Source organism: Oryx dammah, unplaced genomic scaffold, assembly GCF_014754425.2.
Source record: "Oryx dammah isolate SB20612 unplaced genomic scaffold, SCBI_Odam_1.1 HiC_scaffold_8, whole genome shotgun sequence".
NCBI lineage: Eukaryota > Metazoa > Chordata > Mammalia > Artiodactyla > Bovidae > Oryx > Oryx dammah.
The window spans coordinates 40,513,718-40,657,896 of NW_024070192.1; the positions used below are offsets into that span (position 1 = coordinate 40,513,718).

At 39.8% G+C, this 144,179-nt stretch overlaps 2 protein-coding genes, 1 non-coding gene and 1 pseudogene across 4 annotated transcripts; 1 reads left to right on the forward strand and 3 right to left on the reverse strand.

Annotated features, from left to right (window-relative positions):
- Nucleotides 1–487: 487 nt before the first annotated feature.
- GOSR1 (golgi SNAP receptor complex member 1) lies at nt 488–36,077 on the reverse strand. Of its 2 annotated transcripts, none has more exons than XM_040243842.1 (9): nt 35,992–36,077; nt 33,055–33,175; nt 27,477–27,564; nt 27,015–27,122; nt 23,631–23,722; nt 19,358–19,432; nt 11,987–12,016; nt 5,432–5,514; nt 488–2,462 (listed from the first exon to the last, which is right to left on the reverse strand). In XM_040243842.1, the coding sequence occupies exons 1-9, from the start codon at nt 36,020–36,022 to the stop codon at nt 2,338–2,340; spliced, it is 753 nt and encodes a 250-aa protein (XP_040099776.1). In that variant the 5' UTR covers nt 36,023–36,077; the 3' UTR covers nt 488–2,337. The 2 variants fall into 2 exon arrangements, with proteins under 2 accessions (XP_040099776.1, XP_040099777.1); XM_040243843.1 differs by having other exon boundaries at nt 2,106–2,473.
- Nucleotides 36,078–41,797: 5,720 nt separating this feature from the next.
- CPD (carboxypeptidase D) lies at nt 41,798–113,060 on the reverse strand. Its single transcript, XM_040243816.1, has 21 exons — nt 112,250–113,060; nt 106,393–106,640; nt 79,858–80,000; nt 78,780–78,949; nt 77,288–77,637; nt 76,176–76,367; nt 73,856–74,023; nt 69,467–69,576; nt 63,839–63,941; nt 63,210–63,352; nt 60,931–61,100; nt 60,430–60,753; nt 58,048–58,243; nt 55,249–55,384; nt 54,217–54,348; nt 51,200–51,295; nt 51,029–51,093; nt 49,671–49,802; nt 48,092–48,277; nt 47,337–47,436; nt 41,798–45,951 (listed from the first exon to the last, which is right to left on the reverse strand). Exons 1-21 carry the CDS (start codon nt 112,993–112,995, stop codon nt 45,725–45,727), a joined length of 4,137 nt encoding a protein of 1,378 aa, XP_040099750.1. The 5' UTR covers nt 112,996–113,060; the 3' UTR covers nt 41,798–45,724.
- LOC120866526 lies at nt 98,780–100,532 on the reverse strand (annotated as a pseudogene).
- Nucleotides 113,061–138,117: 25,057 nt separating the features above from the next.
- On the forward strand, nt 138,118–138,275 carry LOC120867452. Its single transcript, XR_005721880.1, has one exon. It is a non-coding gene; the product is annotated as a small nucleolar RNA SNORA57 (small nucleolar RNA).
- The last annotated feature ends 5,904 nt before the right edge of the window (nt 138,276–144,179 follow it).

Below are 144,179 nucleotides of genomic sequence, written 5' to 3' on the forward strand. Positions count from 1 at the left end.
AGAAAAGTAAGCTGTTAAAAAAAAAGAAAAAAGGCTAAATGGCATGAAATTGAAGAGTTCACATCAGCTACCATGGGATCCAAAGTGAGCCTCTCCTGGTCAATGGCACACGTCTGTCCTTGCTCCAGGGCTTCCTTCCACGAAGGATGGAACTGTAAAGGAGAAACGAGCCCTATGTTTGGCCCTGGGTCACCTCACTATGGGTTACACCACTGGGAGGTTAGTCAGACCTGTCTGACACCAACATCTACACCACACTTTTTCAACTTCCTTAGAAGAACATGTTTATTTTCATAAAGAAAATAATCAACATAATTCTATTACTTCATTTACGCATAACCCTAATGGAAAGGCTTATCAGCTATCAAAAGCATCTGTTTGCTCAGCTGCAGCAAGCTAGATTAGCGGGGGTCCTAGTTTTACTCTCAGGCCACCATCAGCCTTCATGAACGCACCAAATAATCAGACCAGTAAAAAACACTGGTAGTATAATTAAATAAATAACTTTATTTAGGATACTTCAGATTTTATAAATGCTGACTATATAGCAACCAAAGTCCCACAAATTCTAGCTGAGGCACAACCATCAATCAAGACCCTTTGAAAAATCAAAGATAAATAGAGAGTCAGGGGAGAGAAGTTTTGTTCTCCCAGGAGAGAATTTAATAAATGTACTTACTTCTCTGATCTTTCAAAGTTCACAGTGGGAAAACTTAAATTTTCTTTTAAGGGCATCCCCAATCAACTGACTGATCAATCAACCCATATTTAGAAAAATAAACCCCATAGTTAAAAAAAAAAATATATCAATTGCTCTTCATACCCAGAACACAATGAAACTCTAATGCCAGAATGAAAAACCTCTGTTTCTGTACCCAACCAGAGGTTAGTCTACTGATCAGCCTGTAATCAAGTTCATCTGAATGTCACCATGAACACATTGTGATGGAGTGAAGAACTGCATGCTAATATCCTTCTATTTCCTGTGGCATGGTCTTAAGCCAATACTATAAATACCACAGTACATTTCAGAGGTGAAGAGTAGCTTTCTTTCTTGTAAGAAAAGCAGATGTTGGAAGTCTTCGACCTAATTGTGGTAGTTCAGTTAGAAAAGTCGTAACATTTATAGAAACCGGGAAAAGGTTAAACTTGGAATTCTGGTGGGTGGTTTAAGATTTTGTCGCTGTCCACGGTGTTAACAGAAGACAGATTCTGATAGTGCAGACAGAGACTGATTCTGGTATTTTCTCCTTCAGTAGTAAAGCCCCTCATTCTCCGGATGTTTGGAAAAGCTTAACAGATTTGGAATGAATAGGTTTTCACAGAACACAGAATTCCTGGTACATAAGACAGGGGTCCTTAAACTTTTGCTCCTACATGTGGAACATTTACAAATGGAATCATCTGGATGGTGGCCCCTCACTGTCTTTTACATGTGGCTTGTTGAAGAGACCTCAATGAAAATCAAGCATTTTCCTCACTTGGTTGTCAGTGTTCATCACGACATGAGGAGGAAAAGTTAAGGGCACTGACAGATACTGGCTTTTTGTCGTGGTAGAACTGGAATTTTGTTTTCTTGTAGTAATAGATATTACTCAATAGAAGAAACTAACAAAAAGTAAAAAACAATGAGTGACCAAAAAAAGCCTATCATTCTTGATGGTTTTTCCAGGAATACAGTTAACCCGAGTGTCAGCATGATTAAAAAATAAGATAAAGTTTTTTTTTGCAGTGCTTGTCTTCTGTTTCAGATAACCTCAACTGTGCTGAAGATGGCCTGTGAAAATTTCAAAGATTCTTTGAAAATTGCCATTTTCCTTGAACACCAAAAAAGTTGGGGACAAAGAGTAGAAATTTACAGCACAGGTTATCAAGAAATGACTTGGAATTTCTCATCATGAGTGTAAAATAAAAGGAAAAAGCTATTTTTATTCACAACTCCATCTGGTGGCTGAAAGGAAAGCAGTCTTTGGATATACAGAAGCCTGGTTTTTTGAAGAGTCCAGCCTCATGACCTGGCTTGTCATCAGCCTTCAACACTATCACTGAAGCATGGAAATTCTGTTTCTGATGGGTTTACTTACCTCTTGGGGAGACAAAACATCTTTTTTTTTTTTAGAAACTAAAAACAGAGGGAAATGTGTGTTAGAAAAGATAGCACAGAAAACCTGTGACTTCCGCTCAACCTGACCACGTCAGAGTCCATCACTATCAGTCTTGAATGAATCCTGCTGGTCAGGCTAATTAGCAGATCAGTCAACTTCTCCTTCCTACTTTTTCTTCTCCTGGATCAGGGTGTGAAAGTGGTGGCTGTCAAGAGTCCCTGGAGATGTCCCATCAATGGAATGCATACAGCAGCAACAGGATGGTACAGACGCCAATAACACCACCCAAGATGAGGGAGTCTCGCCGCTTCCTAAGGTTGATTCGCTGGATGAGGCTGTTCACAGCAGGAAAACGATCTTTGGGAAATCTTTATTAAGGTCATATGTGGGAGAAGCCTCTTTGAAAAGTCACAGGAATCACAAAAAACAGAGATCAGTGGAGTCCAGAAAGACAAATGATGAGAAGAAACAGAGGGGAAGAAAATCACACTGAGGAAGCTGCAGCAAACACCAATGCCTTACTGCTCAAAGTCCCAAGCAAATCTGGGTCCCGTGGTACACTGCAGGACACGAGTAAGAATAACAGAAAGGAAAACACTGAGAGAGAGGAGGGGGCAGCAGTGATGGCTGCTGCCACGTGCCGAGGGAGGACTGTCCGGGTGGAGCCAGTATGGCCAGGAATGAAGGAGCCCTGCAGGGCAGGCAGGCAGAGGCACAGCCAGCCGCCACCCCCGCCCCTGCATTTCCTCCTCTTCCTCTCTCTCAAATCCCTTTCCTCAGGAGACTGGGAAGTTCTTCCAGAAGGGTTTTGAGGAGTACACGATCTCCCCAAAGGGTGATAAGCCCCCCCGGATTCAGACAATTGGTGGGAACAAACTCTAAGGGTTTGTATAATCAAACACTGGTTAATTATTTAAAAATTTTAAATTCACTTAACAGGAGTGGGCAGGAATAGGGTTGGAAGGTGGGTTAAACTACTCTGACTGCCCTTTGTGGGGAACACCACGAAAGCAAAGAGGAGACTTTCAGTTTCAGGAGTTTTCCAGCAGTCACAACTGTATTGTACTTGGTACTGTAAAATATCTTTGTATCTTACTTGGTAGTATGTTGTAATCAAAGCACATGCCTGTGCATCCTATACTGTTTTGCATTTCCAGCAGTGGTTTCTGACTACAAAAACTTACATGGTGTCAGGTACAAATCTCATATAAAGCAGATGCTTGATCTTTTCTGGCTTGGTACAAGAAGGGTCAACACTGCCCTTAGAGGAAATAAGAAAACTTTTGACATTAGGAAACACTGTCTGTAGTGAACACATTTCTACCTAGTTTTTCTTTTACGGGAACCTCCCTGCTCCTTCTCCAATAATCTAGTTCAGTTCATGTAACTGGGTGGGGCTGCTGCTGCCCTCTGCCATCAGGTGTACATACCTACTCAGGCTTGGCAGGAGAGAATAGTCCCTCCCCTTGGCCAGTGGCTGGGTTAGGCAGTGACTCAAGTGAGGGCAACCACAGTCCTCTTTGGACATGTGCCAGAGCTGTTAGAAATTTCCTAATTTTTGATCTGGCAGGAGGTGACCCTGGTAGCCACCTCTATCAGCACGAGGAGAAAACGTGTCTGAGAATAAGGCCATCACATAAGTAAACAGAAATGAGAGATGGAGGAGGGGAACAAAGAATGGAAAGGCAGATTCTTGATAATAAAATCTGAGCCTCTGCATCCAAGCCATCCATTAAGCCAAATTCTACTCCTGAATTTTACAGACATATGAACAAGAATTCCCTCCTTTTCCTCATTAGGTCAGTGTAAATTAGTTTCTATTATTATCTTTCTATAGAGTCCTAACTAATCAAACCCATTTTATTTGATTTTTTTAAAACATATTTTTGGAAATGATTCTAATTTATCATACTGATAAAATGAGATAACGTATATCACAGTACTCTACTAACTGCAAAGCCCTGTCGGAGAAGGCAATGGCACCCCACTCCAGTACTCTTGCCTGGAAAATCCATGGATGGAGGAGCCTGGTGGGCTATAGTCCATGGGGTCGCTAAGAGTCGGACATGACTGAGCAACTTCACTTTCACTTTTCTGTTTCATGCATTGGAGAAGGAAATGGCAACCCACTCCAGTGTTCTTGCCTGGAGAATCCCAGGGACGGCAGAGCCTGGTGGGCTGCTGTGTATGGGGTTGCACAGAGTCGGACACGACTGAGATGACTTAGCAGCAGCAGCAGCAAAGCCCTATATAAAACAGAAATGATTTTAGATGTATGGTTTTATACTTAGGGTGACAAGTGAGTGAAGTCGCTCAGTTGTGTCTGACTCTGTGACCCCATGGACTGTAGCCTACCACACTCCTCCATCCATGGGATTTTCCAGGCAAGAGTACTGGAATGGGTTGCCATTTCCTTCTCCAGAGGAATCTTTTCAACCCAGGGATCGAACCCAGGTCTCCCACATTGTAGGCAGATGCTTTACTGTCTGAGCCACCAAGGAAGCACAAAGCAAGAACAAAACTCACCAAAAACTGGAAAATATCAACACACTTCAGGATACTCTTTTCCTTAGGCAAATAAGGGATCACACTAAAAGTGACCTCAAATCATCTAGGATCAGAAGATACTCAACTTTTGAAATTATAGGTCCTTTCCCTATTAGTAATTGGGGGAGGAAACTTTTTTTTCTCTAAAAGGCTTGATTCCTCAAAGGAAACAGAATGTTTTTGGTCTTAGCAGTTTCCCTGCTGGATTTCTCAGAGTATGAGTAGTACTAATTTCAACTGGGAAACTGAAGAACTAGAAAAGGCAGAGGTCACAACAAACAAGCAGCAAATCTGTACTAGAGTTCAGCTTGTGCAAAATGAAAATATGGTAATCAGCAGTGATCAGCACTTACATGTACGGCTACTTCCTTCCCTTTCTAAGCATATGCCACTGACTTAGTCTCCAAAATAAAAAAAGAAAGAAAAAAAAGCACAAAATTTATGACCTCTGTGTAAAAATAGTGTACACTGTAGACTTCTAACATGGATTCAAGAGCTATTAAGATGCAAAATAGTTTTGTGAATAATTTGGAAATTATATTTATCATTTTTTTTCGAGATCTACTAGTATGAAGCTTCTGGTGTGCTATCTTTTAGAAATGGCACTAAACAGTATGAACTTTCACAAAGTACAAGTGCAGGGCATATTCACAATACAGAATTACACATGACTTCTACTGTCACTACTGACGGCAATCTGCCCAGGGGAGGGAGAGAGTGGTGAAGCACACAGAGATTTTCCCCCCTAAAACCAGATTTCAAATGGTCAAAAAGGATACTAGCCAAAGTGTTCATTTTACTCTGAATTGATTTCAACATTCCTCTCTGTGAAGTCATATTTTCTTTTGTTGCCATAGCAATGCTGCAAGGGAGAAAAAGAGAAGCTCATCAACTGACGCTTAAGACAATCGTGCATGGATTCATCGTACTCATAAAAATGAACAGAAAACCAAGGTGAATGACACCAGCTTTGAAAAGCACCTGGGAAGGAACATGAAAAAAAAAAATGTCCCAAGTCATCTTCCCATTGTTCTTTTTCTGAATGATCACTTTATCCCCAATGCTATCTTCTGATATTTTTTTGGACAAGGCAGTGGACCATTTCCTGTTTTTTTTAATTCAAAGTAACAAATGAAGTAAGACAACTGACAAATCACACATTACAAAAACTTCTTAAAATGGTTTTAAAAGGGGCCAGCTACCAAAATATCCTTAATCAGGAAAAACTCTTTGAGAGGGAAGTAGGGAATTACAACGATAAAAATAGAATCAAATGTGTAGTATATCACAAAATATTTATATACAACCAGCCCTTAATTTATGAAAAGATTATATTTCAAAATTCTATTTGAGAACCAACTAGACAGTGTATTAAAAGCAGAGATATCACTTTGCTGACAAAGGTCCATACAGTGAAAGCTATGGTCTTGCAGTAGCCATGTACGGATTTGAGAGAAGGACCAAAAAGAAGGCTAAGTGCCAAAGAACTGATGTTTTCGAAGTGTGCTGGAGAAGACTCATAAGTCTCGTGAACTGCAAGAACATCAATCCAGTTAATCCTAAAGGAAATCAACCCTGAATATTAATTGGAAGGACAAATGAAACTCCAACTTTGGCCACCTGATGTGAGAAGCCAACTCACTGCAAAAGACCCCAATGCTGGGAAAGTGTGAAGGCAAAAGGAGAAGAGGGTGACAGAGGATGAGATGGCTGGATGGCATCACTGATGCAATGGACATGAATTTGGGCAAACTCCAGGAGATAGTGAGGGACAAGGAGGCCTGGCATGCTGCAGTCCATGGGGTCACGAAGAGTCAGACAAGACTTAGCAACTGAACAACAACAGGAACTACACTTCAAAAAAATATCAGTTGAAAGATAAAAGGAACCAGGAAAAATGCATGTTGCTCCACCATTCAGTAACTGGCGACAGTAGGGCAGCCCCTAGACCATCACGTATTTCCACCACCCAGTTCTTATCCTTGGTCAAGAAGAAGAACCCCCCTTGCAGTGTCTATAACCAGCATTCTACAAGCAACCCCCTTCCTTTTTTAGGGGTAACACTTACCCATATGACCCTCGCACAACTGACTGCTTTAAGTCATGGACAAGATTAGGTGATGGCACAAACTAACCTGCTAGGATTAATATCATTCCACTTTTTCTAAACACATGACTATACATGTGTTTGCCTTTTTAAATGAATATATTAATATTTAAAAAATCATTTTACACAGATATGAAGAGCTACAGAGAGAAAAATATGGAAGCACACCAAATTATTAACCAATGTAGTAGTTGTATTTTAGGTGAATTCTTTTTCTTCCCTGCTTTATTTAGGTATATTTGACAAATATAAATTGCATACATTTTTTAAAAGAAGATCAAGGAGGAGGAAGGAAGAAAATGATAAATGTAATTTCTCAGATCTAAAGATAAGTTTTCAGATTGTAAGAGCTCATCAAACAGATTAAAAATGATGCATGTCAACCTCATCATGGTGAGATTAAACACAAACAAAAACACAGGGGAAAAGGGATGGTCCTAAAAGATTCCAGAGGGAAAAAAATCATTTACGAAAAGTGAAAGTGAAAGTTGCTCAGTCGTGTCTGACTCTTGGTGACCCCATGAACTTATACCGTCCATGGAATTTTCCAGGCCAGAATACTGGAGTGGGTAGCCTTTCCCTTCTCCAGGGGATCTTCCCAACCCAGGAATTGAGCCCAGGTCTCCCGAATTGCAGGTAGATCCTTCACCAGCTGAGCCACAAGGGAAGCCCATCATTTACAAAGGACAGAAAATTTTAATTGGGACTGGACTTAAAGAGCAGTACTGGAAACAATGCCTTAAAAAATGCAAAAATTATTTTCAACCTACAATTCTGATTTTTAGCTAAACAATGAATCAAGAATTTGGGCAGAATAGGGACTTCCCTGGGGCCCACTGGATGGGAATCTGCCTGCCAATGCAGGAGACACACGTTTGATCCCTAGTCCAGGAGGATTCCACACGTGGAGCAACTAAGCTCACGCGCCACAACCACTGAGCCCATGCTCTAGGGCTTGCTAGCTGCAACTACTGAGCCTGTGTGCCTAGAGGCTGTGCTCTGCAACAAGAGAAGCTACCACAATGAGAAGCCCATGCGCTGCAATGAAGAGCTGCATTAGTCCACCACAAGTAGAGAAAGCCCAGGCAAAGCAACAAAGACCTAGTGCAGCCAAAAATAAAATAATAAAATTGGAAAAAAAGGATATGGGTAGAATAGAAACTTTTTTGAGATGTGTAAACTCCAAAACCTTTACTTCTTATTCTTTCTGAGGAAGCTACTAAAGAACATGGTCAAACATAATGAGGATAAACTAAGAAAGTAGAAGACAGTAAATCCTGGAAATAAGTGATTCCATTTAAGGAGGTCATTGTAGGATAATGGTAAAAAGACATCCCAGGACCCGGACAGTGAATGCACCAGGTCTAAAGCACAATCAACAGTTAGAACTGGACATGGAACAACAGACTGGTTCCAAATAGGAAAAGGAGTATGTCAAGGTTGTATATTGTCACCCTGCTTATATAACTTATATGCAGAGTACATCATGAGAAACACTGGGCTGGAAGAAGCACAAGCTGGAATCAAGATTGCCAGGAGAAATATCAATAACCTCAGATATGCAGATGACACCACCTTTATGGCAGAAAGTGAAGAGGAACTAAAAAGCCTCTTGATGAAAATGAAAGAGGAGAGTGAAAAAGTTGGCTTAAAGCTCAACATTCAGAAAACGAAGATCATGGCATCTGGTCCCATCACTTCATGGCAAATAGATGAGGAAACAGTGTCACACTTTATTTTGGGGGGCTCCAAAATCACTGCAGATAGTGATTGATTGCAGCCATGAAATTAAAAGACACTGACTCCTTGGAAGGAAAGTTATGATCAACCTAGATAGCATATTGAAAAGCAGAGACATTACTTTGCCAACAAAGGTCCGTCTAGTCAAGGCTATGGTTTTTCCAGTGGTCATGTATGGATGTGAGAATTGGACTGTGAAGAAAGCTGAGTGCCAAAGAATTGAAGCTTTTGAACTGTGGTGTTGGAGAAGACTCTTGAGAGTCCCTTGGACTGCAAGGAGATCCAACCAGTCCATTGTGAAGGAGATCAGTCCTGGGATTTCTTTGGAAGGAATGATGCTAAAGCTGAAAGTCCAGTACTTTGGCCACCTCATGTGAAGAGCTGACTCACTGGAAAAGACCCTGATGCTGGGAGGGATTGGGGGCAGGAGGAGAAGGGGATGACAGAGGATGAGATGGCTGGATGGCATCACCGACTCGATGGACATGAGTTTGAGTGAACTCCAGGAGTTGGTGATGGACAGGGAGGCCTGGCGTGCTGCAATTCATGGGGTCGCAGAGTCGGACGCGACTGAACTGAACTGAAAGTGTAGTTGTTTTATAGTAAATTTACTTTACCAGATATTTTTAAATAGGTACTATAGCCTTGAAAAAAGTAACAATTCAAACCTGGGCTGAGCAACAATCTTTGAATCATATATCCCTCTGTTTTCTTAAACTGGGACTATCACTATCTCCTATGCACTCTGACTCAGAAGTAGAGAAAATTAAAAAGTAATTCCCGCAAAGCACTTTGTATTCCTTGGAGAACAGATATTATCATCATACATTATGTTATTATCTTGTTGAATATGCATGATTTCCAGTAGCACACAAAGTATATCTAGATATCCTTTCCTATCTCATTCCATCATCTGGAGTCAAGTGGAGTGAAATCTAGGCTGTTGTTATTTCAAGGGTCAAATATGCAGGGACAAAACAAATTCCAAATAATACATAATGCTTTTAAAATGGTAAATCATTGATGTTTACTGGAACTTCAACATTCTCACCTATCCTGTGAACTAAACTCGGACATTTTTTTTTTTTTTAACAATTGTTGTTTAGGCGTCCAGTTGTATCCGACTCTTTTGCGACCCCATGGATTGTAGCCCACCAGGCTCCTCTGTCCATGGGATTTTCCTGGCAAGAATACTGGAGTGGGTTGCCATTTCTTTCTCCAGGGGATCTTCCAGACTCAAGGATCCAACCCACATCTCCTGCTTGGCAGGTGGATTCTTTACCAATGAGACACCTGGGAAGCCATTTTTTTTAACAATAGATAATATTAATTATACATTTAAAGCTTAAGAATAAACTTATAAATATTAGGTCTTTTCAACAAATTGATGCCAATTTATATTCAGTTGTGTATATTGTTTTTAAAATATAGCTCCAAAAGGAAAAGGTAAAACTTTATAGGTGGAATTATGGGGAAACTTTAAGAAAAGAATCCCTGATAAAACGTGACCCAACTTTATGCACTGATGAAAGCAAAGGAGCTACAAGGGAGATACTTCAGTCAACAATTGAGCAATTTTGTGAAAACTGTGGAGAGTTGGAAGACTCAGTGCATGAAATTCAAACAAAATTCCAAGATATGATAAATTCATCTTATTATAAAATTATAATTTATGATTTTCAATTATAGGAACATACTATAATCCACTGAATACAATAAGAATCCATGTGCTCATTTCAACATAAAAATTTCAGGATATGAACACTGAAACTGAAATATTCAGAGGTAAAGAGGCATCATGCCTGGAACTTATTTACAAGTAGTTCAGAAAAAAAAAAAGTGAAAAAGCAAATATGGCAAAATGATAACACTTGGGGAATCTAAGGTAAAAAGTATGTGGAAACTCTTAGTATCACTGGAACTTTTCTGAAACCTGAAATATCAAAATAAACAGTTAAAAAATATTAATAATAGAGCTGCCATTTAAATTAACTTAGTGGTAGCCAGGGGATCTTCTCGATTCAAGGATTTTACTTATATTATCTTTAATCTTCACAACAATTTTTTAGGGTAGGTATTATCATCAATTCATATAAATACATAAGAACATGAAGATTCCAAGAAACTTGTTCAAGAACAGAGATCTAATTAAGTAGCACAGTCAGGTTTCAAAACAAATCATACTCCAAAGCTCATCTTCTTTTAATAAGGCAGGAAATGTAGTAGTGGTTTAGACAGAGCTCTTGCTCTAGAGTTAGAGACTCAGGTTTGAGGATCTGAATCCTCAATACTATTTGTTAGTAATGTGATTATGGGCAAATTACTTACCTTAACTTCTCTTTTGTTTTGAAGATAATATCTAGTGATTAGTACCTATCTCATGAGTTACTGGGCTTCCCTGGAGGCTCAGACGGTAAAGCATCTGCCTGCAATGCAGGAGACCCGGGTTTGATTCCTGGGTCGGGAAGATCCCCTGGAGAAGGAAATGGCAATCCACTCCAACACTCTTGCCTGGAAAATCCCGTGGACGGAGGAGCCTGGTAGGCTACAGTCCGTGGGGTCACAAAGACGTGAGCAACTTCATTTTCATTTTCATTAGTTACTGAGGAGATTAAACAACATATAGCATGTACAACCCTTGAATACAATGCATGCTAAGTTGCTTCAGTTGGGTCCAACTCTTTGCAACCCTATGGACTGCAGCCCTCCAGGCTCCTCTCTGTCCATGGGATTCTCCAGCAGGAAAATGGGAGTGGGCTGCCATGCCCTCCTCCAGGGGATTTTCCCAACCCAGGGATGGAAACCACATATCTTAAGTCTCCTGCATTGGCAGGCAGGATCTTCACCACCTGGGAAGGCCTGAGCACAATACCAAAGTCTATGATAAGAATACAAATGCTTGTTTCCATGTACTTCATGCTACCTTTCCTGAAAAAGTGCTTTAGACAATGCTTAATTTTGAAAAGTTGAGACAATTACTAGTTAATTTTATTTTTACTGTTTTAAAATAGGTATTTAAAAATTTATCAAACCTAGAGAATTAGGCAGTTAAAACCAACAAACAAATTTCCCTTACCTTAAACAAGAAGTTACTTCACTGTTATTACAGATAATACTAATTACTGCAGACTTTCTATAACTGCTATGACAGAAACCAAGTCTACATAAATGTTACATATAAGACACTTAACAAATCACATGTTCATGACTGTTTTCCATTAAAAAGTGAGAACAAAAAGAGGCTGAAAATATTGAGAATGAACTCACTAGGAAAATTAACCTAGGTAAAACACCCTAATGCCAATAGTTCTGAAACAAATCTTTTAGGCTTCAAGTATCTTATAAGGGGAAGTCATAGTAAAAATACATTACCATGTAATAAAATTTCCATCTTTAAGGAAGATTAACATTTTATTTCTAGTTATAGGATTAACTTCATCTGTTCATTAATGTGCAAACAAACAAACAAAAATCCCATTTTTCCTACCTTATTGTCTCTTCTATTAGACGGTCTGAGCTGCAAATAAAAAGAAAATTCAAATTCTGGAATTATTAAAAGCACATTTAAAACTTGCACTTAATTTTTCTATATTTTACAGATAGATTATTTTTCCAGTCATTTATGTGAAAAACACCCAGACTTCTGAAAGCAGCTACAGAAAATTCTGGACTCTGAAATTAGTTAACCCACACATATAGTTTTCATCTTAATTTGTTGGCTTAAATCTATTTCTTCCACAGAGATACTTAATGATTAAAGTCAGAATAGTTTTAATGAGAGCACAAAAAAATAAAACTACTTCTTTAATCTAGATAGCTCCAAGTTGTCACCACTGTCTATCCAAAACTTCAGAATTACAGCCAAATTGTTGAGACAGGATAGGCAATATAGTTTCAATGCCTATAAGCAGTAATTATTTACATCTTAAAATTTCCTCCTTTTTTGAAAAACAAAATCAAATCTCAGCTTGCCACACTTTAGAATTCAAGAATCTGAATAAAGATACCAATGCACTGTTGATCGGTGAAACATTTCCACTTATGCATCAAATACTGGAAAGAAAGACACCTCCAAAAAATCCATTTTAGGGAGGAATGCACAGGTAGCTAAGCTTGGTAAAAGGGCAGCTTTATAGCGGAAAGAAATAAAAACAAACTCGCAGACATATGTATCCATTTGCCATAAAGATAGCACAATCTAGTAAAAACAATTTAAAATTACTGTCCTTTGGGGATACATAATATATAATCAAGTGGAATCATCCTTCATAAACAAATACTTCGTAACAGCCCAGAGGTATTCCAAAGAGGCCCCTGTTGTCTGTGATTAAGCAACAAGTTTCTGTTTCTTTCAAGAAACCAATTTAAACTAGCTGAAAACAATGAGCTAAATTTCATCATCAATTACTGTACCAAGGAATCACTAAAGCAACACTTAGATATTAATTCTGCTTAAAAGGTAATTCATTTCCCTCAATATACAAACTGCAAATGATACAAATTTCAAGCACATATTTTACAGCAGTTTAACAAAACGTAAGAACTTGGCAAAACCACTTCGGTTAATAACTAATAAGAATCTTTTAAAAGAGGAGGTGAATAAAAGAATAAGGAAGTAAATGAGTAAGCAAGCAAGAAAACAAACAAGCAAGTATGTAATAAGTAAAACTTAAAAACTGATCCCTTTGTAAACAGTAAAAAAAAATCTGATGAAGTTGTCACCAGCCAATGAGATAATTTACATCAAGCACTGTAGTGATTTCAGTCTTCCACCTACTTACAGTTAACCAGAGGGACCCTATGTCTTAATATCTTCTAAGACATGTGAACAATACTATTAAGCTGCAGTAGGACACAAAAAGCTAAGTGCTAACAGAGTTTTATATTACAGATAACATTTGCAAAATACTGAAAAAACAAAGATGAACGTACAAATCATTTGTAACCACTCTTCCAGTAACACTGATATTATGGCACATTTGTTTCTTGACTGGGTAGCCCAAGGAATATCTTTTTTTTGTTTTTGTCTTCCTTTCTTTCTTTTTTTTGTCACTCTATGCAGTGTGGGGGATCTCAGTTCCCCACCGGAGATTGAACCTGCATCCCCTGTATTGGAAAGCAGACTCTCAACCACTGGACAGTTAGGGAAGTCCCAGGAATACCTTTACTTGCATTTTTCATGGTTTATTTAGCACAGAAATTTTGTTTTATGATCACATGAAATTACCTAGAACATCAACATTCTAGGAATCAATGAACTAAGATGGACTGGAATGGGTGAATTTAACTAAGATGACCATTATATCTACTACTGTGGGCAAGAATCCCTTGGAAGAAATAGAGTAGGCATGACAGTCAACAGAAGAGGCCAAGATTCAGTACTTGGATGCAATCTCAAAACGACAGAATCATCTCTGTTCATTTCCAAGGCAAACCATTCAGTATCATGGTAATCCAAGTCTATGCCCCGACCAGTAACGCTGAAGAAGCTAAAGTTGAACAGTTCTATGAAGATCTACAAGACCTTCTAGAACTAACACCCCGAAAAGATGTAGGGGACTGGAATGCAAAAGTAGGAAGTCAAGAAATACATGGAGTAACAGGCAAATTTGGCCTTGGAGTACAGAATGAAGCAGGGCAAAGGCTAATAGAGTTCTGCCAAGAGAACGCACTGGTCACAGCAAACACCCTCTTCCAATAACACAAGAGAAGACTCTACACATGGACATCACCAGATGATGAACACCAAAATCAGATTCATTATATTCTTTGCAACCAAAGAAGGAGATGCTCTATACAGTCAGCAAAAACAAGACCAGGAGCTGACTGTGGCTCAGATCATGAACTCCTTATTGCCAAATTCAGACTCAAATTGAAGAAAGTAGGGAAAGTAGTGGTTACTAGACCATTCAGGTATGACCTAAATCAAATCCCTCATGACTATACAATGGAAGTGAGAAATAGATTCAAGGGACTAGATCTGATAGAATGCCTGATGAACTATGGACGGAAGTTCAAGACATTGTAGAGGAGACAGGAATCAAGACCATCCCCAAAACAAAGAAATGCAAAAAAGCAAAATGGCTGCCTGAGGAGGCCTTACAAATAGCTGTGAAAAGAAGAGAAGTGAAAAGCAAAGGAGAAAAGGAAAGATATATCCATTTGAATGCAGAGTTCCAAAGAACAGCAAGGAGAGATAAGAAAGCCTTTCTCAGTGATCAATGCAAAGAAATAGAGGAAAACGATAGAATGGGAAAGACTAGAGATCTCTTCAAGGAAATTAGAGATACCAAGGGAACATTTCATGCAAAGATGGGCTCAATAAGGGACAGAAATGGTATGGACCTAACAGAAGCAGAAGATATTAAGAAGAGGTGGCAAGAATACTGTACAAAGAACTGTACAAAAAAGATCTTTACGACCCAGATAATCACAATGGTATGATCACTCACACTCACCTAGGGCCAGACATCCTGGAATGTGAAGTCAGGTGGGCCTTAGAAAGCATCACTATGAACAGAGCTAGTGGAGGTGATGGAATCCCAGTTGAGCTATTTCAAATCCTAAAAGACGATGCTGTGAAAGTGCTGCACTCAATATGCCAGTAAATTTGGAAAACTCAGCAGTGGCCACAGAGCTGGAAAAGGTCAGTTTTCATTCCAATCCCAAAGAAAGGCAATGCCAAAGAATGCTCACACCACCACACAATTGCACCCATCTCACACGCTAGCAAAGTAATACTCAAAATTCTCCAAGCCAGGCTTCAACAGTACATGATCTGTGAACTTCCAGATGTTCAAGCTGTATTTAAAAAAGGCAGAGGAACCAGTGATCAAATTGCCTACATCCACTGGATCACTGAAAAAGCAAGAGAGTTCCAGAGAAACATCTATTTCTGCTTTATTGACTATGCCAAAGCCTTTGATTGTGTGGATCACCACAAACTGTGGAAAATTCTGAAAGAGATGGAACTATCAGACCACATAACCTGCCTCCTGAGAAACCTGTATGCAGGTCAAGAAGCAACACTTAGAACTGGACACGGAATAACAGACTGGTTCCAAATTGGGAAAGGAGTACGTCAAGGCTGTATACTGTCACCCTGCTTATTTAGCTTATATGCAGAGTACATCATGAGAAACGCTGGGCTGGAGGAAGCACAAGCTGGAAACAAGATTGCTGGGAGAAATATCGATAACCTCAGATATGCAGATGATATCACCCTTATGGCAGAAAGTGAAAAGGAACTAAAGAGCCTCTTGATGAAAAGTGAAAGAGGAGAGTGAAAAAGTTGGCTTAAAACTCAACATTCAGAAAACTAAGATCATGGCATCCGGTCCCATCACTTCATGGCAAATAGATGGGGAAACAGTGACAGACTTTATTTTTTGGGACTCCAAAATCACTACAGATGGTGACTGCAGCCATGAAATTAAAAGATGCTTGCTCCTTGGAAGAAAAGTTATGACCAACCTAGACAGTATATTAAAAAGCATAGACATTACTTTGCCAACAAAGGTCCATGTAGTCAGAACTATGGTTTTTCCAGTAGTCATGTATGGATGTGAGAGTTGGACTATTAACAAAGCTGAGCACCTAAGAATTGATGCTTTTGAACTGTGGTGTTGGAGAAGACTCTTGAGAGTCCCCTGGATTGCAAGGAGATCCAATCAGTCCATCTTAAAGGAAATCAGTCATGAATATTCATTGGAAGCTGAAACTCCAATACTTTGGCCACCTGATGCAAAGAACTGACTCATTGGGAAAGACCCTGATGTTGGGAAAGATTGAAAGCAGGAGGAGAAGGGGACAACAGAGGATGAGATGGTTGGATGGTATCACCGACTCAATGGACAGGAGTTTGAGTAAACTCCGGGAGTTGGTGATGGACACGGAGACCTGGCGTGCTATAGTCCACGGGGTGGCAAAGAGTCGGACACGACTGAGCGACTGAACTGAACTGAAACTGTTGACTTTTAAGAGTTCTTTGTGTATTTTGGATAACAGTCCTTTATCAGATATGTTTTACAAGTATGTTCTTCCAGTCCACTTCATCATCTTGACAGTGTCTTTGGAAGAGCAGAGGTTTTTCATTTTAATGAATTCAATCTTAACGTTTTCGTTCATGATGTTTTTGGCACTGCATCTAAAAACACATTGCCAAACCCAATGTTACCTAGAATTTCTCCTGTGTTGTAAAACTTCTAGTAGTTTTGTACTTTATATTTAGATCTATGATCTGTTCTGAGTTATTTTGGGGAAAGGTATAAGGTCAGCGTCTATATTCATTTTTTTGCATGTTGATGTCCGGTTGTTCCCACACCACTTATTCAAAGGACTATCTCTTCTCCATAGAACTGCCTCTACTCTTCTGTCAAAGATTATTTGACTATATTTGTGTGTCTGTTTCTGGACTTTCTCTTCTGTTCCACTGATCTGTCTGTTCTTCCACTAATACCACACTGTCTTCATTACAAACAATATACACAAGAAGTCAAGTTTAATGGGGAGACAGTTTTTGCTTCTTTTCCCCCATCAAAGTATTTTTAAAAATATTTTGGTGTAAAAAAACTTTTTTTTTAATGTCAACAAATTTGTTTACAGCAGAAACAGAAAGACTAAGAAAAAATGTGAGGAATCACAGTTTCCATTTGTTGTTCTTTCGATAAATGGTATAAAAGGGTTGAACTCATAAAAACCTACCTGACTCATAAAGAATATGAAATATTCAGGAAGCATTTTATAATGTTTCTGAAATCTGTAGAAAAACCTTGTATACCAATACAAAATAATCTATTATGTAATTTAACAACTCCCCTCAAGTTCATCAGCTCATATTCCACTCATCAGCTCATATTCCACTCAACTTCATCCTGCTTCAGTTTCTTTCTTTATAGAATGAGCACATACAAACTTTTTCACAAGAATGCTGAAGGGAATATATGTAAAGTATATCCCACATACGACTTCCCTGGTGGTTCAGATGGTAAAGTGTCTGCCTATACTGCAGGAGACACGGGTTCGATCCCTGGGTGGGGAAGATCCTCTGGAGAAGGAAATGGCAACCCACTCCAGTACTCTTGCCTGGAAAATCCCACGGACTGAGGAGCCTGGTAGGCTACAGTCCATGGGGTCGTAAAGAGTCAGACATGACTGAGCGACTTCACTTCACATATCCTACATAAAATCACCCGAGAAACAAAAATGGAAAATACCTTTTGACAGCCAATCTTACTGCTATTTTTTATAACCCTAAACACATCATTTAAGCTGTGTGACCCTAAATTAGTGTATTTTTCCCCCTGTAAAATGGACAGTGGGAAGGGTTTTCTTTGAATTACTAATGAACGCAAAAGTAAAAATTTTCATATAAAATTTATGACGTGTTCTGAAATAAAGAATATTAATTTACGTAACTGATAAACTCTTTTCAGCATCAGATCATCCGTAAACAACTGCATTTCTGTTTAACTTCTTTTGGGGTTGATGAATATAAAAATGTTAATGTCAGCTCATCTTTATTTTTGTGCTACTTGAGTATCCTATTCCTTATTTTGTACCCAAAGAATATATTAATATATTTTCAGATATAATGCAAAATTTTTTTTGGTGGTCTTTATCAGATAGAAAAAGAACTACCAAAGCTATAAATAACTATAAGCTACTCTAGGAAAGACTGCCCCCTTGTGCCAATCAATAATATTTAACATACTAAGAAAAAAACACTAAAAACTTTCTGACACTAGAAGTAGCCAGAGTTCTACTAAAATGGTCTTGATCTTTCCATGTTCTGATTTCAACAGCTCATATTTAAAGTGGTGATCTTCAAAGAAAAGTAAATTGAACAGTACATTAAGCTCGTATGGACATGACTAATTTACAACATTCAGCAACAAAAGCATAATTCATATCATTTAACTATCATGGTTATTAGTTATTCAAGTGTTTAGAGGCCAAATTCTGAGTTTAAGTAATTTTCTGATCCTTAAGTTCTATAACAAAATACAAAGAAAATAATTAAAGAAACCAGGATATTTGAGAAGAAAACTAGATGAAGCAGGAATAGAGTATGGTGGCTTATTTTAAAATATATATATACATTTTTATATATATGTGTATGTGTGTGTGTGTATACATATATATACACACACATACAGTTCATTCAAGTTTTTAGGTATTTTGAGTTTAGAAAAGATATTTTCTTTGAATTTGATGTATGGCTAATTACGCTTTATAAAGCTTCTTGACATATATAAGTAGTATCAGGCCATTCAAATGTAAGTCAGTATCTATATTATTATTAACCTACAGTAGAAGACAAAGTATTAGAGCAATAGACTTGCTAAAGAAAACAAACATTAAGGTAATAAAAGACATATTACAGCTTCCCTGGTGGGTCAGAGGGTAAAGCGAATGCCTGCAATACGGGAGACCCTGGTTCAATCCCTGGGTTGGGAAGATCCCCTGGAGAAGGAAATGGCAACCCACTCTGGTACTCTTACCTGGAAAATCCCATGGATGGAGAAGCTTGTAGGCTAGAGTCTATGGTAGGCTAGAGTCTATGGGGTCGCAAAAAGTCGGACACGACTGAGCGACTTCACTTCACAGTTACTAATACATTACAAATTACATTAACAAATAAGTAATGTGAATGCAGACTTTTGTGTATATATTTGACAGCATCCTATCTTTCCTAATTATGGTCAGAAAAGTTGTAATTCTTTCATTAGAAGAATTAAATGAATTAGCATTGGTAAAGCATTCGGTATAATAAACAGCACAAAATGTTTGCTATATATGTAAATAAATTAATATATATGTACCACATAGTATGCATTTATTCAATAATAATACCTACTTTCGAAGGTGGTCATGTTCTTTCAAAAACAGTTCAGTTCTTCTGTTATTTACTCCAGACCCACTTTTATATGACCTAGAAGAAAGAAAATTTTAGAATGTTTGTTGGCAGACACTATAAAAAAGGATTAAATGATTACTCCAGTAATATCCAAAGTGGACAAATTGAGCCTCTCCATATACAACTAAAATGTACAATCCTTTTTATCTTTTAAAAATGGCATCTATGATAGATAAATATGCACGGCTTTCTAGCTTAAGAATTTTTCACCGAAATAATCCAACATTCTTAGACAAAAATCTTACTTTTCCTTTTTTAAATTTTATATATACATTTGATAATTTCTAAAAATGTGTATTTTGTTATCAGTTCCCAAAAAGTCCAACTCACTAAAGTACATGAAAAGAGAATATACATTCATTCATTTGTTTATTCATTAACTCAGCAAATATTTATTCAACATCTCTCAGGTACCACACATTCTAACAGTAAAACATGCTACTTAGCCATGAGTTGTTCGTAGTTTAGACAGGTACATAAATTATTTAATTTTAATTCAGTGTAATAGGAACTATTACTATAATATTTATATACAAAAGAAGAGAGTAGTCATTACTATAGGGCAGAAGGTAGATTAAAGAGCTTGTGAGAAATACAAAAACCTTCTTAAACAGGGAAAATCCATAAAGGATACCCTACAGAACAAGTGATAATTTATAGCTGTAAAAAGTGGAGGATTATTTCAGGAAGGAAGCTTTGCATGTGCAGTGTCATGGGGTGTGGAAGAACACAGTGTCTTCAAGAAACTTTGTATCCTCCATCTTGCAGAGTGAGGTTTGGGAGGATAAGGTAAAAGATGAGGAAAGAGGGGCTTTTAGAGCCTTTTCTTTTCTGTCTCTATTATTTCCTCATCTTTATTTTCCCCAAGTGGGAATAATACTCCTGATTGATTACAACACAGCACATGAGGTAGGGAAGCCACTGAAATGGAAGGTTTCCGTAAAAGGAATCTACGGATCTGCCAACCATGGAGTACTTCAGGATTTCTATCCTGGTTTCAGTTCATTACAATTTATAAGAAAATGCTTTGTATCATTACTACCAACATTTTCATGTTTCAGTTCTTTACTTACAAAGTATCAAGAACCACAACAAAAAAATTCAAGTAACTGCACATGTACTGCAGTGAGACAAAAGGGGGTCATGCCATTAAAGTGAGCCACACTACCTGAGAGTAGGTTCCAATGTGCAAAGTGCAGCAGGAAAGAAAACACCAGGGAAAGCTGCACAATATAACCAATACCACAATGGACTTGGAAGACTAATGTTGTTTAGTTGGTCAGCCATGTCCGACTCTTTTGCGACCCCAAGGAGCCTACCCAGGCTCCTCAGTCCATGAGATTTCCCAGGCAAGAATACTAGAGTGGGTTGCCATTTCCTTCTCCAGGGGATCTTCCCAACCCAGCAATGGGACTGAAACCATGTCTACTGATTGGCAGGCAGATTCTTTACCACTGAGCCACCTGGGAAGTCCACGAACCAGTTAACCTCAAACAAGACTCCTAACATCTAGTTTTATAAAATGGGACTAATAATTTATATCCATATCAAAAGATTATATGAAGCCAAAAAAAGAGATAATATATGAAAAAGCAGTAATTGCAGAAAAAAATCTTAAATATCAGTTATTACTACTATTAGTCTCAATTCAGTCATTCAGTTCACATCTGACTCTTGGCAACCCCATGGACTGCAGCACACCAGGCCTCCCTGTCCATCATCAACTCTCGGAGTTTACTCAAACTCCTATTCATTGAGTCGGTGATGTCATCCAACCATCTTCTCCTCTGTCGTCCCCTTCTCCTCCTGCCTTCAATCTTTCCCAACATCAGGGTCTTTTCCAATGAGTCAGTTCTTCGCATCAGGTGGCCAAAGTATTGGAGTTTCAGCTTCAGCATCAGTCCTTTCACAATATTCATGATTGATTTCCTTTAGGATGGACTGGTTGGATCTCCGTGCAGTCCAAGGGACTCTCAAGAGTCTTCTCTAACACCACAGTTCAAAAGCATCAATTCTTTGGTGCTCAGCTTTCTTTATAGTCCAACTCTCACATACGTGACTACAGGAAAAACCATAGCTTAGACTGGACGGATCTTTGTTGGCAAAGTAATGTCTCTGCTTTTTAATATGCTGTCTAGGTTTTCTTCCAAGGAGCAAGCATGTTTTAATTTCATGGCTGCAGTCACCATCTGTAGTGATTCTGGAGTCCCAAAAAATAAAGTCTGTCACTGTTTCCCCATCTATTTGCTATGAAGTAATGGGACTGGATGCCATAATCTTAGTTTTCTGAATGTAGAGCTTTAAGCCAACTTTTTCACTCTCCTCTTTCACTTTCATCAAGAGGCTCTTTAGTTCCTTTTCGCTTTCTGCCATAAGGGTGGTATCATCTGCATATCTGAGGTTATTGATATTTCTCCCAGCAGTCTTGATTCCAGCTTGTGCTTCCTCCAGCCCAGCGTTTCTCATGATGTACTCTGCATATAAGTTAAACAAGCAGGGTGACAATATACAGCCTTGACGCACTCCTTTTCCTATTTGGAACCAGTCTGTTGTTCCATGTCCAGTTCTAACTGTTGCTTCTTGACCTACATACAGAATTCTCAAGAGGCAGGTTACGTGGTCTGGTAGTCCCATCTCTTTAAGAATTTTTCACAGTTTGTCATGATCCACACAGTGTATTACTTTCTTTAATAGTGATCCACAGAGTGTATTACTACTATATTTTATCTCATTAACTATATTTTGCCATATATTATACTAATTTGAATATGTGCTTACTCCCCTCCAGCATCTAAAGGGCCAAGTTAATCTTTTCATTTCTACCTGCTACTGCACCTGACATACTGTCTAACAGTTAGTGATCAAGAAATAGTTTAGCAAATGGATGATCATGTTTCTTTCATGATAAACTTTAAGAAAACAAGTTATTACACTGGAATGTAGTCTAGCAATTCCCACAAATTGTGTGGTAGCTAAACGACTATATATTAAAGGCTGTCTGTTACACTGGTTCTCAATGCATTCTTTAAAATATATATGTATGCAGACTACAAAGAAACTAGACACAAGACCTACATGTGCCTGAGAACTAATAATATTACAAAATTCCAAATGCAGCAAAAATACTTCATTTTCTTTACTCCTATATGTTATACAAAGTACATATGACTAAATATAAGAAAAACAGATAAAACAGAGACAAACAATAAAAATTAATTTTCCAAGATAATTTCCGGAGGTAAAACCATAACTGATGACTGGACAATCCTAGGTTTAGAGTTTTGGACAAAAATTTTGAATAGAATCAATATTAAGTGGTTTGTGCTGTAAAACTGTCTTACTGTTACAACAAAATAAAGGAACTCCAAGATAATGTTTGTCAGAGTACACATGAAATTTACAGTTCATAATAGGTAGTATACATCACAGTTCATGAATCATACGTATCACACTTATGAAACCTAAATACCATAAGTCTATCACAAGTGAGACAAGGAAAGGTCTCAACAGATGGCCTAAAAGTGGAAAGACTGCAGCTTTAATTAGATGCCCAGTGGATTTGACCTTGTCAGTCAAGAACAGCTGTAAAAAAAATTTCAAAACTGTGTATAAAATGCTATATTATTAAAGGTGAGGTAAAGGGAGAGAGGAAAAGAACACAGTCAAAAAATTATGGATTAAGAGCAGCAGAAAAATGCTGGGAGTCCTTAAATAATTTGATGTAAAGCTATGAGTCTGTATAAAACCTGAAAAAAACAGATTTCAGATTCTGGGGCAATAAAGGCTACTCTAGTAGCTACTTAAGTATATAACTATTATGGTAAGGGAGAGGGTAGAGGGACAGAAAGGGTCATAAGGAGGGGAAACGCAGAGAGCTTTGGTTATTGGTGATGTTATTAATGTAATGCTCAAGGTGCGTAGGAGACAATCAGAGAAAAACTCACAAAGACATCATCTAAACTGGACTTTGAATTAAGACAGGAACGTCACGGTTGGCAAGAGTCAATGGTAAAACGAGGGTAAACTGGAGATAAGACCAGCAAAGTAGATTAGGACCATGTTGGAGCAACAATGTTTAAAGAACTGTGAAATGCGAAATAGAAACCTGGAAATCTAAATCATGGTCTGCTATTCAATTTGTTGTTAATCACGGATACACTTTCAATCTAATTCTGAGTAAACACCCTACAAAATAATATAAAAGGTAACTTACTCAATATCCTTTCGTACTGATCCCATGAGATTCTCCCTTTCCCGTATTGCCACAAAGTTTGCTTTGGTTTTATGGAATTCATGTGTATAATCCTGCAATAAATTAATATCCAGTCTCAACATAAACTTTTACCTTATTGAGCCAGTTATGTATTGTTATACTACAAATCTCTGTCAAGAAAACTGCTATTTAAGAAATCTAATTGTCAAGAGGTAAAAATACCATTATAATCAGTTTCCCAAAGAGTGACCAACTTTTTTCAAATGAAAACAGTTTGGCACCGGAGGGGTGGTGGTAGTGGTGTGTGTGTGTAGTCACTTCAGTTGTATGTATGTACGTGTGTTTGTGAAATCACTTCAATCTTGTCCAACTCTTTGCAACCCACTGGACTGCAGCCTGCCAGGCTCCTCTGCCCATGAGATTCTCCAGGCAAGAATACCGGAGTGGGTTGTCATGCCTTCCTCCAGAGGATCTTCCCGACCCACGAATCAAACCCAGGTCTCTTACATCTCCTTCACTGGCAGGAAGGTTCTCTACCACTAGAGTGCCACCTGGGAAGCCCGGCACGAGGATAATAGTGCCATTAGAGCACCACCCTGTGTACCCTCTCATATCCTGTCTTACAGGACAGAATTGTGAAGAAAAAATGATCCTCAGATAAAATAACTTCAAATAGCCTAGGATAAAACTTCGGAAGCTCTTTCTACTCATTAGTGTACCCAATGGGGCTTATTTTCAAATTTCATCTTTTTTGAACTCCTGCAGAAAGTTAATTTCTAAACCAATCAAATGAAGAGAATAATAAAGAATAAAATAATTTTAGAATATTTCCTTTTCTTTTTTCTACCATATTTTTAAGTTATTAAGGAACATTCATTGCTTTTAAAAATTCAGATAAATATATTAAAAAGATTAAAAAAAAAAATCCCTCCTCCCAGAGAGCCCCTATTGATCCTTTAGAAGCAAAAATAATACATGCACGTGGGGCACCATGAACTAAAAGAGCACCAAACGAAATATAAATAAAAACCATTCTGCTCTACAGTTCTTAATATTGTCATTATTTTCTTTCAGTTTCTTTTAGGAAATATGTTTTTGCATATACAAGTTTATTATTTCATTCATTTATGCTAAAAGAAAAATCATACCATAGTCTGCTGTAATCTTTTAAGTTCATAAAATATCAAGTAACCTTTCCCTATTAGCAAACTAAACCTATATTTTTTAAAATTTAATATGTAATTTTTAAAATTATGACTGCATGCTAAGCTGCTTCAGTTGTGTCTGACTCTTTGCTACCCTATGGACTGTAGCCCGCCAGGCTCCTCTGTTCATGGGATTCTCCAGGAAAGAATACTGGAGTGGATTGCCATACCCTCCTCCAGGGGATCTTCCCAACCCAGGGATCAAACTAGGGTCTCTTGTGTCTCCAGTGTTGGCAGGCAGATTCTTTACCACTAGCGCCACCACTACCGTAATTTAATAAATTCCCTACAATAAACAATTTAGTTGCCTTTTTTTCCTTTTTCTGGCTGTTAAAAAGAGCTTCAATAAACAAGCTGTGTATACATTTTACTGTACTCTCTAGGTATATTTAAAGGGTAAATGCCTGGTAGAATAACTGGGTCAAACAATCTTACACAAAAATTTGGATAGTGCTAAAATGCTTTCTAGAAAGGCTACAACTTACATTCCCAGAAAATGGAAGAGTGCCTATTTTTCTGCACTCTTGCCATAAATGGGTTACAAATGGTTCAGTATTTGCTAATCTGACAGGTGAAAAATCTTATCTCATTTTGATTTGCATTTTTTCATTTGAGAATGTGGCTGACCAGCTTTTTATGAATTTGGCCACTCATTTCCTATAAGTAAGTTTGAATCCTTTCCTCACTTTTCTATTGGGTTCCCTTTTTCTTATTTCTATCAATGTATCTCTGTATCACTTGTTAAAGTTTCTGGTAATAGGTCTTGCTTAGGAAAGTCCTTTGGAGAAGGCAATGGCACCCCACTCCAGTACTCTTGCCTGGAAAATTCCATGGATGGAGGAGCCTGGTGGAATGCAGTCCATGGGGTCACTAAGAGTCAGACACGACTGAGCAACTTCACTTTCAGTTTTCACTTTCATGCATTGGAGAAGAAAATGGCAACCCACTCCAGTGTTCTTGCCTGGAGAATCCCAGGGATGGGGGAGCCTGGTGGGCTGCCGTCTATGGGGTCGCACAGAGTCGGACACGATTGAAGTGACGCAGCAGCAGGAAAGTCCTTTACTACCCTGAAATGTATAATTTCAACCACCAAGAAATTTTATAGTTTCTTTTTCTACAAATAAATCTTTGACCCATTTGGAATTTACTCTGGATAGGAGGAATGAGATAGAAATTGAGTGCTTACCCCCTCCCCGACCCTGCCAGAAATTACCCAGTTTTAACAACTCTATTTATTTTATAATCTCTTTCTTCCCCCATTGATTCAAAATAGCACCTTTCTCAGAAACTAAATTTTCATGCATATTTGGGTCTATATATGAACTCTGTTGTATTCTATTGATCTAATTTTTTTCCAGAATCAAATGGTCTTCATTATTCTAGATTCTTAACAGGTTTTAATATGTGGTAGGCATCCTTTACTACTTACCTTCATCTTCACATGTTTTCTTCTGGGTTATTTTTGTATGACCATAATTTCAAATAAACTTTGGTGGCATTTTGCCATTTTTTTTTTTTTTAAAACGAAGCAAACAAGAAAAACCCTGTTATTTCCATTGGGATAACATTCAATGAAAGTTAAAGTCTCTGAGTTGTGTCTGACTCTTTGCGACCCCATGGACTATACAGTCCAAGGAATTATCTAAGCCAGAATACTGGAGTGGGTAGCCTTTCCTTTTTCCAAGGGCTCTTCCAAACTCAGAGATCGAACACAGGTCTCCTGCATTGCAGGCAGATTCTTTACCAGCTGAGCCACAAGGGAAGCCCATGAATACTGGATTGTGTAGCCTATCCTTTCTCCAGTGGATCTTCCCGACCAACTATCAGGGAACATTCAATGGATAGGCTGATTTAGAGAGAAATCTTTTATGCTCCTCAGCAGAACTTTATATATGTAAGTCCTTCCTATACATTCTTATTAAATTATACATATAACCTTTTAGTTTCTTCCACTGTACTTTCTAACAGGTTATTGTGTGTGTGTAGGAAAACTGCTTGCTTTATATATTAATTTTGCAAGTCATCAACTTACTGAATTTGTTTCTAATTTTTTGTTTAGTTTTCTTGATTATATTAGCTATAGAATCTTATCACTAGTATAGAATAGTTCTCTTCATGGAGTAAAGAAAACTCAAAAACCTCCTATAATGACATAAAAATCTCAAGCCCAGTGTATTACCTGCAGTATGTCTCTATGTCGCTGTAATGTATGCATCAGTGCTGCATTCAAGGAGGGGACACCTGCGCTGCTGGTATATTCTGCCATTTTATCATTTACTCCTGTAAGCTAAAACAGAAAAAAAGAAAAGAAAGAAAACCCATACAAACATTTCAGAAAGCACGATAAAGAGATAAAAGCAAATTAAATGCCTATATGCCCTTCTGGCTAACAGCAAAAAAACAAAAACAAAACAAAAACAAGAGACAGCATGTAAGGATTCGGTATTTCCCCAAAATAATCCAAAAGGGCTAATAAAATAGGACCTTGGAATGGCTGTTATCAAAACTCAAGTGGCCTGGGGATGCACACATCTTGAATGAAAGGGTAATTTCAATAAATATGTCTGCATTAATATAATCTAGTACCATACCTAACAAGTACAGTTACTAGGCAAATAATCCTTTAACAGGAGGTACTCACTCTTGCCAAAAGCTGTTCAATCTCAATCGCCATAGTTTCAAACATTCTGTCTTGGCTTGATCCATTTAAAAGGGGTGTTGTGTCAGAGCTAAAGAGAAGGTCAAATAAAGAGAATACATTTTTGCAAAGCAAAAGAAATTATATAATCTAAGAGGAAATGTAAAAGATTGGCATTAAAACTTCCCTGCCAGACGTGGCTATCTTTATTAAGACTTGAAGCCAATTCCTGATTATTTAATATTATTTATCCAGTTTGTGGATTATTTAAATCTCAATTTTATTTCTTTTTGGAAAGAGTTATGGAAGTAAGACAGAACTTAAGGTAAAAAATGTAAAGATTATTTCTCACAGATCTAACATAATCTCTCTAATACGTTTATGGCTCCTCTTACATGCTGTACTATGTAGTTCTGCAGTTTTACTTCACGTAATTTGTTCCTTCAGATCCAGCATTTAATTAGGCACTGTCATAGCTTAAGTTATTTTCGTTTGGGAAACAGAAAGCAAGCATTTAGAATTTCTTTACATTGTTAAGATTGGGACAGTCGTACATTCAATTTTATTTTATACTGAATTTAATATTCAGGATGTGTGATCTTTATAGGAAAACTTCAATAAAAATTATATTTTTTTATGAAACAAAAAGAATGTCTCAGGGGTTCTGACCTTTTTAAAAATAATTACCTTATCATTTTAAGTATATTTTAAAGGATTAGATTTAAGTAATAGATTGCACTATCTTCTAAAGTCTGGAAAGTCAAACCTAATTTTTACAAGTGAAACTTATGTTTGACAGATTCAAATTCTAAAACCAAATGTCTTGAAAGTTTCTGTCTCTTCTGAAAAACCATTAATCTTCATTAAGTCCCCAAGTGGTATATATTATCATATGAGCAGCTGCAGCTCAATACTGATCTTGGTTACACCGAACACAGATAAATACCAGACAATGACTATGTTCTCCATTCTTACTAAGACTTCGTCTTGCCCTGTGGCAGTTGCTTCATCAGTTTGCTTCCCTGATAGCTTGGACGGAAAAGAATACGCCTGCAATGCAGGAGACCCCAGCTCAATCTCTGGGTTGGGAAGATCCCCTGGAGAAGGGAATGGCAACCCATTCCAGTATTCTTGTCTGGAGAATTCCAGAGACAGAGGAGCCTGGTGGGCTACAGTCCATGAGGTTGCAGAGAGTCAGACATGACTGAGCAACTAACACTAACACTCCTTTTTTAAATGGCAAAATTTACCTTGGCTCTTTCTCTTTTCTACATACACATTTACAGCAACAGTAACAAACAGTGAAATGGCCAAAAAGTAGCTAATAAGGAGGATTTTCAATTTAGGATGCTTAGATCCAAACTTTTCTTTAAAATTTTAATTCATTCACCTTAAAATATCTCATTCTTTATTACATGTCAGAGTCAACCCAAGGTTCCGTGGTTATCTCTTAGAAAGTGCCCAGGGGAAATACTTTATACACTACTAATACAGATCCTCTCCTACCAGATATATGAAAAAGAACAATGGACGAATGATGTATGCTCCATCAGGAAGAAAACTGCCTCTATCTTGTTTATAGATATAAGCCTACCACCTAAAACAGTGCTTGGCACGTGGCAGATGCTCATTAAAATACTTGCTGAATGAATGAGGAGGCAATCTCTACATTCACCACTCTCAGGGAGGTATGAGTCCAGGGAAATGAGGGAAAACACTCTCTCCACAATACTGAGACTCAGTTAAATTTAATTCATTTCATAAGTATGTGGTGATTCACAGACCACATAGTTCTCAAAACACAGAAAGTAAAAAAAATAACTCCTGGAAGAAAAATTCTGGTCATCACTGAGTTTATTCATTATGACGTGCTTTCAACCTGGGCAACAAACACTTTAAGACGCACACTGGATCCTCATGGCCCTAGTTTTCTTGTTAAAAGGGACAGTGAGAGTGAAGTAACTCCACAAACCCATTCTCAATTTGTTGTAGAATTTCTGATGGAATGTTTTCAAATAGTTTCCCCTTTAAAGGAGTCATAAAAGTACAAGTATACTTGTATCTTTTTCAGAGATACTGTGGGTTTAGTTCCAGACCACCACAATAAAGCAAGCATTTCAATAAAGTCAATCACATTAATTTTTTGTTTCTCAGTGCCCGTAAAAGTTGTTTACACTTTACTGTAATCTGTTAAGTATACAACAGTATTATTCTAAAAAAAAACCAATGTACATACCGCAATTTAAAAATACTTTATGGCTTTAAAATGTTAACCATTACCTGAGTCTTCAATGAGTAATCTTTTTGCTGATGGAGGGTCTTGCCTTGATACTGATAGCTACTGACTGACTAGGGTGGTGGCTGGTAAAGGCTGGGGTGGCTACGGCAATTTAAAAAAATAAGACAACACTGAAGTTGTTGAATTGACTGCTCTTTTCATCAACGATTTCTCTACAGAATGCGATGCTATTTGACAGCATTTTACCCACAGCAGAACTTCTTTCAAGATTAGAATCAATCCTCTCAAATCCTGCTGCTGCTCTATCAACTAAGTTTATGTAACATTCTAAATCCTTTGTTGTCATTTCAACGATCTTCACAGCATCTTCATCAGGAGTAGAGGTAGATTCTATCTCAAGAAACCATTTATCTATAAGCAACTTAGACACACACACACACACATATACATCCATGCATGTGTGCTTGCTAAGTTGCTTCATTCAGGTCCGACTCTTTGCAATCCCAGGGACTATAGCCTGTCTGTCCTCTGTCCATGGGATTCTCCAGGCAAGAATACTGGAGCGGGTTGCCATGCCCTCCTCCAGGGATCTTCCTGACCCAGGCATTGAACTCACATCTCTTACATCTCCTGCACTAGCAGGCGGGTTCTTTACCACCTGGGAAGCTCATATATATCCATATGTATACATGTATCTGTATCTATTATCTGTAAATATATATAAGAAATAACTTGTCATCTGTGGCAGTTCAGTCACAGCTTCAGACTCCACTTCTAACTCTAACTTCTAATTCTCTTGCTATTTCCACCACATGCGCAGTTACTTCCTCCACAGAAGTCTTGAACCCCCTCAAAGTTATCCTCAAAGTTATGAGGGTTGGAATCAACTTCTTCCAAATACCTGGTAACATTATTTTGACCTCTTCCTGGGATCTTAATGCTCTTAATGGCATCTAGAATGGTGAATCCTTTCTAGAAGGGTTTCAACTGACTCTCCAGACCTATCAGAAGAAGCACTATCTGTGGAAGCCATAGATAGCGGCTTCCATTATTTATATTTCTTCAGTGATAAGACTTGAAAGTTGAAATTACTCCTTGATCCATGGGCTACAGAACGGATACTAACCCAGGCATGAAAATAACATCAATCTCACTGTACATCTCCATGAGAGCTCCTGGGTGAACAAGGTGCATTGTCAGTGTGCAGTCATATTTTGAAAGAAATCTCTTTTTGGAAGGGTAGGTTTCATCAGTGGGCTTAAAATATTCTGTTGTAAACACATGTGCTATCATACAGGCTTTGTTGTTCAATTTATGGAGTACTGGCAGAGCAGATTAGCATAATCCTTAAGGGCCCTAGGATTTTTGAAATGGTCAGTGAACACTGGTTTAAACTTAAAGGCATCAGCTGCATTAGCCCCTAACAAGAGAGTCAATCTGTCCTTTGAAGCTTTCAGACATCAGCTTCTCTCTAACTATGAAAATCCTAGATGACACCTTTCAATAGAAAGCTGTATTCTCTATACTGAAAACCTGCTAGTCAATGTCCCCACCTTCATTAATTACCTTAGCCGGATCTGCTAGATAACTGGCTACAGCTTCTACTAATATATCAGCACTTGTGGCTTCTCCTTGCTCTTATGGGGATGTCTTCTTTCCTTAAACCTCACAAACCAACCTCGACTAGCTTCTGCAGCTTCCCCTCTCAGCTTCACAGAACTGGAGGGAGTTAGTGCTTTGCTCTGCATTAGGCTCTGGCTTAAGGGAATGCTGTGGCTGGTTTGATCTGTTCAGACCACTAAATCTTTCTCTATATGAGCAGTGAGGCTGTTCACTCTCTTATCATCTGTGTGTTCACGGGAGCAGCAGTATTAAACTTCTTTCAAGAACCTTTCCTCTGTGTTCAGAACTCGGTTGTTTAGCCTAGCTTTTGACCTATCTCGATTTTCAGTATGAACTCCTCTCCAAGCTTAAAATTATTTCCAGCTTTTGATTTAAAGTGACAGACACTTTCACTTGAACACTCAGAGGTCACTGTAGAGTTATTAATTGGTCTTATTTCAATATTGTTGTGTCTCAAGGCATCAGAAGGCCTGAGGAGAGGGAAAGAAAAGGGAGAACGACCTGTCCACGGAGGAGTCAGAACACACACAACATTGATTAACTCTGCCATCTTACAAGGGTGTAGTCTGTGGTGCCCCCAAACAACTACAATAGTAACATCAACTAAGCCCATGGGCCACAACTACTGAGTCTCTGTTCTAGAGCTCGGGAGCCACAGCTACTGAAGTTCACGTGCCCGAGAGCCCGTGCTCCACAAGAGAAGTGCCAGCGCTGCAGCGAAGAGTAGCCCCAACTTGCCACAACCAGAGAAAAAGCCCATGCAGCAAGGAAGACCCAGCAGAGCCAAAGATAAATAAAACTATTTTTTAAAAATAATGTTAGGCAAAAAAGCAAGTTAAAAAGTAACCATTATGAATCGTTCAGGAACACAAATATACGTAGTAAAAACATACAGAGAATGGGATGCCATCAGGGGCTTCAAATGAATTGATAATGATTATTTCTTAAAGTGGGAGATAGGCACACAGAGATCCATTATATTATTCTTCCTATCTTCCTGTCTTAAGTATTTCCTAATATTTTTTAAAATAAGTGGATGGCCTAAAGTGAGGTTCAAAGATAAGATTACATTTACATCTGTTCAAAGAGTAGTATACCAGTTTCTCAAAAATTACATGTACACACTGCTATATTTAAAATGGATAACCAACAGGGACCTACTGAATAGCACAGAGAACTCTACTCAATGTTCTGTGGCAGCCTGGATGATGGGAGGGGAGTTTGGGGGAGAATGGATACAGAGTCTCTTCACTGTTCATCTGAAATCATCACAACACTGTTAATCACATATACCCCAATACAAAAAAAAAAAAGAACCAAAATTTAAAATAGCTTGGATTATTAACAGTGAGGACATATACACTGCATTAGATTAATTCTAAAACACCAGAATAGCAGTAGGCATACTTTGCATTGGAGTAGTCCCTCAGATCCAGTTAGCAATCAGAAAATATAAGAATCACAATGTGGGCAAAGCAACATTTCCTTATACAGGATGACATAGAAATTCATTTCTGATGGACTCATTCTTAAGCCTTAACATTTCCCTCCTGATACCAACACAATATTTGCCTAAGGATTCCAAATAAATGTCAGTCTCTAGAATTAAGAATTTTTATAAATCACTTTAAAAACCACCAAAAAGTTACCAATAGATCAAGTTACAGAGTTATATATTTTACTTAACTATAAGGCAAAAGAGAGAGAATCTGGTAGTACCTATACCTGTCGCGTCTTCCATCTCGGGCACTGCTGTGACTGTAACTTGTACATAGTTTACTGAAGGAAACTAGTTTCAGGTCAAGTTCATTTTCCAGCTGTCGTGCCTGTTTCCTGAGATCTTTAACAAAATTACAAAAGCAAATAATTAGACACAAAAAGTCCATCAGTAGATATAAAAAACACAAAACTTTTCTGAAGAAAACAAACTATGAAGATGATCATATATCTAGAGTACTAAAAGATGCGAACCAAACACTTACCCATGAAAACAAACCATCATGTATTTAAACTTCAGATGAGGCCAAAAGGGGAGAAACAGTGGGAAATGCAAATTTTCGGCTTTATCCTAAAGACAGCTAGACAACAAATGTTGTTCTAACGTCCCTGAAATTATTTCTATAGCAGTAACTAAAATTTTGTAACTCGGGGAAAACAGAAGAGAACAAATCACCAAAGGAACTGAATATGGTTTATGACCAGCACTGTATCCGTTTACCAGCTAATTTTATAAAAAAGAAACCATCACTCTTTTTGACAGGGATTATCCTATCTCTTTAAGTGTCAAAGCTTTACTAGGCTTATGAAATTTATGAAATTCTTAACAACAGAGTGAGTGATAAAGAGAAAAAAATCACTGACAAAGATTTAAAAAACTATCTTTCGACAAGCTTACTGAAAGATATTTGAAGAGGCTGAGTTTAACAGCAAATGAACAATGTGCTACCGACAAGGTCAACTCTGAGTATGACAGAAATAAGAGCATAAGTTTGAAAAGAACAGAAGAAAACACACATGGAGAGAAACTGGCATCATATAATATTTTGGCATCTAAGCTGAGTGAGAGAAGCCAGTCCAGTAACTCTTATCTAGAAATGAGTACTTTCATTCATGATGAAGTAGAGGTCAAAATAAAACTATTGGAATATAGAACGCATAGTATAAACATCTCATCTTTCAGGAATAAGAATATAAAACGTTATTTCAATACACTAACCAGCAACCAGATGTAGGAAGCACCATGCAGGTAATACAGTGAAGTACATTTTCCCAGAGACTAAACCTCAGAATCTCAGCTCAGCCTAAAGTTCTCTGAGAACTGGCTCTGAGACTTATTCACAATCGATTTAACCGATGAATCTCTGCTTTTTGCTTTATAAATCTTTACCTTCAGAGTTTTTCTATGCATTACTAATCATGTATTTAAAGCACCTTGCACAGAACTATAGACACAGGGAACAAACGTGCTGGACACAGAGGCAGGTGGCGAGGATAGGATGAACTGGGAGATTAGGTTTGACATAAATACACTACTTAAAAAAAAATAGGGCTTCCCTCATAGTTCAGTTGGTAAAGAATCTGCCTGCTATGCAGCAGACCTGGGTTGGATTCCTGGGCTGGGAAGATCCCCTGGAGAAGGAAATGGCAACCCACTCCAGTATTCTTGCCTGGAGAATCCCATGGACAGAGCAGCCTGGCAGGCTACAGTCCATGGGGTCAAAAGAGTCGGATACAGACTTAGCCACTAGAGAGAGAGAGAGATGCCTAAAATAGCTAGTGGGAACAGGGAGCTATAGCACAGGGAGCTCAGCTGGATGCTCTGTGATGACCTAGATGGGTGGGATGGGAGTGGCGGGGGGAGTTCAAGAGGGAGGGGATATAGGTATCCACACAGCTGATGCACTTCACTGTATAGCAGCAACTAACACAGCATTGTAAAGCAAGTGTACTCAATAAAAAATAAGCTGCTATAATTATTATAGCACGATGCTTCAAAACGGTACAGCCCAATGACTAAATTAAAGATACCAATAACCACTTCTACATAATTTAAAAACATTTTCTAGCTAGCACACACATTTCAAATAAGCGTTTTAATACGTTTTAAACTATTAGCACACTTCTCTGTAATTAGTAATTGTCTTCTCAAGTATAAAATATCAAGAGCATACTGAAAGTATGACAGGCAAATACCCATGAACTTGGAATGAAGTATTTTGATCGTGACAATACTGTTATTTGTGGTGGTCTCCAGAGGCTTCAGTGGGGAGCAAGAGGAAATAAATAGGTTAAAAAGGAAAGGGGTTTCGGAGAGTAGTTTCTATTTTGCAGAAGAGCAAAGAGACAATTGGAAAAAAAGGGGGGGGGGGGCCCTTCTCTGATCTCTGTTCATCATCATGGTCCAGAAATGAGTTTTACCTGAGACCACTTTATCGAATCATATTTTCAGGAATTAAATAAACGTACTAGTCAAGTCACAAGATAGGTTGTTTTTTTGTTTTGTTTTGTTTTTTGTAGAAGAGGTATAGCAGATGCAATCATTACAATTCACATTGATTCTCTCAACTTTCTCTTTTTAACAAAACCGATCTCCGGAGCAGAGGGTAAAGTTATTTCCTCTGCCTTCAAACTCGACTCGCCACCCAATCCTCGAAGTCCCAGCCCGACGCTGCCAAGGGGACCCCACAGGAGGGAGTCATGCCGCTCACATAACTTCCCTCGATGGACCGGACCGACAAGTTCCTCCTTTCTCTTTTCCTACTCAATTGTCCAACAGCGACCTCAACTCTAAGGCGCTGACTCCTCCAGTCTTCTGGACTCAACACTCAGAATTCACACCCCAAGCCCCTCCGTCCAAGTTCCGCTACCGTCTCAGCCCAGCTCTGCTCCGGAGACTCAGACCCTCTTCCTGTCGGCCACGGCTCAGCCTTCTCTGCCCAACACCTGCCCCAGGTCCCGCGGCCGATCAGGTCAGCTTCCTCCCCAGACCGTACGGTTTCTACAACTCCCAGGCCCGAGGACTCCCACCGGACCAGCCCTACCCCTCAACTCAGCCGCTCCGGAGGCCAGGCTCTTCCCTCTGCTGCCTTCGCCAAGACCCGTCCTTACTCAGCCCCTCTGCCCCTTGGCAAGACGTACAGGGAGTTCTCCCCTCACCTTCCCAGTAATTGCTCGTTCCTGCCGCCATCTTTGTTGTCCAACGTCAGTGGGGATAGGAGAGTAGAGACGAAGCGAGCCAGAGAGTCACGTCCACGCCTTCTTCCGCTGGGCGCCAGGGCCGATGGGATACGTGAGCTTCCACAGACACCGCCACCTGGTGGTCAATATATCATATTACACCTTTTGAGTAGCGAGATGGACAGCTTCAGATTTAGCGCCTGACACTCCCTGAACATGTCTTTTTGGTGTCTGTATTTGCTCTCCGCGTCCCAAACCTGCATCATCGCCTTGAGCTGGCTGGGTTTATCCCCTCTTTAGGCGATATCCCCCCTGGAGAAGGACATGGCAACCCACTCCAGTACTGTTGGCTGGAAAATCCCATGGACGGAGGGGCCTGGTAGGCTATGGTCCATGGGGTCGCGAAGAGTCGGACACGGCTGAGCGACTTCACTTTCACTTTTCACTTTCATGCATTGGAGAAGGAAGTGGCAACCCGCTCCAGTGTTCTTGCCTGGAGAATCCCAGGGACCGAGGAGCCTGGTGGGCTGCCGTCTATGGGGTCGCACAGAGTCGGACACGACTGAAGTGACTTAGCAGCAGCAGTCGGAGCAGCAGCAGTCGGAGCAGCAGGAGCTATCTCCCAGGCTGAGAAGAAAGTCATCCTCAGACCCAACTGCCTGTTTCCTTCACTTTCTCTCAAATGTGTATCTTTAGCCACCTCTTCGGAGAAGGCAATGGCACCCCACTCCAGTACTGTTGCCTGGAAAATCCCAGGGATGGAGGAGCCTGGTGGGCTGCGGTCCATTGGGTCGCAAAGAGTCAGACACGACTGAGCGACTTCACTTGCACTTTTCACTTTCATGCATTGGAGAAGGAAATGGCAACCCACTCCAGTGCTCTCACCTGGAGAATCCCAGGGACGGGAGAGCCTGGTGGGCTGCCGTCTATGGGGTCGCACAGAGTCGGACACGACTGAAGCGACTTAGCAGCAGCAGGAGCAGCCACCTCTTTCTCTTCTCAGAGCCAGAGGCTCTTTTCTTCCCGAGACCAACCTCTGCATCCTACCTCCGCCTTGTATCATGTTCTGTTTCAAGAACCTCCTTTAGCCATTTGTTAAAAAGCAGTTCAGCTGGAGACAAATTCTATTAGTTTTTCTTCGTCTGAGATGTCTGGATTTCCCCTTCATTCCTGAAAAATTTCGTTGCCAGATTAGGAATCTGGGGCTGACAATTGCTTTTCCCCCCCTGCATTTGAAAAATGTGCCAATTCCTTCCTGATTACACAGTTTCTGATGAGAAATTGCCTGTTATTTGAATTTTTTCCACTAAAACTAATATATTTCTTCTCTCTGCTTTAAAAACTTTTTCATTATCTTTAGTTTTCAGCAGGTTGATTATGGTGGGTCGTAGCGTAGGTTTCTTTGGCTTTAATCATTGTATTTTTCAGATCAAAAATTTTCATTTGGTTCCTTATTATATCTTTTATTTATTTGGTGAGAGTTTTTCTTTGCAGAGATTCTTTTTATCATTTATTCTAAGATTATTTGTAATTGCTCACTGAAATATTTTTATTACATCCTTGTCAGATAATTTCCATGTCTGTGTCATTTTGATGTTGGCATCTGTTGTCTTTTTTCATTCAAGTTGAAATTTTCTGGGGTCTTGGTATAATGAGTGATTTTAAAAATTGTATTCTGGATATTTTAGATATTATATTCAATAAGACTCTGGATCTTATTTAACACCTCTGTTTAAGCAGAGCTCCTTTGACTGTATGCTGATGGGAAAGATAGTAGAACCTTGTTACTACTAGCTGGGAGTGAAAGTTCACACACACACACACACACACACACCCCATCCCCTCCATCCTAGCCTTTGTTGTTAACCCAGGTGGGAAGGGTGACTTGTTACTGCTCCCCACGTGCCCTCCACTGACACCATGACAGGGGACTTCATTATCACTATGTGGTAGTGAGAGTCCTAGCTCCCCACGTGGCCCTCTTTGATATCACCCAGGCAGTGGGGAGGAGTGCTAGGCTGCCCGTTCAGCCTATGCTGGCGGAGGGTAGAGATGGCCTCGGTTTTTTCTGTAGCGATTGGCTGGAGTAGTACAACTGTTATCTAAGACTGTTCTGCCGTGGTAGGTTGCCCCTTTCCTGGTTCTTTGGCTGGAGAAGGCTTTTCTTTACTTTTTTTTGTCTGCGCCCTTTGGCATTTCTGGGTTGTTAGTGTCTCCAGGATCCATTATGACCACCACTGTGTCATTTCTTGGCTGCAGGAGGTCACTTGGAGATTCCTTGGAGGTTCCTGGGTGGTCTGCCTTCTCTCTACCTGAGTCTCCTTTATTTTATGTATAATGCATGAGGTTTTTTTTTTTTTTTTTTTTTTGCTGTGCTCGGTGGAATAGAACTACATCTAGTCCATTTTGTCCTGAAGTCAAAGTCTCCAATTTTTAATAGATGTTAATTATCTGCCAAGGGCTTCTCAGGTGGAGCTAGTGGTAAAGAACCTGCCTGCCAATGCAGGAGATGTAAGAGACGTGGGTTCAATCCCTAGGTCAGGAAGATCCCCTGGAGGAGGGCATGGCAACCCACTCCAGTATTCTTGCCTGGAGAATCCCATGGACAGAGGAGCCTGGCGAGCTACGGTCCATAGGGTCGCAAAGAGTTGGACACGACTGAGCAACTGAGCACAATTATCTGCTAAAATTCTTCCATCTTATGTTTTACTTTCCTGAATTTATTCCTTGCCATTATTTTAAAGTCTGATTGGTAACTGAAAAATCTCCCATGGCACTGTTTCTATTTTTTGCCTTGATCTTTCTTCATTTGAGATGGGATAATAAAAGGAACTTTTAATTGGATGTTATACATTATAGATTAAAATTTGTAGTAATTGTAGGAGACTCTAGGGGGTATCTTCCTCCACACAATTTTCTGCTTCTTGTAGGCATTTCGTGTAGGTGCAGATCAGTTTACTCCAGTGTGGGGTGGGACTAATACAAGTGGGATTCTATGTAAAAATTGGCCTGTTTCGGTTATTGTAATTACCGATACTCGTAATGTATAGTCATGCAGGTGTCCTAATTGAAAGTCTGATGACCAGTAGTGCCCCCTTCCTCGACAGGTGCTGAACTGACATTACCTGCCTAAAGCTTCTGTGGGTTCTCTGCTACTGTGTCTCTCTTACTCAACACTTGAAAGTGAAAGTGAAGTCGCTCAGTTGTGTCCGACTCTTTGCGACCCCATGGACTCTAGCCTATCAGGCTCCTCCATCCATGGGATTTTCCAGGCAAGAGTGCTGGAGTGGATTGTCATTTCCTTCTCCAGGGGAATCTTCCTGACCCAGGAATCAAACCCGGGTCTCCCGCATTGCAGGCAGGCACTTTACTGTCTGAGCCACCACTTACGAGTCAACAAATACCTTAAGGTGAAAACTTCATCACGTTCACCTCTGAGCTCCCTTTGCTAGGGTCTTGACCCTTAAGTTCTTGTTACTTTAGTAACTTTCCAATCCTTCCACAGGTTTTATCTTTTTTTAAAAAAATTATTTATTTACTTATGAGTCTTCCTCTAGTTGCGGGGAGCAGGGGCTACTCTCGAGTTGTGGTGGGTGGGCCTCTCATCGTGGAGGCTTCTCTCATTGAGGTGCACAGGCTTGAGTAGCTGCAGCATGTGGACGGTCGTTGTGGCTCACAGGCTTAGTTGCCCTGTGGCTTGTGGAATCTTTCCAGACCAGGGATTGAACCCGTGTCTCCTGCACTGGCAGGCAGATTCCCCACCACTGAGCCACCGGGGAAGCCCAGTTTTCACTTATCTTGCAGGACTCTAAATTGTCCTCTTTCTCTTTTTGTTCTCATCACCCAATTGCCAAAGTGTGCTTCTTTTGTACTTTTTCCTGTGTGTCCAAGATTGACTTATTATTGTTTCTTGTCATTGCTCAGTCACTAAATTGTCTCTGACTCTTTTCGACCCCTTTAAGTTACACTCACTCCAAAGCCTCTTCTATATCATTTGTGCTCTGATCTGATCTGCCTAGACATGTTTGTTTGTTTGTTTTTCTTTTTTAGGCCATTCAGACTTAAGATGCACTTAGTCTTTTTGGAAGTAGTTTTACACTAACTTTAGGCCCAGTGCTGAAATTCCTCTTCTACCTTTCTCCACAAAGCCTTGTACTGGGCTAGGGCTGGGGCAAGACATGTGAGAGCGTATGCTGAGATTGGGTTATTTTTCTCATCTTATTGTTAGTTTGGAGTTTTGAAATTCTCTGGCTTCAACTTACACTGAGGTTTCTGTATATTTACTTTTTCCTTCTTGTTTTTTTTTTTTGCATTATTTTCCAGTGAAATATTGGGAGACAGGTAGCTTAGGCTGCCACCAATGTTTTCAGTGACCTGGATGTTCACCTCAATATTTATGACATAAACCAAAAGGTTCTTGTTCTTTCTGAGAAAACTCCAAAAATTCAGGAAAATACTTCAAATATTGGGGGACAAAGAACCATCATTACTGTTCATTTGTCACAGCAGTTAAGTAAAGCTGTTTTCATTGAGAAAGCATAAATATAATCTAATTTTACTTAAAACCAAATATGAAGCATGTGGCATAATTTAAAATTTTACTGCCATTCCCAGGTGGCGCTAGTGGTAAAGAGTCTGCCTGCCAATGCAGGAGACTTTAGAGATGCAGGATCAATCCCTGAGTCAAGAAAATCCTCTGGAGAAGGGCATGGCAACCCTAAGAATCCCATGGACAGAAGAGCCTGGTGGCCTACCCAGTCCAGAGTTGCAGAGAGTCAGACACGACTGAAGCGATTTAGCACAGCACAAGCCATGCTATATACAATTTATGGAAGCACATAATGGAAGTTTTTATTTTTAGTATTCATGTCTAGGGATTTCTTCTAAATTAAAAAGCCCACCTGTAAACCGATCTTTTGTTCATGTATGTGATTAAAATAACTTTCTTTCAAAGTGATCAGAAAAAAGCAAAGGACACTGGTTACCAAGGTCATTCAATTTCTGAGTCACATACAATGTTGGGCCCTTTGCTAGTGTCATTTTGCTTCATTCCCACTACAGTTCTCTCAGGTATTATTCCTTAACCAGTAGAAAAACTGAGACTCAAGAGAATGTTAAGAAGCTTGTACAAAACAAAGTCACAGCGGAAGCAAGTGGCAGAGCTCTGAAGTCCATGCTCAACACTGTGCTGTACTGCTTCCATAGCAGACTTTCTTTTTAGAGGAACCAGTCACAACAGAAGTACAGCTTGTTTCCATTTCTACTTCTCTGGCCTGGAGTATGAATTCCTGCAGAGCCCTTTTTTTTTTTTTTAATATAACTTTGTTTTCTTAATTCCTGTTAGAGCAACATTATCAACAAATCATTGCTAAATAAAAAAGGGCTTTTAAGTTCATTACCACTGTGTCTAAAAGTGCCAGGACATATTACTCTAACTCTGCTTACTTATAAAAAGAACCAAATTTAGAACAAGCAAGCTTGAGATGGGTACATAAACCTTTCCATGGCCAGTTTTATTATGTTCATTGTGGAATGACTAGACTTACACATCAATCTAGCTGACCTGTGGTTATTATGTAATTATTCCAGAAACATAGTTTTATGTTAAGCCAATTCGTGAAGACAGAAACACTCTGCAGCTAACAACCTGTATTCGTTGTCTGGTACTATTTTTCCCCTCGAATAGGTAGAAACACTAAATCCGTAACTTTTGAATTGAGACAATAACCTTTTCTGGTCTACTGCTTTTGAAGAAAGCTTATGAGACAAAACACAAAGAAAGACAGACATCATAAAATAACCTTTATACAGGATTAGTAGATCTGTTTACATATAAAAAACAGAAAGGACCTCATTACAGTTAGATTTCACATAAATTACACAGATTGACTTTTTTAGACTACTATTCAGCTTCATTTAAAGTCCCTTTTAAAAATTTCGTTTTGAAGGCACAGTGCATAATAAACCAAAGACTGAAGCACTTGAGATGAAGGAGTCTTGGGCACCTCATGTAAATAGCTATAGATTGTTCTGGAGCTGGGGAATGTCACTCTGAAAAAGTGGAGAGGTTAAAAGTTGATTTTTAATCTGAGAGTAGAAAAATACCACTATGTCATACCTCCAGAAAATCTGCAGCATGGCCAGCAGAGAATGTAGCTTGTACACGCATGTTATGCCATTTATAAAAGCCAGAGTCATACACATTTATAGAATTTATATCCAACTGCCTCAAAATGGTAGCCTGTTTTCAAATTTCACAACAGATTCTGCCAAATCAAAATCAACTAGGATAATATTCTGAAAGTCAAGTGAAATATTCATGAATTATTGCTAAAAACAGGAGAACTGGGTATTGGGAAATATTTCTTCTTGAACTGGAAATCCAAGTTTACCTGACATTAATCAAGGGCTCTAATCGCACCCCCCTAAATCTGCTTTAATTACAGCAAATCAGAAATCCAAATACTTATCAAAAATTTGCTAGCTAGAAAATCACTGAACATTGACCGTAGCGGAATTTTTGTAGTAACATTAAAGTTGCTACTGTTAAAAATGATTCTGCTCAAGAACCATAACGTAGGGCACTATGATGGCATTTGCAGCCAAGAAGCTTTTAATACAGCAAGGACAAAACCTGGCACAAGTGCATTTCTGACCACAGGAAAATAAAATGATTTACTGCTGAGAATAAATGGAAATAGAAGAACAGGTCACTGTTATACTGAGTAACCTGGTGTTAGCTCAGAAACACAATAAGCGCAGTCATCAGCACTACCTTTTATTTATTTGCCAACTCATAGTTAGTTTTACGTGCAATACTCATTAATTCAGCAAACCTCATTCAGGTGAAAGTTACCAAAGGTTAACCAGTCAATCACACTGGGCCAAATATACATTCTGTTTCCTTTCTGGAGGATGACAAAGTCCCAAAGCACATTCCCTCCAAAGAGAACTGTAAGCATTCCTCAACTGGATAGGGTCCCAACCACTACTCAAATGTTCAGCAAAATACATCAAAACCAAAGGGCCTTTCCTTCTGAAATTAACTTGAGTTCTTCTTATTGAACTGTATAATCAGTACAAGTGCATTTACACAGGCAGACACTTTGAACATGACCTACTCAATCACTTTGCTTTTATTAAGGAGTTGCGAGGGAAGAAGGCTTACACACTGATCACCAGGACAAAAAATAAAAAAACGCCTTGTGAGTAAAAAAAAGGCACAACTCAGGTTTTGGGCAAATTTCTTAATACTGTGATACTTACTTGCCTCCATGACTCCAGGGAAATGGAAAGTCTCTACGAGAAATACTGAAGAAATGCATTCCCCATGCCGTATGGCTTCAATGCCTTAAGCAGTTAATGTGGTCTAATATTACATTAGATCCACAAATAAAAGACCAAGCAGGGCAGAGGACACAGTCTTAGTAGTCATGATCCTGTACATTCATGTTAACAGGTAACACAGGCTGAGAAGGCCTTGTTTTCCAGAGCAATGCATCATTTAGAAATTCATCAGAGGTTCAAGATTTATAGCAGAATTTGGCTTTCCTTTCAGGAAACATTATTAAAAGAACTATTTATACGTTCATCTCTAAAAATATTTTACACATGCTGCAAAGGCATGGACTCCAGTCACTGTGATGTACAGTGAAAGATCTGTTTCATTCAAGAGAGAACTGAATTTAAAAGGCATCCTCTAGTGAAGACCAATGTTAATAAAGTTGAAGGGTGTCTCATCAACTTTGTTTCACTTCTACCTGCAGTCGTCCCAAGTGGAGCCAGCCACTCTACAGGCCCTTTGTGGGTTTTCTGACTTTGCACTCTTAAAAATAAAGCTGAAAAGAGCAATGCCACCACATCAGCCCCTTAAGGAAAATGTAAAGTATTATCAGAAGAAACTAAATCATGTATATTTCATTAAGCTCCAGAACCTCATGACTTCTGTTCTGTGCATGTGGTGAACTGAGAACAGGGTGGCCAAGGGCTCAAAACCGAGAGTTGTGTTGATAACAGAGTTAATACCGGAAGGGCTTAACCCTGAACCACCCAAATTAGACTACAGATACTCAGTAATAAATGTCATGACCATTATTCCTGCTAAACCAGATCTCTCTGCGTAAAGCTACTTTGGGTACATTTCTCAGGAAACTGGGTTGAATGACCTAGGTGGGTGGTGAACCACTCCATGTGAAAGCTTTGGGATGACTGATACATGAATGGATATAGAATTCAACTTGAAAAGATGAGAGCAAGTTTTTTGATCCCCTGATTTAGTACAAGTTCAGCAGCAACTTGGCCGTTAAAACATTCCAAGGTATTAAAGCGTTAGATCATTGGTAAGACTCATACTCACAAAAAAGCATCGTTTCCATTGAATAGCATAATATCACAGACACAGTAAAATGCAAATCTTTTAGGTGTTTGCAATAACTTCAGTGGCACTGAAGATGATACTTTCTCACTATGGTGTTTATGTTTGTTTGTTTTTTAATAGAGGGAGCCATATTTAAGTGCTTTCAACTGAACTTTCAACAAAATTGGTTGATCAAGAAGAGACTGCCAAATGAAACATTAGGACAAAGAACCCAATCACTTGCAGAGGCCTTTATGAATAAGGCTGGCCAAGCTATTTCAGTAACAGGATGCTATGAGAGGGTGCCGGCCTGGGCTGCACATGAAGTGTAGATATTTTGTGTTCAAATGTAGGTTAAGAGTGTGCAAGGAGGTTTCTTCCATACTTCCAGGTATTTTCAGTAGAATTCAGATCTTGTCGATTGCCAGGTCATCTGAAAACCCTAAGTGTACAACATAGAAAAAAGGTTCGAATTTAGGAAGTATTAGAGAATTAGGCATTCCTAGAATAAACTAGTGCTTCACAGATAAAAGCAACAGCACCTGTGGGTTTTTACCTTGTTAAAAGATAGGCAACATGAGTTTTAGCTTTTGCTAGATCTCCTTCTTGGCTCTACTCAAGTGGACATTGAGATCTTTTTACAACAGAGTCAATGAGTTATCCCTTAAAATGGGGATGTTTAGAACTTTGCTAAACCTTAAAGAGAGGTAGAGAAATCCTCTGTGCTTAAGAGCACAGCCCACCAGTTCTGATCTAGCCTTGGAACAGGTAGAAAGCCCAATACAGAAGCCCATTTATTCATTTCCTAATGCTCTATATAAGTTTCAAAATCAATTCAGCCTCCATTAAACCTGAATAATAAGAGAAACTCCAGCTATTCAATAACTAGAGAGAAGTACTCCTCAATAGGTTAAAAAAAAAAAGTGAGTTTTTAAAGCTTTATGTCAGATTCTGACTGCTGTCCCTGCCTTAATGTTTCTGGATTCTTTTGGCCATTTAAAATAAAGAGAAAAAGCTAAAGTCACTAGTAAACCACCTGATGTGCAAAAGACAACATCCACTAGTTGGCTTTGTGCAGTTGCAACATAAGCTCCAAACAGCTCATCTTAAATTATAAAAGAAAAACGAAGTGGCTGTCCCATCTCTGCTGCATAAATAGAAAGCAGATTTTTTTTTTTAAGGTAAGAGTACTTTAAGGAGGGGAAGTTCAAAACTGCAGCCAAATTCACAGAGAATACAAATTTAGCAAGTTAACTTCCCAAAGCTCTTTGAAGAAACAAGACAGTCTCTCTCCTTGATGCAGTGTCTCCCCAAAAGAACTGTAACTTATGCTGGGAGAGATGCAAGGCATGTGTTTCAATGTTTGCTGGAATATAACGTTTCCTCCTCAGTGTCTGTTTCGTCCTGGAACTCATGGCTTAAGAGAGACTTCTTGGAGCCAGTTGACATCATGCGAATTTCATCTTCATATTCATCGTGATGCTGCCTGAGCCGATGAAAGCCATCCTTGTGTCTGTTAGACTTGATTGAGCAGATGCACCAGATAATGCAAGCTGTTAGGATCAATGCCGACATGGTGGCACCTGTCAAACAGAACCATCACGTGAGTGGAGCTCCCGCTGAAGGATGCAAATAAGCAGCTGCTTACAATGGCACTTTTTAGCATAGTCCCTTCGTTTATTTATTTCATGCACTTAAAAACAACCTTTAATTATTAGAGAAGTAGTAACGTGTATTATGCACAAAATTAGAAAACTACAGATAAGCAAAATACTAAAAACCCAAACCCCAAACTCGACTTCCTCACACTTCCATTATCCTGAGATCATTTTTAACAAGCCTCGTGCATACTTTTTCTGGATTTCCCTTCATGCATGTGTATATGTATACAAGTATATTGTTTCCTTTCACCACAATGCAGACTACGGCTAATGCCGTGTAACTGGCTTTTTAAAATCAATCGATGACTTCTACTTTTTCTTCCCAGTAAATTTTCATCAGAATAAGAGTCTAAGAACCATAAAATACAACTAATAAAATCCTATTAGAAATTAAGGGCACAATAGCAGATAGGTGGCAGAGTCAGATTTAAACTGGATCCCAGCTTCTGTCTTTCTAAGCACTTAGTGATTCATGCTTTATCTCGTTCAAGTCAAGAACCAGTCTACTGTAAACACCACACAAAAGGCCCCATGATTTGCCCCTGTTTCCAAAATATGACTCTCTCTCAACCAAGGATCTCTCCCCAACACACCCTATAATAAAACTTGGTTATTTTCTAACAGGTTCAAGCTCTCCTTAGAAATAAACCAAGGTTCTTTGTGTCCAAAGATACAATATAGCATAGTATTTATTGTTTTACCACATTTTTTCCTTCTTATACTTTCAGTAATTCAAGCAATGGCACATTAATCCCGGAGGAAACAAATATTCCCTCCTTCCAGGATCATGGGAAAAACAGAACTAATATAAGTCAAAGTCCAAAGGACTTATGATCTTTGCAAGTCATTCATTCAACCAACAGTGAAGTGGCTCTTCCTTAAGACCCACTACATGCCACCCATGGTTCTAGGCACTGGGGAGGCAGATAAAAGCCCTTTCTTGTCAGAGCTCATGTTTTAGCGGGGGAGATCAAATACAGACAAATAAATGACTAAACATATAATGTAATGGCAGCTAGTGAGAAGTATTTTAACCCAAACATGTGAGGTAGAGACAGTGATAGGGGTATTATTTTAGCTAGGGTCGTCAGGGAGGAAGGCCTCTCTGTGGAGAGGACATTTGAGTATAGACCAGAAAATGGGGAAGGGGCAAGCTGTGCGAACATCTGGGAAAATATTCCAGGAAAGTATTCTAGGAAAATCATGTTCAGGTAGGAGACAGCAGAGAAGAAGGTTCAAATGATTGTGGAGCTGATCCACTCTCAACCTGAAATGTCAGGATGAGTTTTTGACTTCCGAAAATTTACCTGATACGGTTACCACAAGCTCCCTTGGCAAACCAAAGATCCGGTTGTCTGTGTCAAAGACTATTACCACAGAACTTGCAGCATCATGGCGCACAAAGACCTAGGAAGATAAAGTGCAAGAATGAGGAAAAAGTTTACTTACGGTATATTATATCCACTCTATGTTCCTAGGGCCTTTACAGCAAACCAAGGAGATGGTTGGTTGTCATCTAAAGTATACAAAATGCTACAAAAATTTCCTTTTGTCGCTAAAGGATAGAAAGATAACTATCACAATCAGGAGATGGTCCCTTTTTCTTTGTTGCCTACAAGCTCCCTAACAAGAGTTTAATGTTAAACAGAAGTTTAATCCCTGGTAGCTCAGCTGGTAAAGAATCTGCCTGCAATGCAGAAGACCCGGTTCGACTTCTGGGTTGGAAAGATCCCTTGGAGAAGGGGATAGGCTGCCCATTCCAGTATTCTTAGTCTTCCCTGGTGGCTCAGCCAGTAAAGAATCCGCCTGCAGTGTGGGAGACCCGGGTTTGATCCCTGGGTTGGGAAGGTCCCCTGGAGAAGGAAATGGCAACCCACTTCAGTATTTCTGCCTGGAGAATTCCATGCACAGAGGAGCCTGGTGGGCTACAGTCCACAGGGTCTCAGAGAGTTGGACACGACTAGGCAACTAACATGTATATCTAACATATATATATTCCTGTTTCTAGGAGTATTATGAATAACAAGAATTTACGGTATACCACTCAAGTTGAGTTTCTTACCTGTGAATGTTGTTGCTGATACCCATCAGCAATGGCATTGATGTTATGGACACCTGGGGCCAACAGTACATGGAAATAACCTCCGTCTTTTGTGTGCACCTTTATTCCTTCATTGAGCACAATGACTGCTTTAGAGATTGGTTTTCCAGTCTTATCTTTAACAAATCCATGAACTCCCTTATGAACCTGAAAAAAAATGTTTAAAGTATAAATTTGTGTTGATAAATGGAAATATTGCCTGCCATATCAGCAAACAGAGAATGTCACAGTCACCGGCGATTGTAGCCACAGCAGATGGTGAGCTGCTAAGCCCTGAGGGAACTTAGGAAGCAGAAGAACACTTGCCTTCTAGCAGCCATCAGACTGCAGCCACTCCTCATGGTGAGCCCTGAGAAAACTCAGAATGTGAAAACAGAGTATACTGGCCCCAGATAGCTGAGGTGCATATCAAAGGAATGATCTCAGTGGGCTCACACTCTTGCATCTTCCCATGTATAGAAAATGGCTAACTTCCTTAACTTGAGATACCTGGTTTTCTTTAATTAACAACAATCTTTTGATGTTAAGACTACCTGCCCTTTGTTGCAAAAGTCCTACATATTCTGGCTGCTCCCCAACTTCCTTGGAGCAGTTCTTTCAGGGTTACTGGAGATACTGCCTCCTGGGCTTTAAGTCCTAAAAGCTCTCACCAAATAAAACATAACTTGCAACTTTTAGGCTGTGAATAATTTTTTAGTTGACATTTTCATGATGCTAGATATCTGAGGAGCAATAGCTTGAGACATGACATAAACCCCCCAAAAACCCTCCAGAAGGCTGGCATATTCCTTTCTCCCCACTGACTCTGACCTTGTTTGCTTCTCATTCACTGCTGCAGAGGCACAGAGATGGAAATGAGTGAAAAGAGGACTCTGATATAGTCAAGCCTAAAATGTTAGAACCCAAATCTCCTATGCCTTGAATGCTTTACTTCCCACCTCAGGAGTCACACTGTGTGATATTCCAATGGAAGAACCTGTGGCATCTCACAGGGTTAAATTACCTCATCATACAGCAGATATATGAACTCATGGCACCTATTTAGGCAATATAAAAGGAATAAAACTCTCCTTTCTACGTCATTTAAAATAAATAATATTGAGGCTTCCCTGGTGGCTCAGTGGTAAAGAATCCACCTGTCAATGTCAGAGACATGGGTTTGATCCCTGATCTGGGAAGATCCCACACGCTGCAGAGCAACTATGCCCCCATGCCACACTACTGAGAACCTGTGCTCTAGAGCCTGGGAGCCGCAACTCCTGAGCCCACACGCCCTAGAGCCCTGCTCCACAGCCAAGAGAAGCCACCGCAGAGAGAAGCCCGAGCGCTGCAGTGAAAAGGAGTCCCTTGCCCCAACTAGAGAAAAGCCAGCACATCAATGAAGACCCAGCACAGCCAGAAATAAATAAAAATAAATAAAATTATTAAAAAAATAAAATAAATAACACAAAGATTTTGGTAAGAGATGAAGAAAATGTTTTGATAAAAGCTTCCATTGAACATACTCCTGGCAGTTTGCTTCTAAAAGAGGATTACTCACCTCCACCAACATGCTGAGAAGAGATTTCTTGTTTTCTGCCCACAACGAAGGGAGTTGTGCTGCACTAGGAAAGTAGCAGCAACTTGTATACACTGTGATCTCCGGACAGTGGCCATAGGTGACACTATAATCCTGGAATATAAAATTCACAAACAAATGTAGGAAGATGAGTAAGCACAAGTAAGAATGGGGCTTTGTAATGCTCAAACGGGATGAATGGAATAAAAAGACAACTTGGCTAATGTAAACAAAGAACCTGTAAAGCATTTCACAACAAATATAAATAAACCCCTTGGTATTATAATCAGTCACAAACGTGTCTACTCCTAAGAGAATTCTTAAGACCGGGGTTATGTCTAATTCATTTTTACATCTCCAGTGCTTCCTACAGTGTCTGGTTAGTAGACGGGTTGTTTTTATGGTTTGTTGAATAAATGAAAAGTACATGCAGAGTGTCAGCTTCCCTTTAAATCCTGGAACTTCCTTGCTGTTACTGCTGTTTTCGAAGTTCTTAGAGGCAGGAGCATAAGTACTTGCTCTCTGATACCTGCAACCTGGAGGCTCAAGCCTACCATACCGCAATATAGCCAATATTTAGGTAGGAAATACTTGTGTGGACAAGTTACAAAACCTAACTTCCCACCTTCCCCCGACTACCAAAATTCTTCTTCCTGATTCAATTCAGTTAATAACTCATTTTATCACACGGCTATGGAATCTTTTGTCTTTGATTTCTTGCTATCACCTAGAATTTGCCAACTCTGGTGAACTCCACCTCTACAGTATCTCTGAAACGTCATCCCTTGATCCCACTCCCATTGCCACTTTTCTAATCTCGGCCTTCATTGTTCTTGTCTAGGCTATTCTAAACCAGTCTCCCTGCACCACAGTCTCTCCTTCCTCCAGACCATCTTAACCCACTGTTAAGAGATTGATTTTTCCATAGCACAGCTCAGATCACGTCACCATATCCCTGTTCAAAAGCTCAATGGCTTCCCATTCCTTACTAAAACAAAGCAATCAAAGCCTCAAACTCTCTTTCCATTCTTATCCTCTGTTGCTCTCCATTATGCCTCATATTCTAACTAACTTAGGCTGCTTCTCTTTAAAAAAATCTTTATTTTATATTGGAGTATAGCTGATTAACAATGTTGTGTTAATTTCATGTATACAGCAGAGTGATTCAGTTCTACATATACATGTATCTTTTCTTTCACAAATTCTTTTCCCATTTAGGTTATTAGAGAGTATTGAGCAGAGTTCATTCACTTCACTGTATCAGAAAAGCCAGCTATTCTTTCATTCCATGTCCAGTACGTATTTACAATCCCATTCTCACTGTATTCTATAAAACATACCTTCATGCTGCCCAGGTGACTGTGCCATTCTGCTCCACGCATTACTCCTCCTGGAATATTCTCATCTATAAAAGCATTGAGAAATGTAGTGTCAATAAGATCAGATAAGGCAAGTCCTCGTCCTCTCTCCAAACAGCAACAACAATAACAAAGGGTAGGGTAAATACCTACCTGATTTATTGGGGCAACTGGGCTGACCCATATGCATCGATGGATGGTTATTTGCATAAAGAGATGCCAGATGCTTTAGAGTCTCTTTGTTTTCCACTGCAAAAAGAAAAATTCAGAAGTTAGCAGAGAAATCGAAAGGATTTTTCTCCAAGTTCAACTTCATGGACACAGAAATCACATTCCTTTCCTTTGAGTAAATCTTGTGCCTCGAGGAAGTTGATTAAGGAGTTGTTATAATTAAGTACATGGTTCTGTTCACCCCAAACAGGGAAAGGAGTACATCAAGGCTATATATTGCCACCCTGCTTATTTAACTTATATGAGACATGCTGGGCTGGATGAAGCACAAGCTGGAATCAAGATTGCCGGGAGAAATATCAATAACCTCAGATACGCAGATGACACCACCATTATGGCAGAAAGTGAAGAGGAGCTGAAGAGCCTCTTGATGAAAGTATAAGAGGAGAGTGAAAAAGCTGGCCTGAAATTCAACATTCAAAAAACTAAGATCATGTCATCTGGTCCCATCAGTTCATGGCAAATAGCTAGGGAAACAATGGAAACAGTGACAGGATTTATTTTCTTGGGCTCCAAAATCACTGCAGATGGCTACTGCAGCCATGAAATTAAAAGGTGCTTGCTCCTTGGAAGAAAAGTTATGACCAAGCTAGACAGCATATTAAAAAGCAGAGACATTACTTTGCCAACAAAGATACATCTAGTCAAAGATATGATTTTTCCAGTAGTCATGTATGGATGTGAGAGTTGGACTATAAAGAAAGTTGGGCGCTGAAGAATTGATGCTTTTGCACTGTGGTGTTGAAGAAGACTCTTGAGAGTCCCTTAGACTGCAAGGAGATCAAACCAGTCAATCCTAAAGGAAATCAGTCCTGAATATTCATTGGAAGAACTGATGTTGAAGATGAAAATCCAATTCTTTGGCTACCTGATGTGAAGAACTGACTCACTGGAAAAGACCCTGATGCTGGGAAAGATTGAAGGTGGGAGGAGAAGGGGATGACAGAGGATGAGATGGTTAGATGGCATCACTGACTCAATGGTCATGAGTTTGAGCAAAATCTGGGAGTCTGTGACGGACAGGGAAGCTTGGTGTGCTGCAGTCCATGGGGTTGCAAAAAGTTGGACACAATTGAGCAACTGAGCTACTCTAGTCTGTTCACCCCAGGATATTCTGACCAAGAAGAGAAGCAACTTTCTTATATTAAAAGGCACTGTGAGTTTAACAAGTCACTGCAGAAAAATACAAACCTAGTTTGGTATGTTTTACTACATTTGCAGGCAACTGTGGCCTAATTACAACATTCCTTGTAAGCCTGAAAATGTATTGAAAACGACACAAATTATCTCCACATACAATGGCCTCAGGTAGATTCAACAGGCAACTGTTTAACTCCCCACAAGGTGCAATCAGTCAGGCACAGTTTAAAGCAGGAGAGGGGAATTCAGTACCATTGCTTCCCTGATAGCTCAGTTAATAAAGAATCCGCTTGCAATGCAGGAGGACACTGGTTCGATTCCTGGGTCAGGAAGATCCGCTAGATAAGGGAAAGACTACCCACTCCAGTATTCATGGGTTTCCCTTGTGGCTCTGCTGGTAAAGAATCTGTCTGTGTTGCAGGACAACAGCTCCAGTATTCTTGCCTGGAGAATTCCATGGACTATATATAGTCCATGGGCTTGCAAAGAGTCGGACACAACTGAGCAACTTTCACTTTCACTTTCCATGTTTGGTTCAGTTCTGTTCAGTTCAGTCGCTCAGTCGTGTCCAACTCTTTGTGACCCAATGAATTGCAGCACGCCAGGCCTCCCAGTCCAACCAGCTCCCAGAGTTCACTCAAACTCACATCCATCGAGTCAGTGATGCCATCCAGCCATCTCATCCTCTGTCGTCCCCTTCTCCTCCTGCCCGCAATCCCTCCCAGCATCAGAGTCTTTTCCAATGAGTCAACTCTTCACATGAGGTGGCCAAAGTATTGGAGTTTCAGCTTTAGCATCATTCCCTCCAAAGAACACCCAGGATTGATCTCCTTTAGAATGAACTGGTTGGATCTCCTTGCAGTCCAAGGGACTCTCAAGAGTCTTCTCCAACACCACAGTTCAAAAGCATCAATTCTTTGGTGCTCAGCTTTCTTCACAGTCCAACTCTCACATCCATACATGACCACTGGAAAAACCAGAGCCTTGACTAGACAGACCTTTGTTGACAAAGTAATGTCTCTGCTTTTTAATATGCTATCTAGGTTGGTCATAACTTTCCTTCCGAGCAATAAGCGTCTTTTAATTTCATGGCTGCAGTCACCATCTGCAGTGATTTTGGAGCCCCCCAAAATAAAGTCTGACACTGTTTCCACTATCTCCCCATACATTTCCCATGAAGTGATGGGACCAGATGCCATGATCTTCGTTTTCTGAATGTTAAGCTTTAAGCCAACTTTTTCACTCTCCTCTTTCACTTTCATCAAGAGGCTTTTTAGTTCCTCTTCACTTTCTGCCATAAGGGTGGTGTCATCTGCATATCTGAGGTGATTGATATTTCTCCTGGCAATCTTGATTCCAGCTTGTGCTTCTTCCAGTCCAGCATTTCTCATGATGTACTCTGCATAGAAGTTAAATAAGCAGGGTGACAATATTCAGCCTTGACATACACATTTCCTATTTGGAACCAGTCACATGATATGAATTTCTTGGGGTGAGCACTATGTCTTATTCATTTTTGTATTTCCAACATCTACAGATATAAGAACTGCTCCATAAATGCTTATGGAGTGAACTGAACAGGTGTGACAAGACGGCTACACTAAGTAAAGCTAGGCCCCCTCCTGCAAGGAACTGTTTGAACTGTTGACGGGTACACAGTCTTCTTAGGCTGGTTATTCACGCAGTGTGCTCAAAGGCTCACCATTTTTAAAAGTTTCAGAAGGGACATTACCTAATTGAAATTTTAAATTTCCCATCTAAGCTTAAATGCTATATATGTAAAGTAACATTCTACATACCTGTTTGCACTGGCTTGTCATATGGGTATGTGACCAGCACCGAACCACCATCTAGAGCAACAGAAAGACTGAAGTCCTGTTTCTGAATCAAGTTTTCAATGATGGCTTTAGTCTCAGGTTGGGAGGCATTACCTAAAAAATAGAAATGTCAAACATAAAATCCCGAGTTTTAAAATTTTAGTATGAACAGCTAAGAAAATATTCCCTACTTGAATATAGTCAAAAGGTTAACTTACAAAATCTGTAAATACTTTATTAGACCATAAGCCACTATCTCAAGAAAGAAAGATATATCCTAGGAGGCAGGTTATGTTGAGTTTTACATATTTTAGATAATGTTGAAAGGTCAATGACTCTCAGCAAGTTTAAGAAAATTCTTACTGGAAACAAAAAGAGATAGATATATCCTCTCTTAGAAAATGATAACATGTTATTGAAAGAAAATAAGATTTCAGAAATTTTCTGCAGCATTGTTTGCAAGAACAAAAAATTAGAATGAAATTAAATGTCCATCAGCAGGGAAATTATTGAATAAATTAGAGTACTACCATACATTAATAGCATACTAAAATGCCATTAATAAGAATGTTAGAGATTTGTAAGTATTAAAATAGACAGATATCAATGATGTATCCAGTAGAAAAAGTTGCAGAATATCTATAGCTGATGATCCTTATATTTAAGTAAATAAGAAACAGGCCCCTTCAAATCAACATACACATACATTGTGTGTGTGTGTGTGTGTGTACACACATATATGAGAGAGTAGAGAGACAGAATATCCATCTCTGTATGACTAGTGATGGAAACTGCTCCCCAATATTGGATTTCGAAGAAAAAACTTGAATTACCTTTGCAAATGAAAAACAAGGAAATCTGCAAAGTTTTCAAGATGTCTCTATTCATTTATACTGTACATCCTAGACAAAAAAGCACCCCTTACTCATTTAAGTAACAGGATCAACCAATCTCCTAGCACAAAGAAATAAAATTATCTGCAAAGTACTTTAATGGCCTAAAAATAAGTCTTACTTGTGAAGTCTGTATCCAGGTCTTTGCCATGAGCATTTGTCTGTCCTGTCTTGGAAGTACAGTCTTTCTCTTGTGCTTTCTCTCGCCCATCTGGATTTAGAGAAGGGACAATCACAATTCTAGTCCTGTCAACCAACTAAAACAGAAACAGAAATAAACGGGTATATTAGCTCTATATGAATCAAAAGATACCTTGCCATGCCTCAAACAGAAAGTCTTCATTATTTGTTTTAAACACAGATTTAAAAGGCAGAATTGAAAAATAAATAAAATTCTTTCTTGCTCCAAATAAATTTAAAAAGAATCAAAAACTGTACAACTACTGTTCCTAGAGACCTCCCGATAACTTACATCAAGGGTTAAAAACCACTGCCTATAGACTAAAATCCCCTGGAGGAGGAAATGGCAACCCACTCCAGTATTCTTGCCTGGAAAAATCCATGGATAGAGAGGCCTGGCAGTCTACAGTCCATAAGGTTGCAAAAGAGTCAGACATGACTGAGCACACACACACACAGGCTAAACCCAGCCTGATGCTGGTTATTGTAAATAAAGTTTTACTGGCACACAGTCTTGCCCATTCATATGACTGCTTTTGTTCTGCAAGGGCAGAGTTGAGTAGCTCCAACACAGAACATCTGACCCACAGAGCCCCAAAAGTATATTATATGACCCTTTATAGAAAAGGTTTGTTGACCACTGGCTGGCTTAGGTCAATAATAATGGCGATATGGTATTTCCAGATTAAAAACTAGAAGATATAATGTTCTAGTTGACAAATATGAATGTACATCTGGAAACAATGAGACAGAAGAGTTGAAATCAGCATATCAAAGAAATATGGGGTAGGATATTTGTCTTATCCAAATAATTTCTCCTTCAGATGAACCATATCCATAGTGTTAATGCCTATATTTATGGCATGAACTTCTCATTTAATTTATCCTAAATATTTCTAATAGTGAATCAGAATAAGTGATCCCTGGTTTATTTGTTCTGGTAAAATAGTCAATAGCTTGAAATATATTTGCAATCCTTTAATTAATTTATTCTAGAATCTTTCCCCTGATGGAGATTTTCTTCCCAAAGTATATATGTTTGGGCTTAACCACAGGTCTCTGGTTATGTATATGTTTCTTTGACGTCTCCAGACAATTCTGACACTTAGCTCAAAACAGATGGCAATCTAAAGCATTGTTGTTGTTTAGTTGCTTAGTTGTGTCCGACTCTTCTGCGACCTCATGCACTGTAGCCCACGAGGCTCCTCTGTCCGTGGGATTCTCCAGGCAAGAATACTGGAGTGGGGTGCCATTTCCTTCTCCAGGGGATCACCCCACCCTGAGATCAAACCTGTCTCTTGCACTGCAGGTGTCTTATTTACCAATGAGCTACCTGGGAAACACAATCTAAAGCCTAATTAGACCAGTGAGGCAAAATCTTATAAACTAGGAGTTTTGAAATCCATGGTAGACGTTGTACCTTTTATAACCATGAGATCAGTAGGTAGCAACTGTGGCCAAATAATAGGCTCAGTCGTGCCCGACTCTCTGCGACCCCATGGACTGTAGTCTACCGGCTCCTCCGTCCATGGGATTTTCCGGGCAAAGGTGCTGGAGTGGGTTGCCATTTCCTTCTCCAAATAGAATAATCTGAGGAGCTTTTAAAGGAATATTGATGCTTCTGGGGATGGAGCCCAGCCACTGAGATTTTTAAAAACTTCCCAGATTTTTCAATGTGTAGCCAGGGTTAAGAACCACTCTCCTAGGTAATCTCCTATTTTGAAACATCATCATCAACAAAATCTCTGAAAACAGGAAGAAGGCAATGGGATCTCCCTTTTTGAAAGTTTTTTGATCAAGTCTGATTTACGTTCACTTCACCTAATCCCACATCATGGGATCCTAATCGTGACATCAATTCTTTCCAAATTTCTCTCAGTGGAGGCAGTAGAGTAAAACAGAATAGCATAGGCTTTACAGTGACACACACCTGGGCTTAAATCCCCGTTTTACCACTTAGCAGCTGTGTGACCTCTGGTAAGTTATCTAATATCTCTGCCTCGGTTTTCACATCTATTAAATGGAGATAACATAATTGCAGGGTTGAGGATTAAATTATGATATATGTAAAGTACCTACAACATAGTAGGTATTAAACAAATACTACTTCCTTTTCCCTTTCCTAAGTTCTATACAGACAGTGCCAAATTGTGAATGTTCTAAACAGAGGCGTACTCTTTCCTTCCTTTCTCTAACACAACACAGAAACTAGGCTGTTTAACCATGTATAAGCAGCTTCTGGACCAGCAGTATAGTCTCTAGTCATGGATGACTGAAGTTGGCATGGCTGTATCACTTTTTCTAAACTCTCTTAGCATCCGATACTTTTATCTTTATTACATGAAAAGAAAAACTATTTCTCTTCCATCTCATTTTTCAATATAGTACCCTAACTGTAAATAACTGGCAATGGAAGTTCTTCAAATTAGAATGTATATCACTGTGAGTAAAGAATGGAAGGGTAACATAAAGGAACAGAGGACTGAATGCAAACCTTTATCATTTCTTTTCCTCTATGGCTCTTAATACATACAAAGAAATATAATAGACACTATTAACAACTATACACCAAGGTCCATTTTTAAAGAGTAAAGTTTATAATGATATTAAAAGTACCACTGTATAAAAGTCTAACAGGAAATTAAATTTTTAAGAAAATGATGCCTTGATATCAGTATACAATCAGTAAGTCACTGAGCTTTATCCTTTTAAAGCATGTCAAAACAGGTTATTCTCTTACTTGTGTAACAGCTGGGTTCTTTTTGTAGTTTAGACAGAGAAATTCTGCCAGAGCTAAAAGAAGTTCAGTTCCAACTGGAGCATTGCCATGGATACCAGCAACAAAACGAATCTTTGGTTCTTCAGGCTCAGATACATTGGGCTTATTGGAGATTTCAAGGGACCAAATGTGACGGTATTCAGCACTCTGTCCCAGACTGTCGAAAACCAGAATCAAAAAGTCAGTGAGTAATCAAGTTACTTACTTGATTGCTGCCTTACTTGATTACTGTCAATGCTGCCTTACAGATTTTAAAAATAGAAATGAGAACAAAATTTGAAAAGTCCTAAAAAATCTTTGAAGAATAAATCTCTGTGTCAGAATACTTTAAGAAAATTAGGTTCCCTTGATCAAAGAAAGTCAAACAGATGTGAGATACTATCAGATTTAGGAATGACTATGATTGAGAACTGCATTCCTTCAAGTCCAGTCATTCCTCGATCATCTTTGTGATGTTTACCCAATCTTCTATAATCTATATTATTTCTTTATTTAGCATATGTCTCTTAAGTTAACTCACTTAAATTTTTATTACTGAAATCTCTAAATATACACAAATGCATAAAATCTTACTTTTAAGATCTAAATGAATTTATGTGAATAAGACATTTTACATTTTAAATGCAGTACCAGAATCACAGCAAAACTAATTTTAAAGGCCTGCTTTCTCTAATAAAAAGAAAGACTTATTAAGAGTTAGATAGAAAAAAAAAATTGGCACTAAACTGAGGATTAATAGAATAGACAAAGCACTGCTTTCACACGAAGGTATTTAATGACACTTAGTAACCGTTGGAGGGCCACCTAAAACTGTCTTGCGTCCCACCATGGGCAGATGTTGTACATTAGGAGGGAACTATTTAACAAAAAATGCATGCTCAATTGCATTTAAAGGTTAAAAAACTTCACTAAGTAAACGGAAAGCAAAACAATGTCCAATTTTTTAAATTTTAAAATAAGAAAGTCTTTAACCTCTATATGGCACTAAGATGGACCATATTAAAACATGATCTGGGCAGAAAAGTTCAAGAATCAGTTGAGGAAGAGAGGTAACTGGTATCTTCCAATGGAAGAGAGGTAATTTCAGTTCAGTTCAGTTCAGTTGCTCAGTCGTGTCCAACTCTTTGTGACCCCATGAACTGCAGCACACCAGGCCTCCCTGTCCAATACCAACTCCAGGAGTCCACCCAAACCCATGTCCATTGTGTCAGTGATGCCATCCAACCATCTTATCCTCTGTTTTCCCCTTCTCCTCCTGCCCTCAATCTTTCCCAGCATCAGGGTCTTTTCACACAAGTCAGCTCTTCGCATCAGGTGGCCAAAGTATTGGAGTTGCAGCTTCAACATCAGTCCTTCCAATGAACACCCAGGACTGATCTCCTTTAGGATGGACTGGTTGGATCTCCTTGCAGTCCAAGGGGCTCTCAAGAGTCTTCTCCAACACCACAGGTAATTGGTAATTGCCAAAGTAAATATGTGCAATTTATGTGCAAAAGTAAAATCCTTTGTAATACTGGTAAAATTACTGGTAATTACTGGTAAAATTAAAAGAAACGGTGAAGGAAAAAAAGTGAAAAGTAGATAATGTTCATTTGGTTTGGAGTAGAGACTTGTTAATCTCAGGGCAAAATGTAAAGGAAAGACCCTACAATAGGCAAACAATAGGAATCAACAGATCAAGGAAATAATTTTGAAACAGTGAAAGTGAAGCAGAGAAGCACAATGAAATGAAGGTAAAAGTTATCTCAGTCACCAGTTTCACATAAGCCAGTACTGCATGTTTTCTCAGAACCCTTAATCACAGGAGCCCCTGAGGCTTCAGGGAACAGTAACTGTGAGTAGAGACTAAAGTACAGAAAATGACAGCCAATCAAACTTCATTTTCTAATCTGAAGAAAAGGTTAAACATTATTCCTGACAAGTGAGCTCATAGTTCTAAACCTATCCCTCGCCCCTAGCAAAATAAAACTAAATAATATTTACTCAGAACATAAAATCTGCAGCTGAGAAGTGGAAAGGGTTTTGAAATCAAAGTAATCATTAGAAAGAGTGGTTTTACGTTTTCTGGAGGTACAGGCCACACATTACTGAACTAACAAGTAGCTCTGCTCCAGTGTTTCTTGTAAAAGTTTCCAAGATTCATTGATAGAAAGATCTCCAAGCAAATATCTGTTTCAAAATAAGTTAATGCCAACTCTATACATTCAATCCAAATATTTCTAAATGAATTACAAGAACCATTTAATGTGGTTTATGCTGAATGTAACCTCTGTAAAAAGAATAAAGGAAGGAAGGAAGGAGAAAGAAAGGGGGAAAAAAAGTCAGTAAGAAGGTGACACTTACTTGGTAAGATTTGTAATAAGTGGATAGTTCATCACAAGCCCTCTCAGAAACTCTGACAAGTCCTTGTATGAATGGTAACGATAAAGAGCCAGATTTGAGGAGGAGCGTAACATGAGGCGTTCTAAACCATTCTCAGCTGAAAGGTCTTTAATTAAAGCTTCAAACTCTTTAGTGGTCGGATCGCTGACATCATCAGTATTGGTACTGTCCCCCTTGCCTTTCTTTGATTCATTGTTTGAATCTGTTGAAGATCGGACAAGTGTGAAGTTGACCTGAACAGCACCTTCACTCTTTACAGTCACATTCTTGGTGACCGGGTTATACCTGCAATAAAGTAGACAGATCAGGGTCACACATTTGCAGCTGGAGTACCCAAGCCCTGGCAAGACAGGGCAACTCAAAGTTGCTTAGCCTTTATAGGGCTTTACAGTGATAATCTTCCAGAATAGAGTGGTTTCTTTCATCCTCAAGCACTCAATTTCAGAGCATTCAGTAACTCACCCTCGAGCAGATGCAGTGATTTTATAAGTTCCTGGAACCAAGAGACGCCAGTAATCTCCATTTTTGTAAGTAGTTACTGGGTGATTAATTTCAGCAACACTAATGGTGGCATTTAATATACCTCTGCCATCTGTGGCATCTAGGACGAATCCTTTGACACCCTGATGGACCTGAATAAAGCACAAAGATATCCAGATTTTACTGATAAAGATTATCATCTAGATATTTTGGGAGTTCACATCCAACATAACAGATTCTTAAATAATGTAAACGTGTGGAACAAACAGGAATTCAGGACTTCAGAGTAAAGCTAAATGTAACCGTCCATTAAATAAAACATTTTATTTTCTGAAAGGCTAATTTTTCATAAGCTATATTTGTCTTTACCATGAGGAATATAAACAACTCTTTAAACTCCAGCACCAATTTCAGAATATAGGACATTCAATAAGAAAACTGACCTGACTGCTTTAAAAAGGAAATGTCATTTAAAAAAATGATCTAGAGGACTACTCTAGATCAAAGAGAGTAAAGAGATATAATAATCAAACCAAATGCAATGCATGAATCTTGACAAGATTGTGGTTCTAAAATACAGCTATAGAAAGACATTTTGAGGACAATAAGGAGGAAATTTGAATGTGGACAAAGCATCAGGCAGTATAGGGAGTTAGTGTTAATTTCCTCAGGTGCTTTCTCTCTGCTCTGCTCAGTCATTTCAGTCGTGTCTGACTCTCTGCTTGTAACCCACCAGGCTCCTCTGTTCATGGGATTTTCCTGGCAAGAATACTGGAGTGGGTAGCCATGCTCTCTCCTCCAGGGGATCTTCCCAAACCCAGGGATCGAACCTGTATGTCTTGCATCTCCTGCACTGGAGGTGATTCTTTACCATTAGTGCACCTGGGAAGCCCTTTTCTTAGGTGAGATAATAGCAATTGGAGATGTCAGGTAGGAGAATTAACTCTATTTTTAGACTACTTTTAAATATTCTGAAATACTTAGGGATAAATATCATAACACCTGCAAATTATACTGAAATAGTTCAGCAAAAATATGTGCATGTGTATATACATGTGTGTGTGTGTGTATGTGTGTGTATATAAAAAATACAAATGCAGCACACGGAAAAACTGTTAAACCTAGGTAAAAGAAGAGTAGTATTTGTTGTGTTAGTCTTACGATTTTTCCTAATGTTTAAAAAATTTCAGAATAAAGCGTTCTAAGATATTAGTATGTAAAGTGAAAGTCACTCAGTCGTGTCCGACTCTTTGGGATCTTCCAGGCCAGAATACTGGAGTGGGTAGACTTTCCCTTCTCCAGGGGATTCTTCCAAACCCAGGGATTGAACCCAGGTCTCCCACATTGCAGGCAGATTCTTTACCAGCTGAGCCACAGGGAAGCCCAAGTATACTGGCGTGGGAAGCCTATCCTTTCTCCAGTGGATCTTCCTGATCCAGGAATTGAAGCGGGGTCTCCTGCATTGCAGGCAGATTCTTAACCAACTGAGCTATCAGAGAAGCCCATTAGTATATAAACTCACACCCTTTATACCACTTTACTCAGAAAAGTACTGGCACAAAGGAGTACTCAGATTATCCTAATAATTTTCATCATTATTAGCATATTTTTACAGTCTTTACCTATTGACTACCATGCACATCCAAACAAAAGAAAACTAATCATTTCATAGTAAATCTATGGCAAAGGGAAAAAAAAAAAACCACACATTTACCCCATAGCCCATCTTTTGCTTCCTTAGTCACTCAGTTGAAACTGGCCCTTTGTGACCCCATGGACTCTAGCCCACCAGGATCCTCTGTTCACAGGATTTTCCAGGCAAGAATACTGGAGTGGGTTCCATTTCCTTCTCCAGGGGATCTTCCCCACCCAGGGATCAAACCTGGGTCTCCTGCATTGCAGGCAGATTCTTTACCAACTAAGCCACCAGGGAAGCCTAAATGCTGAGCTTGCTTATCACTTGACAAATTTTTAGGTGTGTATCCAATTTATATTAGCCTTTTATAAGGACAGGGTAAAAAGTGACACTATCCATTAAGTGTAAAACATCATCACTACATCATTTAATCATTTCGAACTTTTCTCCACACATAAAAATAAACTTATTTACATCCATAAATCTAAATAAATTTACTAAAACATGAATAGGTCAAACTGGAATTCCAATGAGGTGTATTCCAAAATCAATGCATGAAAACCACATGTACACACAAAAATCTTGCTCTTGGGAGAAATTTCCAATGTCACTCCTGAATAGTCACCTGTTTCATAAACTGGATTAGGGATCTTCGATTCTGTGCCCAAAATTTTGGCAGGTCTTTCTCAAATGGGTATTTCACACAACCTAGTTCAATAGTTACTTCAAAGCAATTTGTTTGCAAATAGTTCCAGTCCTGCATACCACCTGAAGGATAAAAACTTTAAATTAGTTACTCTGAAGAAGTTCTAACTAGCTCAGATCCCAAATGGTAAGCAACATTTCTAGTAAAAAGTCAAATTCGTTCTTTTATCAGCATAGTTGAACACCAATAATGTGTTCATGTAAGAGCGCTTCTATGCTTGTGGTACAGGTAAAAAACATCTGTACTTTCATGTTCAGAAAGAATTCAAGTGTAGCTCACACTCTTCTAATTAGCACATCTAAATGTTCTTTATAATAGCCAGAGGGAAAATATAACATTTTCATCAAGTACAATAATTTTACTCAAAATTCAAAGTGCACCAAATATAAAAAATTGTTGAAAAAGTAATTTGAATGTTTTAAACTAATTATAAAATATTTTTAAAAGAATGATTATTTCTCAAAACTAAAAACTCAGTAACAAGCAGTACCATTGGGAGGACAGAAAATCCATCAAGCCGCATAGCCTTGATATAAAGAATGTTTTACCTGGGACATTGTACCAGCTGGCTCCATTTGTTATTCCATGAGGAAAATACTCATTAGGGTACATATTCTTACAAGGTCTACCTTGAAACATCTGCGAGTTTTCCTTAAAAAAAAAAAAACAAAGAATCTTTACTTGTATTTGTTTGTATCTGCATCAAAAAAAACATGAGGGGGATAAGGAAAGATAATAAGAGTGGTTACCAATAAGGTATATGTTGGGGTGGATGGAGTCATGGAAGCAGAGACTTTTCAATGTATAGCTTTCTGTGCCACTTTGATTTTTTACTATATGGGTTTAATACCTACTTTTTAAAACCAAAATTAAACAGTTTATGCTCTGTTAAAAAAAACTGAAGACTTCATTTATTACTTGTATTTACAAGTAATATAAAAATCCAACATAATCCCTCTCAAAAGCAAAACCAAACTGTTCATATTCATACTTTAATTTCATGACCTCAAGAGGCTTAAAGTCCCTAAAAGGTAGTTCACAAACAAGGACAGGTAAGCATCTTTCTCTGATTTGTTAGGGGCCGAGGCAGCCCTTCTGTTCTTTAGAGTTATTTTATTCTGCTACAACTGGTTGCACCTTTTTCTTCCCTAAAGACAATACCCTGCTCCTTGAAACAGTTTGTGTCTGTGTGTTCTCAGTCTCCAGCAGTGTCTAGCACAGCATGTGTGCAATTGTTTGCTCAATACAGAGTAAAAAAAAAAAGTCTATAGAGGCACAAATAAACACTATTGAAAGCTAGAGGAGAGAAAGATTATTTCTGACTAGAGTGACAGGGGAATTTTCCTGAAGAAATTAAGCTCTGGAAGATGGTCAAAACTTCACCTCTCTCTTTTGTAAATAAAAAATAAAAAGTACAGAAAAGTATAAAGAAGAGAAATAATTTCCTACTTTCCCACCACTGAGAATTAACCATTTAACTTTAAAATATACAAAACAATCCCCTTTCATAAACTTAACATGCCATTTACAGGCTTACCATTTATACCACTCTACTATCAAATGAAAGTTATTACTTTAGATTACTGGAATATTTATGTATATGTTGTATATGTGTACAAAGAGAGAAGACAACAGTGTTAAAGTTTAAAATAGGCTTCTGGTGACCTTTGAGGTGGCACTTCTAGGTGAAACAGTGTAGGTGGAAGATGGATGACAAGAAACTGAGGCATGAGAGAACAATAAGGAAGTGGAGACAAGTGAAAACTATTCAGGTTTCTTATTCTTCTTTTGAACTAATCTTAGATTTGTAGAAATGCTGCAAAAATAGTACTGAGTTTTATACATCTTTGATCAAGTATTTCCTATGTTAGCATTTTATATAATCATAGCATACTCATCAAAACCAAAAAAAACAGTTGTGTCTGACTCTTTGCAACCCCATGGACTGTAGCCCATCAGGCTCCTCTGTCCTTGGGGATTCTCCAGGCAAGAATACTGGAGTGAGTTGCCATGCCCTCCTCCAAGGAATCTTCCCAACCCAGGGATTGAACCTAGGTCTCCCACATTACATGCAGATTCTTTACTGTCTAAGCCACCAGGGAAGCCCTAATGTTGGCAGGATACTATTAACTAAAATAACCTACATTTTATTCAAATACCACTAGTGTTCCACTAATGCCTGCCTGAAATTTTCTCTTCCCTTGATATCTGTCACATTGTATAGCTGTTTTTTCACTTTCACTTACTTGAATTACAATTAAATTTCATTATACTCAAAGTTATTGTAGAAAATTAGAAAATTGAGGCAAGCAAAAAATATAAAGCCAGAAATCACCAGTCATTCCTTATTCTGACATATAACATTTGACCATTTTTTGACCCTTTTCTCTTTTCTCTTTACTAATTGTCAAAGGGCAGGAACTTCTTCATTTCTTTTTGCTTTTCTTCTCTCCCAGAAGCTATGCATTTGGAAGATTTTCCTTTAAATCCACCTGCCCTTTTAAATTGTGATTATCCCTTTAAATACACCAGATCCTTTAATTTGTATGTACTTTGAAACCTCCTCCATGTATTCCACTGCTTTCACCTGCCCAGTTATTATGTTAGTATTTTCAGATTTAGGTTTCAGATTAAGGGCACATTGACTGCTTGGTGGTCATTCTGAATCATCTTAATGCCTGCCTTTCCTTAAACTTCCCTCTTTTGTCTTCATTGATTTTTGGAAGGCTTTACGCTAATTTGAAATAAATCATACAGAGAAAGACAAATACTGTATGATGTCACTTAAATGTAGAATTTTAAAAAATACGACAAATTAGTGAACATAACAAAACAGACTTAGAGATACAGAGAACAAACCAGTGATTATCAGTGGGGAGAGGAAAAGGGAGGGGCAATACAGGAGTAGGGGATTAAGAGGTACAAACTACCATATATAAAGTAAGCTACAAGGATATACTGAATAACACAGGGAAATAGCTGATATTTTATAATGACTATAAATGGAGTACAATCCTTAAAAATTGTGAATCACTATATTATACACCTGTAACATAATATTACACATCATATGTACTTCAATTTTTAAAAAATTAGGAGAAAAAAATGAAGAATATGAGTAAAACAAACAATAATTGAGAAGACAGAATTGGAATGAATGCATGTCAGATTATTCACTGTTCTGCTTTAGTTCAAGGCAAAGTGATCTACAGAGAGAAAGACAAACAAAGCTGGGATTAGAAGGCTCAAGTAGACGATAAATGCTCAGAATCACCATAGCGGGAAATGAGCCAGGGAGTCAAGTTGCTTGCTGGGGAAAACCGAGGGCTAGGTTGAAGTTAAAGTGCACTATATATACACACTGTAGTCAACTGCCATAACTGTGTGACTTTTCTGGGATGTATCAGAGAGATGACTATAATTAATAAGGGTTGGCCATTGGCAAGGCAGATATGTCAAAAGGGCATAAAAGACCCTAAGATGCATCACTGAAAGGTATGTCCATGGGTCTAGGCTGGGTAGAAAAGAAACCAAATCAAAAGGGTTAAAGGTCAAAGAAAATAAAAAGAGGCTAAGGAATGCAAAGTTACAAAGAGGGTGAAAAGTAGAACGATAATAATGGGCAGAATGTGATGGGGATACATATAAAATTTTATCTCTTAGTTTCTACTTTGATGATTTGAAAGTTTTCTCATTGAAAAAAAATTATTCCAGGTATATCCCTCTAAAATGGCATATCCAAACAGAAGACAACTATACTTTAAAGTGAAATAAGATACGTACTCCCTGTTAGAAACTCTGAACAATCTCACAAGTTCACCTTGTATAGAATGAGGGAATGGGAAAAGTAGAATGACAGAAGGGTCTGAATAGAGAGTGCAGAACTGCAGTAATAAGTTTCATTTATCAATGACATCACAGACTGAGTCAGTAGTAAGACCAAAACCAGAAACTAACAAGCCTAGTTCCTAAGCCTCAACTTTTAACATGTTTTGTAATAACAATTTTTGAAATAAAATTTCACACAACATTTCTGATTATGAAAGTAACATATATTCATTATAGGAAGTTTACAAAATATAGAAATTTCTACCTGCTCCCTGTAGTATGTTACTCAGTTCAGTTCAGTTCAGTCGCTCAGTTGTGTCCTACTCTTTGTGACCCCATGAATTGCAGCACGCCAGGCCTCCCTGTCCATCACCAACTCCTGGAGTTCACTCAGACTCACGTCCATCGAGTCAGTGATGCCATCCAGCCATCTCATCCTCTGTCGTCCCCTTCTCCTCCTGCCCCCAATCCCTCCCAGCATCAGAGTCTTTTCCAACGAGTCAACTCTTCACATGAGGTGGCCAAACTACTGGACTTTCAGCTTTAGCATCATTCCTTCCAAAGAAATCCCAGGGCTGATCTCCTTCAGAATGGACTGGTTGGATCTCCTTGCACTCCAAGGGGCCCTCAAGAGTGTTCTCCAATACCACAGTTCAAAAGCATCAATTCTTCAGCTCTCAGCCTTCTTCACAGTCCAACTCTCACATCCATACATGACCACAGGAAAAACCATAGCCTTGACTAGACGGACCTTAGTCAGCAAAGTAATGTCTCTGCTTTCCAATATACTATCTAGGTTGGTCAAAACTTTTCTTCCAAGGAGTAAACGTCTTTTAATTTCATGGCTGCGATCACCATCTGCAGTGATTTTGGAGCCCCCCAAAATAAAGTCTGACACTGTTTCCACTGTTTCCCCATCTATTTCCCATGAAGTGATGGGACCGGATGCCATGATCTTCGTTTTCTGAATGTTGAACTTTAAGCCAACTTTTTCACTCTCCACTTTCACTTTCATCAAGAGGCTTTTTAGTTTCTCTTCACTTTCTGCTATAAGGGTAGTGTCATCTGCATATCTGAGGTTATTGATATTTCTCCCAGCAATCTTTATTCCAGCTTGTGCTTCTTCCAGCCCAGCGTTTCTCATGATGTACTCTGCATAGAAGTTAAATAAGCAGGGTGACAATATACAGCCTTGACGTACTCCTTTTCCTATTTGGAACCAGTCTGTTGTTCCATGTCCAGTTCTAACTGTTGCTTCCTGACCTGCATACAGATTTCTCAAGAGGCAGATCAGGTGGTCTGGTATTCCCATATCTTTCAGAATTTTCCACAGTTTATTGTGATCCACACAGTCAAAGGCTTTGGCATAGTCAATAAAGCAGAAATAGATGTTTTTCTGGAACTCTCTTGCTTTTTCCATGATCCAGTGGATGTTGGCAATTTGATCTCTGGTTCCTCTGCCTTTTCTAAAACCATCTTGAACATCAGGAAGTTCATAGTTCACATATTGCTGAAGCCTGGCTTGGAGAATTTTGAGCATTACTTTACTAGCATGTGAGATGAATGCAATTGTGTGGTAGTTTGAGCATTCTTTGGCATTGCCTTTCCTTGTGATTGGAATGAAAATTGACTACTCGGTGCTTAAATACCTTAGACTATAGGTTGGCAACTTTTTTCCTGTAAAGAGCCAGATGGTAAAAATTTTAGGTTTTACAGACTCAAAAGGTTCTGTTGCAATGACTTGATTCTGCCCTCTGCATCTATTGAGATGACTGTAGTGTTTGTCTTCTTTAGTCTGTGAATGTGGTGAACTACACTGACTTATATTCAAATGTCGACTGAGAAAGCAGCAACAGACAATATTTTAAAGAATGGATGTGGCTGTGTGTCAATAAAACTTTATTTACAAGAACAGGTGGTAGGTTGGATTTTGTCCTAGAGCTGTAACTTGTCAACCCCACCTTAGACTACTTTACAAGATTTATAGTTAAGTATTTGTCAAATGAAATAAACTAGTAGTTTGTTTAGTTTATTACATTCCAAGTACTGTACTAAAAGCTATAGATGAAAAGACATTACCTGAGCTTAAAAGCTAATGAGGAAACGCGCTAAGTACATTTAGACGGGACTGGGAGTGTTCAGGGTGGTATGGCTGTAGACCACAGGCAGCACATTTAAAAGTGAGGTGGGAGACAAAGAAGAAAAAGAAGTAAAGTGGTCTGCAAGGAAAAAAGGAAGGCTTAACAGAGAAGAAAGCACTTGACCTCAGACTTGTAGGGCTTTGTCTTAATGCATCCTTTAATGAAAATTTAATTTTTATAACATTTTATGTTTGAGCACAAGCCTACCTTGGAATAAGAAAGCGCTAGTTGTTGAAACACAGCATCATCTGGTGATTTACTATACACGGCAATGCCTTGTTCATCATCATCAAAAGGGTAGTTAACCACCAAAGTACCTATAAGGGAAATGAGGAAAATGTGTTATTTTTTGCAAGATGGAGCATTAACAGAAAGTAAGCTTTTCACAATACTGCCAGGGACAGGACACCCATACAATTTTCTAAGACTAATTTCCTCAATAGAAATGAAAAAGTTGCTAACTTCCTTGGGAGAAAATCAAAGTAGATAAATAAAATATTAAACAGCTGTGCATGACACTTAAAGGCTGCATTAACTGGAAAGGTCTTGGGAGTTCACCTGAACTCACAGGCATAATTTACACATTAGAACTGAAATCAGAAGTATACAGGCTTAATTAAACAATTTCATTTTTGTAATACTAAGGATCAGAAAATGTGAGCAAAACTTGATTTTTTTTTTTGGTAAATTCAGACATTTATAAGCTCAAAGAATTTTAAAATAAGAAAGAACTCTTGAAGTCCAATTAACCCACCCTCTTCATTTTGTAGATGTGGAGTCTAAATTGGAGATGCTGAACAGGAGAACTAGTCCTGACCTTCACCCAGAAACAAATGCTAAAAATTTCTTTTATGTTCATGTTATAAATTTGTCAACTGGAGTTATATCATATGGTTTTTTCATGACCTAAAGTACAGAGAGTGTGTTCTAAAACATATAGAAAGGATGTCAACTTCCTTCATGGTACCCATAGTAAATGAAGCAATTAAGATGCTTCTCTGGCAGGAGCCCTGAGCCTACTCCCCAACCATAGAATCAAATCCCTTATCTTCCTATTATTCACATGAATTTCATTTGTCCATGTGTTCATTTATTCTGCCTTCATTAGGCCATTCATTTTGCCTTTTGTCATGCCACTTCCTGCACGTGGAAGTGAAGGAACATACTCAGCTTGAATCCAGATGAAGTAATCCTGTGGTAACGAATACCAGCAAACATTCATCTGTTTTAAAAAATTTTTCTTTAAGAAACAAGTATGAACACTCATTTTATTTCTCAAAACAGTTCTAATAAGGTAAGTGTACTTCAACATTTGTTTTTAGACAAATTACTCCAAAAAATTCTTTAAATTTCACCCTGAATTGATGACTCGGGTTTAAAGATTACAACTTAAAAAAGTCAACTTATACTTAATATTGCCTTTCAAATGGTTAATTTTCTAAGGCCAAAAAAAATGTCATAAAAGACTTAGGATATTCCTGTAAAAGTTTATTTTAAAAAAATTAGTATCAACACAAAAAGCATGAGCTTTTTACAAAATTTATAAAAAGATAAATTTGACTTCATCAATATTAAAAAAAGTGTGCATCAGAGGTCATTAAGAAAGTTAAAATATAGCCTATAGAATGGGAGAAAATATGTGCAAATAAGCAATTTGATAAGGGTCTAGAGCCCAGACTATGTCAAGAAATCCTGCAACTTAACAAAAAGATGAAAAACCCAACTAAAAATGGGTGAAAGACTTGAACTGGAATTTCTCCAAATAAGATACACAAATTACCAAGAAGCACACAAGAACATGCTCAATATCATTAGTCATCAGGGAGATACAAATCTAAATTTCAGTAAGATATCACGTTTCAGCCACTAAAATGGCTGCAATCAAAAAAACCACAAATTAACAAGGTAAGTAAGGATGTGGAAAAACTAGAACCCTCATATGTTGCTGATGGGAACATAGAATGGTTCTGCTACTGTGGAGTACTTTGGCAGTTCAAGAAGCTAAACATGTTGGCATTTCCATCAAAAAGCCAAACATAGGTTAACCTCAAAGAACTGAAAACAGGGACTCAGATATTGTATGCCAATGTACACAGTAGTATTATTTGTAATAGTGAAAAATAATATTGTATGCCAGTGTGCACAGTAGTAGTATTTGTAATAGTGAAAATAAAAATGATCCACCAACAGATACTAGATAAACAAATTATGGTACATACCTACAATGGAATATTATTCAGTCATAAAAAGAAATAAAGTATGAATACATGCTACAATGAGAATGATCTTTGAAAACATTATGCCAAGTGAAAGGAGACAGACACAAAGGGTCATATATTGTATGATTTGATTCCTATGAAATATCCAAAACAGGCAAGTCCATGGAGACAGAATGTGGACTGGTGGTTACCAAGGGCTTGTGGGGCATGGGGATAGGAACAACTGCTTCATGGGTAAGGGATTTCCTTTTGGGGAGATGAAAATGTTTTCTAACAAAATAGAGGTGGTTATGGCACAACATTGTGAATGCACTAAATGTCACTGAATTATTTACTTTAACATGGTTAATGTGATATGAATTTCACCTAAATAAAAATGAACATAAAATTTACAAAAGGGAATCTTACTTTTCTCTAAATTCTTTCAAAATCCTTCTAAATTGTTAAGTTGGCAACAAAGAATTCCTCTGTTAAATTCTTTGCCAGGATTTCAAAACTCATTTAAAGATTTTAAAGATGAGAAAATGAAATATGTCATGGAAAGAAACATATCTACATGATTAAAGATGTATCCCCACCATGCCAAGGTCTTGATACCACATGTGTACATATGTAAATTATTCTCACTGGAATGTAACTAGAATTATGTTTTCAGATTTAGTCAACATGACATTTGACATATTCTAAGAATATTTTTAAAAGCTCAAAACAAAAAATATTTTCTGTCACACATGGTATACAATCAATAAAGTAAGAAAAAAGCACATACACACAAAAATTGCTAACCAGGCTGTAACTTCATAATTCCTATTTGGGTCTTTGAGAATTGTCCATGATTACCAGGAAATGGCAACCCACTCCAGTGTTCTTGCCTGGAGAATCCCAGGGACAGGGGAGCCTGGTGGGCTGCCGTTTATGGGATTGCACAGAGTCGGACACGACTGAAGTGACTTAGCAACTTAGCAGTAGCAACCAGTTATAAAAGACTTTTATCCTACTATTGGCAAACTTTCAAAGCCATTTTGGGGGAATCTTGATTTACTTCTTAAATACAAATATCCTTAAACATATATTGTCATTTCTAAAAAGTCAGGTTAATCTATATGCCATCAAATCTCAACTGATACTTTCTTGTATAGTCTAACAAATATTGACAGTAAATTTCTTACCCATTGCCCCTGGTGTTAATACTTTCATTTTTTTTTAAATTTACTGAGATATAATTCGCATACTGTACAATCCATCTATTTAAAGTATAAAATTCAATGTTGTTCCATATATTCACAGGGTTGTACAACCATCCCTACTATCTAGTTATAGACCATTCCATTACTTAAAAAAACAAAAACAAAATCCATACCCATTAGCAGTGATCCCTTCTCTCCCACCTCTAATCTATTTTCTGTCTCCATGGGTTTGCCTATTTCTAAGTATTTCATTAAAATGTAATCATATAATATATGGGTTCTTATGATTGAATTCTATCACTTAGCAGGTTTTTAAGGCTCATTTATGTTGTAGCATGCATCAGTACTTTATTCCTTTTCATTGCCAAATAACATTCAATTGTATAGCATATTTCATTTAATCATCAATAAGTCAACATTTGGGTTATTTATATTTTGGTGATTATGAGTACTGCTATTATGAACATCCACATACAAGTTTACATGTAGACCTAAGTTTTCGGGTCTCTTGGGTATTGACACTTATTTACACAACCATAGTTGGACATTGTAATGATTTTTAATCTTGACCTCTCAACCTATCCAACTGATAAATTCCAGCTGAATTATATGGAAGTGTATAATCTCAGGTCCTACATAACAATGAGGTCCCTGTGTTGCAGTTAAATACACAGCAGATGAAAGACAAGAGAATGTCAAAATCTAAACCTACATAAAAGGGCTTATTAAACTTTAGGGAGAAGTAGAACTAAACATTTGGATCTGTTAGTGTTTAATTTTTATGAATGACAAAGAACATGTTACCAAATTCCCAGGAAAAGAGATAAATACAAAACATGTGTGAGGGATAAACATAAACCACTTGAAGAACTAGGTGAGAGAGAAATGGAGGAAGGGAGGAGGAAAAGGGAAGCAGGGAGAGAGTGAGAGCCAGAAAGAGGAAAGGGGCAGGGGTGAGGGAAAGAGGGAGTAGAGAGGAGTATGGGGACAGGGGAGGGGGCGGGAGGGGAAAACAGCCAGGAAACTGGCTTAAGAGGTCATGAGAAAAGACCTTTGTTGTTGTCTGCTATAAAAGCAATAACAGGATACCCACTTTAATAGAGCCTAAGACAATCAACACATAAAATTCCACCAGGATTTTCAAATGCTCTCAACAAGAATTAATTAGTGGAATATCAAACTGCTGTTACCTCCATGCAGGTTTGCCGATAGCACAAATGGATAGGTCTTCATCCAGCTCATTACAGCAATAGTTTCTGGTTGGGTGGGCTCTGTGATCTGAACGAACTGGTCCGGGAAATTCCGGTTCAGGTCAAAGTTGTTGCTGTTGTTTCTGCCGATTACACTTACTAGATCTCCTGTATGATAAAAGATTCAAATGTAAGCTATATTTCACTTACATTTTAATCCAGAACAAACGACTTCAGCTATCTTAACTCAAAGCTAAGTGTGAACACATCAGGCTTCACTATGATCAATCACACTACAACTGAAACTTAGCAGGACCCTGTGAGTCCTTCCCAGGTACAAAAGCTCCTCTGCATGCCCTGATTGTTGTTTGCAGAAAAAAGACTTTCATTTCTGAGGTCTTCTCTGAGATCCACAAGCAATGACTAATTAGGGAAATGAGGAGATTCAGAAACAAAGGAAAAGAAGTTAAGCAAAAAAAGTAATGATAACAGTTCAGGATAAAAATATCCTAGTTCCTCCTCCAGGATACATATAATCTGACACATCTCCTTGAGTTGTTCAGCAGGAACTAAGGCCCCTACTTAGTAGGGGAAGATAACTCTGCTGAGCACAAGCATGTGGACCCCAGACTGGTTGAAACCAACTGGTCAACCTTCAACTGAGCCAGCTGATTTAAGATTCCTGAAACATCATCCTGTTACATCACCACCAACCTGAAGAAAGTCATGCACCATGCACTATCACCCCAAATGTTGCCTTTAAAAGCCCTTCCCTGAAAGCCATAGAGGAGTTTGGGTCTGTTGAGCATAAGCTACCCATAATCCTTGTTTGATGTCTGCAAATAAGTCTTGTACTTTACTTCACGGCAACCTGGTGTCAGTAAACTGGCTTTGCTGTGCAGCAGGTGAGTGGACCCAAGTTCGATTAGGTAACATGATTAAAACACACTGTTTTCATGTTTTTTAAAAAATGTATCTCTTCCAGATCTTTTGAATAGGAAGGTAAAACCATTATCCTTTCATTTCTGCCTTCCATCGTACTTTGAGGGGGGGAAAAAGCCCAATCATACAAATTATATGAAAATATTGCTCAACTGTCAATAATCCACATACAACAATGTGATCACAGTATTCAGTGGGCAGGACTGATATGAGGGGGATTTTATTGTACTGATATATAGGTCACTAAACAAAGTTAAAAAAAAACAACAGACCAAATGAAAAGAAAAAAGTTGCAGTACGCTTATATTAGTGATCACTATGAAAAGGGAAAGTTAGTCAGGAACACAGTTGGAAGTTTAACCTGATGGAAGAGAAAGAGTTCAACTTGAGCTTATTCCATTTTACTAAGGGATAAGAAAATGAATGCAAGTGAATGAAGAAAGCCTACTAGAGGGATCACTAGTAGTAAGTGTGAGTTCCATCTTTCAGAAAGATCTCAAGGGAGGAATGTGGAAGGGATTTGGGAGGCTGACAAAGAATGAGGTCCTAAAAAAAAGAATCTAAATGATATACATATATAAGGATTAACCTAGTCATTCACTAATCCAGTCTCTCAGTGTTCAATCAGTGACAGTAACAAGCCATGTGGCTGCATATTCATATTGTGGGATCTATTCTATTCACTGGTATCACTGTCTGGAAGGAACCACAGGTTAGGAAAAGGCGGATTCTCACTCTGCAGTGTTCTGCATAAGGTGGCCCACGTAATAAAATTGCTCTCCTTGCCCTTACTGTGATGCCCCAGCAGAGACAGGCTAGCCCAGGGAAAACAGAGGAATGGGAAATCAGTAACTTAGCAGGTTTAGACTACATATACATGCAGAATAGAACTGGGAGTCAAAAAAAAATTTGCTTTGAGTTTTCACTTATTAGATAAGGTTCCCAACAAAATAATTTAACAAAAATTAATGTTAAAATGGAGCAATTTATTAAAATCTTACATTATTTTAGTAAATAAGAACCATTACCAAAGTGGAGACTTCATTAAATATAAACTTGATGGCATAATTGGTGAATAAACTAGCCTATCTTAAAAGAATACAAAAGCTAAGATCAGTGATCAATTATAAGAATAAAACAGGAAGAAATTTTAGGGCAACAACCAGTTCAAATTATTTTCTACGCTCAAATAATTATGCCACATGATAAACAATGGACATGAGTGAGCAAACTCTAGGCGATGGTGAAGGACAGGAAAGCCTGGCATGTTGCAGTCCATAGGGTCGCAAAGTCAGGCATGACTTAGCAACTGAACTGAATTGAACTGAACTGAATGACCATCAAAACGATTAAGCATTAATAGACAACTATTCTTTACCTTCCTGGGCCTTTTCATACCCATCAGGATTCATGGATGGCATAAGGTGAATTCTAGTGTTAAGAACCAAATCTGTTACTTCAGGATCTGTACCAAAGTTCTTACAAAGGTATTCGATGAGGTTCAGTAGCAGTTCTCTTCCAACCACTTCATTTCCATGCATATTTCCAATGTACTTAAATTCTGGTTCACCTGAAAACAGAATTACATGGAAGACCTTTTTTCCTCTTCATTCATCCTAGACTCGCTCACTTTTCACCCAATACACAAAGACCTTGAACCAAAAATGTAAGCTGTATTTTGACAAAAGAAAACAGGAAAAAGCATCTTATAAAGCAGCTTTGTTACTACTACATGTCAGGTAGCAAGCTCAAAGTAAACATATATTATATCTATATATGAATATGTATATATACATATAAGGGCTTCTCTGGTGGCTCAGTGATAAAGAATCTGCCTGTCAATGCAGGAGACACAGGTTTGATTCCTGGGTCAGGAAGATCTCCTGGAGAAGGAAATGGCAACCCACTCTAGGATTCTTTTTTGGGAAATCCCATGGACAGAGGAGCCTGGTAGGCTGCAGTCCATGGAGTCACAAGAGTCAGACACAACTTAGCGACTAAACAGCGTATAGATATACATACATATATCATATGCTACAAAAATAAAAATACTATTAGCAGGAATAATCTAATCTGTGTGTGTAGTATGCTAAATATGCTGCATAATACATAAGTCGCTCAGTTGTGTCCGACTCTCTGTGACCCCATGGACCATAGCCCGCAAGGCTCCTCCGTCCATGGAATTCTCCAGGCAAGAATACTGGACTGGGTAGCCATTCCCTTCTCTAAGTGATCTTCCCGGTCCAGGGATCAAACCCAGGTCTCGGTTTCCCACATTGCAGGCAGATTCTTTACCATCTGAGCCACAAGGGAAGCCCATGGTGCATAATATGGATTATCAAATGCTTTTTTTTTCTAGCAGAAGATTGGTTCCATTTTCTTTAATCCAGTTATAGATATTACAGGTGACCTTTCTAGATGAAGCAAAGAAATATAGCCCACAGCTCTGAGAAGCAGTACTGAAATTATGTGTGAAACTACACCAATTACCTGGTTCATGGACACCTGGGTTATCAGATATCTCCATTACATAAAGTTCTCTTGACTCTACCGATTTTCCCAATGAATAAAGTCGGGTGATGTTAGGATATTCATTGGCAAACCTTCTCAAGAAGATTTCCATGTCAGGGAAATGGTGGTGGTGAAAGTCCTGTGGTTGAATTGGCTGGTGGGTAGACTGTGTTCCAAGAGGACTATTAAGTGTAGCAACTGTGCTAGCTGTTACTACAGCCTCAGTTGTGTCAGGGATTACTGAAGCCACAGTCGGTCGTAGGGGAAAATTCACCTTTGTGGCTGGTCCTTCTTTCACTATGATATTATTAACAGTCAGTGGCATATATCTGAAAAGAAAAATTCGAAAAAGTAGATGGGCTTGGAGTTAAACTGAAACAGACAATGCTTTAACATTATAAAAGCACAACAGCCTTTTCATACTCTTGCACTCTCTCTCAAAAATCAAATCAAATAAAGAGAAATGTGCAAATTCAAGACTTTTAGGATATTATTTCACAAAGAATCTCAGATTAAGTCTTTAAAGAACTATTTCTCTTACCATCCTTTCAGGTTCCACACATTAGAATGCTTATAAAACGTTATATTCAAACAAGAGAATACAATGAAAAATGGAGGTTGTTAATCCATTTGTAACCATTCCTACAATACTCAAAGTAGGGATAAATGATCCAATTCTTCATAGCACCTTATCAAACTGACATTCCAACTACTTTACCAAATAGGGAAGTTCAAAATTGAAGGTAATTTATTTGCTACAGGTAAATCCTTAGCAAAATGAGCTTACAGAAAGGCTTCCAGAGGGCATACGTAACCACTCATTTTGTGTATTAGAAACCTGATGGTAAGACAGCTCTTCAAATCTTTTGTAGAGTCCTGAGTTTTTTCTACCCTGGTTTTCAATTAGCCTTGAGCTTTTAAAACTCCTTCCTCCCAATTTTACAACGATGCTTCATATCCAGTTGTACAGTTAATGTGACAAAAGACTCTACTGTAGTATTTTCTCATTACAAAAGGGGGAAAAAAATCAGAAAACAAGGAAAAACAAAAGCCAGATATAGTAAGATCTCCCCAAATGTATTTCTGTCTAGATATAAACAGAAGCTTGACATTTTAAGAGTCTAGTTTAAATTCTTATCTAGTTATGTTTAGAGAAGAGCTAACATCCATCCTAGTCAAACTCTTCCAAAAAATTGCACTGGGAGAAACACTCCCACACTCATTTTACAACCATCACCCTGATACCAAAAGCAGAAAAGGATATCACACAGAAAAAGAAAATTATAGCCCAATATCACTGATGAACAAAAATCCTCAACAAAACTGTAGCAAAGAGAATCCACCAACACATTAAAAGGATCATACACCATGATCAAGTGGGGTTTATCCCAGGGATGCAAGGATTCTTCGATACATACAAACCAATCAATGTGATACACCATATTAACAAATCGAAAGATAAGATTCGTACCCAGTTAAAACTGCTGTAATGTTATAAGTTCCAGGAACAAGTAATCTGTGGAAATCGCCAAATCTTCCTGTTGTGATATTATGATTAATACCAGCCACTGAGATAGTTGCATTCTCTAAGCCAGCTCCTGTTACTGAATCTGTAACAAATCCTTTAACGCCAATGTGAACCTAGAAAAACAGGAATCAACATAGACTGCTCAGAGAGAGTCAATTTGGAAGGCAAGAGAGAATAGCCTCTCTGCATTGATGCTACAATTTCTCAAAAATAAAGTTATTCCTCTAGCCCTCTGAAACATTTTTCAATCCCTCCAAGTTAAAATACAGACCAAAAAGATTAAATCCTGAAACTTAAGTCGTCTGAAACCTACGCTGGTAAAGTACTTTTGAAATTCCCTCTTCTCAAAGCTAGACTTCTGCTTTTCTCAACGAGATACAATTGATAATATCTGGGATGCGTGCGTGCATGCTAAGTCACTTAAGTCGTGTCTGACTCTTTGAAAACCTATGCACTGTATCACATCAGGCTCCTCTGTCCACGGGATTCTCCAGGCAAGATTACTAGAGCAGATTTCCATGCTTTCCTCCAGGATCTTCCCAACCCAGGGATGGAACCCGTGTCTCTTAGGTCTCCTGCATTGGCAGGTGGGTTCTTTAGCACCACCTGGGAGGCCTCAATTTCTGCTATATGCAATAGTATGTTAGCCTGCCTGATATGTAAGTTAAACTTATGTTGTGGTTCATATGGTGGTAAAGGTTCTCTAGCAAATATGATCACATGGTGTTGTAAGAATCTGGTGATACAACTTTTGCTAATTATTTATTTACTTGCTAATTATTTCAAGTTGTAGAAGTGTTGTAAGATAGACAAAGGAAGCTCTCCAGAGGAAAAGAGCTCAGGGGAAGGGTAATGGAGGCTTAGAGTATGTTCTGATAGATTCTAATACTTTCTAAAGATTATCATCTTAAATAATAAAAAAAGACAAAGGGTATCTAGCATAGACTTATTCATATACACAAATTTCCCCCCTATTTAATCAATTATTTCCATACCCACCCTCCCATATAGCTGCTTTTACCTTTTCAATTAATGTGATCAGAGACTCACGATTGTTCTCCCATTCTTGTCGAAGCTGTGAAGCAGGTGGGTACTTGCAACAGGATAGTTCTAACGTGATCTCAAAACAATTGGCCCATACATAATTATAATCTTGCATACCACCTGAAACATGGAAGAAAAAGTAAGTTTATTCTCAGGATTCTACTCTCAAAAAGACCAAAGCCGTCTCTGCTTATATAAACTCTCTTTCATTATGTTGTTTGAAATCAGAGAAGGCTCTTGAATTACAGAGGAGACTAACAAGGAAGGTAAAAGGAATACACACTGGAAAGGAATATATATAAAGGACATGTATCTGACTGACAGGTAAACAGTTATAAAGAGCATAAATATAACAGTTAATAATAACAGTAATAATGATAACAGCTCTATATTTGAATGTTTACTATATGCCAGTGTTACTGAGTCCAAGCTCCCTCTGCTCCCTTTGCCACATGACAGACCAAAGTTGAGGCAAGGAATACAACTTTATTTGAAAAGATGGCAGACTAATGTCTCAAAATAACCATCTTGCTGGGGTCTGGATGCCAGGTTCTCTTACAGAACCAGAGAAGCGGTGAGGAACTAAAGTCAAAAGGCGCAATAAAGAGGGACAGGCAGTGAGGAAGTTTTTAAAAAGGGCCATTGGTCTTGCAAAGTATCTCTAGGAATGGGCCAGCCAGTGAAATTGAAGTTGCTCAGTCGAATCCGACTCTTTGTGACCCCATGCTCCTACCAGGCTCCTCCCTCCGTTGGGTTCTCCAGGCAAGAGTACTGGAGTGGGTTGCCATTTCCTTCTCCAGGGGGTCTTCCCGACCCAGGGATCGAACCCAGGTCTCCCGCATTCCAGGCAGACGCTTTAACCTCTGAGCCACCAGGGAAGCCAGTGAAAGGGATATGTTAATTTATGCGGAAAGGGTCAGATTATCTGACAGGGTCAGAGCTGAACAAAGGCACTTTAGGTTGTTTTTTTTTTTAAGTTTGAGATTTTATTCATTTATTTATTTTTATTTTTTGGCTGTGGTGGGTCTTCGTTGCTGCACATGCGCCTTTGCTGGTTGCAGTAGGCAGGGGCTACTCTTTGTTGCAGTGCCCAGGCTTTTCACTGCAGTGGCTTCTCTTGTTGTGGAGCACGGGCTATAGGCACCTGGACTTCAGTAGTTATGGAATGTGGGCTCAGTAGTTGTGGTTTGTGGGCTCTAGAGTGAGTGCTGGCTCAGTAGTGGTGCACAGGCTTAGCTGCTCCAGGGCATGTGGGATCTTCCTGGATCAGGGATCAAACCAGAGTCCTTTGCTTTGGGATTCTTAACCACTGGGAAGCCTGGCACTTTAGTTTAACAGTCAGAAAGAGGGACAGGGTCCTTTGAGGCAGGTCAGTATGTATGATTACAATAACAAAAGCAACAAAAAGCAAGTCAAAGAAACAGTTTCAACAAGGAGTCAGAATTGGTTCTTCTCTGCAACCCAGCTCTGTTCTATGACCTTTACTTATATTAACATTTAGCCTTTACAACAACTTTATAATGCAGGTATTGCTATTTCACCCATTTTACAGATGTGAGAAGTAAGGCACAGAGAGGTTAAGATTTTCTGACAGAATGAACATGAAAGATACTCAAGTGATCCTCAAATTATGAAGTCATTCATGTCAAAACATTATTCAGTTCAGTTCAGTTCAGTCCAGTCGCTCAGTTGTGTGCGACTCTTTGCGACTCCATGAATCGCAGTATGCCAGGCCTCCCTGTCCATCACCATCTCCGGGAGTTCACTCAAACTCATGTCCATCGAGTCGGTGATGACATCCAGCCATCTCATCCTCTGTTGTCCCCTTTTCCTTCTGTCCCCAATCCCTCCCAGCATCAGAGTCTTTCCCAATGAGTCAACTCTTCACATGAGGTGGCCAAAGTACTGGACTTTCAGCTTTAGCATCATTCCTTCCAAAGAACACCCAGGGCTGATCTCCTTTAGGATGGACTGGTTGGATCTCCTTGCAGTCCAAGGGACTCTCAAGAGTCTTCTCCAACACCACAGTTCAAAAGCATCAGTTCTTCGGCGCTCAGCTTTCTTCACAGTCCAACTCTCACATCCATACATGACCACTGGAAAAACCAGAGCCTTGACTAGATGGACCTTTGTTGGCAAAGTAATGTCTCTGCTTTTAAATATGCTATCTAGGTTGGTTATAACTTTTCTTCCAAGGAGCAAGCATCTTTTAATTTCATGGCTGCAGTCACCATCTGCAGTGATTTTGGAGCCCCCCAAAATAAAGTCTGACACTGTTTCCACTGTTTCCCCATCTATTTCTCATGAAGTGATGGGACCGGATGCCATGATCTTCGTTTTCTGAATGTTGAGCTTTAGGCCAACTTTTTCACTCTCCTCTTTCACTTTCATCAAGAGGCTTTTTAGTTCCTTTTCACTTTCTGCCATAAGGGTGGTGTGATCTGCATATTTGAGGTTATTGATATTAAGGGCCTACTATTCTAACTGTACTCTTCTGTACCACAAGGTGACAATAAGGGTCTGAATCAAAATGGTAGAGTAGAGGGACTTCCCTGGTGATCCAGTGGTTAAGAATTCACCTTGCAATGCAGGGGACAAGAGTTTGATCCCTGGTTGGGGAACTAAGATCCCACAGGCCGCAGAGCAATTAAACCTGAGTGCCACAACTACAGAAGCCCACACATCGTAACTAGAGACTCTGTGCACCACAGTGAAATACCTCACATGACATAACAAAGATCCCACCAACTAAGACCTGATGCAGTCAAATAAATTAAAAAAAAATTTTTTTTAAGGTAGAGTAGAAAGATCCTGAGCTGTCAACCTCACATAGGCAAAACAACTTACAGAACAACTATCTTGGAAAACAACCTGAAGAAGAGCAGAAAAGATTTTCCACAACTAAAGATATAAAGAAGGAACCACAATAAAATGGGTAGGGAAGAGGCAGAGATGCTCTAGTGAGGACCCACACCCCTGGAGTAATGACTCACTAGCAGGAAGACTATCAGCATTGTGGCAGTCATCCCTGGGGAGCAAGGAGTCCAAGACCAATACCAGGATCCCCAGCCCAGAGTCCCGCATTAGGAAGACAAACCTCCGAAAAGTCTGGCTTGAAAACCAGTGGGGCTTATACACAGGAGCATCAAAGAGGTGTAGGAAGTCAAGACTCTGCTCCTAAGGGTACATGTAAAAATACACTCGCTCCAAGTCCCAGTACAGAGGCAACAGTTTGAAAGGCATCTGAATCAGTCATACCTGCTGATCTTAGAGAGCCTCCTGGGGAGGCAGGAGGCAGCTGGGACTCCTCTAGGGGACTGAGATGCTAGCAGTAGCTATTTCTGTGATTTTATTCTATCATACTGAGATGGGCACCATTTTGGAATCTTCCCTGGAGTCTGTTAGAGCTGGAGGCCTGCCTCACCCACCAGTGGTCAAACAATGCTGAGCATCACCACCAGTGTGCCCAAGCAGTTGGCCCTGCCACAACTGAAAGGAAAAAGCAGCCCACATAGGGAACACCTATGAAGTGTCTGGTTTGGGTAGCCAGAAGGGAGCATGCTGTTGAGCCCATAGGACTTCTCCAAGATTGGGAGACATACAGACTTACTTTATGCAAAGAAATCAACACAGAAAATCAGGCAAAATGAGGAGACAGACAAATGTGCTCCACATGAAAGACTAAGACAAAACCTCAGAAGAAGACCTAAATGAAACAGAGATAAGTAATCTACCTGATAAAGAGTTAAAGGTAATGATCATAAAGACGTTCACTGAAGAATCTATGAACATGGTGAAAACTTCAACAAAGAGTTAGAAAATATAAAAATGGACCAATTAGGGCTGAAGAATACAATAAATAAAATGAAAAATACACTAGAGGGAATCAACAGTATTATATACAATGGAATATTATTTTCAAACTTTTAAAATTGTATATATACAATGGAATATTACTCAGCCATAAAAAGGAACACATTTGAGTCGGTTCTAATGATGTAGATGAATCTAGAGCCTATTATACAGAGTGAAGAAAGTTATAAAGAGAAAAACAAATATCATAAACTAATACATATATATGGATCCAGAAAAATGGTGCCAATGAACCTATTGGCAGGGCAGCGATGGAGATGCAGACATAGAGAACAGATGGGGAGACATGGTGGGGGGCAAGGAAGGAGAGGCTGGGAAAAATGGACAGAGCAGCATGGAAACACATATACTGCCATATGTAAAACAGAAAGGCAGTGGGAATTTGCTGTATGACCCAGGCAGTTCAATCAGAGCTCTGTGACAACCTAGAGGGGTGGGATGGGGTGGGAAGTGGAGAGAGGTTCAAGGGGGAGGGGACATGTGTATACCTATGACTGATTCATACCGATGTATGGCAGAAACTAACACAATATTGTAAAGCAATTATCCTTCCATTAAAAATAAATAAAATGTTTTTTTAAAAAAAGACAATGGCAAAAAAAAAATACACTAGAGGGAATCAACAGTAGATTAGATGATGCAGAATACTAGATCAGTGATCTGGAAGACAGAGTAGAGAAAAATCACCCAAGCTGAACAGGAAAAAGACAAGTCAGGACAGTCTAAATGACCTCTGGGACAACGTCAAGCATACTAACATTTACAGTATAGTGTCCCTGAAGGAGAAGAAAGATAAAAAAGAGAACTTATTTGAAGAAATAGTAACTGAGAACTTCCCTAACCAGTGGAAGGAAACGATATCCAGTCCAGGAAGCACAGACAGTCTCAGACAAGGTGAACTCAAAGAGGTGCACACCAAGACACATTATATTTAAAATGCCAAAAATGAAATATAAAGAGATTCATAAAAGCATCAAGAGGAGAAACAACTAATTATATACAAGGAAACTCCCATGAGACTATCAGCTGACTTTTCAGCAGAAACTTAGCAGGCCAGTAGGGAATGACACGATATATTCAAAGTGCTGAAAAAAAGACAACCAAGAATACCCAGCAAGGTTATCATTTGAAGGAGTGATAAAGAGTTTTGACAGATAAACAAAAGCTAAAGGAGTTTATCACCAGTAAACCAGCCCTTCAAGAAATGTTAAAGGGACTTCTCCAAGCAGAAAAGGTCACAACTAGAAATAAGAAAATGATAAAAGAAACAAATCTCAATGGCAGAGACAAACATATATAAAAGACAGTGGATCAACCACTTACAACATTAGTAGAGAGGCAAAAGTAAAGAAAGTAGAAGACAAAGTAGTAAAATCTATTACTATCTTCCAAAATAGTTGTACCATTTTGCACTCCCATCAATAATGAACGAGAGTTCCTGTTGCTCCACCTCTTCACAAGCATTTGCTGTTGTCAGTGTTCTGGACTATGTATGCCCTTTCTGATAGGTGTGTAGCAGTAACTTGTTACATCTCCCTGTTGACATACGATGTGCAATCTTTTCATGTTTATTTGCCATCTGTATATCTGATGGTGAGATGTCTGGAGGTTTCTGGCCCATTTTTAAATGAGGTTGTTGTTTTATTAGTGTTGAGTCTTAAGTGAAAGTGAAAGTTTCTCAGTCCTGTCCAACTCTTTGTAACTCCATGGACTATACAGTCTGTGGAATTCTCCATGCCAGAAAACTGGAGTGGGTAGCCTTTCCCTTCTCCAAGGGATCTTTCCAACCCAGGGATCAAACTGAGGTCCCCCGCATTGCAGGAGGATTCTTTACCAGCTGAGTCACAAGGGAGAACCAAGATACTGGAGTGGGTAGCCTATCCCTTCTCCAGCAGATCTTCTCGACCCAGGAATCAAACCAGGGTCTCCTGCAATGAAGGTGGGTTCTTTATCAACTGAGCTATCAGAGTTTTTAAATATATTTTAGATAATAGTCCTTTATCAGATGTAATTGCCTTCCTTTTTTAGGCCGAATAACATTTCATTGGATGTAAATACCACATTTTCTTCATTCATCTGTCAATAAACATTTAGGTAGCTTCTTGGCAACTGTGAATAACACTGCAGTGAACATGGGTGTACAAATTTTCAAGATCCTTTTTCCAGTTCTTTTGTATTTATACCCTTAAGTGAGATTGTTGAATCATACGGTAATTCTATTTTTAACTTTTTGAGGAAGCTCCATACTGTTTTCCATAGCAACTGCACTATTTTATATTCCTACCAACTGTGCAAAGGGATTGAAATTCTCCACAACTCCATCAAACTTGCTATTTTAATTCGGCTTTTTTTTTTTAATAGTGATCATCCTAAGAGGTAGAAGGTGATATCACTTTGTGGTTTTGTTTTTCCCTGATAATGATATTAAGCATCTTTTCATATGTGTGCTGGTCATTGATTTTTTTTTTAATGTGTATTCAAGTCGTTTGTCCATCTACTAATCAGATTACATGTTTTCCGTTGAGTTGTATTCTGAATATTAACCCCTTATCTGATAAACAGTTTGCATATATTTTTCAGTAGGCTGCCTTTTCACTATTGATTGTTTCCCTTGCTGCACAGAACATTGCAGGTTTTTGAGCAGAGGTGTGAATCTCAACTGCCTTTTTAAAAGATCATTCTGACTGCTGGGTGAAAAATGATGGTAGAGGAACAAAAAGAAAAGCAGGGAGATGAATTAGAAGAGAATGATGGCTTCAACTAGGTTGCTGGTAAAAGAGATGAAGCAGAGAGCTCTGGGTGTGAGAAAAGATTTGTTTAGAAGGAATCAAGGATGACTTCTTGATTTTTGGCTTAAGAAACTAGGGAGACAGTGTCATTAGTGTCATTAACTGAGAGGATGAAGGAGAACAAAGGAAACAGATATGGCAAGCCTAAGGTTTTGTCTTTGGTCCTCTTCTCTTACTTACTCCCTTGGTGTCTCATGCAGCCCCACGGGGCTTAATATTATCTACAGGCTGACAATTCTCAAATTTCTATGTCCAACTGACACCTCTTTCCAGAATCTAGACTTGTCCATCCAATGGCCTGTTCAATATCTCTACTTGGGTATCACAAACCTAACAACAGACTCATCTCCCCTAAACCTGCTCCACCTGCAGTCTTTCCCACGATGGCCAACAGCACTGGAAGAATCTAGTTACTCAGGGTCAAAAGCCTTGGAGTCACATCTCACATCTAAAGCCTCAGGAAATCATGCTAGTTGTAACTTGAAGATACATCCAGAATCCAAAGATTTCTCAACTCTACTGCTGCCGCCCTGATATAAGCCATGATCCTTTCTCCACCAGGACTTCTGCAATCACTCTTAAAAGGTCTCCCTGTTCTTGCCCGAGCATTTCTATGTTCTTTCCTCCAGGGATGCCAGAGTAATTCTGCTAAAATGTAAGCCAGAGGTTATTTCCCTATACAATGACTTTCTGTTGTATTCAGACTAAAAGCCAAAGCCTAAGGCGGTGCATCATTTGTCCACTACCACTCCCCTTTCCTCTCTAACCACCTTTTACACTCTCCCCATCATCATCTCTCTGCACCAGCCACACTGGCCACCCCGCTGTTCACCAGATACACTAGGTACCTCCTGACTTTGGGTCTTTGCTCTAGCTATTGCCTTTGTCTGGCGTGCTCTTCCCCTAGATATCCCTACTTGACTCATTCCCTCACCTCCAGCTCTTTGTTTCAATTTCACCTTGACAATGAGGTTCACCCTGATCTCCCCACTTAGTTTCTAGTCACTTCTCCCCATCACTGTCCCCAAGCCAATCTCACAAGCACTCACAATTCCTCTCACCCTTTTTTTTTTCCTATAGCACTTTAAAATTTACCTATTATGTTTATTATTTATTGTCTGTTTCTCTTTGCTAGATTATAAGCAACACAAGGGCAGAGATATTTGTTATACACATTGAAAGATAGTCCAAACACAAGAACAGTACCAGGCACATGGTATTCCTTCAATAAATATTTGTTGAAGTAATGAAAGTAAGTAGGCTAGGACAGTGAGAAATTAAGATTTCTATTCTGAATGCATTAAATTTGAGATTCTCATTGACCATCCATGTGGATATGTCAAATAGACTGTCTTCCTAAAAGACATGAGCAGGTTTACCATCACTAGAAGCCTGGTAACTCTGTCTTAACCTTTTTTCTTAGAAGGCAAGCTATCCATCTCTGGTTTTCTCTTATCTCCCAGCATCTTGGCACTCACTTTGGGTCTGGCAAAAAAGGTGAGAGGATGATTTTTCATCTCCCTACCAGTCATATTTTAGGGCTTCCCTGGTGGTTCAGACAGTAAAGAACCTGCCTGCAATGCACGCGACCTGGGTTTGATCCCTGGGTCTGGAAGATCCCCTGGAGAAGGGAATGGCTACCCACTCCAGTATTCTTGCCTGCAGAATCTCATGCACAGAGGAGGCTGGTGGGCCACAGTCCATGGGGTCGTAAAGAGTCGGACTCGACTGAGCGACTAACACTTTCACTCACCAGTCATAGTTAGTCATTTAGTGACGTTAGTCACTTTCGGTCAACTCTGACATGCATGTACATATGTCGACATATGTATGCTATTCATCATAAATGTTTATTAATCTCCAATATTTACTACATATTGGTCCCAGTACAATGGTCACTGTGTGTAAGTCATCAAACTAAGATTATAGAGATTTATAAATAGAAGACATACTTCCATTCCAGAGATTAGAGTCTTGAGGAAAACAAAGACAGAACACTGAAAATAATTTCAGAGCAATACAAGTGTGAACTAATCTGTTTTTATGCATATGTAAAACTTAATAGGGAAGAATTATTCTCATCTAGGGAAAAAAGAACTTAATAGCTGTATTAAATTGCAAACACAGTCAACTCACACTTCAATTATGCCAGAAGGCAGTGAAGTAGACTCTTATAATACTATAATCACCAGGCTTCATCCTGGCATTCTTTTGTTAACCCCTTAACTGTCTTTCTTCAGCAGCAATTTAAGAAATACTAGCTAAGAGCAGTTTTTCACTTTCATGCATTGGAGAAGGAAATGGCAACCCACTCCAGTGTTCTTGCCTGGAGAATCCCAGGGACAGGGGAGCCTGGTGGGCTGCCATCTATGGGGTTGCACAGAGTCGGACACGACTGAAGCAACTTAGCAGCAGCAGCAGCTAAGAGCAACAAGAGGACAAAGTTATATGAATTTCTGTGTTAAGGTCATGCCTATTTTAAAGATTTTATACACATATGCTAAATTGTTACCCAGATATATTCTCTATGCCTTTATTTTTCTCCTTTTTTTTAATCTTTTTTTTTCACTTTTTTTAAGGCAGTTTTTAATCAAGAGATATTTTACAATTTTTAGGTAGCTAAATTTATCATTCTTTTCCTTTTATGGCTTCATAATGCTTTGCTGTCTAGAAAGGCTTTTCTCATCCTGAATATAGGCTTCTGGTTTTGTTTATGGCTACATTTTTACATCATGTTCCATATGGACGTAAGACTTTATTTGGTATGATCTGAGGTAAATTCCACCTATATTTTTGTCTCAAAGTTAACCAGTTATCCCTATAATTCTTTCCCCATTGTTTTAAATGTCATTAATTATATCCCAAATGCTTTTGTTTCTGTTACTGTGCTTTCTATTTTGTTCTGCTGGTCAATTTATTTTGATATCTTAATTACACCGATTTAGTAAGCACTGTTTTATAACACATTGCTCAGTTCAGTCGCTCAGACTTGTTCAGCTCCTTGTGATCCCATGGACTGCAGCACGCCAGGCCTCCCTGTCCATCACCAATTCCTGGAGTTTGCTCAAACTCATGTCCATTGAGTCGGTGATGCCATCCAACCATTTCATCCTCTGTTCTCCCCTTCTCCTCCTACCTTCAATTCTTCCAGCATCACGGTCTTTTCCAGTGAGTCAGTTTTTTGCATCAAGTGGCCAAAGTACTGGAGTTTCAGCTTCAGCATCATTCCTTCCAATGAATATTCAGGATTGATTTCCTTTAGGATGGACTGGGTGGATCTCCCTGCTGTCCAAAGGGACTCTCAAGAGTCTTCTCTAACATCACAGTTCAAAAGCATCAATTCTTCAGCGCTCAGCTTTCTTTATAGTCCAACTCTCACATCCATACATGACTACTGGAAAAACCATAGCTCTGACTACATGGACCTTTGTTGGCAAAGTAATGTCTCTGCTTTTTAATATGCTGTCTAGGTTGGTCATAGCTTTTCTTCCAAGGAGCAAGCATCTTTTAATTTCATGGCTGCAGTCACCATCTGCAGTGATTTTGGAGCCCCCCAAAATAAAGTTTGTGACTGTTTCCACTGTTTCCCCACCTTTTTGCCATGAAGTGATGGGACTGGATGCCAGGGTCTTACTTTTCTGAATGTTGAGCTTTAAGCCAACTTTTTCACTCTCCTCTTTCACTTTCATCAAGAGGCTCTTTAGTTCTTCTTCACTTTCTGCTATAAGGGTGGTGTCATCTGCATATCTGAGGTTATTGATTCCAGCAATCTTGATTCCAGCTTGTGCTTCATCCAGTCCAGCATGTCTCATGATGTACTCTGCATATAAGTTAAATAAGCAGGGTGACAATATACAGCCTTGACGTACTCCCAGCAATCTTGATTCCAGCTTGTGCTTCATCCAGTCCAGCATGTCTCATGATGTACTCTGCATATAAGTTAAATAAGCAGGGTGACAATATACAGCCTTGACGTACTCCTTTCCCAATTTGGAACCAGTCTGTTGTTCCATGTCCAGTTCTAACTCTTGCTTCTTGACTTGCATACAGATTTCTCAGGACGCATGTCTGATATTCCCATCTCTTTCAGAATTTTCCAGTTTGTTGCAATCCACACAGTCAAAGGCTTTGGCATAGTCAATAAAGCAGAAACAGATGTTTTTCTGGAATGCTCTTGCTCTTTCAATGATCCAATGGGTGTTGGCAATTTGATCTCTCGTTCCTCTGCCTTTTCTAAAACCAGCTTGAACATCTGGAAGTTCACGGTTCACATACTGTTGAAGCCTGGCTTGGAGAATTTTGAGTATTATTTTGCTAGTGTGTGAGATGAGTGCAATTGTGCAGTTGTTTGAGCTTTCTTTGGCATTGCCTTTCTCAGGGATTAGAATGAAAACTGACCTTTTCCAGTCCTGTGGCCACTGCTGAGTATTCCAAATTTGCTGGCATACTGAGTGCAGCACTTTCACAGCATCATCTTTTAGGATTTGAAATAGCTCAACTGGAATTCCATTTGTTCACAGTGATGCTTCCTAAGGCCCACTTGACTTTACATTCCAGGATGTCTGGCTCTAGATGAGCAATCACACCATCATGATTATCTGGGTCGTGAAGATCTTTTTTGTATAGTTCTATGTACTCTTGCCACCTCTTCTTAATGTCTTCGGCTTTTGTTAGGTCCATACCATTTCTGTCCTTTATTGTGCCCATCTTTGCATGAAAAGTTCCCTTGGTATCTAATTTTCTTGAAGAGATCCTCTTGTCTTTCCCATTCTATTGTTTTCCTCTATTTCTTTGCATTGATCACTGAGGAAGGCTTTCTTATCTCTCCTTGCTATTCTTTGGAACTCTGCATTCAAATGGGTATATCTTTCCTTTTCTCCTTTTCTCCAGACTATACAGTGGAAGTGACAAATAGATTCAAGGGATTATATCTGATAGACAAGAGTGCCTGAAGAAATATGGACAGAGGTTTGTGACACTGTGTATAGGAGGCAGTCATCAAGACCATCCCCAGAAATGCACAAAGGCAAAACGGCTGTCTGAGGAGGCCTTACAAATGGCTATGAAAAGAAGAGAAGTGAAAGGCAAAGGAGAAAAAGGAAAGATATACCCATTTGAATGCAGAGTTACAAAATAATACATTGTAATATCTGCCAATTAAAGTCTCTATTATCATTATCATAGAAATTCTCCTTTTCATTACTGTAGACCCCACTGTATGGATGTAGCTATCGTTTAGTGGCTAAGCCATGTCCTCTCCTTTGTGACCCCATGGATTGTAGCCCCACCAGGTTCCTCTGTTCATAGTACTGGAGTGGGCTCTCATTTCCTTCTCCAGGGGATCTCCTGGACCCAGGGATCAAACCTGCATCTCCTGCATTGCAGGCGGATTATTTATGGCTGAGCAATCGGGGAAGCCCTCTATTTGTTTATTCAATCACTATGTGGTGGGTATTTGACTTGGTTTCAGCTTTAGGTGATTATGAATAAAACTGTGCCTAAGACTTAACATGGACAAATTATTTCATGTCTTTTGGGTTAAATACCTAGGAAAGGTGTGGCTGGATCATGTGATAAGCAAAAATTTAACTTCACAAGAAACTGTTAAGCTGTTTTCCAAAGTGGCCATACTGTTTCATATTCCCACATCAAGGTATGAATGTTCCAGTTGCTCCACACCCTTAGCTAACAAGTTGCTCAAGCAACTGGTCAGCCTTTTGTAGTTTTAAGCATCCTGGCAGGTGGATAGTGCTATCTCATGGTGGTTCCAACCTGTATTTCCCTGACAACTAATGACAGTTAACACTCTAAGGTATCTTTATTTGTGATCTATCTAGGGAGACCTTGGAAGTGACTGTAGACAGGACAGAGATAAAAAAAGGGATCCTATAAAGTTTTCTATGCACTCTTGGGCTCAACTCTGAATTGCACATGAACAGCATACCAAAGTCACCGAGAACTGATCTATACAGCAGACCACTGCTCCCTGGGTGGTACCTGCACAGGACAGGTCTGAACAGGCAGGACAGAGGTGTTGAAAACTGAATTGACATTGGAATCACAGCCTACTGAAGGCAAGTAAAAACTTGCAACTGAACCTAAATGGGTCATTCACTACCAGAATGAATAAACAAAAAGTTACCATTTTTATAGGGTTTAAACAATGCTCCAATCTTATAATATATGATTCAAAATGTCCAGAATATAATCCAAATTATTTGACATTTAAAGAACTAGTCAAATGTCAACAGCTCGCAAGGAAAAAATAATGCATACAAACTCCAAGATGACCCAGGTATGGGAATTATCAGACTAACCTTAAAGTAATTATTATAGCCAGGTAAATATTAAACAGGTAAGATTAAACAGTCTTGAAATGAAATAAAAGAAACAAAAAGAAGAGGTTAAAAAAATAGATTTCAGAAGTAAAAAATATAACCAAATTTTAAAATTTACTGGATGAGTTCAACAAAAGAATAGAAATGACAAAGAGGAGTCAATTTGAAGACAAATAAATAGAAATTACCTAATCTGAACAACAGGAAAAAAAAAGTAAAAGAACAGAGTTTTAGGGACAGTATCAAATGTTTAATATTCTTGTTACTAGAGTCTCAAAAGGGGAGGAAAAAAGAATGCCATGCTGGAAAAAAAAAAAAAGTTGAAGAAACAATGGCTGAAAACTTCCCAAATCTGGCAAAAGACAAAAACTTACATTTCAAGAAGCTTGCTGCTGCTAAAGTCATTTCAGTCGTGTCCGACTCTGTGCGACCCCATAGACGGCAGCCCACCAGGCTCCCCTGTCCCTGGGATTCTCCAGGCAAGAACACTGGAGTGGGTTGCCATTTCCTTCTCCAAATCTCAAACAGGAGAAATTCACATCTAGATACATCACAGTCAAACTACTGAAATCCAAAGACAATGGGAACAATCTTGAAAGTCCTCAGTGAAAAATGATACATTTGTATAGGAAGACAATTTAAATGACTGTGAATTTTTCATCAGAAGCCATGAAGGCCAGAAGGCAATGACATACACACACACACAAAATCTTTTTAAACAATAGTCAATCCAGAACCCAGAGTTTTATATCCAAGGAAAATATCCTTTAGGAATGAAGGCAGAAATAGATATTGTCTGTGGTGGAAAGCTAAAAGAATCCCCCACAGGCAGATCTGTTTTAAAAGAAATGCTAAAGAAGGTTTTCTGGGTAGAAGAGAAATGATAGCAGAGAAAATCTTGGAACTTCAGGAATGAAAGAAGAGAAATGGCAAATATTTGGGTAAATATAATAAACTATTTTTTCCTCTTAAGTTTTCAAAACTATGTATATCAGTTGAAAGCAAAATGTATAACACTGTCTGTGTTTATAGTATAATACATAAACCACAACTGTGACCTAAAGTGGGGGAAGAGAAAGGGTATGGTGGTAAGATTTGTATGTTCTTCTTGAGGTGGTAAAATATTACGTCTAGGTAAAACTGTAAAAAATTATGTAAACTGTAATTCCCAGAGCAACCACCAAAACAAACTTTACAAGGAGATACAGTAAAAAATACTATAGTGAAAATTATATAGTAAACATCCATACAATACAATGGAAGGCAGGAAAGAGGAAACAAGGGAATAAGAAACAGAGGGACAAAAAGAAAAATAATTAAAAAGTAAAGCTTGATCCAAACATATCAACAATTATACTCAATGTGAATGATATAAATACACCAACTAAAAAAAACTGTCCAACTGAGTAAAAAACAAGTTCCAACTATATGCTCACTTTAAATAGAATGGTATGGGTAAGTTAACACAATGGAAAAAATATACAATGAAAACATAAATCAAAAGAAAGATGGAATGGCTATATTAAGATTAAAGTAGACTTCTAAGCAAGGAAAAGTACCAGATAGAAGGAGGGATAATTATTGTTCAGTCACTAAATCATGTCTGACTCTTTGTCACCCCACGGACTATAGCACGCCAGGCTCCTCTATACATAGGGATTTCTAGGCAAGAAGACTGGAATGGGTTGCCATTTCCTTCTCCAAGGGATCTTCCCAAATCAGGGATTGAACCCGTATCTCCTGCACCGGCAGGAGGATTCCTTACCATTGAGCCACTAGGGAAACCCAAGGAGGGATAGTACATAATGTTAAAAAGAGTCAATTCACCAAGACAATATAACAATCCTAAATGTGACATCTAACAACAGAACTTCAAAACACACGAAACAAAAACTGATAGTACTAAAGGAAGAGATGAGCCAATCTACAGTTATAGGTGCAGACTTCAATAGTCCCCTCTCAGTAGTCAACAGAACAAATAGACAAAAAATCAGCAACGGATACATAAGAACTGAAAAAGTATCACTTAACCAGATCTAAATGACACTTACAGTAGATCCTACCCAACCACAGCAGAAAACATTCAAGTACATGTGGAACACTTAAACAGACCATATCCTGAGTCATAAAACAAACAATAAATTTAAAAGAACTGAAATTATACAAAATACATTCTTTGACATGATGGAATTCCATAGAAATCAATAACAGAAAACTATCTACAAAATACCCTTCTCTCAATGAAACCTCATAAAAATTAAGCACATTTCCTCTGAGTCTATAATAATGAGCCATCCCCAGGAGGCAATTTGTGAGCCGTGATATATACCTTAATCTATCTCTTTAGAACCCCATAGGAGTCAACGTCAGAAAAGAAGCAAACTTTTAGTTTGCAAAACAAAAATGACAAAGCTCTCCTACCTTTAGAACATCAAAAAGTCTTTATTCACCAACTTCAAGCTTTAGTTTAAAAATTACTTAAAAAAAAAACTCATCTAAAAAGCTGGAAACAAGTGGAGATATTAACATGAATAATTTAAGAATTTTTGTGAGATGCCACAAATAGGCATTATTTGCCATCTGTGTTAAACTTCACATAATTTTTGCAATACTAAATATCAAAAACTGCATAGTAAGTAACCTTAGCTAAGTAGCTGGTTCAGAGTCACTGTCTTTTTTTTTTTTTTTCCTTAACAGAAAACCTACATATACAAAATTCACTGTCACAGAGAACATTGATCTGCAGATACGCCTGACATTACTGACTGCTGCAGCTACTGTCAGATTCAGTTAATACATTTGTTTATTTTTTAAGCTGATATGTTGTATGACTCAACATAGACTAAAGGACAAAATGTCTGATATCAGAACATTATCTTTATCCAGTCAAAGAAAAATGTTATTTTGGGAATGAAACACACACCACAGGCATCCTCAAAGCAATAAAGCACTTTTCTAATAGTATAAAGGATCTGTTATTTATCCTACTTATTAACAATCATAAATAAGCAAGTCTCTAACACCCACTAGTCTTTTAAGGGGCTAGCTAAACTAATGACCTTCAAACTTTTTATTCATAGGAAAATAACTGAGAAATCATTCAACACCACATATTTTAAAGTTGGTATCTAAAAGATTTGATTTTAAATTTAAATAGTTTCTAACAATGTGATTTCTTGCATACTGCCAATTTTTATTTATTTTTTATTTTTTTATCTTTTGGCTGTGCTGCACAGCATATAAGATCTTAGTTCCCTGACCAGGGATAGAACCTGTGCCCCCTGAATTGGCAGTTCAGTGTTTTAACCATTAGATCACCAGGGAAGTCCCAATTTTTATTTTTTAAATAAAAATTTTACATTATTTTTTTAGGTGGAGCCAAATAGAATACTATAGAGATTTGATTCCCAGAATCAACTTTAAAAATTTGTATGAACACTCTTCTTCAACAGGAGGAATTTTACAGCTTCCCTTTTTCTTCTTGAACTTTTATTCCATTCCATTTGCTCTACAGATTGCTACTCAAATGGGATATACTTTTGTCCTTGAAAGTCCTTTATTGATCACCCTATAATACTTCAATCTATAATAATACATATGTATGCATGTTTAAATTTCTATTAATTTCCATTAATTAATTTCTATTACTTTAATGCCCTATTACATTTTTGAATTCTAGATTGAATTAGCACAATAACTACCGGTATATAATTTACCAATAAAGCATAGTTTTACAGATTTTGATAAATAAAACTAAGTAATAATTACTAAAAATATATCTTTTAATGAGATGTTTGAGTGATGCTTTTATGATACCATTAATCACCAAATTGTCCCTTCTGTTTCTGGTGCACTGGAAGTTTGTAAAACTTCAATCTATAGTGTGATTCAGACGGACAGAAAAGTATGCCTTTCTTCAGTCAAGTGGGAGAAGAGGATGTAAGATTGACTCTCCGCTGCCAGCATCTTTCTCAGGCAGACCAGTACTAAGAATGGGTATGGAAGAGCTGGAATTTTATTTCCTTAAAGTTATCCAAACTAACTGTTCTCTTCCTTCTCCCCAAATATACCCAGTTTGAAAACCACTGATTTAGACTATTTCCTCTACTCCCAAGGGGAACTGGCAAAGAAAGACAAAAGGTTACTTTTTGCTTTTAAGCCTACCTACCAACCCAGTTTTCTATGCCTAGAAAAAATTGAATGCAATGTACGGTTACCCTATGTTTTCATTCCTTTACCAATACTAAAGAAGAAAAGTGTAACCATTAGGAGTCTGTCCAGCACTACAACAAATTGTGATCAATACTAACTGTATGGGGGGCTAAATCAAAGGCTCTCTTCATACTCATTCAATTCCTTCAATCCATTTGTCTCACACTAACCGTCATACGCTTTAAGATGCTCAGTTCATCGTTATCATATCATGGAACCAATCCCTATTACTGTTTTCACTAGAGAAGTCTAGCTTTAAGGAGATGGAGGGTATTTAAATAAATTCAATCATTCATTCAAATGACTCCCTCTAATGCCTCATGCAGAAAGTCAATGTAAAAAAATACAACCAATGTTACAATGTTGAGACTTAAACAGAGCAAGTATTTTTTTAATTTGTCTTCAGCAGGCCAGCTATAAAGTATCAAACTGTATGATACAAGAACCCCATAAATCTTTTACAGAAAAAAAATGCAATGTATTCTTTTTTCATTAGGAAAAGTATTTTAGAATGTGTAAATATAAACAATTTATATTCTATATTTAAATTTGGAGCTTACTGTTATGTTATTTCTTTAAAAACTACTTCACAGGATCATGAGCAGTTCTCGTAATTTTTACTTTTGTGAACAACTTATTTGCAGATAGTGAGTTATTAAATGAAAATTTTGCACGCCTTGAGATATTTTTAAAAGCTAATGAGCATGATGGTCATACAAAATTTTAAGTGAAAGATCTAGGTCAAATGAATGGAAAAAAATAGAGAGCCCTTGAAAAAAATTTTCCATATTCCTGGTCTTTAAATTCAAGTTTGCTTTGACCAAATCGTACCTGAACTTGGGTCTTTGTATTCTGAACAACTTATCTTATGAAAATCTATTTCCTTCACCACTCCCACTGAATATATATTTGCTAATGATATGATTCTACAAAGTTAAAGTACACAGTCTTGAATCTGTTTTCAGTTTTGTCTAACTTGGCCAACACTTTATCTCACATAATTCTTTGAGTGCATTTTCCTTTTTTTTTTTTAAATATAAATGTATTTATTTTAATTGGAGGCTAATTACTTTAAAATTTTGTAGTGGTTTTGCCATATATTGACATGAATCCGCCTGGGTGTACATGTGCTCCCCATCCTGAACCCCCCTCCCACTTTCCTCCCCAGAGCATCCCTCTGGGTCATCCCAGTGCACCAGCCCCGAGCATCCTATATCATGCATCGAACCTGGACTGGCTGGGAGGGATTGGGGGCAGGAGGAGAAGGGGACGACAGAGGATGAGATGGCTGGATGGCATCACTGACTCAATGGATGTGAGTCCGAGTGAATTCCAGGAGTTGGTGATGGACAGGGAGGCCTGGCGGGCTGCGATTCATGGGGTTGCAAAGAGTTGGACACGACTGAGCGACTGAACTGGACTGATGATAATATACATGTTTCAATGCCACTCTCCCAAGTCATCCCATCCTCGCCCTCACCCACAGAGTCCAAAAGACTGTTCTATACATCTGTGTCTCTTTTGCTGTCTCGCATACAGGGTTATCGTTACCATCTTTCTAAATTCCATATATATGCGTTAGTATATTGTATTGGTGTTTTTCTTTCTGGCTTACTTCACTCTGTAAAATCGGCTCCAGTTTCATCCACCTCATTAGAACTGATTCAAATGTATTCTTTTTAATAGCTGAGTAAGATTTTTTTAATTTAAAAAACATTTATTGGGTAATGGTACTTATTTTTAGTTACAGAATTTACTAAGTAAAGTGAGGGCAGGAACAAATTGTTGTGTTCCTGTGTCATTCTGAAAGCAATTCATTTTCTGATCTTTAAATCCACTTCTTCCTGTTTGGTCTTGTCTGTTTCTGGCCAAGCTTCCAGAGGCAGGCCAGGAAACATGGAGGACAGAGGCTGCATGGGGAACCCTGGGGGCAAGGTGGCTCTGGCAGCAAGGGCTGGGTCGGGTGGCTGGGCTGGCAGGGCGCTAGTGAGCCTGTGGCTGGATGGACTGGGGCCAGAAGGGCTGCTGCATGAGCAACGGAAAGTTTGGCTGGTGCTGTTGGGTTGGATTCATGGAATGTTGGCCAGGGACTGGCACCACTGGTTGCTGGGGGACCATGGGCTGTTGAGTTGACACCACAGTGATGTGATGAGGCTGCAGGGTGAGATTCTGGGGAGTCTACTGGGACATTACAGGAAGGATTTGGTGGTGCAGCCAACTACCCATGGGTTATTAACCATAGGAAGGTTATGGGTGTCTTATCATGTTCTGACCACTTCAGAGGAGTAGCACTTCAGAGCTGAAGTAATACAACCAGGGTGTCCAGGATGAGGTGGTAGCTTTTATAGGGAGAGGGAAAGGAAAAGAAAAAGAATGAAGGAGGGGAAGGCAAGAGGGATAGGAAGAAGGGAGAGCAAAAAGGGGAGAGAAAGAGAGTGAGTGTTGTTGTTGTTGTTTTTAAGTACTTTCTCATTTTCTACCATCTATATTTTAAAAAAATAAAAACACATCTAAGTTTTAGACATGGTATCTGAAGATTTAGGGGCCACATCCTAAAGTGGTATTTAGCATTTGGTACTCAACCTTCATGAAAGTCTATTACTACATTACAAAATATACAAGCACGCTGTTCCTAAAGGTGAGATTTTTTTCATATGAGGCTATATTTCAGTTTGCTAAAGCAAACTGGTGACTCAAACAGAAGCAAATATCCTGTTTGAGTATCATTTTACATCTTTGCTTTCCTTTTAAATAAGGTGCCACTCAGGTCAAGAGAGAGAAAAAAGGAAGAGGTCCAATGTACAAAAGCTCCTTAATGTACAAAATCAGATAAGCCAAAAGTCCTTTACTAATGCACATTTGATTATCGAAAGTATTCTTAACATATGAGCAGGGTGAGACTATCTAAACTGTTGGCGTTCCTTAAAGAAAACATCCCAATACAAAATGCCAGAAGTATATTCACTTTGGAGATGAAAAAGCATCCATCTGTTCATATATATATATATTTTTTCCCAGTTGAATTTCTGGCTCTAAGCAATTAAATGATGCCAGGAAACAATATCAATTCAATTTTCAAAATCAAGTTCACGGACATATGCTTTCCACATGTCTCATAACTCCTAAATGTCTTTATCATCTTGACCTCTTTCCTAAGCCCCAGAGCCTATCTTCCAACTGTACTTTAGGTACTTGTAACTGGTACATCCAGTACCACCTCCAATTTCACTCTTCTCCCATCTAAAGAGAAAACACACACACACACTTCTTCCAAGTAGTTTTTTTCCCCCATTTCCGTGATCATTCTTACTAATCCAGGCTCAAGGTCTCAAAGTTATGCCTTTCTCTGCCTAGATACTCTGTCCTACTGTCTCACTGTTAATTCTGCAACTCGTCTCATACAATTTCTCATATATCTCATACTCCCTTTTCATTCCCATGGCATCCCTCTAGACAAAGCGCTTATCTCCAAAAAAAAAGATCTTATTCCAAATAACTGTAAAAACCTCCCCAGTCTTACTTCCTGTAGGACTTTTTCCCTGGTGATACATTTTGCATAAATAGCATCACACTGTCCTTATCAAGGGCTTCCCGGGTAATTCAGGTGGTAAAGAATCTGCCTGCAATGCAGGAGACCCCAAGTTTGATTCCTGGGTCAGGAAGTTCCCCTGGAGAAGGGATAGGCTACCTAGTCCAGTATTCCTGGGCTTCCCTGGTGGCTCAGACAATAAAGAATCCACCTGCAATGTGGAAGACCTGGGTTCAATCCCTGGGTTGGGAAGATTCCCTGGAGGGCATGGCACCTCACTCCAGTATTCTTGCCCAGAGAATCTCCATGGACAGAGGAGCCTGGCAGACTGTATACAGTCCATGGAGTTGCAAAGAGTCAGACACGACTGAGTGACTAAGCACAGCCAAGTCCTTATCAAAGAATTCACACTCTAGCAGAAGATACAAAAAACTAACAACAGAAGTAGATAAACATTTTACTGATGTTAAACAAAAAGCTCTAGGAAGGCAACAGAGTGACAGTTACTGTAGCAAAGGTTTCAGAGAAGGTTACAGCTGAACTGGAGAAGTGCATACCAGACAGACAGCAGCCCAGTACCTGAAGGTTCACATTTTTGGAGAAGGACAAATAGTTCAGGGCTTCCCAGGTGGCTCAGTAGTAAAGAATCCACCTATCGATGCAGGAGAGGCAAGAGAGGCAGATTCGATCCCTAGGTCGGAAAGCTCTCCTGGTGTAGGAAATGGCAACCTGCTCCAGTATTCTTGCCTGAGAAAATCCATGGACAGAGGAACCTGGTGGGCTACCAGTCCATGGGGCTGCAAAGAGCCAGACATGACTGAGCACAGCACAGCACAAGTCATTCAGTGGTGGGTGAGAGGTAGGAGAGAAGGTTAGAAACGTGTACAAGGTTAAAAGGCTAAGTGTCAGACTGAAAAGTTCAGACTCGATCCTACTAAAATGTGAAATAAGCAAAGACATAAGAATGCTTTAAGTTCAGTATGTTTTAGTATATTTGTTTTTAATATATATACTTTAGAACAAAGTAACACAAAGCACTAACAGAACTAGACACATCTACCTTAAGTGGGACCAATGATAAACTCCTTATCGTATATACTTTGGATTATAAAAAGACTGCAGGAAAATTAAATATGAGGACAGTATTTTGTACAAGTTCATTAGATCAGATTGGTTTATGTTATTTAAATCGTCTGTCCTTACTGATATTTTTGTCTTCATGATCTAAAAATTACTAAGAAAGGTATGTTTAAAATCTCCTACTGTAATTATGGATTTGTCTATTTCTTAAGATCAGATATTATATTTCTAGACTGTCCATTTGATTCTTTTTTATTTTATACAGATTCCAATTTTCTGATGACAGAAGAATTATAACATATTGCCCTGCTTAATGACACAGAAAATGCTACTCAAGAATAAGCTTTTCAAAAAAAAAAAAAAAAGAATAAACTTTTCAGTCCATTTTTGGACCAAATCTAACCTTGTATGCTGTTCAAAACAGCTTGGTTTGATTTCCCCCATGCTCCTTCCTTTGTCAGCAATCTACCTCAAGCCAAACATACCTCAATATTTAGAGCACATTAGTGCTGCTCCGTCAGACCTCCACTTTATGCAGGGAATGGTTGGCCTCATGATCAAAGGAGTTTAAATTCACATACACATACACACACACACACACACAAACCTGAATTAGTTACAGACACATTATCTGGTCACATTTCATACCTCTCTTCTTTATATAGGCGGTTACTTGCCCTTTTAAAAATTCCTGTCAGTTGAAAGAGGGCAATTCTTAAAGTTGACTGAAACTATAATTCAGTTTCATTAAGTTTCCTTTAGAATAAACACCCTAAACCATCAGAGGATTTTTTAAATAATGTCTTCAAAACCATAAAGGAAGGAAAGAATAAAGAATGGTAAACAAAAGGCATACAAATCAGCACATTGTGGTTTTTAAAAAAAAATAGAGAGGACTGCTGCATGAATAGGTTGTTTAGGCTGTCACAATAACAGGCTTTAGCAGAAGACAACGACTATTCACAGGCCTTATTAGGACAGTCATTCCCTGGATGGAGCCTGAGGTTTGAGAGAAGCAGGGCCACCCACGTAGGTAGCTAGATACACTGAATCAATCCTGGCAAGGAAGGTGAAGGTTCTGGGGGCCAAATTGCCTCACACCCCCGCTACTGATGTACTTCCTCACCCCCAGGAGCAGGAACTGTTTGTTTTGTTCACACCATGTCTTTAATACAGTATATAGGATGTGGCAAAGGCTCAGTAAATATCTGCTCGGTAAATAAATGATGTCCACAAGTTATTTCACCACTAAAGCCTTGATTTCCTGTAAAGCAATAGAGTTGGACTAGATCAATACATTCATTTTCAGCTCTAAAAGTCTCTACTTCTTTGAGTTAGAATTTCTCAATACATCACATAAAGTGTCAGTAAGTTACGCCAGGACATCTGGGTTTGCATATATGCCTAGTCACAAGGTTTCACAACACCTTACTCACTACAGTCCAGTATAAGATAAACAACAAATTTGCCCTGTTGAAACTACTGAAACAACATGTATGTTTCATGGGTACACATATATGTTGAAACTTACCAAACTATACACTTTAAGTCTGTCCAGTTTATTGTATGTCCATTATACCTTGATAAAGCTGTTAAAACACACACACACACTCACACTCTCAAGAAACTACTGAAACTGCTCAATATTGCTAAGGCAGTAAGAGATAAAAGCTAGTTATTGTATAAATAACATAAAATACGTCTGACTACCCAGCTAAAACAGGAGAGAAGTAGATGCTCACAAAAACAAGAATAGGGACTTCCCTGGTGGTCCAGTGGCTAAGACCCCAAGCTCCCAGTACAAGGGGTTGGAGTTCCATTCCTGGCCAGGAAACTAGATCCCATGTGCTGCAATCAAGACTCAGTGCAGCCAAATAAATTATGTAAAAAAATAATGGCAGCAGCAAAACTGAGCTCCTTGAGATGCTAGAAGACTCAGAAAAACCTGTTGCCTGGCTTAACCAAATAATCTTACTTACTGTGAAGGAAACACACTTACTTTTTAAATAGTATCACATGTATTTATCTTCCTTAGTCAACTGTCAATTAGAAATTATTTTCTAACCTTTAACAACATTTTCCAAAAAGGAAAAATTAGTTTTAGTCCATTATTTTAGATAGGATCTCAAATAATGAAGTAATTTGACAACATCACAAAACCACTAGTTCAAGAAATCTGGTTATAATAGCCAGGACATGGAAGCAACTTAGATGTCCATTAGCAGATGAATAGATAAGAAAGCTGTGGTACATATACACAATGGAGTATTACTCAGCCATTAAAAAGAATACATTTGAATCAGTTCCAGTGAGGTGGATGAAACTGGAGCCGATTTTACAGAGTGAAGTAAGCCAGAAAGAAAAACACCAATACAGTATACTAACGCATATATATGGAATTTAGAAAGATGGTAACGATAACCCTGTATGCAAGACAGCAAAAGAGACACAGATGTATAGAACAGTCTTTTGGACTCTGGGAGAGGGCGAGGGTGGGATGACTTGGGAGTATGGCATTGAAACATGTATAATATCATATGGGAAACGAATCGCCAGTCCAGGCTCAATGCATGATACAGGATGCTTGGGGCTGGTGCACTGGGATGACCCAGAGGGATGGTACAGGAAGAGAAGAGGAAGGGGGCTTCAGGATGGGGAACATGTGTATACCTGTGGTGGATTCATGTTAATGTGTGGCAAAACCAATACAATATTGTAAAGTAATTAACCTCCAATTAAAATAAATAAATTTATATTAAAAAAATAGGATTTTGTACCCTATTAAAAAAAAAGAAATCTGGTTTTATTAAATATATTTGCTAAAGGGAATTCCCTAGCAATTCAGTGGCTAAGACCCAAGTTTTCACTGTGGAGGGTGTAGGTTCAATCCCTGGTCAAAGAACTAAGACTCCGCAAGCCCTGCAGAGTCTTAGTTAATATTTGCTAAAGACTGAAATGAAATTAAACATTAAAGTATATCCCTTATCTTTAAAATTTATTAATGGTTTTCAAACCACCTCTAATTGTTACAGGCAGAAAGTTTGGCTTCTATGTATTTCATACCCCTTTCTAAATAGTTCAACTCACTAGTTATATATAAGAAACATGGGTAGAAACTATAGGAGAATCAGAAAACTATAGAAAGTATCAAGTCCTGAAACTTAGTACCCAATTTGGGTATTCTTGGCTTGACATAAAAATTCACAGTTATTCAAATATTTTAAAGAAGGCACATTAAGAGAAATGTCATAAGATACTTTATAATGTGACTGACTGCCAATAAAAATAATAGGGTAAGCGAAAACCCAAGGCAGCAGTCCCCAACCTTTTTGACACCAGGTACCGGTCTTGTGGAAGACAATTTTTCCATGGAGGGTGGTGGGGATGGTTGTGGGATGATTCAAGCACGTTATGCTTATTGTGCACTTTTTTTCTATTATTATTATTATATCAACTGCATTTCAAAGCATCAGGCATTAGATTCTGGAGGTTAAGGACTCTTGACCTAAGGCATTCACCATGGGTAGATTCTAAGAAGAGAATAAAGTTTTACACTGATAATATTTTCATGGATTGACTGTTTCTTCTGATTACTCTTAGTTAAATTGTCTAAGCCTGTGCATAAAAACAAAAAGTTGTTATTCAAAGGATACCGAAAGTTTAAAAAGAACAATAGCTGTTTTTGTAACACTTAAAGAGAAACGGTAAACAATTCAAGCCGACTGATTTTATGTGTCTTTTCATGTGATCAGTGTAATGGTCTTGCTGGAAATTTGGACCTGATAATCTCATCATGAAGAAACAGACAAATCTAGAATATGCGCTGTTCTGTGGGACAACTGGCCTGGACACTTCAACAGATTCACCATCATTAAGAAAAGAGACTGTCAACATGACTGTTTTAGATGAGGGAAACTAAAAAACACAAGAGGCACATGCAAAATGCTGGAGGCTTGACTGCATCGGATCAGGAAGAAAAGGAGCTGTATGGGATATGTGGTGGGGTAATACAGGAAATCTGAGTTACATGCAAGCAGATGTGGGATGACAGCACTGAGTTACTGTTGATTTCTCAATTACAGTAATGGTACAAGGGTTATATACGAGAATGTCCCTGTATTTAGGAAATACATACTTGAGAGGTATTTACAGGTGAAGTGTCATGAAATCTGCAACCTACTTTTGGATCATCTGACAAAAGAGAGAGAGAGAGAGTGTGTGAGTGTGTGTGTGGGCGGAGTGGGGGGAAGAGGACCAATATTTGTGGTAAGATAACTGTTGGCAAATTTAAATAAAGGATATACAGGTGTTCGGGCTTTCCTGGTGGCTCAGTGGTAAAGAATCTTCCTGCCAATGTAAGAGATGTGGGTTCCATCCCTGGTCCAGGAAGAGCCCCTGGAGAAGGAAATGGTAACCCACTCCAGTATTCTTGCCTGGGAAATCCCACGGACAGAGGAGCCTGACGGGCTACAGTCCACAGGGTCACAAAGAGTCTGACATGACTTAGTGACTGAACAAAACATACAAGTGTGTTCATGGAGTTTTCTTTCAATTTTACTGTGGGTTTGAAATTTTCAAGATTAAAAAAATCATAATTTCTTGAAGTTTATTTGCTCTTTTCCACCCAGAGTGTGCTCAGGAAAGTTAAATGAACAAGGAGGAAAATATAGCAAATTCAGGGCTTTACATACCTTCCACATCATACCAGTGCGCACCATTCGTGATCCCATCTTTAAAAGTCTCATCTTCATCTCCCGGACAATGAGGGGCACCAGTTTTCATTATGGGATGGTTTGAAGCATAGGCTTTTGCCAGATATCTAAATACTTCATCATCTGAAGTTTTGCTATAGACTCCAGTGGCCTTATGTTCTGGAGAATCATCAAAGGGATAGCTTGCTACCACCGAGCCACCATGCAGGTTTCCGGAAAGCACAAACCTTGGAAAATAAAAACCACATATCACTTTTTTAAAGGCACAGAAAATATATATTTTAAAATTCTACATCTTTTATCAACGAACTTAGATATTCCTCTTGAGACCTAGAAGACCATTCTATCAACAGTTATAATTTGACCAAACAACATAGAAGGAAAATGGAAAGAAAGCATTATCCATTCAACAAATTTCAAGCAGTTTTTACAATTCCTTAACTTCAAATGGCCACCTCATGTGAAGAGTTGATTCATTGGAAAAGACTCTGATGCTGGGAGGGATTGGGGGCAGGAGGAGAAGGGGATGACAGAGGATAAGATGGCTGGATGGCATCACTGACTCAATGGACATGAGTCTGAGTGAACTCCGGGAGTTGGTGATGGACAGGGAGGCCTGGCGTGCTGCAATTCATGGGGTCACAAAGAGTTGGATACGACTGAACTGAACTGAACTTCAAATAACTTTAAAGAATTTTCCAATCATTGAAAAAACTAGCTTAATAACACAGTAGAAATTAATGTTTTAGGAGATGTCTTATTCAGGGACCTCGATTAGGTTGAACAATATGAACTTGCCAATATTCAACCATGTTTTGACCTACAAAAATGGCAATTTCATAGAGCTCAATCTAATTCGTGTACTTCATAATGTGTCAATCTCATAGAAAGTGTGGCTTACATAAATAAATATTTGTTGAATACACAAGTTGGGTTAATAAGTTTCATGCTTTTTATATTACTGTCCAGAGAGAATTTTTGAGATTCGGAGACAAATAAATTAAAACAGGATGTGTTTTGCCTCATTCCAGTTTCACAATACACTAACCTCGCATTTTCGAGAGAGACACCATAGTTGAGAAGATTGGTGGTGGGGCTGGAGGAGAGACCTGACACAGTGAGTTGCTTTCAGAGAAAAACAATACAGAACATTGTATCACTGTAAAAGCAGCTCTCTTTTTAGGACCAAGGTCCCTGGTTGGGCCATTAAAAAATAAACTGACATGAAGATAAGGCTGCTTCTATAAAAAGAAACATTTTAATTTTTGTTATTTTTTTACTTTTAAGTGAACCCACTTACAATCCAGTCACATTTATAGATACAGAAATACTGAAGAACTCCTTTTACGGTAAAAGCTAAAGGCAAAAACATGCTGCAGCCTATTTATACATTTTCCACTCATGTAACAGCTCAACCTGTTTCTATGGCTGGAGATTAAACACTTTTTGCAGTTGAAATTGGATTTTTTGCTTCTGCCTTTTGGTGACTGAAAGAAACTGACCTACAGAAATTCTAAAGGGGGTTGATCTATAACATTTTATACGCTTGAAAGAGAATTAAGTCTATGATATGTTTAATTTGAAAAGTTAAATATGATTAGTACCTCCCAGAGGACGTCAAACAATAAAAATTACTTATAACACAGAATCTGTCCTCAGAAGACAGAAATGAGCTGATAAAGACAGTGAATAAATACCAGAACAGACTATGAAAAAAGTCGAGCTTAATAACTAACATAATTACAGTTAGCACAATTCCAGACACCAGAGGAGAAGACCATTTGGTGTCGTGGCAATAGCAGAGGCTCTGAAACCAGGCAAATATGGGTAAGAGCATTTTGTTTCCCAGACAGGTCACTCACTACTAACATGGTCAGGTAAAGCTGCTGCCTCTAAATCCATTGAACCCTAGTTTTTCTCTCACCTGTATAATGGGGATTAATGCTACCTGCTTCCCAGGGTGGTTACAGAAAATTAAATAAGGTAATACATGTACAATGTCTTCCAGCACAATGACTGCTTTCAAGCATCTGCTCAACAAATGTTCCTTTCTTTGGAGATATTTGCATCCTGCTCAGGGAATCACTGCCTTACAGACTATCAATCCACCCCCAACTTCCAATGCCAGAAAGAATGATACAGAAGCAAAAACTAAGTGTATATTCTAACACTCTAACTCCACCTTACCCAACCCTCCTCCATAGCAAGGTATTAACTATTTACTTTTTGGCTTCTATGCTTTAAATAATTTAAGTACTATTCCCCCCAGCAATGACTTGGGGAGTTATAAAGAAGGCCAGCCCAGTTCAGGCAATCCAGTCAGCAACAAATTTTCTTGAGTGTCAACTATAAGCCAAATGTTCTAGACACTAGGGAATACATCAGAGAAGAAACAAATACAAAGATGCCCTCGTGGCATTTGTATTCTAATGGGAAAAAAGTGGATAACTGAATATTCTAAGTAAGTGAAGCATGCTATTTTAACATATATTTTCAATTAAGACTTTAAATTCCAAGATTCTCTGCTAAAAGCTGTTTCTCACTTTGTCATTTCTTCTAACACTTCTCAGAAACACTATTAAAGTAGCCTAACCGAATACCTTTAGAACAATGAAATATTTGCAATCTACTCCAGTGATAAATTATTAGATTTTCCTTACTCTACTTACATAGTTTTAAAAGTACCAGTGCCACTCTAGTAAGGACAATTTCAAGAGAAAGTGATATCTATTATAGTGGCTATAAGATTATTGCTTTTAGTCTTTGTCAAACCAACCTTGATATCAATCCAATTTTATTTGAAGGGTATTTTAGTTTCCATTCAAATCAGTTCTCTTAAGTGTTTCTCACACTTGACTTCAATATCATATATCATTTCTTGCATAAGATTTAAAGTAGCTGCTTAATATATAATAAAAATTATAAACAAGTCTATAGATATTAAAAAATCCATCTCTAAGTTAACTCTGTTATGGTCCCCAGATAAATCTGTAAATAACTGTAAAAAATTAAGAAAACTTGATGTCTGATAAACTAAATTCTAAAGGTTTCAGGGAACTGTACTCACCCCAATAATACAATGCTTTTCACAAAGATACCCAAAAAATCATTTTTGCACAATCTACTAAAGTCTAAGCAGCTATATTTAAGTAAAGAAGTGTGCCAAAAATATGAGGGTCAAGTAAACTATAAAATATTTTAATGATGGAGTTAAAATCTTATATATTTTCCTAAGCATATGAGTCAACTGTCAACAGCACAAAGTCACTGAATGGGTGAAGTATAAACTGAAACAAAGAAAATAAACTTCACTTTCCTAAGCAGGAGAAAATGAGTTTTTAAATTTTACATATTCAAAGCAACAATGACCAAAAAATCTAGTTCTAATACAGCTGGGTAACTAGTATATCGAGAAATTATGCAAATAGTTTACTTCACTGAATACACTGAAAAAGGTACTAAAACCACTGTCTGTGGTTTTAGAATTTCCTCTCCATAAAGCTGACTCTATATTTAAGAATCAATCTCAGATCATGCGTGTGCTTGTTTTTTACTTTATTCATGTATCCCTTGTTACTGAATAACCATTAAATAATACGCATTTTGAATTATTTATGACTGAGGATGGACGGGTATACTTTTACCCTAAATACTCACCTACTTTTCCTTCTGATTTAGAGTTACATTTGAAAAGAGGGAGGATATGACTAGGGTAGTCCATAGCCACAAAAGAGAGCAACTTTCTGTGTAATACCAACCGTCACAGATGAGCTTTTCAAATCTTCACAAGCTTCTACCATTGAACAACCCAGCCTGGACCATACCTTGTAATCATTAAATACTGGTGATGTGAAAGAGTTGTCCAGGGAGCACATTTTTGCTTCTAATTTTAAAGTTCAAAGCTTTCAGTATAGTCTCAAGGTGATTTGCACCAAGACAGAGCTTATTTTTATTTTTGTTCACAGCAGAATACTGAACAGAAATATCTACTCACAGAATTTACATCCTTGTAAAGGTCATGATGGAGCATTTTAGACTGTTTGCATTGCTTAAAGTCACACTTCTTATGCAACTGTTCAGAGAGCCTGACATCATTATCTTTAAAAGAAAAATCTTCCCAGAAAGTGTATGTGAAATTAATGCCTCCCAGGGATTAATGCCTACTCCTCTCAGAAGGAGTAAAGTGAAAGGTGGGGAGAGAAAACGAATCTAGGATTGTCATAATGTCCATGAATTTTTCAAGGTCTGCTACATACATACTGAATCTTGTAGAAGAGATGATTCTAAGTCCTACAGGAAAACACCTGAGTTCATTATTGCTTTTATTTGTCACTTAGAAATCTTCAGATCAGGATAGAAAGCTTAATTGCTCCACAAGCCTATGTCATTGTTCTTCGGTCACTAAATTGTGTCCCACTCTTCTGCAACCCCATGGGCTGTAGCCCAGGCTCCTTCTGTCCATGGGATTTCCCAGGCAGGACTACTGGAGTGGGTAGCCATTCCCTTCTCCAGGGGATCGTCCCCATCCAGGGATCGAACCCAGGTCTCCTGCATTGGCAGGCAGATTTTTACCACTGAGCCACCAAGGAAATCCTTTACAAGTCTTAGGAAGACACAAAAAAGAGGGTATGTTGGCAAAGCCAATAGCTGAGAAAGGGAAGAGGTGCCTGGTCACTTTGGACATGATTCCATAAGTTCCCTCTTCCTCTATTACTCTCCTCCTTTTTGCCGAAAATCCTACCCATCTCTTAAGACTCAAGTTCTCCCTCTTTCACAGAGATGACCCCTATTATAGCATCCCACACATGTTTTGTCAGTAGGAGCAATTCCCGTAAAGCTTAACTGGGTACATAAACACACCTCCTCTATATTTAGCATTGTCTCATGTCATACACCTATTTCTTGAGGTCCTTATGCTTCTTTTAATATTTTAAATCCCACGTGGCACTTACTAACACCTAAGGTGTGTTTGTGTGTGTTGTGTATAAGTGTGACAATTAGCCATTCGACTCTGGTCCACTAATAATGTGCATAAATGGAATCAGAAACCTTTCAGAGTCTAAAATGAGGCTGCTCCCAGGTGAAGGTTCCAGATCCGGAGGAGTTCTCTGGCCAGCCATATCTATAGGCTCCATAGCTGAGTCAGAAGCAAAGACTGGAAGAGAATCAGTTTTTATCAAATAACCAAGAGAAAGACCCCACGGGTGTCATCTGTAGGCTACACGCTCCCTCCAGGGCTCAGAACACTGACTAAATGCCTGAGTCCAGTTCCAGCTACTTCCGTAATATGTAAATGATTTTCATACTATGTAAATTATTTACAATCTTACTCTCGATTTCCGCCACATGCAAAACAAGAATGAGAATGCTGCCTGCCTCATAAGGTTGTGTCCAACATAAACTGAGATCATGCAGTCCACGGGGTTTAGCACAGTGCCTGTAGTCATGACATAACCGCAATTTTGTCAGTTTATCTATAAAATAAGCGAGCTGACCGAGGTCATCCTGAAGGTCTCTTCCATCGCTTATTCTACTGTCCTGTGAGAACAGGGACCAGAAAGCCAGAAAGGAGTCTCCCCTCCAGCCAAACGGCGGCTCTCTGCATTCTTTGAATAAATGACATCCTCCAGGCAGCGCTTCTCTGACAATTATCTTGAGGACAGAGGCTAAGCGGCCTGGGCCCTAGTTCCCCTTATGGGGTGTCGTCCTCCGCCCTCACTACTCCAGTCCCTTGGGCCTGCGAGCACTGTTTGAACGCCTGCGGAGTGAGGGACCCAGCCTGTGCCCCGAAGGGATGCGTGGATGGGGAGGTGGGTGGAGGGAGGGCGGTACTCACTTGTTCCTGCGGATCCACTCGATCAGGGCGCGCACCTCCGGCACGTCGTCCAGGGACGGGGGCTCGCCGGTGCTGAACTGGTCGGGGAAGCTGCGGTTGAGGTCGCGGCCGCGGCTGTTGTCGCGGCCGCTGGCCCCGGGAGGGCCGCTGTCGCCGAGGCCGCAGTCACCCTCGCGGGCGCGCTCAAAGCCGTCGGGGTTGAGGCTGGGCAGCACGTACACGTCGGTGGTGTTGAGCAGGCGGACCAGGCGCGGATCCCCGCGGCGGTAGCCGGCCGCCAGCTCGCGGGCCAGGTAGACGAGCACCTGGCGCGACACGGTCTCGTCCCCGTGCATGTTGCCCACCAGCTTCACCTGCGGCCGGCCAGGCAGGAGCGGCCCCGCCGCGTCGGGCCCCGGGTCGCCGTCAGGAGGCGGTGGCCCCAGGCCGGCCGTGAGGCGCAGCACCCACAGCGGCCGGCCCTCCACCGAGCTGCCGATGCTGAAGAGGCGGGCCAGCCCCGGGGGCCCCGCGGCCGCCGCCTCCCTCAGCGCCGAGCCCAGCTCCTCTTCGTGGTAGTAGCGGTCAAACTGGCCCTCGTCCTCCTCGGCGCCCGCGCTGGTCGTCGTCGTCGTGGTCGCCTCCGCCTTCTTGATGTGCGCGGCCCGGGCCGGGCTCCGCAGCAGCTGCAGCAGCAGCAGTAGACACAGCAGCAGCGGGAGGCGCCCGGGCCGCCAGGGCGGCCGCGCGTCCCAGCCACTCGCCATCTTCCAGCAGCTCCGCTAACCCCGGCTCCGTTCCCCGGGCTCCGCGCTCCGGGAGGCCGGGGCCCGCCGGATCCCCTCCGCTCCTAGCAACCCCATCCCGCCCTCCGGCCGCAGCCAATGGTGGGCGGGCCTGCCTCCGCGTCACTCCGTGGGCGGGGCCGTCCTTAAAGCAGCAGATTCCCCCCTCTGGGCGTGCCTTGCTCCTGTCTGGGTAGTTTGGTCACTCTCCTCTTCGGTCAGGGTTCCTGTCTCTCTCTCTCCCTCCTACCCGTTTCCTTTTCTGCGTTTGCTCCGCTTCTCCTCTACTCGCTCATTCTCTTTTTTATGGGTTATCCCTTCATTCTCACCCCCTTTTCCTCTGACTACTATCACTGGCTTCCTTCCCATCTTTGTTGCAGCTTTCCCCAGCTGCGCTTTAACGCTTAGAACCGAGAATAGAAAGAATCAAAAGGTTCGAAAAGAATCAAAGGACTTGGGAAAAACCCTCAAAGGTTCGAAAGAATCTACCTTAGAAGAGACAGAAGACGTCGCAGCCCTTCCCACCGTGCGCCCTTCCCTTCGGAGTGGGTCTGCCTTAACTTGAGCCCAGCGCCCCGCCAGCCAGCGGTTGAAGGGACTGGATCACTTGGAGTGGCAGAGGGTTCACTGCCTCTTCTCCAGTTTTTAGTCATTATGTTGAAAGATGTCTCCTTTATGTCTAGTGAAAATCTTCTATGTAATAGGCTCTCTTTGTGTTGATGGATTTATTTCCTCGGTGTTACCCCAGTTTATTTCACTGCCACAGGTTCCAGTGTGGGCTGGTCTCAGCCCTGTAGGCGAATTCATTTCACGGTTCACTTGCCCACCTTTCACACTTCTCCTGAGCGAGTTACTTGTTTACCTGTGGCCTTAGAGTGACATTTCAAAAGCAGTAGGTATGACATTTCTGGAAACGCTTGGTGAGTATAATTCCAAAATGCCTTAAAGCTGGCAAATACAGTGTGTTATCATCTAGAGAAGAGGCCTTTAAACTGGTCTTTAAAGTAGGCTTAAATCACCTTAGCTTGAAGAAGCACAAAACCTCCTAATTCTTTTATCAAGTGTGAAATTTTACCCATCAAAGAACATAATTGCAATAACTGTTGTAGTTCCTTCTTTCAAAGCCAGGCGTTTCCAGGCTCCTTCCTTGAACTATGATTGAACCCTAATGTGAATAGTAAAGGGTTAATTGGTTATGTATCAAATATTTATTGAGCAACTATTGTGTGCCACAGCTATGGTGCTGGGAAGCAGTTCACTCTGCTCAGAGACTGGATACAGTTTGTGGTAAGTTTATAATTAGGAATGTGGGAAACTTCATTCATCCCAAGCAGGGAGGAGCACAGGAGGAGAGAAATTAGGAGAGGAAGTGGGTAGGTATTCTGGGCAGAAGGAGGAGCAAACACTGAAAACTTAAGAGCAAATACTGCACATCCTAGGAACTGCATACAGGTCAGGATTGTGAAGGAGTCACGGGTATGGAGGACACAAACCAGAGAAGCAGAATCAGAACTCAAACAGCTTCACAAGCTGGGCTCTGGGGAGCACTTGATCCATAAGACCATGGAGAGCCACTGACAGATGTTAAGCTAGTTTAGAAAAATCCCAGGACATCCCTGGCAATCCAGTGGTTAAGAATCCACCTTCCAACACAAGAGACGCAAGTATGATCCCTGGTCAGGGAACTAAGATCCCACACCCTACAGGGTAGCTAAACCCATGTGCCAGGACAAGGACCCAGCGCAGCCCAAAATAAATTAATAAAAAATAAAGTGAAGGTGTTATTTGCTCAGTCATGTCTGACTCTTTGCAACCCCATGGACTGTAGCCCACCAGGATCCTCTGTCTATGGAATTCTCCAGGCAAGAATAAAGAGCTCCTTTAAAAAAAAAAAAGTAACAGTTACAGTGGAGAATGAAGTGAAAGGCCTAAGACTTGAGGCCGAGAAACCTGTAAAGAAGATATAATCCGAAAAGACATGATGAGGCTCTGAACCCTTGAGGACAGTGCCAGTGGAGATGGAAAAGAGGAAATGGATTTGAAAGACCTTTAGGCGAGAACATAGACAGGAAAGAGAAGGTGACAGAGGGAAAGAGAAGGTGACAGAAAGAAAGAGAAGCTGTAGGCTGACTTCAAGTTACGGCCAAAGCAACTTGCGAGCTTTCACTGAGGAAGAGGACAGGAGAAGGCTCGGGCTTAGGTGAGGATGATGAATTTAGCATAGTCACTGTGGTCCTTTGAGCATCTCTTCTCTTCCATGCCCATTTGGTTTCATGTGCCTCTTACACACCAGCTGCAACTCATCAGAAGCAAAGCCCCAGCTCTGTACAGAGACCACCTCCCCCCCGCTACCCCAGGGAGTACTTAATCATTACTCTGTGCACTTTTACAATAATCCAAATCAAAGCAGCCCCAGGGGGCATGTTAACCTCTAATCAAATATTTCCTCTTCTACCATTTTCACTCTCTTTGGAAGCCTCTTCCTGCCAACACACTCCTGCAGCCTCACCTAGGGAGGCAGTAAATAAACATGTGAGGGCTGTGAAATAATGTGATGTAACTTGAGCCAGCGCCCTCCCAAGAATCCCCAGGCCTCCCGCCTTGCAATTGCAACCTCTTTCTGGTCTGGAGCCTCCATCCTAAGCAGGTATTCTGTGCTGGTGGTTCGAAGTGAAACCCAAAGCTCCTGACCCGGTCACTGCTCACTGGAGGGGAAGCCTCCAACTGAATAACTCCAGCTGCCCCTGAGAAATCCTAACCTATGACAGGTGTCCCTTTTCTTTTTCCCACAAGGAAAGTCCTGGCTTCACAAGAGAAGGAACTTGGGAAAAAGTTTCCAGTTCACAGAAGCTGAGTGGTAATGACCTGGCTTTTGAAAAACAAAGCAGAGCTTGTTAGATGGCCTGATGGTCTTCAGTAACGACTTTTTCTAAAAGACTCATAGGTAATCGAAACACAGCGTAGATTATGAACTTGTAAATGTCACATGGTCTGGCAGAAACACCCACCCACTGACAAGTTCAATTTGACAAATGGTTATGGAGCATCCATCAAGCTAAAGGTCTGCTCTATGGGTGACAGAGGATTGGGGGATAAATAAAGGATTGTCCTCTGCTAGAAGGCCAGAGTCTAGTGAGAGAGAACACAGGTAGGACCGGATGTATCCACCAGGCCAGTGCTATGTAACAGCCACTGCACTAAAACTTTTCATCGGTTGATGCATTTAATCCTCACAACAATCCAGAGGTAGGTAATATTAACTCTCCTGTTTCAATGATAGATACACTGAGGCACAAGGTCTCACAGCTGGCAAACCACAGATCCAGGACTCAAACCCAGGGAGTCTGGCTCCAGAGTCTGTGTGTTTACTCAATAATAAGACTGCTTCTATGGAGTGAACTAAAACAAAATGAAACAAAAATGGACAAACCTCGCTGTCGGAACCCAGAGGAGAAAGCAACTAATTGTGATGACGCATCAGAGAAAACTTCATCAATACTGAGTTCATGAACGGAGTTCAAATTCTAGATCAACCATTTTCTAGCTGTTTTAACTTGGGGAAGTTATTTCATTTTTCTGAGAATTAAGTGAGGTATAACAGGTATAATATTTAATGTAATTCTTGGCACTTGGCATATAATAAGCTTTCAGAAATTTCATTATTTGTGTGTGTGTGTGTGTGTGTGTGTTTAATAAGAATTCTCAAACAGGGAAGAAAATGGAGAATAGAGCAGTCAAGGCAGAGGGACCAGTGAGAACAGAGGGTGACGGGGATTGGAATATAAGGTGTGTCGGGAGGAGCGGCAGGAGACGTGGCTATGAAAGGAGGCTGGTGCCAGATGACGAAAGGCCTCAAGTATACTAAAGGAGTTTTGCTTTATTCCACAGCAAATGAAAAACTTACAGAATTGTTTATGAAGAGAGTGGTATGGATCATATCCGTGTTTCAGCAAGAGAATTCCAGGGGCTGTGTGGGGCAGACTTAAAAGCAGTTGCCCTCTAGACAAGAACTGATTCTGGCAATATTAGGATAGAAAGGAGAAGATTGTTAGAATGACGTTTGGGTTATTGGATTGACAAGATTTAGCAACTACTTGAGTAAAAGGAAAGAAGTAAAAGACAACTTCACAGGCTAGTGAAGGTGACCAAGTAAATGGCTTTGTCAGTATCCAAGACAAGGAAGGGCATAGCATCAAATACACCAGCAGAGGCTTGGTCTTAGGTAAGAACACAGACACTTCTTGGTGGCTTAATGGTAAACAATCTGCCCTCCAATGCAGGAGCTGCGGGTTCAACTCCTGGTCCTGAAAGAGCCCCTGGAGAAGAAAAAGGCAACCCACTCTAGTATTCTTGCCTGGGAAATCCCATGAACAGAGGAGCCTGGCAGGCTACAGTCCATGGGGTCGCAAAAGAGCTGGACGTGACTTAGTGACTAAACAACAACAGATACTTCACCTGTATTCACAAATGGAGAGGCAGAATGTGTGAGTGTAAATACAATTAAGTGATAGATGACATGTTGGGAGCTGGTAGATATTCTCTGCTGATTGCTTTTATTTTCTAAATGAAATGGGATGTTGTAGCCATCAGTTGAGGGTAAGGATGATGTAATAGTTGTTGGAGGTTTGAGGAAAGAGAGAAAGATGTGAAATAATCATCACAAGGAGTGGGCGAAAGAAATGGAGAGTAATAGTTTTCAGCCATTGACCATAGAGACCAGCAGTTTTTTAACATGTCATCAAGACCTGCTAATGGAATATGGCACAGAGGGGTTTGTTGGCTTGTTTTGTTGGTTTGTTTTCACTTTTATAGCGTTTGCTCTTACTTCCTCAGAGTCTTTATCTTTCCAGGCCAAAGAGAAACGAAAGATGTTTATTGAAATCACTTTGAAAAATTGCCCTTGATTAGGTCAGCCCCTTCTTTCTTAGTCAGGCCTGATTCTAGGGCATAGATAGGCTGCTACCCAAACATGAGGCCATAATAATGATTTTCATCTGTATTTAAAAAATAACCCTCTCTATTTGCCGGCACCAAATGGATAGCAGTTCTATTCTCATGAGGTAGAGAGGGAGGGAAGCAGGTATCAGTTACTTTCAGTTGTACATATCAGAAAACCTGACTCATTCTAGTTTGAATAATAAATGGAATGTATTGGCTCACGTAACTAAGAAGTCCAAAGGAGAAGTCTGGATTCAGGCATAGCTTTATCCTGGGGCTAAATGGTCACCAACCACCTGCTTTCTTTTTGTCCTTGACCCTTGCCTTCTATAATACAATGTTCACTTTATTCTGATTCTCTTTGTGGTCCCAAGAGGGCTGCCAGAAGCTCCTAAAGCCACATGCTTTCTTATTCACGTGCTGTGCTTAGTCACTTCAGTCGTGTCCGACTCTATGAGTCCATGAACCTCAGCCCACCAGGCTCCTCTGGGTGGAAGTCCATGGGACTCCAGTCTCCTGGAGTCCATGGGATTCTCCAGATGAGAATACTGGAGTGGGTTGCATTTCCTTCTCCAGGGGATCTGCCCAACCCAAGGACTGAACCCACGCCTCCTGCATTGCAGGCGGATTCTTTATTGCTGAGCCACCTAGGAAGCCCCTTCTTATTCATACTCAGCAACAGAGGATGCCCTTGTGCAATCAGGTTTGCTGATCACTTGAGGTCACATGTCTAGGTCTGCACAGTCAATACCAAACTGTTTCACCAACCAAACCTAAGCAGCAGCAGGTTTTGTTTATTCAACATTATGAAGTATGTCTGCAGGCACTGGGATGGGGATGGAGGCATATGAAGGAAGAAAAAAGGGATAAGCAAGAGGAAGTGCTGCAACACAGTGAAATAAGTGACTATGTACAAAGTGCTTTAGTGTTTACAATAGGCAGTTTGTCTCACTAATCCTCTTAATTTAGAATAAGAATATTTGTGCTTATTTTTGACTGTCCAGCCTCTTAAATCCTTCCCCCTCATTTGGGGAACCCTCCACCTATGGGGTCTTGGTGGAAGGCAGGGTCTGAAAATGCCTTCTGAAACATGGGCCTCAGTTTGGCCAAGCAGATGAACCTATGACGGGCTTTGAATTGGGAGCCAGGCTTCCCTGGCCGTTGAGTCGTAAAGAATCCACCTGCACTGCAGGACATGTGGGTTTGATCCTTGGGTCAGGAAGATTCCTTGGAGAAGAAAATGGCAATTTCCCACTCCAATATTCTTGCCTGGGAAATCCCATGAACAGAGGAGCCTGGCAGGCTACAGTCCATGGGGTTGCAAAAAAGTCAGACAGGACTTAGTCACTAAACAACAACAACGATGCAAAGATGCAGAGACTGGATGATTCTTTTTAGCTGTGATGGGTAATTGTGGTGGCAACAGGAAACAGAGCATCCATCCAGCTCTCAGCGCCAGTGGTGGGGCGGGGGGCAGTGGGGGAGACAAGTTGCAATTTTGGTATTGGTGACAGTGGCAGCACTCTCCCAAGTTCTGCCACTCACTTTGGGGCATTGTCCCTGGGCTTCCCTGCCGGCTCAGATGGTAAAGAATCTGCCTGCAGTGCAGGAGACCTGGGTTCAATCCTGGGGTCGAGAAGATCCCCTGGAGAAGGGAATGGCAACCCACTCCAGTATTCTTGCCTGGAGAATTTCAGGGACAGAAGAGCCTGGTGAGCTATAGTCCATGGGGTCGCAAAGAATCGGACATGATTGAGCAACTAACACTTTCACTTTCTGATTTTCCAACTCTTCTAGCAATTCTGTGAGTCAGCCAATATTTTTCCAATAAACCAATTTTCAATCAGAATCAGTTTCTGAGGCTGCAATTTATTGAAATATTAGTACAATCCTTTGAGGTCAGTATCATCATCCTCGTTTTTCAGATAAGAATACAGGCTCTGAGAGATTAAGTATCTTGTACCTAGCAATCCGTGGGGTTGCAGAGTTGGATACGACTGAGCACACACACACACACCTAGGATCATTTGTTTCGTCTCTAAGTCATGTCTGATTCTTTGCGACCCCATGGACTGTAGCCTACCAGGCTCCTCCGTCTACGGGATTTCCCAGGCAAGAGTACTGGAGTGGGTTGCCATTGCCTTCTCCAGGGGATCTTCTCGACCCCCTGCTTGAACCCTCAGTTCCCACATCGGCAGGCGGATCCTTTAACACTGTGGCACTTAAGAAGCCCTCAACAAATGTTTAAGCATTTATAAAATGAGCCAGCAGGGAAGACCAACAGCGCTATCTTCTAATTTTAAACCCCATAGTTGTTTTACTAGCTGCCTCTTTCATAGGTAACAGAGAACCTGAGAAAGACTCATCCATTCCTGAAACAGTCCTTTTTTCTCCCATCTGTCTAGTACCTAAAGGGTAACCCTAGACAGGTTCCTCTGTGTCTAAAAGGCTTTCTCTTCAATTTAAAGGCAAACACACCAGGGATCTTCAGAGTTTTGTCAGCTGACACCAGGATGGACTTGTGTAATAGCTGCTTGAGGATATGGACCCATGAGAATGGCATACAGGTGGAAGGGACAGGAGAGAGAGAGAAAAATGCTGAAAGGAGAGGAATAGGGTTGCCATGGGACTGGGGCTAAAAACAGAACTTGCCCCCACATTTCTTTGGCTTGACTGCTTAGCCTACAGGGTAGAGTGGAGATGTCAGTAGGGGAAGTTCCGGAGAGACTAGACTGTATCAAGCAGATGGTTCTCAACACAACTTACCCTTTAAAATCACCCAGGGAGGCTCTGTGTGTGTGTGTTTGTGTGTGTGTGTGTTGCCATACATATAGTTGCTTTACAATGTTGTGTTGGTTTCTGCTGTACAAGGAAGTGAATCGGCTGTATGTATAGAAATATCCACTCCGACCCGCATCATCCCACCCCCTAGATCATCACAGAGGACCGAGCTGAGCTCCCTGTGCTCTACAGCAGTTTCCCTTTAACTATCTATTTTGCACGTGGCAGGGGATATGTGTCAACCCCAATTTTGAAAATACAAGTGCAAGGGGGAATGGGAGGTACTTGATGGGCACAGGGATTCCTTTTGGGCAGTGAAAATATTGTGGAACTAGATAAAGCTGATGGTTGCACAATATTATGAATGTACTAAATGCCATTGAACTGTACACTTTAAAATAGTTAATTTTATCTTATGTGAGTTTTATCTCAATTAAAAAAAAAACAAACTAGCACTCTGCCTTCCCTAAGAGTGAGGAGAGTAATAAAGAGCATGCATGAGGAAGGAGGAATTTCATAAAGATAAGAAGTTGGAGGAAGGTCTTGAGAAATATGAGACTTTAAGAGAGACACACCTTAAAGATAACTTCTGTAAAGACTTACCATGCTTTACTTCTCCGGTGTTTTATGGGAGTTCCACTTGAATTTCTTTGGATGTGACAGTACTGAGATAGGGCTGGGTATAGCTTAGTTTTATTTGGGTTACACCTTATTTTCTTTTTTAAAAAAAAATGATTTGTTTACTGGCTGCACCGGGTCTGCACTGCTGAGCATGAGGTTTCTCTAGATGCAGTGAGCAGGGGCTATTCTCTAGTTGAAGTGCATTGTCTTCTCACTGACGTCTCTTGTCGAAGAGCATGCTCTCTAGAGTACTGGGGGCTTCAGTAGTTGCAGCACACAGGCTTAGTTGCCCCATAGCATGTGGCGTCTTCCTGGACCAGGGATCCAGCCCATGTCCCCTGCAATGGGGACAGATTCTTAACCACTGGACCACCAGGGAAATCCTCATACATATTTTCTAGTTCTGCCCAAAGCTAGTGCTAGAGTCTAACAACAAATTTAAATGAGACTAAGCATTCTCTTGCCCAGATGTAGTCAGGTCTGCCCAGATCCAAAGACATCCTCCAATATAAACAGAGACTGTGAGCTCTTGCATAAAGGCCCCAGAGCACAACTCACACCTCCCAGCCAGAAACATATTCAGTTACCAGGGATGCTCTGGCAGTCAGCAATTTCAGCCTCTAATTTTGATGAAAATACTTGCCGAGACTGAATTGGCACAAACAAAGCACATTCACACCCAGCCAGCTGGACTGTATCTCAAAAGTACAAGACGAAGCTCCAGAAGGTGAAGAGACTGATATTATTTATGGGAACAATTTGCAGTCCTGTCTCTGTTATAGGTCTGGGTGGAAATGGGGCAAGAGAAGGATATCAGTGACAAGGAGAAGGCTGCTGCTGAAATGCTGCAAGCCCACACAAAAGCCAAGGCTCCCCAGGAGATCCCGAGTGCCAGGGACACAGGATAAAGCAGTGGGTTTGCAAAATGATCCTCATAAGAAGCAATTACTAGCTCATTTGCTCAACAGAGAAGGGAAACACTTTACACCAAAAGGAAAGAACAATGGAGTCAGATAAAAACAAGCTGAAATGGGGACTACCCTGGCGGTCCAGTGGTTAACACTGTATGCTTCCAATCCCTGGTTGGGGAACTAAGGTCCTGCATGTTGTACAGCAGGACCAAAACAAATAAACACACAAAATAATTCAAAAACCAGGTTGAACCAATGCAACCAAAGACAAGACAGAACAGATGGAAATTATAGCAAATCTCTAGGGGCACCAGAGCAGATGTTCCAGCAGGTTCTCTAATGCGGCTTCCCAATGCAGCTGTACACCCACTCCCAAAACTTTTCTAGCATTTCATTCTTCTCTGTGGGTCTTCCATCCATTTATTAATCCATCCAAGAGAACCTGACTAAGCACTGTCTCTATGCCAGATCCAAATCCAAGCTCCGGACATAGAAGTAAGGAAAACACAATTCAGGCCAGATTAAGAAGAGCCTCAAGAACTAAAGAAATTATGGTTTCCCATTCCCAAAATAAAATTCAAATTCAAATTCAAATTTTATTTTTCAAAATGACACAAACCTTGCATATGTTCTAGAATCAAAATAGCTTCCTTCTGGATTTAAGGATTACAAAATTCAGATGACGTGAAAGATGAATGTTTCTCTCATTCTGATCTTCCTTGCTTTGCTGGTGCCTTAAGGGGTGCCCTAGCTGTGGGCACCTTCCCAACCCTTAAAAAGCTCTTAAGAGGAAGGATGATATTTGCCTTTCTCACTACCGTGGCAGATTTTCTCTCTCCCAATTTTTGGTAACTTCGGTGGTTGTTAATGAGTAGAAGCAGGATAATTTGGCAACAGGGAAAGGAATTTTTTTTTAATGTTTATTTATTTATTTGGCTGTGCCAGGTCTTACTTGCAGAATGCAGGATCTTCAATCTTCATTGCAGCATGCAAATTCTTAGTTGAGGCCTGTAGGATCTAGTTCCTGATCAGGAACTGAACCCGGGCCCCCTGCAGTGAGAATGTGGAGTTCTAGCCACTGGACCACCTGGGAAATTCCCCAGATGGGATTTTGGCTACCGAGCACAACAGAATGTTGCTTAAGTAGCACTTGTCTCCCAGTTCATAAGTTTGCCTAAAAGGACATATAAGCCATGAAATCAAAAGATGCTTGCTCCTTGGGAAAAAAGTTATGACCAACCTAGATAGCATATTCAAAAGAAGAGACATTACTTTGCCAACAAAGGTCCATCTAGTCAAAGCTATGGTTTTTCCAGTAGTCATGTATGGATGTGAGAGTTGGACTATAAAGAAAGCTGAACACCGAAGAACTGATGCTTTTGAACTGTGGTGTTGGAGAAGACTTTTAAGAGTCCCTCGGACAGCAAGGAGATCCAACCAATCCATCCTAAAGGAAATCAGTCCTGAATATTCATTGGAAGGACTGATGCTGAAAGTAAAACTCCAATATTTTGCCCACCTGATGTAAAGAACTAACTCATTGGAAAAGACCCTGATGCTGGGAAAGATTGAAGGTAGGAGGAGAAGGAGACGACAGAGGATGAGATGGTTTGATGGCATCACCGACTCAATGGACATGAGTTTGAGTAAACTCCAGGAGTTGGTGTTGGACAGGGAAGCCTGACGTGCTGCCGTCCATGGGATCACAAAGAGTCAGACACGACTGAGTGACTGAACTGAACTGTACTGAAGCCAAAACCTAAATAGAATTGGTTCATGGATAGTTAGATATGCCCATGGCTGAGAGATGTACAACAAATTGAGTGAGATTAGATGTGCCTGGGCTCCACTCCTGAGCATATATCCAGAGAAAACTCTAATTCAGAAAAATACATGCACTCCAATGTTCATAGCAGCATTACTTAGTAATGCTACTAATTACATAGTAGCCAAGACATGGAAGCAACATAAATGTCCATCAACAGACAAGTGGATAAAGAAAATGTGAGGTGTGTGTATAGTGTACTATTACTCAGCCATAAAAAGAATGAAATAATGTATTTGCAGCAACATAGGTGGACCTAGAGATTATACTAAGAGACATAAGTCAGAAAAAGAACAACAAATACCACATGATATCACTTATATCTGGAATCTAAAGGTGAAGGTGAAGTCGCTCAGTCGTGTCCAACTCTTTGCGACCCCATGGACTGTAGCCTACTAGGCTTCTCTGTCCTTGGGATTCTCCAGGCAAGATTACTGGAGTGGGTTACCATTTCTTTCTCCAGGGGATCTTCCCAACCCAGGGACTGAACCCGGGTCTCCTGCATTGGAGGCAGACGCTTTAACCTCTGAGCCACATAGACTATGATAGAAATGAACTTATTTACAAAACAAACAGATTCACAGACATAGAAAACAAAGTAATGGTTACCATAGCGGAAAAGGGGTGGGGTGGGATAAATCAGGAATTTGGAATTACCAGATACAAACTACTATGTATAAAATACACAAACAGCAAGGTCCTACTGTATAGCACAGGAAACTAGATTCAATATCCTGTAGTAAGCCATAATGGAAAAGAATATGAAAATGAATATACCTATGTATGAATATATACCTGAACCACTTATTGTACACCTGAAATTAATACAACATTGTAAATCAACTATACTTCAATTAAAAAAAAATTTTTTTAAGTGTCTGGGCTATATCACTGATTTGTAGTTTCAGTGAATTGAAGAATGAGTGTTCCAAGACATTTGTATTTCATGGAAATATAGATTTTCCTTAAAAGTCAGGCATATATATATATAGCCATTTATTGTTTTATCTGTCTCAAAGGTATTCTGCTCCTCTGGAAACTGTCCTTCCCTGTTCCAAACATACCTATGGTAGCGTTGCCCAATCACAGTTTCTCCAATCTCCAGCCCTAGAGCAGGCACACAATCCAGATAGATCTCCACCATAAATATGGTGATTGGTTCAGGGATGGCATGAATCCCAAACCAGGGTCATCAGAGTTCTCTAACTGCAACTAAGGGGAAAGTGCTTTCTTCTCTGCTCAGTTGGAAGGCTATGTGGATGGAAGCCTAGACTTGCTTGAAGACAAAGTTCTGATTTCACAGGGACAATGGAATTTCAAAAATGAAGCCAACACACCAAGAGAGGCGGAGAGGAGAAGATATGCCAGAGAGTGATCTGAAGAGAACCAGTCACTCCTGAGGGCAGCTCCACCTCTCCATCCATCCTTCGCTTGCAGGAGGCAATACTTTCTGCTTCCCGCTTAAACTGGTTTAAGTTGCGTTTCTTTAACTTTTATCTAAAGAATCCTGTCCTAGCAAAGCCATCTGGTAGAATATTCCTGAAGGAAGTTAAGTTGCACAGGTACTACTGAAATGGATTGGTGTCATTTCAGGGGGACTCCGAAGAGTTCAGTTCACTCAGTCATGTCCGATTCTTTGCAACCCCATGGACTGCAGCACACCAGGCCTCCCTGTCCATCACCAACTCCCACAGCTTGCTCAAACTTATGTCCATCAAGTCAGTGATACCATCCAGCCATCTCGTCCTCTGTCGTCCCCTTCTCCTGCCTTCAATCTTTCCCAGAATCAGGGTCCTTTCCAATGAGTCAGTTCTTCACATCAGATGGCCAAATTGTTGGAGCTTCAGCATCAGTTCTTCCAATGAATATTCAGGACTGATTTCTCTTAGAATTAACTGGTTTGATCTTGTTGTCTAAAGGGGCTCTCAAGAGTCTTCAACACCACAGTTCAAAAGCATCACTTCTTCGGTACTCAGCTTTCTTTATGGTCCAACTCTCACATCCATACCTGACTACTGGAAAAACCATAGCTTTGACTAGATGGATCTTCTCAGCAAAGCAATGTCTCTGCTTTTTAATATGCTGTCTAGGTTGGTCATAGCTTTTTTTCCAAGGAGCAAGCATCTTTTAATTTCATGGTTGCAGTCACCATCTAGAGATTTTGGAGCCCAAGATAATAAAGAGCTCTGGTATCATAGTCTTTTATGTCTCAGTGCAGAGAATTCGCCGAGGACAAAATGGTAGCTAAGAAGTGAATGCTTTATTAGAATAGAATGCTTGTGAGGCTCACAAGAAGGTGAGCGAGAAATGCTGCACCCTGAGAACTTCGTGGGCTACAGTTTTATAATCAAAGGAAAAATGGGGAGCGGGAGATGAACTTTGTCTTTCTTGAGTACACATCACGTTTCCATCATCAGTTCCTCCCCCAGGTAGGGCAGGAAGTTTACTTGTCCCTCCCTATATGGTCTGGCCAGGGCTGTCATAGCACTTTGGAAAAATATTTTTAGATCTCAGTAAAATGAGGGTCTTTGATTTTGAAAAGTCACCTTCCCATAAATGATTGATTTTTTGTGGGCACAGAGCCTATTTTGGGGGTCATTAACTTGATAACACCATTGGGCAGATTGTAGGCCTTATTTTCTACTGTTGTTTTATTGTTTGGAGGGTATTGTCCAAAGAACATGTCTTAGGGGCCAAAGAACATATTTTAGGGGTACTAACTCACTGGGCTCACTGGGCAGGATGTAAGTCTTATGTAAGCATCATTTTATTATTTGGGGGCATGCCTCTGTTGCATGGTTTTGTTGCTAAGCAAGCCTGCTTGGTTTTGTGGTTAAGCAAACCTGCTTTCTTGAGTAATCATTAACTTTCAGGGTCTCTCCATATGTTTTTACTTACAATCCCCTAGTGGGATTAACTATTTAGTCACCTATTTTGTCCCTTCATTCTGCCCCTATCACTGCTGCTACTGCTAAGTTGTTTCAGTCGTGTCCGACTCTGTGCCACCCCATAGACAGCAACCCACCAGGCTCCCCCATCCCTGGGATTCTCCAGGCAAGAGCACTGGAGTGGGTTGCCATTTCCTTCTCCAATGCATGAAAGTGAAAAGTGAAAGGGAAGTCGCTCAGCTGTGTCCGACTCTTCGAGATCCCATGGGCTGCAGCCCACCAGGCTCCTCCATCCATGGCTACTATACATCAAATAGAAAGGTTAAAAAAATTTTTTTAATTTTCTCTTTTCATCAGTTTTATTGTGTGAGGGAGGAAAAGCTGGTATAACTGCCAAGTCAGGGTAGGTTTTTTAAAAATTTATTTCAAATTGGAGGATAATTGCTTTACAATGTTGCGTTGGTTTCTAGTATACAACAATGTGAATCAGTTATAAATATACATATATCCCTTCCCTCATGAGCCTCGCTCCCACTCCCCACCCGCATCCCACCCAGCTCCGGTCTGGGCTCCCTGTGTTATATAGCAGCTTCCCACTAGCTATCAATTTAACATACGGTAGTGTAATACGTCAGAGAAGGCAATGGCACCCCACTCCAGTACTCTTGCCTGGAAAATCCCATGGATGGGGGAGCCTGGTGGGCTGCAGTCCATGGGGTCGCTATGAGTCAGAGGCGACTGAGCGACTTCACTTTCACTTTTCACTTTCATGCATTGGAGAAGGAAATGGCAACCCACTCCAGTGTTCTTGCCTGGAGAATCCCAGGGACAGGGGAGCCTGGTGGGCTGCCGTCTATGGGGTCACACAGAGTCGGACACGACTGAAGCGACTTAGCAGCAGCAGCAGCAGCAGTGTAATACGTCAGGGTTACTCTTTCAATTTATCCCACCCTCTCCCTCCCCCACAGGTGTCCATAAGTCCGTTCTCTGTTAAAATAATTTTATTTGGTAATACCAAATGGTGAGAATGTGGAAAAACTGGGACTCTCAGACATTGCTGAGGGCCAAGGGGTAAAATGGTAAACTTAAAACAAAATAAAACACTTAGGAAAACTTTTTGGCATTTTCTAATGGTTACACAGACAACTCTCCTATGAGAGAGATTCCATTTCTAGGCCTTTACCTAAGAGAAATGAAAATATATGTCCACAAAAAGATATACAAGAATGTTCTTAGCAGTTTTATTCATGATAGCTCCCAACCTGAAGCAACCCAAGTGAGAATGGATAAACAAATTGTATATATTTATACAATGGCATAACACTTAGCAATGAAAGGTAATGAGTTTACAGTAATGTGGCTGAATCTCAAAAAAACTTTCTATTGAGCAAAAGATGTCAGACACAAAACAATACATACTGTATGATTCCATTTTATTAAGTTCTAGAACAGGCAAAACTAATTGATTATGGTGATAAAGATCAGGAGAGTAGGAGGAGTTTGTTTGGGAGGAGACACTGATGAACTTTCTGAGGTCATAGAAATGGTCTATATGGTGGCAGCTATATTGATCAATCTGTTTGTCAAAGCTCATCAAACATTGTTAAAGTCTGTACCTTTTATGTAAATCATACATCAATTTTAAAAAGAATATTTGTACACTTGTATTTATAGCAGCATTATTTACAATAGCCAAAAGGTGGAAATAATACAAATATCCACTGACAGAAGAACGGATAAACAAAAGTGATGTTTACATACAATGGAACATTATTCAGCTCTCAAAAGGAAGGAAAGTCTGACACTCGCTACACGATGGATGAACTTTGAGGACATTATGCTAAGTGAAAGAAGCCAGTCACAAAAAGACAGATACTGTATGATTTCACTTACATGAGGTACCTAGAGTAGTCAGATTCATAGAGGCAGAAGTAAATGACAGCAGCCAGGGGCTGGGAAGGGGAGGAGGGAATGGAAGTTAGTGTTTAATGGGTAAAGCAAGACAAAGAAGAGTTCCGGAGATGGATGTTGGTAACGGTTGTACAACATTATGAATGTACTGGATACCACTGCACTGTATACTTTAAAATTATTCAGATGGTAAATTTCAAGTTATGTGTATCTCAGCACAATTTTTTTAAAAAGAGAGTATTGAAAAGAGTTTCACAGAGACTATGACTGTCTCCTTTTTATTTTTCCAAACACACGCGAAAAATAACAACAACCCACCCTTTACTATCACCTGCATTTCACAAAAGGAGGGATATTTCTGAAACTGTAAAGAAAAATGTAAGGGGACTTAACTGGTGGTCCAGTGGTTGAGAATCCATCTTCCAGTGCAGGGGACACAGGTTGGATCCACGGTCAGGGAACTAAGATCCCACAAGCCTAAGGGCAACTAGAGAAAGCCCTTGTGCCTCAACTAAGATCCAGTGCAGCCAAAAACAAGTGAAAACAAACCCCAAAACTTAAGGACATAGTCTCAGGATAAACAGTTCTTTTCCCCAAAAACATCTGGACATGTTCTCCCACGTTTTTCTTACTTGTTTTATTTCATTACAGATTAATTTTTTAAAATCTTCTCATATCAGCACCAGTTTAGAGGCCAGAGATCGGAACTGCTGCTGATGGAGCTTGATAGCACTGAAAGCCATAATAAAAACCCTGAGCCCACTGAACCATTACTCTGATCCTGAATGGCGCTTCTGGTGTCCTGAACACAAGTTTTCATTCATGTGAAGAGACTATCACCCTCAAAATATCTCCAAGACTGTTTGTGAACGATGGGAGATCAGAGAGACCTCACCGGAGGCCGCCAGTGAGGGCTGGGGGAGCAAGATTCTTCACATCCCAGCATCATCAGAAAGTGCCCTTGTGGCTTTTCTGCGTCTCCGCTCTAATTTGTGTGCCTTATATAGGGCACCTGCTTAGCCTGCGAAAGCTCTTACAGCTGTAGCTTCCCCGAAGCCAGGAAGTGAAGCAACCCAAAGTTGATGCAGCCAAGAAGGCTGAGTCTGCGTGGGTAGTGGCAAGGTGAGAAGAAAATGCAGTAAGTGTGAAACCACAAGGAAATTCAGAACTGGTTCCAAAGTTCAAACTTTGCAGTGGGTGGTGTCCCAAAAAACCCTGAATGCTGACTGAGCTTCATGGGGCTATTTAGGAAAGAGGTGAACAGGGCATTGCAAAGTGAGGTGGTCCAGGAATTTTCAGGGCCTCTATGCAGCCTACTCGGAAAAGGCAATGGCACCCCACTCCAGTACTCTTGCCTGGAAAATCCCATGGACAGAGGAGCCTGCAGTCCGTGAGGTCGCTAAGAGTCAGACACAACTGAGCGACTTCATTTTGACTTTTTACTTTCATGCATTGAAGAAGGAAATGGCAACCCACTCCAGTATTCTTGCCTGGAGAATCCCAGGGACGGGGCAGCCTGGTGGGCTGCCGTCTATGGGGTCACACGGAGTCGGACACGACGGAAGTGACTTGGCAGCAGCAGCAGCAGCATGCAGCCTACTAAGTTTACAGTCTTTAAGTAGCATTAAAATATTTTATTATTAAATTAGCACAATAGATTCTTTATTGATACACCAAGAATTATTTATGTATTGCTAAGGCAAGAAAACATAGTGAAGAGAAACTAAAAAGCCTCTTGATGAAAGTGAAAGAGGAGAGTGAAAAAGTTGGCTTAAGGCTCAACATTCAGAAAACTAAGATCATGGCATCTGGTCCCATCACTTCATGAGAAATAGATGGGAAACAGTGGAAACAGTGTCAGACTTTATTTTGGGGGGCTCCAAAATCACTGCAGATGCTGATTGCAGCCATGAAATTAAAAGACGCTTATACCTTAGAAGGAAAGTTATGACCAACCTAGACAGCATATTAAAAAGCAGAGATATTACTCTGCCAACAAAGGTCCGTCTAGTCAAGGCTATGGTTTTTCCAGTGGTCATGTATGGATGTGAGAGTTGGACTGTGAAGAAAGCTGAGCACCAAAGAATTGATGCTTTTGAACTGTGGTGTTGGAGAAGACTCTTGAGAGTCCCTTGGACTGCAAGGAGATCCAACCAGTCCATTCTAAAGGAGATCAGTCCTGGGTGTTCATTGGAGGGACTGATGCTAAAGCTGAACTCCAATACTTTGGCCACCTCATGTGAAGAGTTGACTCATTGGAAAAGACCCTGATGCTGGGAGGGATTGGGGGCAGGAGGAGAAGGGGACGACAGAGGATGAGATGGCTGGATGGCATCACCGACTTGATGCACGTGAGTCTGAGTGAACTCCGGGAGTTGGTGATGGACAGGGAGGCCTGGCGTGCTGCGGTTCATGGGGTCGCAAAGAGTCGGACACGACCGAGCGACTGAACTGAGCTGAACTGAAGGCAAGAAAGGAATAAGTGTCATGTGATCTAATATGTTAATCCCACCATTTGTAGACATTCAGTAAAAGACTTTAAACCTATTTTCTGTGTTGTTTCCTCCCAGGTAAGTAGCTGCAATATCGGGGGAAAAAAAAAGTCTGATGTGTTAAAGCACATTTAAAAAACTAAGAACCTACTTTCTGAAAAATCATAATAAAATCTTTTATGTCCCTCCATTGCTCTCACAGGATGCCAGTCTCACAACCTATGCCAGTCTGTGCACCCCTGAGGAGGCCCCCTCCCCCCTATTTGGGCTCTGATACCCTCACTAGATCACCCCATGCATGGACATTTTCTTCGTCTGGCTCAGAGTCTAAACTCTGCAGTGAGCCTTCACCGCCAGCACCAGCACCATGCCATGTGGACACCCTTCTTCCCTCGCACAGGCTCCAACTCCTTGCACTCCAATACAGACACCCTGCTTAGATTTGGCTGGACACCCAACCCTGTGCTGAGTTATTCCCCTGAAGGAATGCCCTCTTTGCTCCACCCAGCTCTGACACTCCGTACTGAGCCACCTCACTGCGTGGATGTGCTTCTCCCTTTGCCGGCCAGCTTTTCTTCCTTGTTCAAACATGTAGGTCGTATTTTGCGATGCCTGCAGTTCTTTTGCCTCATTTTTAAATGTACGTAGATTCGACTTCATGACCAGTCCTGTTATATCCTATTTTCCCTGTCCCCTAGCTTTTCACTGTGAAATGTCTTAGTTGGCTGGATTTCTTCATTAGGTAGCTTTTCTGGAAAGTAGTGAATGGGCCTTCTCTGGTGGTCCAGTGGTTAAGAACCTGCCTGCCACGCAGGGGACATGGGTTCGCTCCCTGGTCTGGAAACTATAAGATCCCACAGGCCATGGGGCAATTAAGCCTGTGCACCATGACTACTGAGTCCACACTCTAGAGCCCGTGTGCCACAACTAGAGAGTAGCCCTCATTTGCCACAACTCAGCATAGGCAAAAATAGATAAAGAACAACCAAGAAAAAATTTGTTTTTAAGTATTTGCATGTGCCTTAGCTGAGCCAGGCCTTTCTTTGCGTATTTGAGACTATTTGTCGGCTGCCTTCATACACGGAATTTTGATCAGGTATAAAATTCTTGGATCACCCTCATTTTTTCCTTAGACGTTTATAAATATTGCTCTAACATCTTCTAACATGGGTCATTGAATAAGTCTGAAACCAGATTTACCTCTTCCTGTTAGAAATGACTCGTGCTTTTTGTCTGGATGTATGGATTATTCACGTCACTCGTGAGTTTAGTTATTGTATGTGGCCATGTCACGTTTCTGGGCATCTGTGCTAATTTTTCCTGCAACAGAGTGTATCCTTTAAATTTGTAGATCCTGCTCTTCATTTCAGCAAAGTATACTTTTTCTCTTTGAACACTTTATTCTCCACTTTCTGGGCTCTCTACTTCAGGAACTTTATGGGCTTCCCACGTGGCTCAGTGGTCAAGAACACGCCAGCCAATGCAGGAGACTTGGGTTCATTCCCTGGGTCAGGAAGAACCCCTGGAGAAGGAAACAGCAACCCACTCCAGTATTCTTGCCTGGGGAATCCCACGGACAAAGAAGCCTGTCGGGGTCCAGTCCATGGGGTCACAAAGAATCGTACATGACCAAGTGACTGAGCATGCATGTGCTACCTCAGGGACACTAAATATATTTATATAGTAGATTTCTCTTGTCTCTTATTAATGTATACAATTTCTATAACTGCAAAACGCTATGTAGGTGTAAGATGTCTTAGTTCAGGCTTCCACAACAAATTGTCATAGACTGGGTAGCTCATAAACATCAGCAATTTGTTTCTCATAGTTCTGGAGGCTAGGAAGTCCAAGGTCAAGGCACCAGCAGATTTAGTGTTTGGTGAGATCTCACTTTCTGGTTCATAGATGGTCATCTCTCTGTGTCTTCACATGGCCAAAGGGGCAAAAGAATTCTCTGAAATCTTTTTTATTTTTATTTTTAAAATTTATTTTGTTATGCTGGGTCTTAGTTGGGCTTCCCAGGTGGCGCTAGTGGTAAAGAACCTGTCTGTCAATGCAGGAGACAAGAGTTGTGGGTTCGATACCTGGGTCAGGAAGATCCCCTAGAGAAGGAAATGGCAACACCCTCCAGTATTCTTGCTTGGAGAATCCCATGGCCAGGGGAGCCATGTGGGCTAGTTCATAGGGTCGCAAAGAGTGGAACACTACTGAAGCTACTTAGCACTCACAGGTCTTAGTTTTGTCATGCGGGACCTAGTTCTCTGACTAGGAATCTAACCTGAGACCCCTGCATTGGAAACAGAGTCCCAGCCAATGGACCACCAGTCCCCTAGAGTCACTCTCTTTTTTTTTTTCCTGGAGTCTCTTTTATATGAGCATTAATTCCATTCATGGGGGCTCCACTCTCCTGACCTAATCACCTCCCAAAGGCCCCACCTTCTAATATCATCATATGGGGGATTAAAATGACAACATATGAATTTTGGGAAGGATACAAATATTGAGTCCAGAACATAAGCATACTAATTATTGTTATAAGTATAATCCAAATATGGGAATTTTAATGTTCTTTTTCAGTTCAAGTCTCAAACACCAAAAACTTTGTGAGTGACCTTTAGGTGTGTGTCTTTGAGTATGTGTACACACTTAAGCATATAAGTATATACATTTCTGATGAAACAGTAAAAAAAAATCAAACATGTGCTACATGGGTGCCACTATTTACAGCAATGTTGAAGGGGAGAAAATAATATTTATTTAGGAACAGACATACCACAAGGTCCAGGTTTTACGCATGTGAATGTGTAGATAATGATATAGTAGAATGAGATAAAAGATAACACAGTAGTCTGTTTGTTTTCCAAGAACTACAGGGACCAAGCAATAGTTATAACTAGTTTTTATTTAACCTTAATGCTTCAGGACATAAGAACTTTATTACACATTAGCTCATTCAGTGCTCACAGTAACTATACAGACAAATATTTGACCATTACTCAATAAAGATGAGACCAAGCCTCAGAAGAGTTAAATGAATCCCCAGAGTTGCCTCACTGCTATATGGTAGACTGGGTTTGGAACCAAAGTTTCCCAAAGCAGTGTTTCCATGTTAATCCTCTCTCTCACCCATCTTTTGCTATAGTGGGATGTTCTGAAGGGAAAAAAAGAGCTGTGTGTGTCTTAAGGGGTATTCATATTTTAAGAAGTCAAATCTGTTGGTTCCCATGAATTTATATTATATTTACAGCGATATATGTCAGAATTGTAAAACATACGGACTGTAAAACTTCTCTAAAAAGTCATTTTTAGTCACTGTCCCTCAGTCTTTTCACAATGGCTCCTTAGATTCTTTAGTTTATGTTCCAAAAGGCACTCAGCCTCCATGTATTTAAAGTGAAACCCATTGTTTCACCCCCAAGAACTTTTTCTTCCTCCAAGTTTAGTCATTGACATCTCAGAGCTTCCTTTCTTCTACTTTCTATTAGTCATCAAAATTATTGCTTCTGTCTTTTCATTCCCTCATTTTCCTGAATCTGTTCCTTTTCATTCAAAATGTCACCTTTAGGGACTTCCCTGATGGTCCAGTGACTAAGACTCCACACTCGCAATGCAGGAGCCCCAGGTTCAATCCCTGGTCAGGGAACTAGATCCCATATACCTCAACTAAGAATTTGCATGCCACAATTAAGACTTGGCACAGTCAAATAAAGTTTTTTTTTTAAAGGGCAAGGTATTATATCGGAGAAGGCAATGGCAGCCCACTCCAGTACTCTTTCCTGGAAAATCCCATGGATGGAGGAGCCTGGTAAGCTGGAGTCCATGGGGTCGCTAAGAGTCGGGTAGGACTGACTTCACTTTCCCTTTTCACTTTCATGCATTGGAGAAGGAAATGGCAACCCACTCCAGTGTTCTTGCCTGGAGAATCCCAGGGAGAGAGGAGCCTAGTGGGCTGCCATCTATGGGGTTGCACAGAGTCGGACACGACTGAAGCGACTTAGCAGTAGCAGGTATTATAAGTTTATGTCTGGAATATTAATAGGTTAGAAGATTCTGTTTCCAATTTTTTTAAGCATATGAATTAAATTTTTCATAGGCAATGGTACAGTTGTATTAATTTCAGGAATAAAATAAAAATGGAAACATTTCCAGACATTTAAAATAAAATGCTCTCTCAATAAAAAGTGTGTCTTTGAAAAAGCAGTAACATTCCTTGTTAATACCATCTTATCTTTAAAGGTACTGGTTAAATAAATGTATTTATTATTTTAATGGCTGCTAGGTAGCACAGTCTTTTGTGGCTCAGACGATAAAGAATCTGCCCACAGTGCGGGAGACCCGAGTTTGATCCCTGAGCCAGGAAGACTCCCCTGGAGAAGTGAATGGCTACCCACTCCAGTATCCTTGCCTGGAGAATTCCATGGACAGCGGGGCCTCGAGGGCTACAGTCCACGGGGTAGCAGAGAGTCAGTCACGACTGAATAACTAACACTTTCACTTTCACTTTCACCCTCAAATGACTGGTGAATCTATTCTTTTGTTTGTTGTTTTTGTTTCTTTTATTTGGCTGTGTCAGGTCTTAGCATGGGCTCAGTAGCCCCGTGGCATGTGAGATCTCATTGCCTGGATCAGGGATCAAACCCACGTCCCCTGTATTGGAAGGCAGATTCCCAACCACTGGACCACCAGTGAAATCCCAAACCTAGTTGATACAGTTGATTTTTACTGTTGCGCCCCATCTCACTACACAATATTATAAGGACTCTATCACTTAAAAATCTCGGGGGTTGGGTTTTTTTTAAAACATTTTTAAAATGTTCATTTATTTGGCTGCGTCAGGTCTTAGTTGTATTTCGAAGCATGTGGTATTTTAGTTCCCAAACCAAGGACCAAACCCACACCCCCTGCATTGAAAGCAGATTCTTAACTACTGGACCCCCGAGGAAGTCCGTGTTTTTGTTTTTATGAAAATGGTGTTAACAGTGATAAACTAGAGCACACTAATTCCTCTCAGATTTCTCTTATCATTGAGACACAACTCGTGTACAGAGAAGTTAGCTAACAGCATCTGGCTACCAGCATCAGTCCATATGTTAGATATCAGTAAAGTTTAATTTTAAAAAATTGTAAGAAAAAAAAAAAAATTGTAGTATTTTTTCTGTACCCCAGGGCAGCATCTATTGCACCCCCAGGACAGAGCACACAGGCCCTTTTGGAGGTCACTGTAGTAAAGTATTACTCTGATCCTGATCCTCTCCTGCCAGGAGGCCAATGTCAGTAACAGTGTTTGGCCTGGGCCATTCTTTCTACAGGACGTGGCCTGACCTTAGCAGCTAAGTTGCCAGTTATGGCTTTCCTATCTTATATTCTCATTCATCAATGCTTGGGTTTGCATCTCAGATTTAAAATAAATTGATAGATAAATGGATAGAAAAATAATAACAACAACAATAAAAGCAAATACTACAGAGCTTACTTCTTAGTATTGTTCTGAGTTTTTACATATATTAATTTAATCTTCATTGCTTTCTGAAATAATATTATTATCCCCTTTTCTTTACAGAAGATAAAACTGAAACACAGAGATTATATAACTCCTCCAAAGTCACTATCTAGTAAATGATGGAAGTGGGTGGATTGGAGTCTGGGTGGTTTAACTCCAGAGCTTGTTCTTAGAGCACTAGATTATTCTGCCCTGTTTCATGTAACACATCATGGATTATTATAACAGGGCTTTCAGCCAATCCCCAGTTCAATATGAAGCAGTGCTGCTTCTGACTGCTTCTGCTTCCGACAGAAACACTGGCACTGGTTGAAATATGAAAGTAGACTGGGAACCAGAAATGCTTAAAAGCTACAGCAAAAAAAACAGAGATTTATGACTGATTCCAAGGAAAAGGAGATGAAAATAAGGAAACAGTTTCCATTTCCATGGCATCAAAAAATTAAAACAATTAGTAACTGATTTAACAAAAGAAGTACAAGAATTGTACACCAAAACTACAAAATATTGAAAGAAATTAAAGACAATCTAAATGATTGGCAAGACATTATACTCACAAATCAAAATGTTTAATATTGTTAAGACGGCATTACTCTGAATTGCCTTACAGATTCAGTGAAATTCCTATCAAAATATCAGCATCCGTTTTTGCAGAAATTGGTGAGACAATCTTAACATTCATATGGAAATACAAGGGACTTAGAATAGCCAAAACAATCTTGAAAAAGAAGAACAAAGCTGGAGGAATCATGCTTCCTAATTTCAAAACCTAGTTAAAACTATAGTAATGAAAATAGCGTGGTAATGGCATACAGATAGACACATAGCTCAATGGACTAGAACTGAGTGTCCAGAAATAAACCTTCTTATTTTTGGCTAACTGATTTTCAGCAAGGGTGCCAAGACTGTTTGACGGGGAAAAAATAGTCTTTTCAACAAATGGTGCTCAGACAACTGGATATCCATATATAAATGAAAATTTGGACTTTGATCTCACACCGTAGTATGCAAAAAATTAATTCACAAAGGATAATAGGCCTAAATATAAGACCTAAAATGGTGAAACTCTTAAAGGAAAGCATAGGATTAATCTTTGTGACCTTGGGCTAGGCAGTGCTGTCTTAGACATGACACCAAAAGCACAAATGACCCCCCCCCAAAAAAAAGTAAACCAGACTTCAGCAAAATTTTTAAACTTTGTGCTTTAAAGAACACTACCAAGAAAGTGAAAAGGCGCCCTCCATGTATGTCTTGGCAGAGGTGGCGCTTGCAGTTCTTATTCCTGTAGTGTTTGGAGTAGAAGGAAAAGGGTAAGACTCTGGTCCTCTCAGCATCATGTCTTTGGTACCAGCGGCTTCTGGTCTACTGGTTCTGTTCTCAGGTACCAGAACATGGGGAGAAAATAAGCAGAAAAAAGAAAAATAAGTAAATAAATATAAGTGAAAAGACAACCCACAAAATATTTGCAAATCATTTATCTGATAAGGGATTTGTGTTTAGGATATATAAAGAATCTAACAACTCAACAATAAAGAGAAAAATAACTCACTGAAAAATTGGCAGAAGACTTGAATGGCTATTTTTCCAAAGAAGATGTATGGCCAATAAGAAGATGAAAAGACACTCCACATTATTACTCATTAGGAAAATGCAAATGAAAACCACAGTGAAATTGCTAAAAGGTACAGTTTCTTTGAAGGATGACAAAAATGTTCCAAAGCTGATTGTGGTGATGGTTACGCAACTGTGAATGTACTAAAACCCACTGAATTGTGCACTTTAAATGGGTGAATTATAGGCAGGTGAATTATAAGTCAATAAAGCTGTTACCAAACACCCACAATGAGATGCCACTTTCTACCTACCAGGATGCCTAAAAGAGAAAAAATAGACAGTAATAAGTGATGACTAATAAGTAGAAAAATTGCAACCCTCATACTGTCTGGTGGGATTATGAAATGATGCAGTCACTTTCAAAGTTCCTCAAAATGTTAAACAATGTTAAACATGACCCAGCAATTCCCCTCTTTGGTATATACTCAAGAGAAATGAAAACATACTTCTGCACAAAAACTTGTACATAAATATTCACAGAAGCTCTGATCACAATAGCTAAAAAGTGGAAACTAATTGTGCATGAACTGATGAATGAATAAGCAATATGTGGTATATCCACACAGAGCAATAATATTTAACCATAAAAAGAAAGGAGGTAATGACACACGCTACAACATGGACGAATCTTGAAACCATTATACAAAGTAAAAGAGGTCAGACATAAAAGGTCACATATAGAGTGATTACAGTTATAGGAAATGTCCAGAATAAGCAAATCCATAGAGACAGAAAGTAGATTAGTGGTTTTCAGGGGCTGGAGGAAAGGGGAGATGGGAGTGAGTGCTAAGGCACACAGGGTTTCCCTTGGAGTGACAAAAATACCCTAAAGTTAGATAGTGATGGTTGTACAACTCTGTGAATATTCTGAAAACCACTGAATTGCACACTGTTTTAAAATATTTATTTATTTGGCTATGCTGAGTCTTAGTTGCAGCATGTAAACCCTTAGTGACAGCATGTGGGATCCAGTTCCCTGACCAGGGATTGAACCTGGGCACCCAGCCCTGGGAACGTGGAGTCTTAGCCACTGGACCACCAGGGAAGTCCCTGAATTGCATACTTTAAAAGGGTAAAGTATATGTGAATTATATATCAATAAACCTATTATTAAAGTTTTTTAAAAAATCATTAATATAGTAATGTGATACCACGAGACAGAATAGAATTAAAAAGTCAAATAGTGAGCAGGACTCTCATGAAAAGGTATGACTCTGTATATTATAGAATAAGCATCTGAAAATATGGTTAATTTGCACAAGTAAGCCAAAGATAACAGTGTGTATCGTAGAAAAGAATGAGTGTATGAAATTGGGTATTTCTGGGCTAGCAAGTTACTTATCTCTATTCTCAGTGTATTGTTTATGAACTTGTTCATATCTGAGCATAAAGCCACCCTTTATTTTTTTATTGTCATTTTCAAACAAATGTGACCTCTCTAGTAAAGAAATAATACTTCTTTTCTAGAAGAAGAGCTTTTCAAATTGAATTTTGCTTCTAAAGGCAGACAGAAAATATCAGAACTATGGCAACATTGTTTCTATAGTAATGAAATCTACCTCTCTTCAGCCAAACAAGGCTATAAATCATTCTATTGCCAACTAGATAGGAATCCAAAGGTGAAGCTAATGACACATTTCATGCTTGAAGAGAAAGTAAACAAAAGTCCTTTACAAAGTCTTTGTTGTGTTCAACTGTTAAGTTGGGTCTGACTTTTTTCAACCCCACAGACTGGAGCACGCCAGGCTGCCCTGTCTTTCATCATCTCCTGGAGTTCACTTAAACTCATGTCCTTTGAGTCTATAATGCCATTAATATCCAACCATCTCATCCTCTGCCTCCCCCTTCTCCTTTGCCTTCAATTTTCCCCAGCATCAGAATCTTTTCCAATGAGTCAGCTCTTTGCATCAGGTGGCCAAAGAATTGGAGCTACAGCTTCAGCTACAGTGCTTCCGATGAATATTCAGGGTCAATTTCCTTCAGAAGGGACTGGTTTGATCTCCTTGCTGTCCAAGGGACTCTCAAGAGTTTTCTCCAGCATCATAGTTCAAAAGCATCAATTCTTTGGTGCTCAGCCTTCTTTATGGTCCAACTCTCACATCCTTACACAACTACTGGAAAAACCACAGCCTTGACTATACAGATCTTTGTCGGCAAAGTGATGTCTCTGCTTTTTAATACTCTGTCTAGGTTTGTCATGGCTTTTCTTCCAAGGAGCAAGCGTCTTTTAATTTCATGGCTGCAGTCATTACCTGGAGTGGTTTTGGAGCCCAAGAAAATACAGTTTAGCTATTGCAAAAACTCAACAGCATATGATGTGAAAGAACAATTACTATCATCTGTGCACCCTGGAAGCTATTTCCCATCACAAAGGAAGGAAATGGTTGGTGTGCTGTGTACAAATCAGCCTTTGACATATGTTTGCTACATATATGAGGGGAAAATGCTCCATGACATTTAATTCTATTTATCACTCCAGATGCATGCTATGGGAAAGGAAACTTTTCATCTATAATACTTATCTTGTGAGAAAATACATGGTGGAGTCGGTACTGATGGAAACCTGGCCGTATGTTTAGCAAAGAAAGGTGTGATGGTAGAACAAATGGTTGCACTTGAATGCCAATCTTGTGCTTCATTCCCAGAGAACAATTAGCAGACAACATGCACCCTGACCCTGAATCAGGATAAAGGGAAGAGTGAAGACGGCAAATATGATCAGGTCACACCACAGAGTGAATATCTTCTTAGTGAGGAGGAACAAGATTCTGCTTTTCTAAATGGAGGCATGTTGTCTGTTGAAGGAAGGCATGCCCACATATTTTTTTAAATAAAGGAAGAGATTTATAGTGTTTCTTCCCGACGATGCTCATAACGCCTGCAGAGATACTTCTCTGTTTTCAAGTGGATTATCTGAGCTCTGTGTTCACATTCTTGCAAGGCCTGAACCTACCACTTCAAGATGCATATAGCAACAAGTTTTAAAAGTTAAGAATAAACCAGCAGAATTTCTTAAGAAGATCCAAACAAGCTGTATGAATTATTTATTGCCACATAACAAATCACCCCAAAGCTTAGCAGTTTAAAACAATAAGCATTTATGATCTCATAGTTGCTGTGGGGCAAGAACTTGGGCGCATTTTAGCTGGGCAACTCTGACTCAGGATTGCTCATAAGGCACTGGTCAAGTTTTTCGCTGGAGTAGTAGTCTCAAGGCTTGACTGGAGTAGCATCCATTTCTAAGCTCACTTGGGTGGCTGTTGGCAAGACTCAGTCATCCCTGGCTGTGGAGTGGAGATGGCAGTTCTTTCACTGCCACATATTCCCTGCCAAACCTGCCCCCTCCCCTCCGCAGGGCATCTCACAACAAGGTGGCTGGCTTCCCTCAGAGCAAGTAAGAGGCTGATAGAAGGCCAGCAAGACAGAAGCCAGAGTGTTTTTGTAACCTAATCTCAGATGTGACGTCCATCCCTTCTGCCCTAATCGCTTTGTTAGAAATGTGTCAGGGGACTTTCCTGGTGGTCCGGTGGTCCACAGGACTTTGAGCTTCCACTTCCAGAGGGCACAGGTTCAGTCCCTGGTCGGGGAACTAAAGATCCCACATGTCATGTGGGCATGCGTGAGTGCTAAGTGGCTTCAGTCAGGCCCAACTTTTTGGGACCCCGTGGACTGTAGCCCATCAGGCTCCTCTGTCCATGGGATTCTCCAGGCAAGAGAATACTGATGCTGAGGGACTAACACTTCACTTCATGGAGACCAAAAGAGGTTTGAATTAGGGCAGTGAGTCTTTTATTGATCTGCTCTACCAGGAATGAGACTGTTGTTTGCCCTCCAATATCTGTTTCCCTCTTTGTCCTTAGTAACAAAATTCCCATTTATTAACTGGGCACATGGCTACCTGGAGTAAGGACAACAGTGATTTGTTTCCCTGCAGTTAGATGTGGTCATGTGACTGTTCTGGTCAATGAAGTATAAGCAGTAGTTGGTACAAGCAAAGTAAGGAGTCGGTGTGAGCAATTTCGAGGACGCAGCCCTACGGGAAAGCAGTGCACCCTTCTATAGGCTTTTGTGTTGGCTAGAACATGCATGTAATAATGACTGACACTCCAGCAGCCAAACTGAACCATGAGGTAACCTTGAGAGTAGAATTCATGAAGGATGAAACAACACGAAAGAAGGACACCCAGAGTCCACACCAATCCTGGGATGACTATCTTTGGATTTTGTATGTATGGAAGAGAAATAAATGTGCCTTTTTGTTGGAGTCATGCCTACTTTTTTCCTGTTACTCCTAACTGATGATGTGACTTTGTTCAAGTCCAGGTCCTAAACATGTACAATTCACATTTAGTCCTGCTGTGACCTGAGCTGCAGTTCAGGTCATAGTGAATTGCACAACGTCTCTTAAGTACAGGGCAAAAAGCTTTAGCAAATGTTGCCAGGTTTCCACCGGTAACGGGTGAGGACCTAGGATGGCTGTGTCTTGACTGGCTGTGTCTTGACTGGCTGTGTCTAGATTATGGATGCACCTGTTGAACTGCAGAGGCAGAGCTAGGTTAGGACAGGAACTAGACTTTTTTTTTTTCAAATTGTGTCTTCTCATTCATTTTTTTTCCTTTTGACACGTACACACTGCTTTATTTATTTTCAGCTGTGCTGAGTCTTCCTTGCTGCCCACAAGCTTTCTCAGGTCATGGAGAGTGGGGACTATTCTTTAGCTGCAGTGCACTGGCTTCTCATTGCTGTGGCTTCTCTTGTTGCGGAGCACAGGCTGTAGGCACACGGGCTCAGTTGTGACACACAGGCTCAGTTGCTCTGTGTGGCATGTGGGATCTTTCCGGGCCAGGAATCAAACCCATGTCCTCTGCTTCGGCAGGCTGATTCTTATCCACTGGACCACCAGGGAAGCCCAGGGCAAGGACTAGTGTTTGGGGTTCTCTTCAGGTCACTGAACTAGCAGGAGATGGCTGGGCCTTGAGCACTCCTGCCGTCTGCCATGGGTGCTGCCTAAGTCCAAAGGCCTGACAGGTTTACAATCTGTAGGTCAAGTGTCCGTCTGATTCAGATATGCAGAGCCAGCAAAGACCTTTAAGAACAGGGAGTGGGAGCTGCCGGGGACAAGGAAGTACAGATAAAAGCAAATCTGTCTTCTGAAAATAGGCAGGGAAAAGAAACAAACAAAAAACCCGTATCAAGCACCAACGTGGACAGTGTTTGTGCTGTGTGGGTCAATGCCAGGCAGAGGCCCCTGGGAAACAAAGGCCATGTCTGTTTTCCTTTCACGGCCTCTGCTCCACGGTATCAATGACCTTCTCTAGTGAAACCCACACCCAGGCTTATGCCAGGGCTAGGCTTAGCTCCCACTCTCCTTATCATGGCATACCAAGAAATAACTTGCCTCAGGGCATATGTATAGGGTGTTTCTGGGGCATTTTGTGCCAAGGAGAGCAGTGGAGAATCCAAGATGCCCACCAGTTTCTTAGGCTCAAAGTATCCCTATTGTAAAATGCAAGTCCAGCCTTGTGGGAAAGGCAGGAATTCACCTTAAGGAACAGGAAAGTTTCAGCAGTTTTATAAGCTGCCATCAAAATTCTTGACTGTGCACATTTTTTGGAATGCTTCTGAACTAAGAAACTTTAGTTTGATAAACTTACTCCACTATCTTCAGACTGTTCTATCCGGGTA

What these genes read in the sequence shown, in the direction of transcription:
- GOSR1 (XM_040243842.1), bottom strand. Translation starts at nt 36,022, where the DNA reads ATGGCGGCAGGAACGAGCAATTACTGGGAAG. An exon ending in AACGAGCAATTACTGGGAAG is followed by an intron (nt 33,176 to 35,991) that starts GTGAGGGGAGAA and finishes ATTTTGTTAAAG; the next exon opens with ATCTCAGGAAACAGGCACGA. An exon ending in GAACATGACCACCTTCGAAA is followed by an intron (nt 12,017 to 19,357) that starts GTAGGTATTATT and finishes TTTTATTTGCAG; the next exon opens with CTCAGACCGTCTAATAGAAG.
- CPD (XM_040243816.1), bottom strand. Translation starts at nt 112,995, where the DNA reads ATGGCGAGTGGCTGGGACGCGCGGCCGCCCTGGCGGCCCGGGCGCCTC. An exon ending in ATCGGCAAACCTGCATGGAG is followed by an intron (nt 69,577 to 73,855) that starts GTAACAGCAGTT and finishes TTTCCCTTATAG; the next exon opens with GTACTTTGGTGGTTAACTAC. An exon ending in GTCACCTGGGCAGCATGAAG is followed by an intron (nt 49,803 to 51,028) that starts GTATGTTTTATA and finishes TTTATATTCCAG; the next exon opens with GATTATAGTGTCACCTATGG.